Source organism: Acomys russatus, chromosome 11 (genome assembly GCF_903995435.1).
Source record: "Acomys russatus chromosome 11, mAcoRus1.1, whole genome shotgun sequence".
NCBI classification, from domain to species: domain Eukaryota; kingdom Metazoa; phylum Chordata; class Mammalia; order Rodentia; family Muridae; genus Acomys; species Acomys russatus.
This window is the reverse complement of record NC_067147.1, coordinates 14,704,105-14,848,283: the sequence shown is the minus strand read 5'-3', so window position 1 is coordinate 14,848,283 and position 144,179 is coordinate 14,704,105. Positions and strand designations below refer to the sequence as shown.

The following is a 144,179-nucleotide window of genomic DNA, read 5'->3' as shown; positions in this document are numbered from 1 at the left end:
ACACACCCTTTAACTATTACATATATGACACAAATTGGGCATGGTGGTTTTTGAATATAATGCCAGCATACAGGAAGCTGAACCAGAAGAGTCACAGTTAAAAGGCTAGCCTGGGCTATGTAGTGAGATCCTGTTTAATTTTTTAAACAATCCATTTATTTTATTTTTTATTTTGTGTGTGTGTGTGTGTGTGTGTGTGTGTGGTCTTTGAAACAGGATCTTACTGCGTCTCATTGTGTAGCTCTGGCAGGCCTGAAACTTGCAGGCTGGCCTCAACCTCACATAGGTCTGTCTGCCTCTGCACCCTGAGTCTTGAGACACCTGTAATGTGTGTGCAATACCCATGAAGGGAGTTGAAGACTGGTTAGATCCCCTTGAACTGCGACTATAAAGTTACAGACAGTTGTTAGTTGCCTTATGGGTGCTGGAATCTAGGCCCTCTGGAAGAGTAGCCAGTGCTCTTAACTGCTGAGCCATTTGTCTAGCCCTAACTCTTTTCTTTTTTAAAAGATGTATTATTTATTTATGTATATAAGCACTCTGTTGCATGTATGGTTCCATGCCAGAAGAGAGCATCAGATTCCATTATAGATGGTTGTGAGCCTCCATGTGGTTGCTGGGAATTGAACTCAGGACCTTTGGATGAGCAGCCAGTGCTCTTCTTACCCACTGAGCCATCTCTCTAGCACCTTCTTTTTTTTCTTTTTCTTTTTTTTAAGGGAAACAACAAGCAAACAAACAAACCAACCCAAACTGTGACACATTACTTTCATATAATTCTTTACCTTTGTGAAGGTATATGCCTGTGTGCCTATGTGTTCATATGTGTGTGCATGTGTGAGTTCATTTATATGTGGTGATGTGTATAAACACATATGTGTGTGTACCTGCACATGTAGAGGACAGAGGTCAATGTCTAGTGACTTCCTCTATTGCTCTCCCCCCCCCCACCACCCCCTCCCCCCCCCAATCCCCTAAGACAGAGTTTCTCTGTGTAGCCTTTGCTTTCCTGGACTCTTAATTCACAGTGATCCACCTGCTCTGTCTCCCAAGTGCTGGGATTAAAGGCATGCGCCACCACGCCTAGCTCTGTTTCTTATTTTAAAAAATATTTGTTTGTGAGTGTGTGTGTGACATGTGTGAACACAGACATATATGTGTGGAGAGGGCCACTTTTAGTAGTTGGCTTTCTCCTTCTACCTTGTTGAGACCAGCTATCTCTTGTTTCTGCCATAGGCTATTCTCCTGTCTCTGTCCCCAGCCTGTGTGAGTGCTGGGGCTATAAAAAACAGCCAGGACAGCTGGCTTTCCCTTTTCTTATGAGCCGAGGTCTCTTACTGAGCCTGGAGCGTGCTGATTTAACTGCTTGGTGACAGCAAGCCCCCAGGGATCTGCCTTTCTTCGCCCTCCAGTGCTGGTGTTGCAGCCATGGGCTACAGCTTTAAATGTGGGGCTGAGGATCTGATCTCAGGCTATCATGATAGCAGAGTTTGTACTTTACTGACTGAGCCATTTCCCTATATTGTAATAAGTATGTTTTTCGTGTGAAAATAAAGACAGGGCTCGGTTTGTAGCTCAGCTGGTAGAGTGCTACCAACTGTACCGAGCACCCAGTATGCACAGATTTCTGGGTTGGCTCTTCAGCACTACATACATTGGGTGTGGTCTACAATTACAGGTCTTTAACCCTAGCACTCAGTAGGAGCAAAGGGTGGAGGTAGGAGGACCAGAAGTTCAAGGTTATTCTTTTTTTCTTTTTAATTTTATTTTTTAAATTTATTTATTTTTCCTCTTTTTAGTCACAGACATAGGGGAGGGGAATAGGGGGGGAAGCAGGAGGGAGGGAGGAATGGGAGGATACAAGGGATGGGCTAACAACTGAGATGTAATTAGAATAAATTAATAATAAAAAAGAAAAAAAATCAAGGTTATTCTTGACTAAAAAGTCTTAATCTAAACAAACTACTACTAAAAAATAAAAGTAAATGAAGAATAGAAGCAGGCAACTAGGGAGATGGCTTAGTGGGTAAGGGTGGTTGCTATGGTAACACAAGGGCCTGAGTTCAAATCTCAGGCAATCATGTAAAAGGCAGCCATATAACACCAGCATTGGAAAGAGTGGAGACAGGAAGATTTCCAGGTTTTTCTGGCCATCACCCTGGTTTCAGGCTCAGTGAGAGACTCTGTGTCAAGGGGAAAAGCAGACAGTGATAGAGCAGGATGCCTGATATTCTCCTTTGGCCTATAAACACATGTGCACAGGAGAGTGTACACACACACACACACACACACACACACACACGCACACACACAAAAGCAGCAACCAAACCTACATTTTTAAGATAGTTAACTGTTATTTGGCTACTGATATCGTCAGGGGTGCTCAGGTCATGTGATTGGTATGATTTTTTTTTTTTATATAATTGTGTGTTTTTCCCCTCAGTTTCTCTCTTAACCTAGCTATCACACAAATAATTGAAACTCCATTGTATTATAACAAGCTTCATAGCACAATCTTGACCAGTATTAACTCAGTTTTGTTTTGTTTTTTTTTTCTAGGTATGATTTCTTTTTGTTATCTTGGTAGTCCTGGACTCACTTTGTAGACCAGGCTGGCCTCGAACTCACAGGGATCCACCTGCCTCTGCCTCTCAAGTGCTGGGATAAAAGGTGTGCGCCACCACACCCTGCTCATTCTTAATCCTCTAAACTAATCTGGCTTTCTCCCAGCATACGTCCCAGAGATATTTGCATGATGTGACTTTCTTGGCTGAGCTCTCTTTCCTGGTCTCTCAGAGACATTTGCCGGTGGCTCAATCCCCTACTTCTCTTCCCACTCCCCACCCCCACCCCCCACCCCGGCTGGCAGGAAGTCCAACCCTATTCTCTGCCCTCCTAAGCAATTGCCTGTAAGCTGCTCTATTGGTGTATCAGGGGACAACTGAGGAACAGTGTTTGCACAACATTGAGGCAGGAGATTCTCAGAACAAGGATTGCAACCAGATATGGAGAGTACAGAAATCAGCATTTGAATTACACAATAGCCTTATGCCTACAGGTGACTACTATACCTCCTAAGCTCCACCTGAGATTTTTCTGTCGAGATCTGTATTGTTGCCAGTCAACCTAGAGAAGAGAGCACAAGCCCAGAAATACGACTTCACCCAAAAGGTCAGTGGTTTTGTTGTTTTTTGATGCTTATGTAAAATAAACAAGCATTATATGTCTTTTTATGTTGTGTAAGTTTTCTCAAGAGATTTTTTAAAAAGGTAGGCATGGTGGCTGTCTTAAGGTTTCTATTGCTGTGACAAAACACCATGACCAAAAGCAATTTGGGGAGGAAAGGATTTATTTCAGCTTATAGTTTTTTTTTAAGATTTATTTATAATTATGTATATAGTGCTCTGCCTGCATATACACCTTCAGGGCAGAAGAGGGCATCAGGTCACATTATAGATGGTTGTGAGCCACCACAAGGTTGCTGGGAATTGAACTCAGGACCTCTGGAATAACAGTCAGTCCTCTTAACCTCTGAGCTGTCTCTCCAGCCCTCAGCTTATAGTTTATAGTCCATCACAGTGGGACACCCGGGCAGGTGCCTGGAGGTAGGAACGGAAGCAAAAGCCATGGAGGGATGCTGCTTACTGGCTTGCTCAGCCTGCTTTCTTGCACATGCCAGGACCACTTGCCCAGGGTTGAACCACTCACTGGGGTAAAAAGGCCCCACAGGTTTGCCATCAGACCAATGTCACAGAGGTATTTTCTCAATTGAGAGTTGTTTTCCCCAAATGACTCCCAACTTGACATAAAACTAACCAACACACAGTGGCTCATGGCTTGTGATTCTGATGCTTGGGAAGCAGAGTCAGAAAAGTCACAAGTTCAATACCAGACTCTAAGCTATCCAAGGGTTACATAGCAGGACCCTGTCTTGAAAAATTGGAAAGGGTGAGGGGAGTAGAGTATTAAAAAAACAACAAAACAAAACAAAACAAAAACCCTACCTTGAAAAACATGTCTTAATGCAAATTCCAAGCAAGTCATTAACATGGACTGCATAGGGATCTGTAGCAAACTTTAGAAATCCAGCACAAAAGACTTGGGCCACAGCTAAGGCATCTTAAGAGCATCCAGTCTTGTATCTATCTTCTCAGTTTCCCTGTCATTAACATTTCAATAATAGAAGTTTCTTTCCCTTTCCTATCACTCTCTGTATTTTTCAAGTTCTCTCTTCCTTATGATTTATTCATATTGGCTGTTGTGTTTTCCCAACACCACAAGGCTAATATTGATGCGTTGAAACCTTCGGGGACCTCACCATGCCAATTATTTTTTTTTATTGTGTTCACTATGTGCTGTCTCCTCAGCAACGCGTTTCTAGGAGACGTTTCACAGCTCTCTTTGAGTCAGCACACTTTCCTGTAATTTTTATCTTGGAATGATGCTGACTTCAAAGTAGTTGTTTAAAAAAAAAAAAAGTAATAGAGGCTCTGGGAAGAGAGTAAACACCTTGAAAGCAGAAGAACTGAGCTCACTTGACTGCCAGTCTCCGGTATTCATGTAAAAGCTGGGTGGAGCCTTGGGTGCCTGAAATCCCAGCCCTGGGGGATGGGCACAGGTAGATCCCAAGGGCTCACTGGCCAGCCAGTGAGATGTCAAGCTCTTGGTTCAGTGAGAGAGCTTATCTTAAAAATAAGGTGGACAGTGACAGAGGAAGGCAATCAGTGCCCTCCTTTGGTCCCTGCAAGTGTGCACTCCTACACACACACACACACACACACACACGCACTTTTTAAAGAAAAGAGAAATATCCATCTATACGATGACTTGAAACCATTAAAAAAATTAGGCATATAGGCTTTAAAATAGAAAATCCATCCATAAAGTTTTAACAATTTATTTATTTATTTTTAGATTCATTTTACCTAATGTGTATGAGTGTGTGCTGGTGTGTATAAATGCATGTGCACTGCTGACAGAAGAGGACATCCCATGGAACTGCAGTTACAGACACCTGTGAGCCACCATGTGGATGTGTACTAGGAACTGAACCTCGGTCCTCTGCAAGAGCAGCAAATGATCTTAACCATTTTTTTCTAGCCCAAATTTGTGCAATTTAAAAACAATCACAAGGGCTGGTAAGATGGTTTTGCAAGGTAGCTAAAGCCTCCTGCTGCCAAGCCTGAAGATTCGAGTTTAAATGCTGGGTCCCATGGTAGAGGAGAGGACCAGCTCCTACAATTGTCAGCACACTTCCACATATGCCATGGGATGGTCACATCCACACAATAAATAATAAAAAACAAAATGTAATAAAAACTTAATAATATGCCGGGTGTGGTGGCGCACGCCTTTAATCCCAGCACTCGGGAGGCAGAGGCAGGCGGATCGCTGTGAGTTCGAGGCCAGCCTGGTCTACAAGTGATTCCAGGATGGCCAAGGCTACACAGAGAAACCCTGTCTCGAAAAACCAAAAAAAAAAAAAAAAAAAAAAAAAAACAAAAACAAAAACTTAATAACAATTTCAGAGAACAAGTATTTGATGCTTTCTTGCCTGCTCTGTGCAAGAAGGTAATAGTTTGTGAGTCAATGATGGATTTTTTTCCAAATCAGATCTGTCTTTAAGAAAAAAATTCTTGGGCCAGGCGTAGTGGTGCATACCTTTAATCCCAGCACAGAGGCAGAGGCACACAGATCAGAGCGTTATGAGTTCAAGGCCAGCCTGGTCTACAAAGTGAGTCCAGGACAGCCAAGGCTTCACAGAGAAATCCTGTTTCCCCTCCACCCCACCCCCAAAAGTCTTGGTTTGAAGAGGTTCCTCAACCTGGAGAGGTTGAGAGTGCTTCCTGATCTTCAAGGGTCCTGAGTTCAATACCCAGTAATCACATGGTGGCTCACAACCATCTATAAGAAGATCTGGTGTCCTCTTCTGGTGTGCAGTTGTACATGCAGGCAGAACACTGTATACATAATAAATAAATAAATCTTAAAAAAATAAAAGTCTTGGGGCTGGACAGATGGCTCAGTGGTTAAGAGCACTGGCTATTCTTCCAGATGACCTAGGTTCAATTCCCAGTACCCACATGGCATCTCACACTCATCTGTGACCCCAGTTCCAAGGGGAATCTGACACCCTCACACAGACATATATGCAGGCAAAATATCAACACACATGAAATTAAAAAAAAAAAAAGTTAAAAACAAAAAAGAATCTTTATGGACTGGAGAGATGACTCAGAGGTTAAGAGCACTGGCTGCCCTTCCAGAGGTCCTGAGTTCAATTCCCAGCAACTCATAACCATCTATTATGAGATCCCGTGCCTTCTTCTGGTGTGCAGGCACACATGTAGGCAGAATACTGTATAATAAATAAATAAATAAAAATTTAAAAAATTTATTGCCAGGCGTGGTGGCACATGTCTCTCATCCTAGCACTTTGGAGGAAGAGACAGGCAGATCTCTATGAGTTTGAGGCCAAGTTGGTCTACAAAGCGAGTTTAGGACAGCCAGGTCTACACAGAGAAAGCCTGTCTTGAAAAACCAAAAAAGAAAACGAAAACCAAACAAAAACAAAAACACAAAACCTATTGATTCTTTGTGAATTTCACATCATGCACCCCAATCCCACTCACCTCCTTGCCCCTTCATATTCATCTGCCCTTGCAGCCTCCCCTCTAAAATAAAATAAAATAAATAAAATAATTAAAAACAAACACACTTGTTGAGGAAGCTGCAGTGCCCTTGAAGAAAGATTCAGCAGTTAAGAGTACTTTGCTGCTCTGCTAGAGGACAAGGTTCAGTTCTCCTATACCTTCAGCTCCAGGGAATCTGATGCCATCTTCTGGCTTCTCAGGGCAGTGCACTCATATACTCATACCTATACACGTGAGCATGCATGCACACACACATATACGCCACATACCTATACACATGAGCATGCATGCACACACACATATACGCCACATACCTATACACATGAGCATGCATGCACACACACATATACGCCACATACCTATACACATGAGCATGCATGCACACACACATATACGCCACATACCTATACTTATGAGCATGCATGCACACACACATATACGCCACATACCTATACTTATGAGCATGCATGCACACACACATATATGCCACATACCTATACTTATGAGCATGCATGCACACACACATATACGCCACATACCTATACACATGAGCATGCATGCACACACACATATACGCCACATATCTATACACATGAGCATGCATGCACACACACATATACGCCACATACCTATACACATGAGCATGCATGCACACACACATATACGCCACATACCTATACACATGAGCATGCATGCACACACACAAATACGCCACATACCTATACACATGAGCATGCATGCGCACACACATATACGCCACATACCTATACACATGAGCATGCATGCACACACACATATACGCCACATACCTATACACATGAGCATGCATGCACACACACATACACATAATTAAAAGTAAATCTTCTTAGCTGAGTATGGTAATACAGACATTTAATCCCAGCACCTGGGAAGCAGAGGCAAGTGGATCTCTGAGTTTGAGACCAGTCTGGTCTGCATATAAAGTTCCAGGCCAGCCAGGGAAGGGCAGATAAATAAATAAATTGTTTATTTTCAAAAATTATCTTAAACACACAGACATTGGAATATAAATTTGAGAAAATATGTGTTGATTATTTTTATCCTTTATGTGAGGACATAAAAGAAAGGTTAGACGTACTAGAAAGAGTATGGGGAAAATTCATATAGCTACTACATGCAATTTCAATGAATAAGATTTTATTTATTTATTTGATATCATTTGTTGGTTTTTTTTTTTTAAAGACAATAGAAAATATGGCGGATATTCTATTACTTTCTTCCTCAGAGACAAATAGTCATTACAATTTTTTATTCTATATTTAGTACATTTTTCACCTATAAATGAGACCCAGTGGTATTGTATTGACACTTGTCATTTCATCCTTTGCTCTGGGCATATAAGTAAACAGGTTCACCAAGTATGATGGCACGCATCTGCTCTTCCAGCACATGGAAAGCAGAGGCAGGAGGATCATGGAAATTCAAGACCAGCTTAGTTTACATAGTAAGTTCTAAGGTAGCCATGGCTATAAGAGGAGACTTTGTCTTAAAATCAATCAATCAGTCAATCAATCAATCAATCAAACTAAGTTGGCTGCATTTCCTTTATAACTCTAGCATCCCATCACATAAATAATGCCATATGCATTATTTATCATCCTAATGATATTCGCAATTACTTTACTGCTATTTTAAGCAGGGCTGGAATGCTCATCTTTGATTTTTCTCCTTGTATACACATGCAAAAATTTTTCTTTAAGCACATATGCCTAAAACTGGAATTGCCACATCAGAGAATGAACATATTTAGTTATATGAAATAGTTTCCAACTGGCTTTCAAATGCTTAGAGTTTATATTCTTGCACGCAGCCTGTGAGAACTCAGAAAAAAAGCCTAAAAACTGTTTGTGTAGACTCTTTAGGGATGTCTATTTGAGTACCTTGAGGCAGGAAAATGCCAGGTCTCTTTGGAGATGATGAACTAGATTTCTCTTCTGTCTAGTGGCTTCTAGTTTTTGCCATGTGAGCTAAGAGCTAGGTAGCCAGTAAAATTGTCACCCCACCCCGTGTGTGTGTGTGTGTGTGTGTGTGTGTGTGTGTGTGTATGTGTGTGTGTGTAGTGCTGGGGATAGAACTCACCCGTGCTAGGTGTGTTGTCTTGTACTACTGAGTCTCTCCAGTGTTTAACTTGAATTAGCTGATTTTGGAGACAAAGCCCTACTCTGTAGCTCTATTCTGTAGCGCATGCTATCTCAGCATGGGCTGGCCTTGAACCCATAATGATCCTCTTGCTTCAGTTTCCTGAGTGTGGAAATTACAGGCATGGGCCACCACATCTGGCTAAAATTTGTGTTTTACCAGATGTGGTAAATGATCATAGTATAACACTAAATGTACAAGTGCCAAGACACGCCATCTTTGATAGTGCATCTGGAGCCAAGAAGAAGTGGAAGGAAAATTAGCGGTAACAATAATGACATTTTTTCTTCATTAGATTTTCTTTCTCCATTCCTGGATTTTCCAAACGTTCTCAGAATATTACGTTTCTACAATGAGAGAAAAACTGAATAAGTATTAAATAGTGATAAATAAATGACAAGGTCCTTGTTTTTTGTGGTTGTTATAATGAGACAGGGCCTCACTATGTAGCCCTGGGGAGGCCTAGAACTCACTAGGTAGACCAGGCTGGCCTCGAACTTGCAGAGATCCACCTGCGTCTGATTCCTGAATGCTGAGGTTTAATGGTGCATACCACTCCCACACCGACACTCTCCTATTCTTTGTTAAAACCTCCAAATCTTAAGGGTCAAATCAAAATTTATTTTTCTTAAATTAATTTTTGATTAAAAAATTATGGGCTGGGCGTGGTGGCACACGCCTTTAATCCCAGCACTCGGGAGGCAGAGGCAGGTGAATCACTGTGAGTTTGAGGCCAGCCTGGTCTACAAAGTGAGTCCAGGCTATACAGAGAAACCTTGTCTCAAAAAAAAAAAAAAAAAAAAAAACCAAAAGAACAAAAAATTATGTGTATCTGTGTGTACTGTGTTGAGGTAGGTTCATATCTGCGTGTAGATGTCATTGGAGGTCAGAGGAAAGTACTGGATCCTTCTGGAGCTGGACTTGGAGGCTCTTGTAGCCATCTCTTGTGAGTCACCTGATGTAGGTGCTGGAATTCAGTCCTGTGCAAGAGGAGCATGTGCTCTTAACTGCACAGCCACCTCCCCAGTTAGTCCCCGTGACTCCCAGTTCTATTGCTCAGCACTAAAAGAGCACAGTCTCCAGGAATGGCTCATTTGCATGCAACGTCTTACGCTTTACCATTTTATCCTTCGGTTCTTTTTCTTCTATCACTGAATTACACAGGACCCCCAAGGCCTCCTCTTAGTTCTACATTACTCTCCAAAGTTGAGTACCATTCTGGTAACCCATGACCCATGTTTCCAATCTAGAAAGAGGAGGTGGTAGAGAGCAAACTAATGGACAGTTTGAGGATTAAGGAGTGAGCTATGAAATATCACAGGAAAGCCACAGAACTGTGAGGACTCTCAAGGGCATTTGTCTAGGAAATGCTAAAGGGGGTGGGCATTCTGCAAGGGGCAAGGTGCTAGAGAGAATTCGCTTGTGATATCTGCAGAAACACTGAGGAAGGCTTGCCTATGTTTGCAAACTTAAGATTCAAAGCACTTCATGTACATGATTACTTGGCTATGAATGTGTGAAAGTTTTAATATCTTACTTTTATTTTACAAGACATCTTGCCAAATTTGACTTTGAATTTCATTTGAATTTGACTTTGGTGAACCAGTTCTCTACCGAGGTGAGTGAATCTGTTGATATGTAAAGTAAGCTGCTAGGACCAATCTTGTCAGAAGAGCAAGGCTGTGTTTATAGGATGAATGACAAACCAGTGGGTTTAAGTGAGATAAGGTATAGAAACCATGTGACATGACTTCAGATTACACATTGCAACTAACCTTTACCATACCACCAATGATCTTTTTCTTTTGGAGACAGTCTTCTGTAACCTAACTTGTCCTTGAACTCTCTATATCCAAAGATAGCCCTGAACCCTTGATCTTCCTGTCTCCACATCCTGAGTTATGGATCACAGACATATACCATCATGACTGGCTTAGGACAAATAAAAGTGAGTGTGTGTGTGTGTAGTACACATTTGAATGTGTGTAGGTACATACGCATGTGATCACAATAAGTGTATGTGAGTGTAGCGTACTGAGGTTAACATAGAGATTTTTCTTCAATAACTTTGCACTTTATTCATCAAGGTAGGTCCTCTTAGCTACACCCAGAGCTTGGGGAATATGGCTAATCTACATAATAAGCTTGTTCTGGAGATTCCTTATTTTCATTACCTTCCCTGGCTGCAATTACAAGTGACAGGCATGCCAAACGGGGTTCTCATACTTGTGGGAAAGGGTTCTATCCACTGACCTATCTCCTCAACCCAAGACAAGCTGTTGACAGCATGTAAAAAATCTAGATCAAGAGAAACCTTTCAAGTTGGCATTCTGCCATGGAATTTACCAGAAGGAAGATAAGCCATTATGTTTCCTGCTGTTCTATGGGAAAATTGTCTTAAGGTTATCGTTTTAATATCTGGCATGTAAACACTACCAAGAAAAGGCTGAGAGGGTGGCATGGGAGAAGGGGCAGTGCTTCTCAATAAATCTGCTAGCCAAGTAGATAAACCAAGGTCTGCTTCCTTTTCACCTGGCAGCAACCATGGGGTGACAGGAGATGGCCGGACACATGGACATGTTGGAACAATGGAAGAAGTGGCATTGGCAGTGATGTGTAGTACTGCCAGCAATCTGTGCTCCACGGGGCTCCCTGCCCCACCTGGATGCATGCAAGGCCAAGCAAGGGTACATCACGGTCAGAATTAATGCTCACTGTGGTGGCCTCAAATGCCCATTTCCTCAGGGTGCAACTTATGGCAAGCCTGGCCATCATGGTGTTAATTGCCCAAGGTTTTCTGAGGCCTGCAGTGAGGAGGGAGGTAGATGCTACTGTGGAATTCTTACTGTGTGGGTGAAGATTCTGTAAATGAATTATTTAATGTTAAGTTCATTGATTTATCCCATAAAGCTATCAGAAGAAACCTGACACTCAGTACATTAGTCCACAAGCACAGGGAAGTTCATGGGATGGTATCTGCAAGGTCATAAGTCTCACATATCGTTGGTTCCCGTCATGTAGCTTGGAGAAGGACAAGACTCGCCAGCCCTGCAGTTATCGCTAGCACAAGCAGTGCATGTAAAATTTCTACCCAATAAGCAATTTTGGAAAGTTGTATCTGCTTAAAGTTAGCTGCTCATCAAAAATTGTCTGCAAGTGCTGCGGAGCTGGCAGAGTGGTTGAGAGCGTTGGCTGTTTATCCAGAGGCCTTAGGTTCATTTCCCACCATCCCACATGATATTACAACTTTCTGTAATTCTAGTTCCAGGGCACTGTACACACACAGTGCACAGACATACAGGCAGGCAACACACACACACATACACACACACACACACAGAGAGAGAGAGAGAGAGAGAGAGAGAGAGAGAGAGAGAGAGAGAGAGAGAGAGAGAGAGAGAGAGAGAGAGAGAGAGAGAGAGAGAGAACAAATAAAATCTTTTAAAAACAGCCCAAAAATTTATCTGACGTTTATTTCATGCATGCTTTATAGAGTTATAGTAGTTAAAGTGCAATAGCATTTGAAGACTGTGATGTGCATCTTTTTTCTAATAGATAAATGTACAGTCTTTGTGCTGTCTTATTGGGAAGAATTGCCTTATAGTCAAAAAGGCAATTAATCACAAAAACAGATGAGTTCTAAAATACAACAGGTTATATGTTTTAAAACTAAACAGTTCTCTGTTGGGCATGGTGGCACACACTTTTAATCCCAGCACTTGGAAGGCAGAGGCAGGTGGATTGCTGTGAGTTTGAGGCCAGCCTGGTCTACAAAGTGAGTCCAGGATGGCCAAGGCTACACAGAGAAACCCTGTCTCGAAAAAATCAAAATAAATAAATAAATAAATAAAACTAAACAGTTCTCATCTATGTATCCATTACATAATTTTTGTTTGTTTGTTTTTTCAAGATAGGGTTTCTCTGTGTAGCCTTGGCTATGCTGGACTAGCTTTGTAGACCAGACTGGCCTCGAACTCACAGCTATCCACCTGCCTCTGCCTTCCAAGTGATGGAATTACAGGCATGCCCAACACACTCAGCTACATAAATTCTAAGTGAGTTCAGAATGATAAAGTGTGACAAGGCCTAAAGGTTAACAGGGTCTAAAAACTACAAGAATATATATGTCTTTTCAATTAGGACCGACCTGGATATACATTTTCCATCTATCTCCTAGTTTATAGTGAGTTCAGGATGATTGTTTTATCTGTCTTTCATTCTAAGAAACAAAATAAATGTAAAATGACAGAATATAATGCCATAAAGTGACACGGTATCAGGAATCATAACAGAACAGTTTGTATGCCTTTTTTGTTTTGTTTGGTTTTTTGAGACAGGGTTTCTCTGTGTAGCTTTGGCTGTCCTGGACTCACTTTGTAGACCAGGCTGGCCTTGAATTCACAGTGGTCTGCCTGCCTCTGCCTCCTGAATGCTGGGATTAAAGGTGTGCGCCGCCACCACCCAGGCCAGAACAGTTTGTACATTTGTACATTAAGGTTTGTATTTAGTTTAGACATTTCTAGGTAGCCCCATTATATTTTGCCTATATTTATGGTATATACCAGGATTCACGATGCCATCTGGAGTGAAGGCTTATCTGAGGCCACGAATCTGCTTCAAGGCTGTCCCCTAGTCACCCATCTGGAGGTCCACAAAGGTATTTGTTGCAGCCATAAACTTTAGATCTTCTAAAACAGTTTAACTTTTAAAGTTGTTTGAATCAAATCAGGAATTCCCTAATCAGGGATTAATTCATCTGAACAGCAGTACATCTTCAATAAGATCCCATAGGAATTTTGTTCAATCAGCTGGTCAACACCCAGAGAGTGATGGTTCTCACCAACGCCAGACTTTAGAGAGATGCAGCAGTGCACAATTGACAGGGTTGTCAGAGGTTGGAAGCAATTCTGGTGTGCATGATGGTACAGAACTTGCAAAATACCAAATCCCTTCCAGAGAGCTCACATGCCTACTGAACTCCTTTAACAGGATGGCTCTTGGCATTTATTTATTTATTTGCTTATTTATTTTTTATTTACTTATTTAGTGCGCGAGAGTGTGTGTGTGTGTGAGCATGTGTGTATGTGTATGAGAGTGTAAGCATGTATGTATGTGTGTGAGGTGTGTGTGTGTGTGTGTGTGTGTATGTGTGTATATGCTCAGAAGACTACCTGAGGTATCATCCTCATAAACACTGTCCCCTCCTTGGGGACAAGATCTCTCATTATCCCAGGTCTCATCAATTAGGCAAGTCTGGGTGGCCAGCAAACCCTGGCATTTTGTCTCTGTCTCTGCTGGAATTACAAGTGTGCACTACCATGCTCAGCAGTTTTATGTAGGTTCTTGGGATTGAACTTGGGTCCTTGGAATTGCCAGTCATGTATTTTACTGACTGAGCTACTTTGCCAGACTCTTTCTTTTCTTTCTCTCCTCCTTTTCCTTCTAAATAGAAACCTTTTATGGTATAATGTTTTTTTTTTTTCCTAAAAACTGTTTGAACTACATTTCACAAATTTTGGAAGGCTGTGCTTTCTTCCTTCCTCTCCCTCCCTTCCTCTTTTTTATTTCTTTCATTTTTATTTTTACTTTTGGAAAGAAGCTGGCTTCAAAAATCTCTGTATAGCTGAAGATGACCTTAGGCTTTAAAATTTTTGTTTTGTTTTGTTTTGAGACAGGATCTTACTATGTAGCTTTGGCTGTGCTGGAACTCACAGAGATCTGTTTGCCTCTGCCTCCCAACTGTGGGAATTAAAGGCAGATACTACCAAAATATTTTTTTAACTGTTAATCCCACCAAATGAGAAAAAAGACTTTTACCAAAATTCTTTGGCCAAATTAAGCAAGCTTTATATTTTGTTAGACAAGGCTAGCTCCCTAAAGCAGAGTTTGACAGTCTAGCATGAAATATAGGAGAAAATGGGGCTTCCATAGGCCCCCAAAACTTCAAAGCTAGGGGATTTTCAAGGGTTGGGAGATTTCAAGAGCAATTTTGATTACATAGGAACTTGGCTGAACATTTTAAAATTATTTGGCAGAACACCTTATCTTATCAGGGTAAATTCAGGTGTGAGTCAAACTCCATCGGGTGAGAGCATATCAGATTCCAGAAACATGTCAAAGCCCAGTCAACTGGAACTTTGCATCACGCAGATGTCAAATTGTTCTGACCTTATACGGCTTCCATCCCTAAGATGGCGTCAGGCTGGTCCATCAGTGACCTCACCCTTGAAGAAAAATTACTTCCCCTCCCCTAAGTGTCATCAATTGCCAGCAACTTCTCAACTAGGAATGGGGTTTCAGGAACCCCACCCCCACTCATACCGGATGTTGACGTGAGTGCCACATCATGGCCAGAAGACAGAGTTTCACAGCACTCTTTCCCTTTCTCACATTCTTTTTGGCCCCTCTGCTGAGAGGCACCATGAGCCTTGTAGTAGATTTGCCGTAGATGTCTCACTTAAGGCTGAACACTCAGTAGTTGAGTATTCCTATCACCTTGGGCAGTTATGAGTCTCTCCGCTGACTGTGACCCACTGCAAAAGGAGTCTGCTCTGGGCAACAGTGTATAAAACATAAGTGTTTAGAACGTAGTTTGACAGCATATCCGCTTAGTGACACAACAGTAGCAGCTTTACCCTAGATTAGTGGTTCTCAACCTGTGGGTTGCGACCCATTGTGTGTGTGTGTGTGTGTGTGTGTGTTTGTGTGTGTGTGTGTGTGTGTGTGTGTTCAAATAACTCTTTCACAGGGTCACCTAAGACCATTGAGGAATTGTATTAAAGGGTCACAGCATTAGGAAGGTTGAGAACCACTGCCCGAGAGACCAGCTTTCCACAGCTATGGGTCCTTCATCAGTTTTATAGCACTAGACATGAACTTTTCGCTGTGGCACCACCCTCAACCTCAGTCAGAAAGCAGTTGGTTATCCCTATAACTGATATGTCACTATACATATCAATGGGCATTCCCTATAGCATGCAGGGTCCTCAGATGGGTAAGTTCATCTTTTCTCTCCACGTGGCACAGATAGCACTTTCTGGCACTATGAAAGAAGGTCAGTAGAGAGGATGTTTCTTGGACTTCTGATCCTCCTGTGACCACCTCCCAAGTGCTGGGATTCTAGGCCTGCATCATCACAGCCAGTTTATGTGGTACTAGGTCTTGTGCATACTAAGCAAACACTGTATTAGCCAAACTACATTCAGCCTTCAGCCATTCCATTTAGTGCTAGTTTGTTGGTATTTATTTATTTATTTATTTATCTCTCTCTTTTTTTTTTTTTTTTTTTTTTTTTTGAGACAGGTAGCCTTGGCTGTCCTAGACTCACTTTGTAGACCAGGCTGGCCTCAAACTCACAGCAACCCACCTGCCTCTGCCTCCTGAGTGCTGGAATTAAAGGCATGTACCACCACCTCTGGGCTATTTTTTGAGGGGGGGTTATTTTTATATTCACCATGCAGCAATTTATTTCCTGTATGTCCTATTTACCTTTTTGTTCCTTTTATTTTCCTATTTTGTTTCAGAACACACACACACACACAAGCATTCAGTTTTAGGGGCTTCATTGTAGCTCAGTGGTATAGCATTTATCATTCCATTTTATTTTTCTTTTAGTTTTTTTTTTTTTTTTTCTTGAGACAAGGGTTCTCTGTGTAGCCTTGGCTGTCCTGGATGTGCTTTGTAGACCAGGCTGGCCTTGAACTCACAGTGATCCACCTGCTTCTGCCTCCAGAGTGCTAGGATTAAAGGCTTGGGTCACCACGCTTGTCTGCTTTTAGCTTTTAACTCTACTTGTTCTATTGATTTAATATTTACATTAGGGTGTTGGTGGTGCACAACTTTAATACCATAAAGGCATGCGCCACCATGCCTGGCCACATATCATTACTATTACACCCTTTAAGAGTAGTGTAAAAATCTTGGCATTTTGTTTTTTAAAACACGGGTTGAAGCGAGGCGTGGTAGCACATGCTTTTAATCCCAGCACTCAGGAGGCAGAGGCAGGTGGATCACTGTGAGTTTGAGGACAGTCTACAAAGTGAGTCCAGGACAGCCAAGGCTACACAGAGAAACCCTGCCTTGAAAATCCAAAAAAAAAAAAAAAAAAAAAAAAAAAAAAAAAAGAGTTGAAGGGCTAGGAAAATGGCTCAGTGGAAAAAGGAGCTTGCTGCCAAGCCTGACAATGTTAGTTCGATACCTGGGACCCACACGGTAGAAGGGAGAGTCAACTCAAGTTCTCCTCTGACCTCCACATGTGCACTGTGGCACATGTGTTCCCATACAAACAAATAAAAACATAAAAGAAAAAAGGTGGGAAGGGAGATGGCTCAGTCAGTAAAAAGCCAGCTGCAAGGGCAGGAGATCCAGAGTCTGAGTCCCGGCACCACCTCTCATAACTATAGCACTTGCCTGTAATCCCACCGCCACCGGGGACACACAGGAACATCCCTGGAGCTCCTGGCCTGCCGGTCAAGCCAAATCAGCTAGCTCCAGGTAGGAGGTGGGGAGGAGATCGACTGAGCCTGTCTCCATGGTAGGTGGGCAGTGATTGATAAAGACTTCTGGCCTCTCGCAAGTGACTGCACAGCCTCATGTGCATGTAATTCCATTAGATTCAGCTGTGAGCTTGCCACAGAGTCACCTGAGGGAGTTTTGCCTGAGTGATTTCCGACTCCAGACTGACCTGTGGACATGTCTATGAGAGACTGTTTTTAGTGATAGTTAATGCAAGCGGGCCCAGTCCACTGTGGGTGGCACCATTCCCAGGTAAGCAGGTGTGGAGCATACAGGGAAGCTAGCTGAACATGATCCAGTAAACACATTCCTGCGTGGTTGCTGTTCCTGGAGTTCCTAACTTGACTTCTCTCAGTGATACACTGTTACCTACCTGGAAGTGTGAGCCAGACAAACCTTTTCCCTCCCAGTGACTTTCAGTTGGAATACAGGTGGTTTGCAGGAAGCCCAGAACTGATCTTGGATGAAAGATGTTGGCTGAAGTTTCCGACTCAGTCAAGGCAGCCTGGCAGTGTGGTCTGCACCAAGCTCTAGCAGGCGTGGAGCTCCAGTTGTTCATGCTGATGTGTCCCGTGTTTGCTTTCTTCTTTTCCTTATGTTATTTGTTTATTTATCCCCAGACCTTCCTGGGATTGCCTTTTCCATAAACTCTCCATGTCCTGAGATGCCTTTCAGGGTCTCTGTCTTGGAAGAACAACCCCAAGTCAGTAACTGTGACCAAATGGTAGCATGCAAATGGGTGAAATTTGGAGCAGCAATAGAAGATGACTTAAGAGGCTGGAGAGATGGCTCAGAGGTTAAGAGCACTGTCTGCTCTTCCAGAGGTCCTGAGTTCAATTCCCAGCAACCACATGGTGGCTCACAACCATCTAAGATGGGATCTGGTTCCCTCTTCTGGCCGGCGGGTGTACATGCAGGCAGAATACTGTATACACAATAAATAAATCTTTTTTAAAAGACTTAAAATATTTAGTTAATCTTGATAGTAGGGCTGTAAATAAACTTAATGTGTGTGGTAAACGTTCTCTGGTAGTGCCTATTAACTGGCAACATGCAATGTAGTGAAATTTACTCATAATTTGTTGAGTGAGTAGCACATAACGATGGCATCACTACGGCTGCCATGACACCATTGCGTTTCTGGATCTAGAAAAGGTGCCTTAATTTTGTTTTTTTTTTTTGCGGCGATGTTTACAGCCTGCCGTTAGCTCCCCTTCCTCTCGTGAAAACCCAGCTAACCGGATCGTCATTCTTTTCCTGTCCCTGTCATTGTCACTTTCGCCTTCTAGATTCCTGAATAGTTTGAATTTCACGTGCTGACCGTGGATTCCTTCTTCACAAGCCTTTATGACCTTAGAATCTATGAACCCAATTTAAACAATTTTCTTTCTTTTTTCTAATTTATTTTTTATGTGTTTCGGATGTTTTGCCTGTATTCATGTCTGTGGCACCATGTGCATGCAGTGCCTTTAGAGGCCAGAAGAGGGCATCAGATCCCTGGCACTGGAATTGGAGAGGGTTGTGAGCCACCACGTAGGTGCCGGAAACTCAACCCGGGTCCCCTGGAAAAACAGTGCTATTAACTCCTGACCTGTCTCTCCAACCCTTGATTCTTCTTTCTTTATTCTTCATGTCAGCTCTTTCTCAATACTTTTTTGCTATCTCCTTTTAAAGGTAGGTATTTTCTGCTATTCTTGACTCAGCTGCCCTCCCTCGCTTTGTAGGGAACAGGGGTAGGGATGGGAGTGGTGAAAGCTGGGAGACTGTTCAATCTACTGCCTCCAGGCTGTTAGCAAGGCAGTCCACGACAGAGCTGCCAGCCCCGCCCAGTCTTCCACTTTATCTATTTCCTTTCTCTTCCTGGGAGCTTTCACATTTTAAATGAATATCTTTAAATAAAAAAATTTCCCCTCTGATCAATGTACAGATAGACCTGAGTGTTTGTCAGAGATACCAAAGCTAGCAGGATCCTTATGGTCTTGTCAAACATTTCCCCAATACTACCTCTAGAAAACTTTTTACTAAAGTTTAATGATTTACTTTAGTGTTTTATCGGGTGCATAAGCTGAATCCCGTGACCCTACTGACTTATTGTTTAACCACAAGAGCTTACTCACGTGTTCTGGCAGAAATGCCCTTCCTTCCTTCCTCCCTCCCTCCCTCTCTCCCTCCCTTTCTTCCTCCCTCCCTCCCTCCCTCTCTCCCTCCCTTTCTTCCTCCCCTCTCTCCCTTCCTCCCTCCCTCCCTCCCTTCCTTCCTTCCTCCCTCCCTCCCTCCCTTCCTTCCTTCCTCCCTCCTTTCTTTAATTCAACAAATATTTGTTTTTCACTTCTATTTTCCAAAGTCAGTTCTGAGGACTGGAACGACATCAGTGACCTCAACAGCTCTCCATGTCTTGCGCTGGTGGGTCCTGTGTTAAAGAAACATTAGTGTAGACACGCAATAGACGCTAGAGACGATGAAGGGGTAAGTTGGTACACTACAAAGTAACGAAGGGTGTCCAAAGATAAGATATACAGGAAGGCAAAAGGAATCTGGTGTCCAGTGCAAGTGTACGTGTAGGCCTGGGTAGTAAATAACAACAACAACAACACCAGAAGCGGGTTGGAGTGTGTACAGCAGATGGGAGAGCACCCCAGAGGGGACCCCCCGCCCCCAGATGCTTGATGTGTCAGAGAGCACATTAACCTCAGCCTAGGCATCCTTCCATGGCTAACAAATCCTCCAGTTCCACTAAGCCCTGAGAACAGCAGCCTGTCAGTCACTCATGAGGAACTTCTACGGAGAGAGCAGGCTATGGACGCTGTACTTAACCATCTACCTCTGAGTCAGCAAGATGGCTCACTGAATAATGGAGCTTGCTGCCCAGCCTAGTGACCGGAGTTCAATCCTGGGGGGAGGACCAACTCCTGAATGTTGCCCTCTGACTTCCACATGAGCACTGTCATATACACACACAGAGATAGTAAACAGATGCAATCTTTTTTTTTTTTTTTCTGAGACAGGGTCTCTCTGTGTAGCCTTGGCTGTCCTAGACTCACTATGTAGACCAGGCTGGCCTCAAACTCACAGAGATCCACCTGCCTCTGCCCCCTGAGTGCTGGGATTAAAGGCCACCACACCCAGCCCAATGAATGCAATCTTTAAAAAAGAAAAAAAAAATACCTCTGGTTAACATACAATAATTTGTTATTTACTATTTTACCTGGCTGGATTTCTAATACAAACCAGCAGAGACAGAGTGAATACACTGAGTAACATACAATAGCAGAGTGACTTACATCAAAACACATTAAATATTTAAACTATGGAAACATGAAAAGCCACCATTTTGTCTAATATGAAAAAAAAAGAAATGTATTATCTAGCAGCATAATATGCACAGAGGATAAAATAGATATCAGAAAGTTCCCCACACGTGACAATTTATGTTGTTTTGCCTGCATGTATCCCTTTGCAGCACTTACACGCAGTGCCCAAGTAGGCCAGAAGAGGGCGTCAGATTCCCCCTAGGACTGAAGTTACGGACAGTTGTGAGCTTGGTGCTGGAAATCTGAATCAAATCCTCTGGAAGAGCAGTCAGTGCTCTGAACCTCTGTGCCATCTCTCTAGCCTTATATGTCCATTTTAATAGTAGATGTTTATTGGGCTTTTATTTATTATGGAGGCGACTTTAAAACATAGTCTATGAAGCTTTTAAACAACAGAATATTGTTTACTGTACTTCAAAAATATAGACAAATTTTTAAACACTCATAAACTATATATATATATGAAAAGTGCTTCCCAGAGGTTCATGTTGGAGAAATTCAGTAGTGTCAGCTTAAAATAAATATTTTTATTAGGGCTATAGAAATGGCTTAGAAGTGAGTAGTGTGTACTGCTCTTGCAGAGGATCTGAGTTTAGATCCTAGCACCCTTGTCAAAGGCTCAACATACCACTTCTTGTACCTGTGCCACTCCATAGGACCCAGAAGCCCCTTCTGGCCCTCTCAGGCACCAGTACACATGAAACAGACACAGACAGATGCACATATACATGAATAAACCTAAAAATAAAGACATTTTTGAAAATTCCAATGGATGTCCTGACAATATTCTTATAATTGACTCACTCATGGCAGATGGTGGCGCCATGTTTGTGACTTCTCTTTTTAAGCTGAATATCAAAGCAACATGCTCTCTATGTCTCTGTCTGTCTGTCTCTCTCTTTCTCGTGTGTGTGTGTGTGTGTGTGTGTGCGCGTGTGTGCGTGAGCGCGCATGTGCATATGTGCACAAAGCAGTATCGTCTGAGAGACCTGAGAGGGAATGAAAACTGAAACTATGATGCTTTGGGGGTATGATGGCCTTTAGGTGAATTCCTGTCACCACGTAACAACACTCACCGAAGGGCCAGCATTTGCTGCCAAGCCCGATGACCCGAGTTCAATTCCCAGAACCCACACAGTGGAAGGAGAGAACCGACTTCTGAAAGTTGTCCTCTGATCTACACATGCACACACAATGGTGCATGTGTACCCGTCTCCCCGACACACACAAATAATAGATATAATGTTGATAATTAAAAACTAAATAAAAACCAACCCTCCTGACAGAACCTGGTTCCGTCTCTGCTCAGCACTCCTCTCTGTCCTCCGTGTTTGCACTCTGGCCCTTGAGCTGCCAGACAGACTACATGGCCTTTACCTCCTGTCAGACATTGTCAACCTGGGCACCACACTGAGCTGCCGAGTCCAGCATTTGGTGACTTTGTCTTGTCACCGGATAATCTGTGGTTCTTCTGCTATGTAAACCCAAGTCCTAATCAGCCCTTTGAGTGTCTCACGGATAAGATTCCTTCCTCCAGTAGGTAGCATAGTGTACCTGCTGAGAAACCCTTGTTGTCGTTTCTCTTGTGAATTTGCCTTTTGCCAGCCCAGTTTGCAAGCCTCAGTTGGAGAACCTGGAAGATAATAAGAAACAAAACAAACAAACAAACCCTCTTCTCTTTTCTTCATATCATAATGCCAGTGCTGGTTATTACTGTCTGGATCATCATTTGAAGTTTACCTTGTTTGTCTCTTAAACTTTTTAAAATTTTTGTTCATATATACATGTGTATGCCTGCTTACCTGTACATGCCCCAAATGCACTCAGGTGTCCATGGAGGCCAGAAGAGGTCATTGAATCTTCTGGAGCTGCAGTTATAGGAGGTCGTGGGTGGTGCACTGTGAGTATTGGGGACCAAACTTGGGTCCTCCGGAAGAGCAGCAGCACTCTTAACAGAGGAGCCTCCTCTCTAGTCCCCACAGCTTGTTTGTCTTGCTTAGCTTGCTATCTCCAAGACTTAGAAAAGTGCTAAATGAGTAAGCTGGGCCACAAAAGATGCCTTTTTTTTTTTTTTTTTTTTTTTTTTTTTGAGACAGGGTTTCTCTGTGTAGTCTTGGCTGTCCTGAACTCACTTTGTAGACCAGGCTGTCCTCGAACTCACAGTGATCCACCTCCCTCTGCCTCTGCCTCCCAAGTGCTGGGATTAAAGGTGTGTGCCACCACCACCTGGCTAAAAGATGCTTTTAAAAGAAGGTGAGTGAGGGGACTCTGGGAAGTGATGCCGATGACAGTTTTCATGCGTGCTCTGGTCTTTCTTGTTTTTGTCATTTCTAGGATGGTTCTGGTGCTGTTGTAGCACAGGGAGAAAAGAACATCAGGACAGGCAACCAGAGCTGGGCAGTGGTGGTGCACGCCTTTAATCCCAGCACTCCGGAGGCAGAGGCAGGCGGATCGCTGTGAGTTCGAGGCCAGCCTGGTCTACAAATCAACTTCAGGACAGCTAAGGTTAACACAGAGAGACCCTGCCTCGAAAAACAAAACAAACAAACAAACAACAACAACAAAAAGATAGAAAACCAGGTCAGAGGGAGTTGACGGTCTGAGTCTCTTTTGTTGCCGGCTTCTCTCAGTCCATTGCTCTAAGGCTCCAATCAACTCAGCATTGTTGAGCCAGCCTCGGCAGCTCACTACAAAGATGGAACTGATAGATGGCTGAGGAAGCAGGGTCCAGGAGGAAGTACCATCCCTAATTCTCACTGTGTCTGCTTGTCTCATCCAGGGTGCCTGGAGGATGGCAGATGGGTGACACTTACTTACCTCACCAGATAGGGACAAAACACATGGCTAAGTGGCTAGTACTGTGCCCTCCACCTACTCACATTGGCTGTGCTCAGCCACTCCAAGCAGGCGCTGCTTTCATCTTACTGTTTACCTTTTTGTCTTGTTTACCTCTAGCCTTTCAATTAAGAGAATGCAAACTGAACTGGATGTCCCTACGTTTGGACATAGCACCATATGCAGGAATGAACTATGAGTCACAACTAGGTCAGTGACATTTTCTAAATTTGTGAGTCTAGATTTTACTGGTGTCTTGTTCTTCTAGCTCCAAAATGATGACACTCACCTCTCCCCCAGATACCTTGGGTATGGTTGTTGTTTTTGTTTTTGTTTTTATAGCAAACTCAACACTCTTGTACTTAAATATCTTTCTTTGCATTTGGACCAAAGTGAAAGATTGTCCATTTTCTGAGTCCTCAGTTTAGCATAAGGTATATTATATCATGCAGAGGCTCAGTAAATATCTGTTGAGTCAATCAATACATGACACATGCATTACCTCGTGTATATATTTTTAGTGTATGTGGGTGCTTTGCTTGCCTGTCCATGCGTCACTTGCATGCAGGTGCCTGGGGAGGCCAGTAGAGGGCATCAGATCTCGTGGAACTGGAGTTACAGAGGGCTGTGAGTCACCACACGGGATTCTCTGGAAGAGCAGACTGCTTGTAACTGCTGGCTCATCCCTCTTGCCCCTACCCCATATTATTAAGCTGATTGAACTTCAAAAGAGTCAGTCTATAACCGTGTCTTTGACTTCCTTAACAAAGAAGTTGGCGGGGGAGGGTTCCTTTGACACAGAAGTCAGAGAGCAGCCCAGGGTGGCTTGACGCCATTCCTATGTCACAGGTTGTATCATTGTCTCATTTTCCAAATGCCACTGTGCATCCATCCCTGCAGATCCCTGGGTGTTGTGTGTGTGTGTCTCTCTGTGTGTATTCTAACTGGAAGGGAGATCTGCACCTGTCTTTTAAAGTGCAATGTTACTGTATTTCTTTTCAAAGTCCCCTTCAGGGTGAAGAATTCAATATTGTCAGGCTGGCAAGTTGGCACAGCAGTTAAAGTATTTGCAACCAAGTCTGATGACTTGAGTTCAATCCCTGGATTCCACATGGTGGAAGGAAAGAAACTATCTCCTGTAAGTTGTCTTCTTAACCTCTACACATGCGTGTGCATGCATGTGCTCACACTAAATATACATAATGTACTTTTTTGGGGGGCTGGAGAGATGGCTCAGAGGTTAAGAACACTGGCTGTTCTTCCAAAGGTCCTGAGTTCAATTCCCAGTGACCACATGGTGGCTCACAACCATCTATAGATGAGATCTGGTGCCCTCTTCTGGCATGCAGGCAGAATACTGATAAATAAATAAATAAATATTAAAAAAACATAATGTACTTTTTAAAAGGTATGTATTATTTACTATTTAATAGAACACCAAAAGGGTTTTGAGAAGTACAGTATGGGAGAAAACACACCTAGCCCTTCAGATAATTTGCCCTTCTAGAAAAATACTGGAGGCTTTTTCCTCATGAAGTAGCAGAAAGCATCATCTAGCATATGAAATATGCCAGAAATGCATATTCAGCATTATCTCAGACATGATCTCGGTGAGCAGGCATTTGAGGCTCAGTGGAAGAGATGTGTGTTGGGTTTTTCTTCCTATTTGTTTGGAATAGCTTTGCTCCTTTACTCCTCTGCCTGCCCAGCTGATCTGTGGAATGGGTGTGTGAGCACCACACCTTCCCACAGGACTGTATCTGATGCCAGCGAGTTTCATTAGTGGCTGCTCATCGGACCAAAGGGAACAGGGGGTGAGACACGTATCTTAATTATCTGTCTTCCCACATGCCAGGTGCCACTGGCCCCATGTGCACAGATTGCATCAGCTGACAAAGTAAACAAGGAACAGTGGAAATGGAAGACAGAGAACAAGGCCAAGAGAGGCTCCTGAGTGAGGGGAGCTCAGCGCTCCATTCCAGGGGAGCCTAGCAGACACATTCGAGCAGGTCAACTCAGTTCGCATCTGTGCTTTGCAGCATAGCCGAAGGTCTAATTACTTAAATGCATTAATTTTGATTCCAAGATTAAAATAGGGATCATGACAGGACCATAGGGAAAGGGAGAAACATGTATGTAAATCACATGCCTCAATGTTCCACTGGATAATTAGCAGGAGTGACTGTCTCTGATGCCATAGAGGAGAGAGGGGAAGTAATGACTGGTCCTGTGTGTGCAGGTGGCAGAGAGCTGCTAAGTATGACTTTATATGCTAAAAGAAAACAGGCTAATTGTGGGTTTTAAAGACTGAACTCTGCTTCAAAAAATTGCCCCTTGTTTTCCTTACGCACTGGTTTTTGCTTCATTTCTTTTTCTCCAGAAGCATCTTCCGGATGGATTTGCCCTTGGCTGCCGCAGAGACTGCTGGGAAGGAAAGGAAAGTGAACCGTAAAGCATGTTGTGCTGCTGCTTCCGCACCCCTAGGCACACTGTTTCATTGCCTTTTCTCACATCTTGTGCCCTGTGAGCCCAGTAGGCAGAGGAATGCCCCAGAAGCACAGCAACCGTGCAACCATTTGAAGTCCCGCTCATAGTTTCTGTGAAGTCAGGAGAAAGCATACAGTTCTCAGAGCAGGAAGCAAAGTGATAGGAACCTTGGATGAGGAGTTGTGTGTGCACATGTGTGTGTGTGTGTGTGTGTGTGTGTGTGTGTGTGTGTGTGTGTTTATATCTTTGGGTTAACTTATTAAGGGAACACAACCCTAGGGCACAGAACCCACCCTAGGTAAAACAAGCAAACAAACAAGGTTCTTGCTAAGACCATATAAGAACTCATACACAAGGAGAGAGTTGAAGAGCAAAGAAGAAAAAGAAAGGGTTGGCTATTAATTTAGCCAAGGTACAATTCCATGCTTTAGCAAGTAACTTTAGTTGCACTATCTGCCCTCAGTCCTATTTTCCACAGCTGTTAAAATGGTGACAATACTTATTCCAAACATTTATCATCATGATGAGTTAAGATGGTGTTGTTGAAATATCTTCAACGTTACCTAGACTACCTGTCAAAAGCCATCTGTCTTGGCAAGCCCTCTGTGCTGGGGCTCCCTGATGTCAGAACTACCTTCAACTGGGCAAATCTCTTTTCCATTTCTGGAGCTGATATCATGCGGGTAGCTTGAAGTTCAAGTGATGGGAAACATTCAAACCATGGAAACTGGCAAATGAAACAAGTCACAGCCCCCTTATTACTGTGCCCTCTGCTCAGAGAAAAATAAAGAAGTATTTTTAAAAATTTACGTTTACAATATGTACTCTTAAGTGAGAAGCCACCTTTCTAGCCCCTCAAATACTTTTGGGGGAAAAAAAACAAAAAAACAAAACAAAACAAAAAAAACAAAACAAAAAACAAAAAACCAAAAAACGAGAACGACTGAGAACAGCAAAAATTCTACAGATGACTCCAGTGACACTCCTTTCTGGGAAGGACACTCAAGACATTTTTCTTAGCACCCTGGGCAGATAGAGGTCAAAAGGCAAACATCTCAAAGTAAAAAAGTAAGGTCAACATACTTGCCTTCTAACAAAACACGCTCAGGAGGCTGGCAGTATGACCTGGGCTGGATGTTTGGAACATATCAGTGACAAGGACTCTATCCAGTCTCTGCCTTTAGGGGGCTTATTGGTAAGGGGGGAGCAGGCTATCAACCCTGAATGACGCCCCTGAGAAAAGTACCGTTAGTGTCCGTGTTATTAGCCATGTATGAGTATTGACTTCAATAGTCTCCCTCTCTCTCTCTCTCTCTCTCTCTCTCTCTCTCTCTCTCTCTCTCTCTGTGTGTGTGTGTGTGTGTGTGTGTGTCTGTGTGTGTGTGTGTGTGTGTAAGTCAAAGGACAACATTTGGGCAGCAGTTTTGTCCTTCTACCATGTGGGTCCTGGACATAAAATTCAAGTTCTCAGTCTTCCTGGAAAGAGCCTGTGCCCACTGAACCATCTTGCCAGCACAGCTGAGTATTGAGAACTTGAAATTTTGCTATGTGCAGAATAAGTAAAACAAACACTAGATTTTGAAAATTTAGTGCCATAATAATAATAATAATAATAATAATAATAATAATAATAATAACAATAATAATGTCGACAATACCACCAACAGTTTTGCCACATTAATTATATGCTGAACTAATTGTGTTGTGAGTATATTGCATTAAATTAAATGTTGAAATCAGTTTCAGAAGGTGGAGAAACAACTGATGAAGACATACAGATGTGAACCTCTGGCCTCCATATACACCTAAGTTAGTTAATTAGTTGATTAAAATTAATTTCAGTTCACTTTGTAAAATGGAACTACTGGATAACTTAAAATAAAATATATGACTTCTGCTGGATTATTTGCTTATCTTCTTTTGGAAAAATGTGTATTCAAATCTTTTGCCTATTCTTAAATGTTTGTTTTCAGGACAAAGTTTCTCTGTATAGTCTTGGTTGACCTAGAGCTTGCTCTGTAGAACAGGCTGGCCTCAAACTTGTAGATGTCCACCTGCCTCTGCTTGTGTCTCCTGGCATGGCATCTCAGTCCCATGAGTAATTTGGACTAGCTGAAGTAAGGCACCCATTCTTTGAAGCTTGCAACATCTGGGGTCAAATCTTGGCTCCCTAAAAATGGGAGACGGATGAATACAGATGCCCTATACCTTTAGCCACACATAGTTAGAATTCAGCCTCAGCAGCTTGGAGACAGAGGGGAAGATAAACACAACGAATCTGGACTCCCGTGGTTGGCGGGCCAGCCTATTGCTTGGCTGCAGGGAAGGGAGCTTGCTCTCTTAGCTACACGCTGTAGTTGGAGCTCCAATGCTGAGATGCGGACAAAAAAGAGAAGTGATGGCAGCTCTGACTGTGTTCTGAGACTTAGGAAGTGTCTTGAACAAATGTTTCTTCACTTATTGCATGTCCTGAGAACAATTTCCACATTTATCATTACACATTTGTTTGTTTGTTGTTTGTAGAGACAGGGTTTCCCTGTGTAGCCTTGGCTGTCCTGGACTCACTTTGTAGACCAGGCTGGTTTTGAACTCACAGAGCTCTAGCCAGCTTCTGCCTCCCAGAGTGCTGGGATTACAGGTGTGCGCCTCCACTACACAATTGCTATGAATCATCTCTGTTTCCTTGGAGTGAGTTCTCAAGGGTCCCCGATGCTGCTGTTCTGGAAGTGGAAGCCGTTGTGAGTTTTATAGACAAACTCTAAAACCAAAGAGAAGGAAAGTCACAGAGCTGCAGAGGAGCATTTGGTCAGTGAGGAGATGAGACGTTAACCAGTGCACACCAGGCAGCATATTAAAGTAGGCTGTTCACAAATACATGGATAATAAGATACTGCCTGCTGCTAATGAATTCCAGTCTAGAAAGCATCCCAATTCCTGTAAGCACACACAAAAACCATGGGAAACCTAATAGAAAAAGTGGACAATGGATATAAATAAGCAATTCACAGAAGGCAAAATGCTTCAAAATAACAAGTTCATGAATGAGGGTTTAACCATATTTAATCCTTTAGAATGCATTTAAATGCCGAGGAGGTGGCTAAGCAGTTAAAGAGCTCACCAGGCAACCAGGAGGACTGGAGTCTGGATCCTAGCATCCAGGCAAGTGCCAGGTGGATACGGCAGCCTTGGAAGGTGGGCTCAGGGTATCCCCAGAACCAGCTGGCTTATATATCGGATTAGCCATATTGGTAAGCTCTGGGTTCAAGGGATAGAGATAGAGCCTGCATCGGTGAATAAAGTGGAGGGAGACAGAGACTCCTAGTGTCAACCTCAGGCCTCTACACACAACCTCAGGCCTCTGCCACCTGCACACACAGGACCAGTCATTACTTCCCTTCTCTCCTCTATGGGGACACAAGGGCATGCACACGCACCCACACACATGTGTGTCTGCACATTTGAAAACAGGCATCCACATACAATAACAGCAACAACAACACACAAGTAAGTAAATTCATGAAAAGAGGTTTAACAATCTTATGAAATAAAAGTAAGGCCATTGAGATGACTCAGTGGTTAAGGACACTTGCCGCCAACCCTGAAGTCATGAGTTCATCTTCAGAATCCACTCAGCAGAAGGGGAGAACAAATTCCTTAAAGCTGTCCTCTGACCTCTCCGTACACACTCTGAGGATACATGCATGCCCACACAAATGCGTGCCCACATAAACAAACACATGCAAAATGAATGTAAATACGTTTTAAAAAGCAATAAAATGCAATTAAATTGCGATCACACTTTACTCTTACCATTACACCCCAACACTGAGGGAAGGCAGGGCAGGAGCCTGGAGGCGAGAGCTGAAACAGAGACCACGGAGGAGTGTTTATAGGCGCGTTCCCAGGCTCATAGTCATTTACCTTTCTTTCTTTCTTTCTTTCTTTCTTTCTTTCTTTCTTTCTTTCCTTCTTTCCTTCTTTCCTTCTTTCTTTCTTTCCTTCTTTCCTTTCTTTCTTTCCTTCTTCTTTCTTTTCTTTTTCTTCTTTTTTTTTTCCTTTTCTTTCTTTTTTTTTTTTTTTTTTGCTTTTCAAGACAGTTTCTCTGTGTAGCCTTAGCTACATAAATTTGTGAATGAAGTTGTGGCTGGGGAGGATGGCAAGCATTCAGCTAATAAGCATGAGAATGCGGTGAGAGAGGAGATAGAAATAGATAGACGAGGCAAGGACTAAGTTCTATCTGACACAAGCTAGAGTCGTGTGAGAAGTGGGAACCCCAATTATGAAAACACCCCCACCAGCCCGAGCCACAGGCAAGCCTGAGCCACTGCGAGGCCCATAGTAGTGCTTTTTCTTAGTGATTGATGGAAGAAGGCCCAGCACACTGTGGGTGGCACCACCTTTGAACAAGTCATCCTGGATGCTATCAGAAAGCAGGCTGAGCAAGCTGTGGGGAGCAAGCCAGTAAGCAGCACTCCTCAGTGGCCCCTGCTTCCATTCCTGCATCACTCAGGCGTCCTTGGTGATGGAGGGTGACCTCAGAGTTGTAGGCCGAAACAAACCCTTTCCCCCAAGTAGACAGGGGGCTAGAGAGACAGCCTTGTGGGTGAAAACAGGAATGGTACAGGCAGGAGGACCTGCATTCATATTCCAACATCTACGTGGACATCTGGGTGCAGCCATACTTGTGCCTGTGGCCCCATTTTGAGAATGGTGATCATGGGGCATGCTGACCTGACCACCAGCCTAGTTTCAGGCACAGCAAGAGACCCTGACTCAGGGAAATAAGAGGGAGAGCGCTAGAGCATGGGGCTCCTTCTCTGACATTTGCGTACAGGTGTGGACACCTCCCCACGCTTACACAGTACACACACACACACACCATTTGCATGTATATGTACACATGCACAACAAAATCTAATTTGGAGTAAACTGAAGAGAACATTCCATGGTGACTTCTGGCCTTTACGTGCATATATACATATGTGCACATATGTACAACACACACACAGATTAAGATATAAGTGGTGTTGTCAGTAATATGCCACCGACAAGGAGTATGATTAGTTTTTCCCATCTGAAAATTAGTGATGACGATAAAAATGAGATATGTACAACAGTGCTGGACAGTGCAGCTGGTTGGTGCTGCATCTCTTTTCATTCAGACTGTGAAGATTCACACACACACACACACACACACACACACACACACACACACACAAACCACGGCTTGAATTTCTGAGTTGCTGTTTTGAAAGGTCCTATTTACTTGTTTAGACTGGCCAGGAGCTTAGTCAGGTGAAAAGGCACCACCAAGCAGGAGGGCAGAGTTTAAAAAGAGAAGGTTTCAACAAAGCAAGCTGTCACGGCTTGTGTGAATTATACATTGAAAGTGAAAACAAAACAAAACAAAACATGCTAGACGAGATCTGTAAGTTCTGAAAATATGGTCCAAGGGGTACCATCTCCTCACCAAAGCTTGAAGAGGCTTCTGGAACTTTCCACTACTGCATTGGATTGCCTCCACAAAGCAGCCTGGGCAAGACTCCGTGGCCCTGGCTCATCAGTGGAATCAGTAAGGGAATAAGGTAACAGTAGCACGCATCCTCTTTTATCTCAGTGTTTAGCTCGGGACAAGTTCGCTTACACTGCTAAGCCAATGGGACAAACTACATTTTCTCTTATCCAGCTGTCATCTTCCATGCCTCCAACTTGCCATGCACCCAACTTGTAACAACTCCCCAGATCTCGTTTCAAGTCCAAGAGAGGGTACGAGAGACAGGCATGTCTGTAGGGAGTTCAACTCACTTCACCAGCTGTCTGGGTTTGCATGTGGTTTTAATTCCACTATGCAGCAATTTCCTGAGTGAAATGGAGAGATGATATCTAGTTTTTGAGTCGCTGTGAGAATTAAATAAACTAAGCTCTCGGTCAATATTTTCACATTATTACTCCTTATGGTCCTTGATTTCTCTCACCCCAGACCATCTGTCCACTCTGGGAACCCCCCCCCCCCCCCCCCCCCCATCTTTCGGAGGTGAAGTCCCATAATTTATTGCCTGGATTGCAATCTCCTTTCATGGCATGAATTAAGTCTTATCTTAACAGGAAGTGCTTGGCATGGATATTCTTTTCTCTCTCTCCTGACATCCCTTCCTCTGCCTCTTCTCTCCATTTCTTCTCTACAGGGAGAAGGTTCTCTTCAGGGAACGAGGTTCTTAGCAAATCCTCAGACACTCCCACTAGTGGACTCCAGGAAAGTCTCAGTCAGGTGTGGGATGTCCACACTGAAAAAGTTCATTGCCAGAAAACGAAGCAGAATGTTCTGGCTGGACTGTCTGAATGCAGGAGACGTTGGCGATCATGTCCACATCTCCAGGGTTGCTCCAGTGTCCTGGCAGTGCCTATCTTACTCAGGCAACGGGAAGCCTTTCAGACACCGACCTTCCTTATGGTCTCTTCATGACTGTTTCTTTCTAGGGCATCTGGATAGTCCTTTCCGGCATTCATGGTGGTCCCACAGCGTCCCTGCGTATAGCTGAAAATGGCTCTAACTCTTCTAGATTATTCAAATATAGCATCGCCTCAGCCAATAGAGGATCCTGCTCAGCAGATGAAGCCCTTGCTTCTGTGTTGAAGGATAAAAGCACCGGCCTCCCCGTTTATTGACCTCATGCTTAGACCTGTGAGGCATGCATATTGTATGTAGTTTATTGCCCCTACTTAGCAACTGAATAAACAGAAGTGAATCACTGAGAGCTTGGTTGCTGTCAAGGTCCGCATCCGTCGCTTAACCAAGAGCTTCACTGCTCCTATCCTATGGGTAGATAAGGATCAAGGAAAAAGGAATGTTCATCTCCATCCCATGAAGCACTATGTGGAAACGGCTCCTCAGAAGGTCCCCCAGACGTCTCAGTGAGTAAGGAGACGGCATAGGGATGTTGGTTTTTTGGTTTCCTAAAGAGGATGGGATGGGATTAGATCTTAGCAAGAACATGTTACGTGGTCAGGGGAGGGCCCGGAAATCTTAGGCCTTTCCATAAGGATTGTTGTCGTCAGGAGGCATCCTAACCGGGCGATCGGGTTATTACCAAGCTAAGACAAAACGATCGCATGACACACAGCACGAAGAAAAGCCGTCTGTATCTGGGAGCCGGTTCAGCGGTCAAGTGCCTGCCGAGCAAGGAAGAGGACCAGAGTTCAGGTTTCCAGAGCCCACAGGAAGCTGGGTGCTGCGGTGAATGGGTCTGCAGTTCTGGTGCTCCCGTGGGAGGAGAGAAGGTTGAGAGAGGAGAGCCTCCAGAAGCTTCCGGGCATGTGAAGTGGAGAAACAAGAGGCTCTGCCTCAAACAAGGTGGAAGGTACAGGCCTAAGGCTGTCCTCTGACCTTTTGAATTCACATACACGAGTGAGAATCGTGAACACATGCACGCACGCACGCACGCATGTAGGGGTGAGTTCTAAAATAAAAAAACTTTCTGAAACGTTTTCAGGGCTGAGGCGATGGCTCAATTGGTAAAGTGCTTGCCTTGTAAGCTTGAAATGCTGAGTTTGGAACCCCGGAACCGAAATAAAAACCAGTTATAGAGTGTGCTTGCAACCTCGGCACAGGAAACAGCAGCCTGGCTGTCTATTGCCAAAGGGCTGCCGACAGATAAGGACCGAGGAAGCTCCTCTTTCCACACAAAATACCTCACAGAGAGAAAACCAAGTGAAGAATGTACTCTTCAGAAAAAGAGAAAGAATCTTCTTTTTGTTCAAATAGCGTGGTAACTCCCACTCACAAGGGTCTCTCTTTTTTCTATGTGACTTCAACTTCTAATTTTACAAAAGGGGTTGGTTTCATCCCACTGTTCTTAATTTAGAAATAGTTCATTTTTTAATGATGGAGGGGTGATACTACACTTAGAATCAAGCCATTAAACCACGTGATTTTAGGGCCATATCACCTGACATCCCCCTCCCATTCACTAGAAAAAGAGGGGCTTCCTGCTTTTCCAGGACAAGATGTTGTGGGCTCAGCTGGGGAACATGCCACGGACCTTTTAGTTTCAGCATCACTCCAAGAGCATCACTGAGCGGCCCAAGGATGCCCAGAGAAAACACACACATCTCTGTGGGACTTATGGCCTTCAAAGGAACAGAAAGCCGTGGTATTCTGGCTACTATGCAGAGGGTACTTATTTCTTTTTTCTTTAAATTTTTAAAAATTAATTAAACATTAAAAATATTTTACATATACGTTTATATTATTACACATATATACAACAGATTACTATGACATAAACCGGAATTATATAAATATTAAATTTTCAGTGTTTTGGCTATTTGTATTTGGCAGTCTTGAAGAAAACATCTTTCCTATCTGGATTCGTCTAAAATTCAGACTGTAGATCAATCTCCATCACATATTGTCATTATCAACTTAAAACATCTACGTAGGGGCTGGAGAGATGGCTCAGTGGTTAAGAGCACTGCCTGCTCTTCCAAAGGACCCGGGTTCAATTCCCAGCACCCACATGGCAGCTCACAACTGTCTGTAATTCCAAGATCTGACACTCTCATACTAAGGCACATAAAAATTAAAAAAAAAAAAAAATACGTAGACCTAAAAATATCTTAACCCCTAAACAACTAAGCTTCATTGTAAAACTAAGCCACCTGGTCTTCAACTCAATCAAAGACTTGAGAAGGAGTAAACTTGATTATCTGAGTATGCTGGGAGTGCAGGTTAGTAGCTTTCCAAATGAGAAGATGACAGACACAGTTTGCTACCTGAATAGTCACCCAAAACTCACTATAATGTTTGAGCATTTTCTTCAACCTTCTGGCTCAATATATCTGATAGACATATTTGTGAGGCAGGAACTATTGAGAACTTGTTTACTCTGTCTTGGCAGAGTTTGGCCACCGACTCTGCCTGCACCCAAGCTTGCCCCCTTTAAGGCAGAATTCTGTCTGTGGTAGAAATGAGGACATTTTGCCCAGTGGCTTGTTAGACACATTTGTAGCAATCTCCTTAAGGAGGTTCTTTGATGCTCACCATCCTCTTTGAGGTAGACGGGGTATTTCCAGGAGCTAACTTGTCTCATTGTCAGTGAATCTATAAAATAATAAAAACATTTTTAAATGCCATATTCTGCATGTCTTTGAGGTTTGTGAAGACCTTATGTAACTATCCTACCTTATCTTTCTATAGAATCATGTCTATATATTGTACTTAAGATGTATATTATTGTAATAAAAGTAGACTAGCAATTGATATAACCATGATTTGATCAACTGACAATTAACTTGTATAACTTATTTACCCAAACAACCTGCAATAGCACTTTCAAAGCATTGAAAGTAAACTTTGCATTATAATTGAGTTATACGGGTACAATATCTCATATTAGAGAAGAAACATAATATATATACATATATATTTAGTGTGAAGAATAATCTTACATTTGAATTCTGTACCACTGTATCTAGAATTAAACTTATTTTGCATCTATATACAAAATTCTATAACAGTGAATTAAGAATAACCTTGTGAGTGACAATTGAGGCATTAAGTTGAGTAGATTCACTAATCTACTTTTTGTTAAACTGCAGAACAAGTAGGTAACTTGTACTAGTAATCCCACTATATGGAAATAGCTCTGAGACTGACTGAGGCATGAATGTCTAGGCATAGACAATGCTTCTTGTTGGCTACAGAACTTCTATGAATTACTATTAGATGCCATTCTTCATATGGCATGAATGAAGATTTACAGATGTCTTTTTTTTCTCATATAGAGAGGAGACAACCAGCCTTAATTGTTCTGTGCATCATGCACACCTTATCCACTTATAATTTTAGGACTTTACAAGGCTTGTGAGAAATTATATGCTTTCAGAAAAAAAGAACTGAACACTGACACTGGATCAGTCCTGAAAGGATGCATTCCTCTCAGCATGCTGAACACTGACATCCTGCATCCTTCATGTTCCAGCACCAAGTGCTTCAGTTGCTGTTCCTCACCAGAACAAGACAGCTCCTAGGATACTTTCAAAGAAAGCTTCCAATCCCAATTGGTCCAGCGTTTCAGACTGTCACACACAGGACTCTAATTAAACCTGGAATTTCTCAACATTTAGAAACTGGACCACAAATGCTATTTCTAGCTTGTTTAACCATTTCCCCAAGTTTTTGGGCCCCTACAAAGGTATTATTCATCCCAAATCAGCTGGAAGAAACCTTAAGAGAATGACACCCCATTTTCTTTAAGGGGGATTGGGTAGGATCTTGGTTGCTTTCTTGGACTATAGAGGGTTATTATCAATGGGAGTCAGTTACAAGTTATTATAAGTCTTATTTAGAAAGACAAGAAGGTTAGACTCAGTGATGTCTCTCTTTTCATTTATCTTACATTGTTAGGTTTGGAGATAGAGGTTGAAAAAAAAGAAGGAGGGAAAATAGAGGGTACTTACTTCAGTCTACTTACAGTTTGATTTGTGCAGCACGTATCTATCTGCTGAGCAGCTGCCGTGACCGGAGCACCCTGGAAACTCCCTCGGTCAACCATCCTTTCACACTGAGAAGTATAGGAGCAGAAGGCACAGGAGGCTCTTCTTTCTCTTTTCAACAACCATGCTGAAGATTCATATGCACGGCTCTTGTCCGTATAAAGTGAGTTCCTACTCACATCACCTGACAGGTTTCCCCAAAAATGCACTGGGACGTTTTAGTAAATAACTCAATCCTACTCAGTAAATTTACAAACTGTGCAAAACATTTTGAATCCAATTATAGGACATTTTCCTTGCCACGAAAGCTGAAGGAAGAGAAGGAAGAGGGAAGGGAAGGGAGCGGAAAGGAAGAAAACAAACAAATGAATGAATCTTTTTTTTTTTTTAACTTCAGACTGATCATGTTAGAGGTGTGTTCTGTTTTGCTTTGTTTTGGAGAGGAGCTCACGTATTCCAGGCTTGCTTCAAATTCCCTACGTAACAGAGGCTGGCCTTTAACTTCTGGCCCTTCTGCCTCCATCTCTTGAGTGCTGGGATCACAGCTCAGTGTCAACACATTTGGTTAAGTCAGAGGGTTTTATTTTATTATTTATTTGGTGGTGGGTGGAGGTGGTGGTGGTGGTGGTGGAGGAGGAGGAGGAGGATGACCCCAGCTGAACCTTGCAGGCTGTGCCAGGAGGGATGGCGACAGAGGCTGCAGCGTGAAGAGGGGCTAGCTTCCTGCTGTTAAGGAGCCTGTCATCTGTAGGTAAGGTTTCTCAGCTATTACTGAAAGAAGTCAAGGTAAGAATGCTAAGCAGGAGCCAGGGCACAGGAATCACAAGGGGATGTTGCTTGCTGGCTGACTCTCCAGCTTGCTCAACTAGCTTTACTATATAGTTCAGACCCACTAGCCTAGGGATGGTGCTGCCCACAGTGGGCTGGGTCCTCCCACATCAGCAATCATTATGGCATTCTCTAGAGACATGGCCACAGGCCAATAGGATCTAAGGAACCCCTCAGTTGAAACTTCCCTCTCAGGTAACTGTAGGTTATGTCAAGTTGACAGCTGAACCTGAGTAAGGTAGTCATGTTTAAATAAAGATATGAAAAGTATATATTCCTTTACTGTAAGGGTTTGTGTTAAGACACCTTTAATGACAGATTAATAGAGTGGAACAAACAACACAATTCAATACGTTTTTGGAAATAAAGACCCGAAGAAGCATGGCAGCCTGTTGTATCAATTATTTTTCAATTACTGTGTTGGCAGAAAGAGAAGGAAAGATGTATACAGACAGATGACTTACTCCCAGTGTAGGCATTAGCAGCAAAGTAGAGGGAGGAAGTGGGAGCGGCAAAGAGAGGACATCAAGGATGGTTCTGGAAATTTGGCTTATGGGTGGAAAAGAAACATAATGTGTCATAAATAAGCTGGCAACAGTAACACACTGAGCCCTTGATTTAGTAAGAGGAGGGAGGAGGTGCTTTCTGAATCCAGTGAGGACACTTCGTCCAGGAAGAATTACTTAACAAACTTCTGAATGGTATTGAGGGAAAGATTAGACCAGAAGTGAAGGCCAGAAGGATTGTAAGCTCCTATTTTTCAAAAGCTTACTTTATTTAGGGTTCTTAGATGCTTCTGCCTCCCTTCCAACCCATTGGCCAGAGGTAGGAGAAGACAAAAGTTAATAGGAGAGGGGAATGTGGACCTTTTTAGACCTAGTTCTTTGGGCCAATTCTACTATGCATCATCATGATACCAACAGTACAGTCCAATAGCAAACACCAAACAGCAACACAGATCAGTAGCAGCTGTACGATCCAGCAGGAACTGCAAGGCTCCACCGAGTCTTCACAAGTCAGCCAGAGTACCACGAGAAGTTATCTAGAACAGTTCTCTCTGTGAATCAAAGACCAACGAAGACCAGCGAAGCGATGTGAATCGTTGCTCAACGCAGCAATGCGAAAGCGTGCTCTCACCGTCTGTGGCATTCTATCTATATTCTTTCTAAACACCACGAGACCTCTGACGTGTCTATTTCCAGCAGAACATCACACGCCCTCTCACAAGACAGCTTCCAGAAAAATATCATGTGCCTTCTCGCAAGACAGCTTTCAGCCCTCATGTCACCTTTTATGGGTCTGTTTTCTGCTAACAAAGGTCATGAGACAGTCTTCAGTGGCGGAAAAACACTCCCACATCCTATGCTTGGGACCAAAACAAAAAAACACATAAAAGAAACCAAAGCTTTCACTACAGGAAATTAAAGGAAATGGAACTGGGGCAAAGATAGTGTACCGAGGACAGACTCCTTGAGGGAAGCCAACACTCTGCTCTCAGGAAGGAAGCCATACCCAGTCCCACAGATCCCGTAGGGTCTGGGGACCAGCAGCACAAAACAGGGCGTGGTGGAGATGGCATATTGATGAGAGGAAAACCCAAACTAAAGGGATAAGAATGTGGATATGGAATTTTTAAAAAAGTTATTGATTGAAAAGGAAAAGATCAAATACCAATTTTAAAACAATGTGAAGGTGTCGATAGCAGGCTAACAGGGCAAGGTTTGGTTTATTCACTTAAGTGGTTTTGTTTACTTATGTACACAGAGTTGATGACATCCAGGTATCCTATGTGTGGTAACAATCAGAAAAGAGAGATACTTTAAGATGGAAGGAGTCCCAGGGGTCCCGCTCAAACTAAGGCACCAGCCAAGGACAGTACAGGTGGTAAACTTAAAACCCCTACCCAGATCTAGCCAATGGTCAGAACAGTCTCCACAGTTGAGTGGAGAGTGAGATATGACTTTCTCACGTACTCTGGTGCCTCACATTTGACCATGTCCGCTGGAGGAGGAGAACTGGTGGCACTCAGAGGAAGGACAGCATGTTACCGAGAAGAGACTTGATACCCTATGAGCATATACAGGGGGAGGTAATCCCCCTCAGGAACAGTCATAGGGGAGGGGAATAATGGGAAAATGGGAGGGAGGGAAGAATGGGAGGACACAAGGGATGGGATAACCATTGAGATGTAACAAGAATAAATTAATAAAAAAAATTAAAAAAAATAAAGATTATAGAAAAAAAAGATGGAAGGAGAAAAGAAATTAGGAAACTGGAGGCAGGAGCTGCCAAGTCAAGATCCTTGTTGCCTTGGCAACAAGGTCAGTGACTCATTTACCAAACAGCATCAGCAGGTGAAGGCTGTGGACACAAAGGAAAGGCAGTGTCAGAAGGTGAGCATGCTGGGCTACAGGGCGTGACCTTAGGTCAAGTCATGGGTCAACTGGAAGAGGGACAGCAATTCAGGAGAGCTGGGAGAGATGCACAGAGCGAGTGAATATCCAGCTTGAGCTTACCGGGGCTGAAGAATGGAGAAAAGAAAAGGCCTTTAGTCTGAAAATGGAGAACTTGGAGTTTCAAATGATGTGTCATGTCTCTCTTGAGTTCTGAGGCCCAGCAACCCAACAAGTTTATTTCAGTACATATCTCCCCTATTCAGGAACAACTCCCTTAGCCTTTCCCAAGCATGGCAGCCTCCAAGTTATCCTCCTACCGGTGAGTCTTTGGACTTCACAATGAAGAGAGTGTGGACAGAAGAAACTGTTTTTGTGTGAGTTACCTCTGTTGTTGGCTATTGATGAAGCTTCCTGTACACCTTGCTGGATATTCTGCCAATAGCCCTGTCCCTTAACACAGTCCTGTGCCAGAGCAAGCCTTCAGTGACATCCTGGCAATTGACAGATGAAGGCTGATCAGTCAGAGAAGATGAAAGGAGTAAGGAACTCAACAGATGATGCATCCCAAACTAGCTCAGCAACTTTAGGAGTCTTTCAGCATCTATTTGGAGCCCCTACTCAAATAGTTCCTTCTTAACTCTTATCTCTCTTCCTCCTTCAAACAGCCTACACAATTCACAACCAGGAGAAAACACCCATATGATGTTTTCTAATTAGTGCTGTGGAACTTCAGTAGTAGAAAGGATATAAAAGATGACTTAGGGACAGGGTCTACTCAATAGTAGAGTTGTTTCTTGGCCTTTATGAAGCTTTGGGTTGATTAACAACAACAACAAAACACACACACACACTCCATTATTTGTCATTCTGTATTCCAGGTAGCTTAAAAATACCCGAGGACTGGAGAAATGGCTCACTGGTAAAGAAAACTTGTTGCTCTTGCAGAGGACCAGGATTTGGTTTCCAGCACCCACAAGGTAGCCCACAACCATCAATAACTCTAGTCTAGGGTATTTGACACCTTCTTCTGGCCTCCACAGGTGCCAGTCACACACAGAGCACATACATACAAGCAGGCCAAACACAAAAATCAAAATAAATAAGTCTTCTAAAAACTGTATCAAATAGAAGGAAGTTCAGAGATTTATCCCCAGTAACACTGCTTGTTATTGTGAATGCCAAGCTAAGAAGAAAGAAAAGGAAGGAAGGAAGGAAAAGAAGAAGAAGAAAAAGAGAGAGAGAGAGAGACAGACAGACAGACAGACAAGAGGAGAAAGGGTTAGAGAGATGACTCAGTTGTTTAGAGTACTTGCAGCTAGGACCCATGTATGGTTATGGGGCTTGCGGGATGAGGGAGACCCCACAACCAGGTACAGGGAGTTGGATATTCTCTTCTGGCCTCTGAGACTACTTGCACACAGAAGACATACACTCACACAGACACACAGACAGACAGACAGACACACACACAAATTCATGTGAATAAAAATAAAAATAAATCTTCCTAGCCTGTTGGTGCACACCTTTAATTTGAGCACTAAGGAGACACACAGATCTCTATGAGTTCAAGGCCAGCTTGATCTACAAATTGAGCTCTAGGTCATTAAGGGGGTACATTTTGAGACCCTGTCTCAGCAAAACAAAACAAAGAGCAACAACAACCCCCCCCCAAATCTTAGGGTAAAATGAGAAGTTAGAGGCAGAACTCCTAAGAGCACATGGGATGGGTGTTTTCAGGCGAGCATCTTTATGCATAGTGCTATACCTATTATTGACCAGTCTTCTTTCAGGAAATGGTGGGCATTTAATCACCCTATTGTTCTAGGGAGCAAAGCAGAGGTTTCACACCTTCTGATTAGACTGGCCATCTTACTTTTCAAATCTTCTCATCCTTATCATCTAAGACAGAAGGAAGCCTCTGGAGCGATGCCCACTCTGCAATTCTATCTCCACTTGATCTTATCCCAGGGTGCTGTTTTTGTTACAGTCACCATGGAGACCTGACAGAACTCATGGCTGGGCACTCCATCTTGCAATCTGCCAGTAAATGTGGATGTTCCCTCCAAGACCAAAGAACAGGAGGTTCTTAAGTGAATTATTGTAAAGAATCAGAGCTACAGAGAAATTGTTTAATCTGAGTCCAGGACTGAGCAGGACATTGGTAATAGTCTAGACTAAAGCTTCGACTGTTGTCCACAGCTTGGGATGTTTAAGTCTTGGAAAAGCAAGGCGTATTCTATGTGTGAACTACTCCATTGTTGTCAAACTCTCCAAGCTATTTCACTTAGCAAATATTTATTGGTTGAAGTCATTACTTACAATTTTGATTAACACAGATACTTTGCCTTCAAGGACCTCAAAGGCTGGAATAAGCACACAGAGGTAAGCTGGCCATAGGATGACAGTATACAAGCCACCATTGAGCCCTGTGAGGGGAAACTAGAAAAAGTCCTTTCTCTTCCATAGGAAATGTAGAGAAAGGGTTTGTTGTTGTTTGTTGGTTTGTTTTTTGGGGTTTTGGTTTTTTTTAATTGATTTTTATTTTTTTATTTTTTATTTTTAGGTAAAGTACCATTTGATATGGCTTTTGATAGCCCCCAAAGATCTATCTCTCTCTGTCTTTGTCTGTCTGTTCTCTCTCTCTCTCTCTTTCTCTCTCTCTCTCCCACTTGAAGAATACATTTATCAGAGGGCCAAGAAACCACAGAAGGGATAACAAGCATCCAGAAAAGAGGCTTGACTGAGCAGAAGTGTTAAACCGCAGGGGATAGAAGTCAGTTTGAATTAAGGTGGGATTAGCCAGACTCAGAGATGCTGCACGAATGTGATGATGATAACTTGGCCAATGGGAAGATGTCTAGAAGGAATGAACACAAAGCAATTCTAATTGGACAGATTTTTTAGCCACATGCAGTGAGGGCTGGTGGGGGGGGGGGGTGACATGCATCCTCTTATTCTGTGCAGCCATGCTGTCAGCTGAAAATAGGTGTGTGCATTATCATGGGGACAATGGAAGTTCCTACCACCCATAGCTATGTTGTAGCTGCACTCCTTGTCTTAAACACACACACACACACACACACACACACACACTAGCAGTGGTCAGCACTGAACCCTGGACCTTTGCACATGGTAGACAGGCACCTAACCACTGAGCTACATCCCCTGGTGCTATGCTGTACTCTTTAACTTATTCTTATCCTTTTCATCTGGAGAGGAGATGGTGGAATTTCCCAACTGTATCTTACTGTATCTATGGCATCCAACAGTACCCTGTACACTCTATAGACATAGATTTGCAGGACACATGGACACAGACCAATTTCACTCTTGCTTAGACAGCTTTTCTGGTTCTTTCTCCCCTTTTAACTTGGCTTTTACACTTTTGGGTGTTCAAAGTTATTCTTGTTAAACTCCTGCCATTCACTCACGATATAAACTTTTGAATGGGTTTATGAGTTAGACACAAATTTCCTCCCCTAGAGCAGACCTTAAGTCCCATCAGAAAACAGTTGGTTACCCCCATAACACTCCCCTGGACCTGCGCTGTAAAAATAGACTTATCTGTTTTATGTGTATGAATGTTTTGTTTGTATGTATGTAGACCATGTGCATGCCTGGTGCACGTAAAGGTCAGAAGAGGGTGTTGGATCTCTTGGAAATGGAGTTACAGATGACTGTGAGTTGATAGGTGATTGTTGGGAACCAAATCCAGGTTCTCTGCAAGAGCAACAGCAAGTGCTTTTGAAAAATTTAATATTTTAGAGAATTTTATACATGGATACCACATTTACATAATTTTCACCACTCTCATCCCAACTCCTCCCTTGCCCCCAGCCAATCTCTTTCACATTTATAACCCCTTCTTTTCTTTTCCTTTCTTTTTTCCTGAGACAGGGTTTGCTCTGTGTAGCCTTGGCTGTCCTGGACTCGCTTTGTAGACCAGGCTGGCCTCGAACTCATAGCGATCCACCTGCCTCTGCCTCCCTAGTGTTGGGATTAAAGGCCCCCTTCTTCTCTTTTTGGAAACTTGTTAATTCATTTTATATGTGTGGGTGTTTTGCCTGCTTGTAGCTCTGTGCACCATATGCATGCCAAAGAAGCCAGCAGAGGGCGTCAGATCCTCTGAAACTGCAGTTAACAATCTTCTGTGGCTTTTCTCCCTTTGTATACTGTGAGATCTCAATCCTCTTAGAGGCTTCTGGGTGAGCTTCAGTTTGAGTCCTTCAAGTCCTGTGTCCAAAGTGTGTGTGTAGTCTTCATCCATAAGGTTTTACCTTCAAGTTCTTGGAGGCAACAAAGGGAAGCAGCAGAAATCTCATGGGCTTCTCTGACCAGCAGCTTGGAGGTTTTTCATGCCCGATGCTGGGTTTCCTGTTCCAAAGCTCTTGCAGGAAGCCTTATAGGCCAAAGTGGTGTAACTCCAGTTAAGCCACACATATGTCATGCATTGCATATGCAATACACATATATACTTACATTTATATATTATGCATATATTCCTTTGAAACATTCCTTATATGTGCATGAATGTTTTGCCTACATGCATGTATGTGCAGTATCTGAGTGTCTGATGCCTGAGGACGTTAGAAGACGGCATCAGGTTCTATGGAACTGGAGTTACAGATAGTTATGAGCAGCCATGTGAGTGATAGGGACTCAACCTGGGTCCTCTACAGGAGCAGTTGGTACTTTTAAGCACTTAGCCATGTTTCCAGTATCACACTATGTACACAATTTAAAGTACAAATGAAACAACATTTCCCTATGGCTTTTTCAAGTACACTTGGTCTTATTTATCCTTCTTCCCTCCTTTCCCCTCTATCTTACCCTCCCCCTGGCCATGAAAGTCCTGCCCCGGTTTCCCCATTCTTCCTCCCCCCCATCCTGCACCCCCCTGCCCCGCCTCAGCACCCCCGACTTCACAATAACACAGCAACTGCTCTCAACCGTGAAGCCATCTCTCCAACACTCCCAAAACTTACACTTTTTGGAACTGAAAAAATTGCTACGTCTTCCAAAGGAAAGCAAGACGGAGTTTAGAAACAAGACACAACCAAAGAGAAGACGGCAAAACTGCTGCTTCCTTCAATGCATGGGGTTTTAACCAGAAAATAAGAATAATAACGATAAACAACAACACTGTGGAAAATACGCACTGATCGGGGAACATCCTTAAGAAAATGGGGAACTCTGGTGGTGGTGCTGAGTCTGAGGCTAGGAAGCCAGATTTGTACAGTGCTGGAAGACGTACCAGAAGCTCAAGTCAGGCTGGAGGTCAGAGGCAGGTAATTTATAGCAAAGATAACATCGGTGGTACCCATTTGAGCCTCACTTATTCCTTCTCTTCTATCTACTGTCCTGCTTTATTAATACTTATCTCCTGTTTCCTCAGAGCTCGGGCAGAAAATCCATTCTTTACGGTTGAACAGTCCCCGCTTATGAGTAAACACAGACATCTGCCTAGCCATGGTGACTGTGTGCCTGGGAAGCGCCCAGTGAGTAGAGCATTTTACAACGTGAAGTGAAGGGCCTCTCTCTCTTTTAAAATACAAAAGAGAAATGGCATTTTATGCTCTAACCACTTTAATTTATTCTTGTTTGGCTTATCACTGATACCAAGGAGTTTTTCTTTCATTTATTTATTTATTTAATTTATTTATTTATTTATTTTTGAGACAGGGTCTTTCTGTGTTAGCGTTGGCTGTCCTGGACTCACTTTGTAGACCAGGCTGGCCTCGAACTTACAGGGATCTGCCTGCCTCTGCCTCCCGGGTGCTGGGATTAAAGGAGTGCGCCACCACCACCGACAGGCCCTCAAGGCGCTTTTTACTTAATTAGTGGTAAGCAGGATCACCTGACAGAAGTGCTTCACCAAGAGGCACAGGGGTTGTAGGCCTGTAATTCAGGTGGGAGGCTAACCTGAGCTACACAGCAAGACCTTGTCTAAAAAACAAACAAACAAACAAACAAAAACAAAACCATCCAACCAGTCAAACAAAATCCAAGCTAAAAGGTGTGTTAAAACTTGACTTCAAGCGGTTAAAACGCCGTAAGGACCTGATGGAATGTGAAAGCCGTGCGAAGAGGTTGGAACCGCAGTTACTCAAATTAAGCTCTCCCAGCTCAGAGGAACAGCTCATATGCTGCCTTTCCTAACTCATTTGCTTGTAAGGTGTCGACTGACTATCTTTTCTTAATATTTCACTTCGCTTTCTTTTAAACAACATGACCTGTGATACTACTGGTTGATAATTTGAAATTTTGAAGAATTAATTTGCCCTATCACACATGGAGACCTAGTCACTGCCCCCCCTCCCCGACACATATTTCTGGAAGCCTTGGAGAGAGCGTGAGAATTTCAAATAGATATATTACCCTCCTCCCCCAGATTCTGCATTTAATGATGGTATTTTTCAGAACTTTTTTGAATTTTACCAGAGACAATATTATAGCTTTTCCCTTAGGGTTATAGTCATTTTTATTTGAACTGGCAGATGTTTGAAAGATGAGATTGGAATTAATCCTCATATTAATTTTTAAGTACATTTCTTTCTTCCAAAGAATGCTGAGAAAAAGAACCAACACTCAATGTACTAACCTATAAGGAAGGAAATAGGAGCCCTACCATGGCAGATTCCTTTCAGGGCCACTTAGTGTGGTGTCTATGTACTGGTTTTCCCACTGTTGAGATCAAATACCCAACAAGAGCAACATGCAGGAGCAGAGGTTTGGTTTGGCTTAGGAATACAGTTACTGTGGGAGTGGAGGGGAGACAGCTGGTCACATAGTATCTGCTGTCAGGAAGCAGAGAAGGCCATGGATAAATGCTGATCCGCCACTTGCTTTTTCTTTCTTTCTTCTTTCTTTTCTTTCTTTCTTTCTTTTTTTTTAATTTTGAGGCAGGGTTTCTCTGTGTAGCCTTGGCTGTCCTGGATTCACTTTGTAGACCAGGCTGGCCTCGACTCACAGTGATCTGCTTGCTTCTGTCTCCTAAGTGCTGGGATTAAAGGCATGGGCCACTATGCCCGGTTTGCTTTTTCTTTTTGATCCAGTGTGAGACCCCAGAACACACCAAAACACAGCAGAGTCTTGGAGTCAACACAAAAGTCTCTGGTCTGACAGATGGTCCATGTTTTTTTCTTGCTTGCTAAATTAATAAATAAAAATAAATAAATAAATAAAAATTTGAGACGGGTTTGTTCTGTAAGCCAGGCTTGTGTTGAACTCTAACTTTGGCTGGCCTGGAACTGGAGAGCTTCATGTATCAGCCTACAGATTACTTAATGGACCATTATACTCAGGTCATTCATTCATTAGTGCACGCATGCACGCATGTATACATTCATGAGATGGGAGTTCTTTGTGTAGCTCAGACTTCTCCAACTCCAAATCCTGCCTCCGCTTTCCTAGCAAGGAAAATAAAGGCAAGCGCCATCATGCGCAGGTTATGTTGTTTGTTGTTAACACTTAGGTTAGAAAAAAAATAGTCTCTGCTTTACATATAATCTACTTGGAATCGGTTTAAAAAAAAAAAAAAAGTTAAGTCAGGCCTGAGGGGCGTGTACAGAACTCCCAGGCTAACAAGCAAACGCAATTCCTCCAGATAACGCCAGGGGGCACCCTCTCCCTCCCCTCAGTTTCTGGACCGCCTTGAGCTCTCTTCATCTGCACAAAGAGCCCGGCCTCCTTCAGGGTGACATCACAAAGGGTCGGTACTCCGCCCCTTCGGCGCCACCACGTGTGTCCCCGTGCTGAGTGGCCACCCGACTCAGTCCCTCGCCGGCCGGTTTGGGCAGCGGAGGAGGCGAGTAGTTGGTAGTGGTTGGAGGCTTCGCTATGGGAAGTCGCTCTTTTGCACTGTCGCGGCCAGCCCTGCTCGCTGGTTCTCCGCAGCCGCTGTCGCTGGAGAGCACCGGGAGGCGCGGGTTGCAAGCGCGCCTGCTTTTCTCCGCCCGGGCGCCAGCGCCCCTGGGCAGGTGCTGAGCGCCTTCCCGAGCCTCCCCGGCTGCCTCCCTCTTCCTCCCGGCCTCCTGGCTGCTGCAGTGCACATGGGCTGCTGGAGGTAGATGGGCTCACCGCCCTGGAGGCGGCGGTGGATGCGGCGCTGGGCAGAAACAGCCACCGATTCCAGCTGCCGTGGGGCCGCGCTCTCAGGGCGCCCCTGCGAGCCCCGGCCTCAGCCATGGGGACCTCGGCAAGCAGCATCACCGCCATCACCTCTTGCAGCCGCATCGCCGGCCAAGTCGGAGCCACGATAATTGCCGGCTCCCTTCTCCTGGTGAGCAACCGGAGGGGACTCTAGGGTGGCGGCTGCGTTAGAGGCTATGTCCAGAAGCGGGGCGGGTCCTCGGGCCCGGAGTGCTGGCGGCGCGCGGTGGGACCAGCTGGGTTGTAAGGGTTGGTTGATTACAAGGCAACAGCCAAACGGAAGAGGACTTCTACTAGATAATTTCTATGGGGAGGTGAGCTAAGGCTAGGGAGTGGTAGAGAATTATTTTTCTTACAATCTGGCTGCTTGGAGGAGGCGCGAGAGGTGGCCGCCCTGGCGCCCTGCGCATTTCAGGGCTTTGCCCCCGACTCGGCCTACCTAGCACCCCAACGCCTAGCCTCACCCCAGTATCATCCGCCGCCAGCCCCTCGCCGCGGTGCGAGGCCCAAGCAAGCAGTCCTGTCAGTTGCCAGTTGCCAGCCCTGGCCGCGGCTTTGTCGCTGCTGCAATGTCATGTCCGGATGCTACCGCAGTGGAGACAGCGGGACCGGTGCGCTCCGGACTGGAGCTGCAGGCTTCCGCGCGCCGAGCATTCTGGAGTAGGGGGCAGGCCACTCCTTCCTTCAGCCTCCTCGCTTCAGTCCTCTCTCTTGGCTCAGATGAGTCCTGCTTTCTGCACGCCAAAAGAAGACGACGAAGGAGAGGGGGGTTGGGGGGTGTGTGTAGAAAGGACCCAGAGACCCATTCCCAGGCGCCTCCAAAGCACCGGCTCGGAGCCAACCGGTGTTCTGGTTCTCAGTAGAGGGGGAGGGGAAAGAGCTACATAAAGGAAGATTAATTTTTTCCATCCCTTTATTTCTCCTTTTCTGTGTTTAGACATGTCACCACGCAAGATGATGCAGGCTCCCTCAAGCACCCAAATCTGGGGCGTGCCCCGAGCGCAGTCCTCCATCACTTTATCTGATCAAAGCCTGACATCATCCCTTACTCAAAACTTACTCCAGCCTGTCCCTTTATTTCCAATACCGAGGCCAAGTGGGGAATTAGGTGGAAGAAAATTTGAATTCCAACCCTTGAGCCGCCATAAACCAGCCATGTCTTTTATTCCTTCGGGGAGGATAAATATTGTTCACTAAAAAAAAAAAAAAAAACCAAACAAAAACAAAAAAGAGTCTGTTTTCATGGTTGGGCTGTGTAAGGGAAGGCAGTCCTCTTGTCTCCTTCCTCTGAAGGGCTTTCTGCCTGGCCAGCCAAGATCTGCTGCTCTCATCTCAAGGCATTGCAGTTGCTATGGCCTGGGAATTCATTCTACAGACACTCTGGGGTCTCTCCATCTCTCTCTCTCTCTCTCTCTCTCTCTCTCTCTCTCTCTCTCTCTCTCTCTCTCTCTCTCTCCTGAACATGAGGGGAAAGAGAGAGAGAGAGAGACAGACTAAAGAAAGTTTGTTGTTCTTAGTATTTATAATGAGACAAATCTCAGTATCCCTTAGGAGACTCTTTTCTGTCCCTTTATAATAACGGCAAAGTCCAAGCCTGTACTTTTTTTTTTTTTTTTTTTTTTTTTTTTGGTTTTTCGAGACAGGGTCTCTCTCTGTAGACTTGGCTGTCCTCCTGGACTCGCTTTGTAGACCAGGCTGGCTTCGAACTCACAGCGATCTCCTTGCCTCTGCCTCCCAAGGGCTGGGGTTAAAGGCAGGCGCCACCACACCCGGGCTCCAAGTCTGTACTCTTTAAACAAGCGTGGATACTCAGCAGTCAGAGAGTCCTTGGGGGCAGTGAACTTGAATTGACGGTCTTAACTGAGAGGGTTCACGGGACCACTGATCCTAATGACTAGAGTTAGGTCCCTTGCTGAGTTCCTTCTGAAGGCCTTAGGGCTGCTCTGATCAGCACACACTGTTGTGCACCCCTGCTCCACTTGCATATAATCCTTGTCGATTAGTCCACTCACACATTCAATATTAAGTGTAGCATTTCACACACACACACACACACACACACACACACACACACACACACACACACACCCTTTAGCATGAAATAGGTACTTGAAGTTCTCAGGATAATAAAAATGCGTGCTTTAACTAACCAAGAAAGGGCCCAGCTCCTTTTTATTAAATTATCAAACTCAATTTACCTACCAATTGCGTGCCAGACTTGCAACCGCTGGCCTGACAATGTAAGTTTGATGTTTACCAAGGGTTTTAGAGGCAATCTGGAGGTGAGAATACTACAGGGTTCCTTGGTCTTCTGGAAATTATAGAGAAAGAAAGAAAGAAAGAAAGAAAGAAAGAAAGAAAGAAAGAAGGAAAGAAAGAAAGACTTTGACAGTAGAAGGGTAACTGGATCGTGCTAGCGCAGGATGAGGGAGGGGGGAGCCAGGAACCTAGGGAACTATGTGATACTGTGTACAACAGTGACTGGTAACATTGCTCTCAGGAGAATTTGCCCCACTGGTAATCTTGGCTGCATTAATGGCAGACACCAGGTAGAATAGCTCAAGTAAACATGGTGTGAGGTATCTAGAAGAAATGAGGGATGTAGAAAAGTTCCTGCTATGCTTATGCACTCTGGCAGCGATATGTTTCATAATGGCTTTTAATTGTCCCCTCCCCTTTTTTTCATAGCAGTCTTTGTTACTGTTATTTTTGTGACACTTTTTTTTTTTTTTTTTTTTAGCATGATGGGCTAGCTACATGAAAACTTACTATAGGCTCTGATATATATATAGATATATATTAAGATGTTGATAGATATATTAATACATTCATATATTTGAACAGCAACTGTGTGAGCTTGTTGAGAGAGCAGCAAAGTACTTTATACACAGTGTCTTATTTTTTCCCACCATCCTTGACAAACAGGTGTTGCCTACATTCCACAGGTGAGCAAACAGTCTCCAAGAATTTCACTGGTTTGTTGTGGGTCACACCACATGTGTGTCATGACTCTGAGCTAGAACTCCTTGGCTCCTACTCTCCCTCACCCATGTCCCACACAGCTTGTTTCACAACTTCGAGCGGCTTGATGGCAAAGGACATAGAAGGATCACCGGAAGAAAGCTGAGACGGTGGCTGCGTTAGCCGCAGAAAACCATAAGTGAGAGTTACACAGCGACCTTTGGGAATGAGCTGTTCTAGTTGCCTTCATTTCTGTTGTTGAGTTGAGGTGACTGTGTCATGTGTGGAAGTTACCCACAAACTGAAAGACAGCATACATGCTGCAGGCTAAAGTTCCGTAAACAAGACATTCCGATTTTTGGCAGTTTAAGGACTGTCCTAGAAGGACTTGCTCAGGGCAGCGCTGGGTGCAGTCAGAGGTGCCCTCTTGCCTTTAGGGATCTCGTTTTGATTACACGGATAGACCAATCGCTAGGGCCCAGCTAGGGAGAAAAGAGGCCTCCTTGATAAAGACATTGGATCTGAAGTTTTAGAAATTACTATTATTCATGGACTGAGAATTCACACACCAAAGGTGCAGGGAACATAGAAGAAGGTTCTAAAAGCCAAAGAAACACAAGTCTGCTGTGAGAGTGTGTCTCCTAGAAGTGTCAGGGCACCTTCACCCATGCCGCCTCCACAACATGGTTGCCTGCACAGGACCTGAACAGGGACAATACCAGCAGACATGCTAACATGGAAGGGTGCAAACTCATGGGGCCCGAACCCTAGCCAAAAAATTAGACTTGTGGGCAACTAAGGAATGTGTGTGCATATAATGTATATCCACACTTCCACACATGTATACATACACATACATATGTGTGCTTGTGAATATATACTATATATATACATATGCTTTGCACACACATATATGTAACCCATGTAACAACAATTTAAAAAGAGGCTGTGATTTTGAGAAAGTGCAAGATTGGTACATGGGAGGAGTTGGAGGGAAGAAAGGGGAGAAAAACATTTTAGACACAGGACCATTTGCTTAGTAGCCGGTCCAGGTGTCCTGCCATCCTTTTTCTAGACAGTTGGCATCTCACCATTTCTCATCACCAAGAGGAAAAAAACCCATATATTTTTTTCTCTTTTGGTGGAGGGAAATGGTGAGATGCATCATTAGACTGTCTTTCTACCTAGAGAGTACCAAATGTTCCTGTTGGCCACTATTACTGAGTTCTACCTTCTGGTTTTTATTTATCACAATAAACGGCTATCTGCCTAGACAGGTGTGCATGTGTGAGGTCATCTGGTGTGGGTTCAAGTCCAAGACTTGGTGACAAGTCAAAGTCGCACATTAAGTCAGAGCTGGCACTGTGCAGAGAGGCATCTCTCCCTTTTATATACTTTACCTGTAGCAACTTAGACTGTGGGAGCCGGAAGGGAACCTAAGCTGTTACTGATCTAACACTCCACACAGCTTGGCTGAAGGAAAGAACAGCCCACACCGAGGAAGTGACTACATTTCATGTTACCAAATCTACATGGTGCACCCCCTCTGAGCGAGGCGTCATCCTAAGCCGTGGAAGCCGGGTGATGAGGCGGGGATTAGAACCTTGGCGTGAAGCTAGGTTCTATGGCTCATAAAACATATGGCCGCTGTCCATAGAACTAACTGACGAGTTTCATTCCAGTCGGATCCATGGATGAGCATGCTAGGTCCCAACACATGCACAAATACGTGATATTCAGATCTTTAAAATATGAAAGGCAGAGGAGGAAAGCAGTTTTATTTTGGAAACCTTTTTCCTGTCTTGGAATACTGTGGTCAGTTTTAATGGAGAACTTGAGTGATGTGAAATTGGTAGGTGAGACAGAAGCAGCAATCTAGATCCTGTATTGGATCGGAGAAGTCCTGATTTTACCCGATGAGTTATCCCCACAATCCAACTGTAGAATAGAAGCAGGCTTTCTCATTTGAAGTAAAGGCATATGTCTGGCTCTCTCTCAGGTCTAGTCCCAGACAGACAGACAGACAGACAGACAGACAGACAGAGCCTCCAGCACAATTAAGCTAAATCTATAATAATAATATTTCTTTAAAGAAGATTTATACTTAGTGTGAAAAAGAAAGTAGAAAAAAAAAAAAACCTCTATGGCTATATGAGCACAGATCCACATCTGCCTCCCTTGTACATTTGGACAATGTCTATCAAGTTCAATAGAGCAAGCATGGTGGAGGCCACAATTTTGGGGAGGGGGTAGTTTGCAGGTTGCTGCCTTCCCCAGTCAGTGGTCAGGGGTAGGTTTAGCTTCTGGGTGAATCTGGTGAGGGGTTGGTATCCTCTCTCTCTCTCTCTCTCTCTTGATTTTTTGAGTCAGTTTCTTTGTGTAATCCTGGCTGTCCTGGACTCACTTTGTAGACCCTGCTGGTCTCGAACTCACAGAGATCCACTTGCCTCTGCATCCCAGAGTGCTGGAATTATAGACATGCGCCACCACACCCTGCTGGTGTCTTCTCTTTATTGGAGGTTGGAATTTGGAGGCATCACACCTTGACTTTGCACTCGACTCCATCTTGAGGAGAAGCAGAACCTCTTGGGAAGTTTGGTAGAAAAGTTGCAAATTGGTTTTGTGTTTACTCAGCCGGCATGTAAACTATAATTGGCTTAAGTAAAGATCATCATTATTATTTTTTTCTTTTGGTGACGGGAAATGGTGAGACACATCATCAGACTATTCAGGGGCTGGGGATGAATTGAGTGCCTTTTCCTTGCATAAACAACTCTGCCCATTTTCCAGAAAGCGCTAATACTCTGCTGGCTTCCTTTCCCCACACAGGCCTGGCAAATTGCGGTAAAGCCAGGTCACCACCAGCAACTTCTTGGCAAACTCAGGTGCTTCTTCTCTGTGACAAGAGGAGGCCAGATTATCTCAGAGCTTCGGTGGGTGTCCAGTGGTCATATGGAGTCGAATCTGTTTGGACCATGGGATGCAGGTATATTTGATGGACAGAGTGACAACTGAAGCCGTTAATAGGAGCAGCTGGGTTTCGATTTTCAATCTCCATTGTCAGCAAAAGGCTGGGCATTACTATTGCATTAGCGGCCACCGGGCTCGTGTTCTTTAGGAATAGGGCTGAGACCATGAATAAACACTGGCATTCTCCAGTGTTTATATTTGTCAAATACCTAAAAATCAACAGGATCTTAAATTGGCCTGAATGCTGCCACCTGGTTGGGCAATGGTTATTACCTGGAGGAGGCTGGCAGAGGTCCAGAAGTATGGGTGGGTCCTCTGCTGATGGAGAGAGGGACCGACCATCATGCTGTTAATTGAAGGCAGACTCACAGTCATCATCCATGGTCCATGAAGAGTGCTGGAGTTGGTGCCATGCGTGTCCTGGCATGGCGTCAGTGTGCTGGCTTTGGAGATGACATGTCTGTAGTGTTGGAAAGGTTGTGCTCAGAGGGCTCTGGGGAAGGTGTGAGATGCAGCAGGACCTGGGTGAGGTGGCAGGATACGGCACCATGCCCTTTCGTCTTCTCTTCAGAATATTTGAAGACTATGCATGACTCTTCTGTGGATTAAAACAAATTAGAAGAATGGAGAAGCACATGGCTACCCAAATCATAGCAAGGCTAATTATCTAAGGCCTATGTAATTTTCCATTTGTTCTTCTGCAACCAGAATCACGTGGTGACTCTGTTGCTTGGCACCGCTTGCAAATTCTGTTGGGGTTGAGGGGAGGAACACTTGCTTACTGTATTTAGAAGAGGACACGGAGGGTGTCTATGTTCCCTGGACTCAGAAGAGAGCAGCTGGGACATCAGTAGAGCTCCTGTGCTAGCAGTCTTCAGAGGAGGGCTAAGCAAACGGCTGGTAACCATTGCTAGTGAGATATTATTTAATTCATATATGATATAAACCATATGTATTAATTTATATATTCTATAAACAGCTCTCATTTATTGAGTACTTAACCACTGCATTGGATGTCTTCTATAAAGCACCGTGGCATACATCTTACATAACCCATTTTACAGATTCCAGAATGAGGTTTGATAAAATTTTTTTTTTTTTTTTAACTCTTCTGCCCGTTGTTAGGTTCTGGAGAGAGGAATGAAACCTATGTCAGTTTCATACACTTAGCTCTTCCTGCCAAGTAGTGGGTGCGGAATGGTTTCTGTCAATTTACCACACATTTGTTTCCTCCAGACAGAATGGTTTTACCCAAGAGTTGAGCATACTCTTTTTATTTTCTGAGTTTCATGGTGGTGCTGGATGGTTTGCCATGGTGCGTGGGAGTTGAAAGGGGAGCGTGTGGCGACATGGGTGAGCATTTTCCTATAGTGTGACTCTGACGGACCATGGTGCCAGGCTTGAGGTGGAAAGACGCTCCTGCAAATTGAGATGTTATAAATAGGGGATGGGTGTGTTGCTCTCCTGCAGCCTGGGTCACTTTGAAAAATATTTGCTTAGTGAGTAACAGTGCGGTGTGGGTTCTGCTTTGCCTTGTAGTTTCTGTTCACCTCTTCTGAGCATCCGAGGACCTGTTAGGATCTTCTTTGCTGCCAGTCCAATTATTTGTATAGGATAAGTTAATCGCTTGTACCATTTCAGGTCTCTGAGAAGTGGATTTAACTTCATGGTTTGAGTGGTTCATGTATGCTGTGAAAGTGACATGTAGGTTGCCACAGTTACTCGAGGCACCTTCATAAGCAATCTGTTAGGAAAAAAAAAAAAAAGAGAACTTCATACATGCACATAATCTGTTTCGATCAAATCCACAGCCCTCCACTCCTTCCCCGACCAACTTCTCCCAATTCCCGCCATCATTTTTCCCTCCTAATTTTATGTGCTCTTTTTCTGAACCCACTGAGTCTCACGTAGTGCTACCCACATGTTCACGAGGGTAAGACTGCCTGGGGGCACGGACTGCCTGCCAGGAGCCCCATCCGTGGAGAAAATAGGGTCCCCTTCCCCAAACAGTTATCAATTCCCAATGGCTCCCCACCTAAGCATGGGACTTTGTGGCTCCCTCTCCTGCCCACGCAAGCTTTGGTTTGGCTTGGTCTTTGGTACAGGCCTTGTGTGTGCTGCCTCAACCCCTGAATTCATGTGTGCAATGGCCCGGCATTTCTAGCAAACACTGTTTCACCATAGTCATATGATCTTTTTGGATCTTACAGTTTTTTCTCCTCCCCTCTTCCCTGATATCCCGGACCCTTGTGGGGAGGAGGTGTGATACAGACGTCCCATTTAGAGCTGAGCACCGCACAGTCTCCCAGTCTCTGTCCATTGAGCAGTTGTAGGTCTCTTTATTGGTCTCCATCTACTGCGCAGAGCGCTGTCTCTGAAGAGAGTTGAGAACTGTGCTAATTAAACGAGCTTTGAAATACATCTGTCTGCAGACTGTTTCTAGACTTCGTAGACCAGAGGAAGACACAAGCTGTGAGGAAATTACTTGACTATTAGTCCCGGAAAAGAGATTGGAATCTTGTCTCCCCAGAACATTTGAGACAAGACCACTGACTAATTTCACTGTAGACAGGGCTGGCTCTGCTCCGCAAGGGATGGCAGAGGCAGGAGAGTGAGGGACGAGGAAGCTTGCAGGCAAAGGTGACAGGTTCTCAGAACAGCCTAACTAGTGTGTTCGCGCTTATTATGTCCCACTTTTCTTTCGGTAATTATTTCCCTTTCTCTTATAGAAGTCTATTTGTGTTTTTCACCCATTTTCTGAAACGTAAGAAACATCGATTAAGTACCAGGCGGAATTACGCTGTGGGCATGGTAGAAGTAAGAGGTTATCCCTGGCCTCCCCTTGGAGCTCATGGGAATGGTGAAGTTTCATGATAATCGCCGAAAAGCAGAAGGGACAGGATTTCAGCAGAAGGGAACAGTATGTGGAAAAGCCCAAGCGTAGGATGGAGTCTGTGTCCTGTGATTTCTGGCCACTATGGCTGGAGCTCTGTGAAGAGAGGCAGTGGACGCTCTGTGGGAACAGGCAGCCGGTCATTTCACGTGGGGACCCTTGAAGGTGTGAAGGCATCACTCGGTACATGAGAAGCCGTGTAGCAACATGGCTTGAAACTTTTTCCCGAGACGGGGCTTCTCTTGGTAGCCTTGGCTGCAGGATAGCCTCGAACTCACAGAGATCTGTCTGCCTCTGTCTCCCCTGAGTGCTGGGATCACAGCCATGTGCCACAGCGCCCACCTGGCTGAAACATTGTTTACTTGAGAGAGAGAAGCTGGGTGTGGTGCCCCTCGCCTTTATCCCCAGCACTCAAGGGAGAGAACAGCCTGGTCTACAACGTGAATCCAGGACAGCTAATGCTACATAGAGAAACCATTTCTTAGGGGAGGTAAAACAGAGGGGAAGGGGGAGGGGGAGGGTAGGGTAGGGAGAGAGAGAGGAAGAAGGGAAGGAGAGAGACCTCAGAGTCCAGAAAGGGCATCACATCCTCAGGAACACAAGTTACTGGCAATTTTGAGGCACCTATATGGTGCTGGGAGCCAAATCCCAGTCCTCTATAAGGGCAGCAAGTGCTGTTAGCCACTGAGCATCTCTTCGGCTTGCAAACACTGGGGGGGGGGGGGGAGCTTTACTTAATTCCTAGAGAATTCCATTCAGTGTGTTTTGGTTCTATCATCTCTCCCCAGGCTCCTCCTGCACCCCCTTTCTTGCTCAACCTTGTCTAGTACCCCCCACCCCCCCACCCCCGCCTTGAGTGCGGTTGGTGGTGTCGTCAGGCCACAGACAGTAAGAAAAATCCGTGTTTTCTCACGCTTCCGATGATGGAACTTACACTCTCTGCTCTCAGGTTCCTCTGGAAGCCGGGCAGGTGGGGGAGGGGTTAGAGAGAGGACTCCTGGAAGCAGGAGGCTGGATGTTTTCACAGGGTGGTGATCATGGTCCTGGGGTAGTTAGTGGCGAAGTTGACAGCCTTAGAATTTTCCAGAGTTTGCTCGTCAGATGGGTGGGGGGGGGGGGGCAGTGGTGTCCTAGGTTCCTAAATGGAAGTCTATGGTAGGAACGACAGACTTGGGCATGGCATGGGAACCCTGAGCCTCGGACGCTTGTTGAGTAAGTTTGAGGTGTCTATGACGAACATCTTGCCACTTAAAAATAGCAGGTGCTCTGCAGGTACGAAGTGTGCTGAGCCGTCGTGACTGTCATCCGGTGCTTGGGCTGCCGCCATTCCTCCCGCAGCGTTCGTACATCCCTGTATACGCTAACACTCTGCCCCCCTTTAGTTTGTTTCCCCCGGGTGCCTTCCTCAGAGTGCCATTGCTAGGTCACCGGAAACGAATGAGTGGTTTTATGGTGTTCGCTGAAGGTTGCCAGATTGTTTTTTAGGAAGGCAATCAATTCGGAATGCCACCAGCCACCTATAAATGTGCTTTCTAGCCCATGAACCTGCCAGCCAGCACTGGACTTCATTATTTCGAACTACTTCTCCTCTTTTTAATTCATATATATGTAAAGGCTTTTGGTCGTCTCGGTGACATTTTACTCATTTTTAGGGACATAATAAACTTAGCTGCATGATGCTTGTCTTTTAACGGCTCATGTTTCACTATTGAGTACTAGTTAAGCTAGTCTTATTTTTATTAATTCTATTTATCTTTCTGGTTATAAGTTCTTATTAGGCACACTTGACATTGTTTTGTTTTATTCTTTTTTTTTTTTTTCCTGATTACATTTATGTCTTCGTATGGTGTGTGTGGGCATCTCTGTGTCACAGTACATGGGTGGAGGTCAGAGACAACTTAGGAAGTCTGTGGGTCCCGGGCATGGAACTCCCCACCTGTCAGACTCAGTGTGAAGCCCCTTTGCCCGCTGATCCATTTCACTAGCACCATATTCTTTTTTTTTTTTTTTTTTAAGTTTTCAAGACAGGGTCTCTCTGTGTAGCCTTGGCTGTCCTGGACTCACTTTGTGGACCAGGCTGGCCTCGAACTCACAGCGATCCGCCTGCCTCTGCCTCCCAAGTGCTGGGATTAAAGGCGTGCGCCACCACCGCCCAGCTACCATATTCTATTTTTAATACTACTATCATAACATGAAAAACTAGGCTTGTGTTGTTAACCCCTTTCCTTTCTGGGTCTGGGAATAGCCTTTTTGTTGTCATGTTTTTTGCCTATTTTCTTAGGAATTAATCCTTTCATGGGTAGTGTAAGGAATCCCGATGACTTTGAATTTTACAATGTCTGACCGTTGAGCTTTGCTGGTGTTTCTGGATGTTGATGTCCTATTCCTGGTGAGAATCCCCCTAGTGTGTGCTGAAGGGTATCTATGCACACTGTATGTGTGTGAAAGATTTTGTGGGTAAACACACAGAGTGCTGGGCACAGACGATTTTTGCCATTTCAGGCCGTTCTTCAACGGAGTCTCCTGGAATAGGTCATAGGCTGATATAATAATTGCACTCGTCAGGAGAAGACATAAGGAATGTTTTCTGAACTCTAGGAGATCAGTAAACTCTGGAAAGTTCTGGGCAGTACTTTTATATATGTAGTAACTACTTGATTCTGTCTTTGTGTAGACAAAGCACCACCAGATGATGCCTCAAAGAATAAGCCTGGCTGTGTTTCAATAAAACTTTATTTGTAAGTTCTGAAATTTAAACTTCACATAGCTTTCTTTTTTTTCATTTTTTCATTTTCATGTTTCATTTTTTTTTTCATTTTCTTACCTCCACGCTTTTCAGAATATAAAGCTGTTATTAGCTTATGAGCTATGTAAAAAAACGGCAGGTGATGGGGTCCAGCCTGTTTCTAGACCAGGGCATTAATATTCTGTGAGACCAAATCGTGGAAGCTCACTCTGAAAAACCCTTACTTAATTACGCTATGGGCATCCAGAGTAAAGTTATGAATTGTAAATTCTTCTCTTTTGTGTATTTTTGTTTGTTATGAAACAAGATTTATTTCATTTTAATTAATTAACTAACTTATTTCCAGAATAAGTTAGCCATTAAGCTGCCTCTGTTTTGAGTGCTGGGATTACAGTGTGTGCTGGTGGTGGAACTTGGGCATTTGTGTATACCAGCAAGCATTACCAGCTGAGCAATATCCTCGGAACCTCAAGTATTTGATTTTTGTTTTTCTTGTCTTTATCCTGACATCTGCCTTAAAAACAAACCACTATAGTGTGTTTTGTGTTGAGGGAAGTATGTTTCAGGATTATAATCTTTTACTAAATTAAATAAGCAAAGTTTTGGTTTTTGAGAAAGAATCTCTCTATGCAAATCAGCCTGGATAGGAATTTAGTCTCTAGTCCAAGCTGGGCTTGAATTTGTGATCCTCCTGCTTTTACATCCTAACTTCTTGGATCACAGGCGTGAACCACCATGTGAATAGCCGTACCACCATGTGCATAGGCAAGTGCCTAGCTGACTGTTTTTGTTTTATTTGTTTGTTTTGAGTCAATTTTGTGTAGATCCGTGTCTGACTTTGATTACATACACTATGTATACCAAGCTGGCCTTGAACTCACGATGTACCTCAAGCTGGGCTTGAACTTATGATGTCCCTCGGGCTTTTTGTCCCCTGAGTGCCAGAACTACAAGTGTGAGGCATTTCTGGTGTTGGTTTACACATTTATTTATTTATTTATTTATTTATTTATTTATTGGTTTACACCTTTTTAAGATCTAGGATTTGGGGCCTGGACATGTAACCTGCCTTGATTTAATTCCAGCACAAGTAATATACAAATAATATAAAGAAAAAAAAACCCTCAATTATTTGTTATGTATCTCAGCAGATATAATTGAGATGTTTTAAAAGATTGGCTGATCTCGAGGAAATCATCGTAAAGTATAGTAAGATAATAGATTGGTAGGGTGAAAATTTACCAAACTAACATTCATGCAGCAATGACCATGTCAGGCATGCTCTCTATGGTCGTTTTGTATGAACCACTAATTATCAAAAGAACTTTGAATAACAGTTATTACTGCTGTGTCCATTTTACAACTGAGGAGGTGGAGGCTCGGAAGTTGAGCCACTTTCAGGATAAGGTGATTTGCCTGCCTGCAGACCAGAAAGCAGAGTCCCTAGCTAATGCTAACAGAAGCTATTTGCTTGAAGACAGCATCTCATGCTACAGGCTGGAAGACTTGGCTCCGTAAGACGGGTCCTGACTCGAAGCATCAATAGTCAAGGTTGTAGCCGGGCGTGGTGGTGCACGCCTTTCATCCCAGCACTTGGGAGGCAGAGGCAGGCGAATCGCTGTGAGTTCGAGGCCAGCCTGGTCTACAAAGTGAGTCCAGGATGGTCAAGGCTACACAGAGAGACCCTGTCTCGAAAAACCAAAAAAAAAAAAAAAAAAAAAAAAAAAAAAAACAGTCAAGGTTGTCATCTGTGCTCCATGTTGTCTGACTATACGTGAGAGTTCCCGTGCCCCTCTGGGGTTCAGTTAACTTGTAAGCGTCGCCTCACATATCTCAGGGAAAACACTTTCTGAATACCACCAGCTTCTATACAAAGGGGATTAAACAAAGAACACAGAGGAAGGCTTGCATAAGGCAGCCAGACTGGAAGCGTTGTGCAGCCATGGTGCCCATTCTGCACATATCACCCTCCAGGTGTTTGCACCTGTTTAGCTAGCTGTGAGTTCTCTGGGCCTGTGCTTTCAGGGTTTCATGTTGGTGTCGTTACATAGGCATGCTTGACGACATCATTAGCCAGTGGTGATGAACTGAATCTTCAGCCCCTCCCCTCACCCCAGAGATTAGGGTGGAGCTGAAAGTGCCAAGCTGTCTATAAAAGCCTTGTGCGCTCTGACCTCTGGTCTCCATCTTGGTCAAGCTGTCTTCAAGCCTTCAGCTCCTGTCATCTCATTGACATAAAGAAGACCCTAACACATGTGTTTTGAGGTTTCCCACTTTGTGATGGGAACCATGCAGAGAGAGCAAATCTGTTTCTAATTATCACAGCCTCACACTCAGCTCATACCTGGAAGGACAGGTGGTACAGTCTAGGCTCAAACGGGGTTTCCTTATAATTTGAAACCTCAGCTGCTGCCTTGGCTGGAAAAGTGGTTTTTGGCTGGGTCTGTATGCTCTTCCGGACATGCCCAGTCAGCATGAAGTAGCATCCTCCCATCTCCTACTGTCTTCTATGTGAGACTACTTCATTCATTGTCCATCGGCCACCCTATTGGCATCTCTCAGTCAGCCTAGGGCAGAGAGATAGCTACTGTAGCAGAGGTAGACAGTTTGTGGTCCAGTAACTGAGGGCTATATGTACACTCTCTCCTGCATTGCAGGTTCCAGAGAAAACAGCTCCTGGGCAAAATCTTTCCAGTTTTTTTCCTCTCCGATGTCCCCGGAGCTTGCTTCCTTCTGTTCCTACAGTCAGCACATTCTGGCTTTGGCATTCTTTATAGTCACCAGCTTTAAAAACAGCCCCTGCTTCTTTTGCTTTGGCAATAGGAGACTGCTCAGCGCTCCCTCCCTCTCTCCCTCTCTCCCTCCCTCCCTCTCTCCCTCCCTCCTTTTCTTCCTTCCTTTTTCCTTCTTATCAGAGAGGGCAGTAGGAAATAAGAGAGCCAACTGTGTTTATATAACATAACTGGAAATATTCTGTCTGTGGTTTGTGGAAACTTTATCCTTGAATGGTTCCTTTTTATGCACCCCCTCCCCCACCCCACTTTAAATCTGGGGAATTCTAGCCATCCAGTGTGTTTATATCATAAATTGAGACTGATGCCCCAGATAAAATGGTCAACAATTCTAAGGGCTGACCAGCTTTCCATGGCTGTTACCCTTTGACCTCTGAATATATATATATATAAAACTTCAGAGCACTTTGCTTGCTTCTCAATAAGGAAAAGCATGTCTACCTCTGCCTTGCGTTTGCTCCTTTCACTTTGAAGTGCTTATGAGAACCTGATAGGGAATGACAGTGACATGAGTCTGGGGGACGGGAGATGGCTCCGTGGGCAAGATGCTGTCTGTGCAAGCGTGAAAGTCTGAGTTTGAATCCTTAGCACTCAGGTAAAACCCTGGGTGTGGCCTTCTATGCATCTGTAACTCCAACAATGTTGGAGGCTGGAGACAGGAGGATTGCTGGGACTTGCTGACCCTCAGTGTAGATGAAATGGGAAGCTCCAGATTCAATGAGAGACCCTGTCTCAAGGCAGCCAAGTGGAGAGCAATGGAGCAGGACACTCTACACCCTGCTCCAGCCTCCCCGTGGGCATGTGCGCCTGTGCACACATATGCACACACCACACACACACACACACAGACCTATTGTAACCCTTGAACTACAAGGGATCTCTTGCTTGTTTGAAGGATGCGCTCACGGAAGGGGAATTGGTAAAGAACAAGTCGATGTCAGCATTCTGTCATGTAGTCACACATCCGGGCACTTCTTGTCTTCAGCCAGGCCCATCTCTGTGCTGTAAAATGCAGGTGACACATCATAGGTGTGTAGCAGGACACCAGGATGAGCAACGAGACCCTGGGAGTCTCGCAGGGAGTCGTGTAACCAACTACTGCTTTCCACTTGGCATTTGTTTTCTTTTTAAAAAGCTTTTAATGACTTAATAAGCAAATAAGCACTTGCACTGTTTTTACTGAATATGCAGTTTGGGACAGTGTGCTGATACTTACCCCATGTATCCATTGTTGTGAGGTGAGCTCGTTCTTGGATGAATGGAATTTTCAAAACAACTGCAGTTTTAAACACTGAGAATCTGAGCTTCTTATGCTGCTTCTAATCGTAAGCGCAAAGCTGTAATTTTCTCTCTTTTTAACGAGAGGGGAATATCTGAACCCTTTAGCACATTAGCTTTTTATTTTGACTCTCGTGAAGAAACCCACTCTTACAAGGCAACTGTAGTTCTGTTAAGAGAGAATAATGTCTTCAGGGTCTTTGGAGGTGAATGAGCTCTTTGCTTTCATGCTGACCGGAACCTGGATGCTTTATTTAGATTTTCAGTTAATATTATGGCACCCTGGTGGAAGTTCTGGGGAGTTTCTGACTGCCAGCGAGCCCTTCAACATCACCCTTTAACTTACTAATTCTGATTACTTGTGGTCTTCACATTCCTCCTCTTAGTCAACAAGTCCTTGCAGGTAGTCCAGGAACTGGGTCCTTGAGAATTTGGAGGGTGTCAGTGGGCCACACCAACCCAGCCCTTCTCTTCAGGACGGGAAATGAGGTTGTGTGGTCCAATGAACGGGCGCTGAGTCCACATGCTGTCCTGTACTGCAGGTTCCAGGGAAGACAGACAAGTAGATAGATATGTAAGCAGAAAAATGACGACAGCCTTAGAGGGAAATGGAGGAACAGAGGAGGGCTTTGCAGCTGGGCATGGGAGGCCGGGATGGCATCCAGGAGGAAGGCTCGTCTCTCTGGATGATTTTGCTTTTCACCGGATGTCAGGTGGGCAGTGAGAGTCTAAAGCTGGGTGTGAATGGATCAGATTGAGCATTGAGTTAGAGTGGGCGTACGAAGAAAGAGAGAGAACTGGGTGCTCACCGAGAAGCTCATGGGGGAGGCCGCGCGCGCGCGGGGGGGGGGGGGTGTTTAGTGAGCTTCTGGTCTCTGGATTGTTTGTATTTCTTTGGATGCTCATGCTGGGAGTTGGCAGATTTTGTCTATAAAGGACCAGATGATAACAGTAGGCCACTGAGGTTTCCAGGCAGAATGGTCTATGTGGTAGCTTTGCAGCTTTTCCACAGCTGCATGAAAGTAGTTACAAGTGCTGCCTACGTCAGCGTCTGGATTCTAGGAAGCTTGTTTTTAAGAACCACTGGGGCATGTTGGATTTCCTTTGCTGGCCCCTGGCTTGAAAGGATGCTTTGCTTATTATCTTTCTTGTCTTTATTAGGTGGCTGAGCAAGCTGAGGAAATGTAGTCTATGTGGCGGTCCCTGGCCTCGAGCTGCTTGTAACCATTAAGGGACGATAAGTATATACACTTATGAGGCTGCCAATCAACATTACGAGACACTGTGTAATTAGGTGCTGATAGGATGGACAGAAACAGGAAATGTGATGGGCCGCTTGCTCATCTGCCTGGCATCTGGGTGTCTAGGAAGAGTTCTAACAGCTACATAAGGGATGGTGGGACCTGACAAAATCACAGCACACAGAAGGTTAGAGTTGTTGCGTACTACCCAGTCCAACCTGTTAATTTCATCAGTGAGCAAACCAAGATCCTGTTGACTTTGAGACAGGTCGGGTAAGAATATGCCTCCTGTTTTCAGAGTCTTTGTCCAATTCTTCCTTTGCCTCTAGACTGATCCACCCATGGGTGCATGTATGTACATATGCATGTTTATGTACACATGTTTGTATACATGTTTTATATTGCTATGGGTGAGAGATTGGAGTGGCTTCAGGTTATTGAGTGCATTCTGGATTTCAAAAGGCTGAGCAGCAGTGTGCTTGTGCCTGTTGCTTGGATTGAGGAAAAAATAAAAGAGGAGCTGGGTGGAGGGATGTGGAGGGGAAGAAGGAGTTATGCAAGATAGAAAACTGTACACTGACCTCTTCACAAGAAAGCGGTCAACACAGCCTTGGTGGGAAGACCCGCCGAAGTGAGATGCGCCCCTTCTATTGCCTGTGGGCCTTCAAAAGCTGAGCCAGCTCGCTAGCATGTACTCATTGTGTTGAAGAAAGTTTAGCTGTTAGAGTGAGGCTCTTCGTATGTTCATCCAGACCGACCTCAGAGATACAGTAACAGAAGTTGGTCAAAAGGAACTCACAGACCAGCATGGCTGGCTTTCCCCCTTTACACACATAAAGCCAAACCTAAGTAAGAGAAGGGAGAGGCTGACTCAAGTGTCTATGTGTTCTGTGCAAATGCTCAGTGAAGGGCCCCGGGGAAGGTGGCTGCTGAGGTGTACAGTGACAGATGAATCGATTTGCACGGAGAATCTGTAGTTCCAAATCTGCAGGATGATTTCCAGGATGTTTATTTGGGGTGGTAAAATGCTAATGGGGAACGCTCTCAAGGTAATTAAAAATGCCAGGCTGGGTGGCGGTGGAGGCGGTGACTCTGATAGTGGGATTGGCAGTGTCCAAAATGCAGCTCAGGATCAAAGATTAGAGCCAGAGGATTCCTGGTTCAGTGTTAGGGGCTCAAAATTTACTTGGATGTCAGGAACACTCAGAGAGCATAAAGGAATGAAAAACCACAGCCCAGCAAAATAAGTTCCTCACCCCATGGTAAACTCACAAGGACCTCAGAGATAAGATGGGGTATACGAAGATATTTCCAAAAATCATCCCAAGTAGTATTCATTTTTTTTCTTTTTCCATTGTCGTGTGTGTGTGTGTGTGTGTGTGTGTGTGTGTGCGCGCGCGCGTGCGCGCGCACACACACACACACACACACACACATGGAGGCCTGGGGTTGATGTTGGGAATCTTCCTATTCAGCGAGGCAGGGGCTCTCAGTCAAACCCAGAGCTCACTGATGGGGCCCAGTCTCTCCAGCCAGTTTGCTCTAGGCATCCATGACTTCTATGCTGGAATTACGAGTAGAACACCGTACCCTCTTGCTGTTTATATGGGTTCTAGGAATCTGAACTGCTTTCCTGTTGTGTGGCAAATGTTTTAATTACTGAGCCAACTCCCTACTCCTCCCAGGCAATTTTAGTGCCGTGTTCGAGGCCCGAGACTGCGTTTGACCCTTCCAATCTTATACATGTCAGTACATGTCTATACACACACGGGGTGGGGTGGGGGTGGGGTTCAAGGGTCTATCTCACACCTATCAGTGACCTTGCCTTGCTCTTCCAGTAATTTGTTGGTTGGTTGGTTTGCTTTGATTTTTTGTCGTCCCCCCCCCCATTGTTAGCTTTCACTATCATCTTTTTATATTGTGCAGGGACCTTATCTTTATATATTGTCTTCCACTTGATCCATCTCATCTCTGCCCAGAGGCATGGGGTTAGAGGTGTGTGTGTGTGTGTGTGTGTGTGTGTGTGTGTGTGTGTGTGTGTTGCATGCTCTATCATCTATCTATCTATATCTACCATCTATCTATTATCTATCTATCTATCTATCTATCTATCTATCTATCTATCTATCATCTATCTATCATCATTTATTTATAGACATGTTCTCTGGTAGCTCAAACTAATCTCAAACTTGTCTTGTAGCCTAGGATAGTCTTGACCTCCTGATCCTCCTACCTCAGCCTCTCATGTGTTAGCTCTACAAGCATGTGCCATCCCAAGGGGATGTTTTGTTTGGGACCAAGGCTCTTTAAGTAACCCAGACTGGTCTGGGTCCTGTGTTCCTCTCCCCTCAACCTCTCCAGTGATGGAGCTATAGACAAGCGCCTCCACACTTGGTAGAAAAGCTCTAGTTCAGAGAGGGACTCCTTAGTTGAATGAAAGGCCTTAGGCGAACAGCTTTTCTTAGGTGCCCTCTGTCTCCTCCATTGAGGTCTCTGGGAGGAAAAGGTAACCCATGGGATGCTTTTCCATGCTTTGGGGTTTCTTTTGTTTTGTTTTTGTTTCTAAAGCAAACTGGGATTAGCATCAACTCTGGAGTCAGAAGAGACTTTAGAGGCCCCTGTAGGCCTTGCTTGAGTAATAAGCTCTGCTTTAATCAGACCTCCACTCGGAAGCCTGATTAGGCTTCGCACAGCAGAGCTGCTCTGTTTGAGGCAGAAACGAGGGGCTTGGAGCCTGCCTCCCGTTGCTCCTTGGCCAAGAGGCGGCCCTGTGATCTGCGTCCAGTTCACTGCGTGGTGAACTGCTGCTGTCCCATTGCTTCCTTTTTCCTTCCACTTCAGCAAGTGCAGTTGATTCACACTCTCCCTTAGTCTGTTTGGAGGAGATAGAATTGCTGACTGCAGCAGGATTTAATTTATAGGTCAATTTTATAGTCTCTTAAGAGCTGATAAATCAGCCAGGCGCGGTTGGGCATACCTGTAATCCTAGCCGTTGCAAGTTTCACATCAGCTTGAGCTGCACATTGGGGGTGTGGGGGGTGTGTGGGGGTGAGGGTGGGAAACAACTAAATAGCTCACCTTGATGGCTCAAACTGTAATCCCAGAAACTGGGGAGTCTGAGTCAGGATTGCCACATGTTTGAGGCCAGCCTGGGTTATAAAATAGGACCCCATCTCAAAACAAAATATCTATGAAATGAGCTAACAACTTAACAACCTCACCCCAAGAAATCAAGAAGTCCAAAGAGCGAAAGTGTGGTATAGAGCACAAGGCACATGGGGTTGGGGGTGGGTGGGTTTTGTATACTGCTATTGTCAATGTACAATGTTTTTGTACCCTGACAAGTCAGACATTAGAGAACTGGCTCAGTACCTACTATCCTCGTCTTAGGCTCAGAGTGCAAGTCTGAATCTTCGCCTGGGCTGGTAGGTGGTCAGCCCCATGCACACTCAGAGTGGCTCCACATATCTGAGGCCTGGGTGGAGGAGGCTGGTGTTGAGGTTCCGGCTTCCTAGAGCTTTGTGTGTCTCCCCAGGGTGCACACATCCCAGCCTGAGGTGGAAGAGAGGAAGCACTGCACTAATCTTGTGCTTGGGTTCTATTGGGCAGATGGTTTCCTCCACCCAGTGCATCTGCGGCCGCAGAAGAGGGTGTCTGGGGCTCCTTGTGCAAGCAGGAGGAGCAGGAGAAGGAAGCGAAAGGAAAAGGCACAGAACTTATCACCAAGTCGCAGGCTCCCGTCTTTCTCAATTTCTAATATTAAACTAAGTTTCTCAATGGGAAAATCAGCCACAATCCACCCCTGGCCACTTCTGCCCCCCTTTCAGGCTCAGACTAAAGAGACACCAAGTATATCGTAAGCTGTAGGAGAAACACTCAGAGTGGGTGAGAGACGAGGAAGTACCCTGACTTCACTCAACCATGGGGGTTGGGAAGGAGTAGACTTGGGTCAAGTCTTAAGATGCTACGAAGACAGAAACTCCTGGCTCACTTAGCAAAAGTTCTTGCTTTGTTCTTTCAGCTACCCTTGTAGCCGTAAACCTACAAGGAATTTGTACCATGGCTTGTAGCTTGAAGCAGACATTTTTAAAGTTTTAAAAAATGTTTTAATAAACTTCTCCATCTCACTGGGGATGGCAAGAATTGTTAGGACCTGTCCATTTCCATGGCCTCAGAAAAGCTGTTACTCAAGCCTTCGCTCCCTGCTACTTTCCACCTTCTTTCTCAGCCTCTCAGGACTTACGGCCGCCTAAGGTGTTGAGGTTGTTCTAGGCAAGGTTTCCCTGTGTAGCCATGGCTGTCCTGGAACTCACTATGTAAACCAGGCTGCCCTCAAACTCAGATCCGCCTGCCCCCTGCCTCCCAAGTGCTGGGATTACAGGCATGCGCCACCATGCCTGACAGGCCCCCCAAGTTTTTATTTGAAGCTGGTGTCACTCTGGCCTGCTGGGCAGAGTTTTTATTCTATGCATAACATGGCCACTGAGTTGTTCTTGCTGGACCCAGCTCAATGCATAGATTCCCTTGGTGAGTGTCTGCCAGAATAGGCATCTATTGGCTGTGGCCTTCAGAAAATGGCCAAGTAGGGTCTGATTCTAAAAGCATCGGGTCTATGGTATAATGCCCATACAAAGAATGTCAAAAGTATGCCTGTTGGTTTTTAAAAAAAGTTTATCATCAGGCATTCAGGGGTTGTAGAACTGACAACTTCAACAGACCCTTCCCTGTTCCTGATGTCAAGCTGATGTGGTACCAGCCAGATCTTGAACAGCGATGATGATGATGATGATGATGACGACAGTATTGTTGTCATTGCTAGTACTTTGCTCTCCAATGTACCTATCTGACAGCCTCTCTTATTTCTTCCAGCTTGGATTCCTCAGCACCACCACAGCTCAGCTAGAACAAAAGACTCCAAGTCTCACGGGCACATACCACCACGTCGACCGGACCACTGGGCAGGTGCTAACCTGTGACAAGTGTCCGGCAGGAACCTATGTCTCTGAGCACTGTACCAACGTAAGCCTGCGAGTCTGCAGCAGGTGCCCCGCGGGGACCTTTACCAGGCACGAGAATGGCATAGAGAGATGCCATGACTGTAGTCAGCCATGCCCGTGGCCGATGATTGAGAGATTACCTTGTGCTGCCTTGACTGACCGAGAATGCACTTGCCCACCTGGAATGTATCAGTCTAACGGCACCTGCGCTCCCCATACGGTGTGCCCTGTGGGCTGGGGTGTGCGGAAGAAAGGGACAGAGAATGAGAACGTACGGTGTAAGCAGTGTGCTCGGGGTACTTTCTCTGATGTGCCTTCCAGTGTGATGAAATGCAAAGCCCACACAGACTGTCTGGGTCAGAACCTGGTGGTGGTTAAGCCAGGGACCAAGGAGACAGACAACGTCTGTGGCACACGCCTGTCTTTCTCCAGCACAACCTCACCTTCCCCTGGAACAACTATCTTTTCTCACCCTGGGCAAATGGAGTCCCACGATGTCCCTTCCTCCACCTATGAGCCCCAAGGTAACCTAACCTCATGAATTACTCGCTCGAGGAAGCCTTTGAGCCCAGGACAGTAGGCTTATAACCAAAGATGCTTTCTCCACCTGACTAAATCTAAAGTCGTCCCTTGGAGGAGAGAGCCTTCATTTTTGTGGCTAATTAAATTTGGCTTCTTTGGACTTAATAGAAATATTTAAACTCAGAAGGTTTCTATTAGGAGACAACAGATATCTAAAAACTAGGTTACACGGAGAGAAATAGGGACAGTGTGTGACCTTATCTAAATCACGTAACCCCTTCAGCTCTCCGCTTCAAACTTGCCTGAGTGAGTGAGTAATTTTAAACATTTAAGGTTTCTGTCAGGCTAAAAAGTTATGCAGCATGGAGTTAATCCTGGCTAGACAAAGGCAGGAGACAGCAAGGGAAGGTAGGGCAAAAAGATAGGGAGGGAAGTTAGAAATTTCAGAAAACAAGCACATTTAAATCTGCATAAAGGTGACCAGCCCCCCTCACATCTGGGGGCGAAAAAAGACTTAATGTTGTTTTCCAGCGGTCGTGTCCTCTGTCTGGTAACCCTGTTTGCCTAGCATTCCAGTCAACACTCAGGCAGAAGTTCAGCTTTTGCCAAGTCCTTTTTCATCGCATTTAGCTTCCAGGAGATGAAAGCCAACTTAAATTGTGGCCCCAGCACACAAGACGCTGTTTAGCCTTCGATGGCAGAGAACTCTTTCTCATGCCTGCCATTTTAAAATGAAAAAAAAAAAAAAAAAAAATAGGGTTCAAGAGCTCCAGCGGCTGACGCAGGCCAGGTTCTGTCCCCAGAGTCTCTCAGTTGCCATCCCTCACACCCTTTCATGAGCACTAACTACAGGAATGTTTCAGAAAGAAGTCCACAAAGCTAGGCCCAACCCTGTATAATCTTGGATACAGCTGCTAGGGGCCAGGAGAGTCCAGCCTTACTTTATTTAGCGGCCTGTTGTTGTACAGGGTTGGACTTGATCCTGAGCTCTTTTCTTTATCTTAGTCACAGGCTCTGTTTCACCAGTGAGTCATGAAATAAACTAAAGGCGAGGGAGGAGGAGAATGAGCAAAGGAGGTTAATGGAAACAGGTTCTCTGTGTAATCAAACTGATGTAACGTTGACTAGAGGCAGATGCACTCTTGTCCACTTGGAACTTGACATCTAAGGGAAACTATGTAGGGGAGTCCAGGAGAGCTCAAATATTGATAATATTGATTCCCTGAAGATGCCCATGTTCTGGGTACAGAAACTGAGTTTAATTATTCAGATGTTTATCTTTTATATAAAGATACTTATTAAGACCTTTATGAAAATATGCAACATAATAGTTGGTCTTAAGCTCCAACGGTCATCTCCTCTTTGTTTACCGACCCTCATTTGGAGATGACAAGGGACAGGACAGGATGTGTAGATGTCCAAATATGGAAAAGCTCTTCCCCCACCTTACTCTTTTTTCTAGGCATGAACTCAACAGAACCCAACTCTACTGCTTCTGTTAGACCAAAGGTACCAAGTGGCATCCAGGAAGGGACAGTTCCTGATAACACAAGCTCCACAAGGGGGAAGGAAGGCGTGAACAAGACCCTCCCAGACCCACCACAAGTTACCCACCAGCAAGGCCCTCACCACAGACACATCCTGAAGCTGCTGCCCCCGTCCATGGAGGCCAGCGGCGAGAAGTCTAGCACGGCCATCAGGGCCCCCAAGAGGGGCCATCCCAGACAGAACCCACACAAGCATTTCGACATCAATGATCATCTGCCTTGGATGATTGTGCTCTTCCTCCTGCTGGTGCTAGTGCTGATAGTGGTGTGCAGCATCCGCAAGAGCTCCAGGACTCTCAAGAAGGGGCCCCGGCAGGACCCCAGTGCCATTGTGGAAAAGGCGGGGCTGAAGAAATCCTTGACTCCAACCCAGAACCGGGAGAAGTGGATCTACTACTGTAACGGCCATGGTGAGCTGCTGCTTCTGTCCCCTCCACGCGTGTCGAGCTCTCAGCCCAACTCCGGGGTTCTAAAGGAGCGGGAAGTCTGTGGTGTGTGCGCAGTCCCTTTCCTTCCCCCGAGCGTCTCTTAATCTAGTGTGCTCTAGGAAAGGGTTCTGCCATCTCCTACAAGTAATGCATTCAGAGGCAATCGCCTCTTTCCAGAAGCTTCCCTCCCTGGTACTACTGAAACTGGGAAAAGCTGCAGAACCAGAGACCCTGAAAGTCACTTTGAGGGACCTTATGTCTAACTGTGTCATTCAGCGAATGAAGGAATTTAATTCAGAGAGGTTTCGCCCAAGACAAGGGGCTGATTGTTTAGGATACCTGGCACTAGGCCCCACATCTTTTACTACTGGAGCCCTTTTTTTTTTTTTTTCTGCTAAAAAAAAAAAACCATATTATTTGTATGTGGGGGCTATGGTGTGTGTGTGTGTGTGTGTGTGTGTGTGTGTGTGTGTGACACCACATGCTATCTATGGCACACATGTGGAGGTCAGAGGACAACTTTTGGGAAGCAGGCTTTTCCTTCTACTGTGGGCTCCAGGGATCAAACTAAGGCTTGCGTAGCATTAGCTTTTCAACACACAGAACTGTCTCGCCAGCCCACACTTCTTCTTCTAATGCCACAGCGCTGGGGGAGATGTAAATCTAAATAGCTCCAAGTTGGCCGGGCTGCAAGGTTGAGATGTGAGCCTTGCTTTTTCGGTCTATATCTTCCTATATACCCCGTATGCACCACACGCCCTCTGTCCCCTCCCTTAGACTAGTCTCTGTGTGGATAAAGGCTGGAATATTTTGGTCTTTTCTCTTTTAAGGGCAAAAATAGCTTACAGTACTTATTTGTCTCTGAGCTCCCTTTGACTTGAAGGCAGCTATTTTGTTCCCCCGCTGTGGTTGTAACTTCCTCTCCTGAGTGAAGGCTGGGTCTGGAAATGGCATCAGATGTTTCCTTTCCCGTTTCCAGATAAAGGTGTGTGCTCATCTTCCTATTGCCTTTCTATGCAATATTAAAACTGCTTATACTGTTTGGTCTAGGATTCTATTTTTGGGACTCGATTACAGAGGCATAAACAGATTTTTTAAAAAAATATATATATAAAGTAAACACAGTGAAACATAAACGCTCTTTTGTGGGGAGAGGAAGTTAGCTTAAACAGGATCTTACTCTGTAGCCAGGCGGGCCTTGAACTTGTGATTCTCTGGTGTCAGCCTCTTTGGTGTTGGGATTAGAGGTATGCAATGCTTAGACTGGCCTAACCACATAGCCATTTAACTTAGCCTTGTGTAGCGAGGTAACTAGGTAAATGGTGACGTGTGCGTGTAGAATGGAATGTTGTGATCCACCCCAAAGAGATGTTTTCAGTAGGTAAAAGGGACAGACAGACTACATAGTTTATACCAGACCTGGCTCTTTTAAGCCTTCAGAGGCTGAGAGGAATGATGCCAGAGTGAAGAATGGTACCACTGTGGTAGGGTTTTGTCCTCTTTTCCCTATATTTCTTACTAATCCACATTTCCTCTAAGCTTTGTATAATGAAAATATTACAGGAAGTTGGTGAAAGCATTAAAACCCAACTTTTCTTGCTTGCCTTTCTGACTTGGGAGGCTGGCCAGTGGGATGCTATGGCTGCTTTCTGCTTGGTACAGACTGTCCAGCTTTCTGACAGTGCAGCCTGAGTTTGTCACCGTGAGTATAATGGGCCGTCTTCATAGCTGTCCCGGGATGTCTGTGACCCTTGGGCTGTTGGTTGGACATGTCTGGCTGACAGCCTCTGTAGACCCTATTAAGGCAATCCTCTGGAAACCTGGTGTCTGGAAAAGTGTCACCACCACCCTAGTGCCTTCCTAGTAAAAACATCTTAAAAGCTTCCTATCTGCACATAATTCTAACTTAAGAGAAATTGCGAGGCAAGAGTCAAGAATCCCTGTACTCCTGGGCCCAAGTTGATCTTGCACCTACTGCTGCTGTTGTTTTGAGACAGCGTCTTTCATAGCCCAGGCTGCCCTGAGCTCCTTATCCTTCTGCCTCAGGCTCCCTGGTGCTAGAACTACACACATGTGCCACCACATCCAGCTTAAACTCGTACTCATCGACAGTTGTTCTTTGCTTCTGATGCCAAATGCTGACTTTACATAGGTTCCCTTTTTATATTTAATGACATATATGATACATATCACACACACACACACACACACACACTTACCTAATAGACAAATTAAATTTCCCAAGTTGTTTCGTGGACTTTTACCCCTCAATATATTAGTGCATTTCCTAACAATAGAGATATTCTCTTTGTAAAATATTTTGTAGTTTCCAAGCTCAGTAAACTGGAACAATACTTTGTCGCATACATGCCGTTGCCTTTTTTTTTTCTTGGCCCAGTGTCTTAGTTTGCTTTCTGTTGCTATGATAAACAAAAGGAACCCGGGGAGGAAAAGGTTTCTTTGGCTTACACTTCTATGTCAAGGTTCATTACGGAGGGAAGTTGAGGCAGGAACTCAGGTAGGAGCTCTGGAGGCAGGAACTGAATCAGAAGCCGTGGAGGAGCGCTGCTCACTGGCTTGCTCTCCATGGCTCGCTCAGCTTGACTTTGTTATACAGCCTGCCCAGAGGTAACACCATCCACAATCATTAGTCATATCAACCACTAATCAAGGAAGTGCCTCACGGACTTTTCCACAAGCCAATTCAATAGAGACGTTTCCCCTTAATTGAGGTTCCCTCTTCGCGAGTGACTCTAGCTTGTGTCAAGTTGACAAACAAAAGCAAAACACCAGAATATCCTCAGCAAACAAAGAATTAACCAGCACATCTAGCAAGGCCCTTGAGAGAAAGGACATTTGTTTTTGTATGTGGTGCTTGTATGCGTGTGTATTTGGATTTACATGTAGGTGGGTACACGTGTGAGCGTATGTATGAACATGTGTGCATATGTGTGTAGAGGCTAGCAGTTGACATCAGGTGTCTTCCTTGATCTCTCTCCCCTCTCTTTAATAAGCAGGGCCTTTCACTGAACCCCGAGCTCCATAATCTTCCATTTCCACCCTGCAAGTGCCGGGGTTGCAGGTGGGCTTGCACCACCTGGCTTTTACATAGGTGCTGAGGACAGCGACTCTGGTCCTCATGCAGGCAAGCACCTTATCCACTGAGCTGTCTTCCTACCTTAGGAAGTAGACCTTCTCCTTTGAATATAAGAGCTGCTCTAGGGTCAAATTTTGTTTTAAGCCGTCCCCTGTGGCTACCTGTGCTTTGAGTTTACCTTGTTAGTAGAAAATAATGTGACTGTCCTTTTAAGATTATGTACATCTAGGAAAATCCTTCTGTGACTGGTTTATTAATCAGTAGTTGCTGTTATTTATAGTTTGTGATCAGATACATTTATAAACTATGTTTGGGGGGCATAGTTTTAAAATGATAGAGAGAACAGCTAGTTGTAGAAATAAAGGCGAGGTCCAGGAGCAGAGAGCGATATATTATTACTATGACCTTAAACATTCTTTTAAAAAATGTATTCCATTATTTATTTAATATTTTATTTACTTCATGTGTTGGGGGTACGTGCATGCCATAGTGCAGGGGTCAGTTCTTTCTGTACTATGTGGACCCCAGGGATGGAGCTCGGGTCTTCAGGCTTAGTTGCAAGGTCTTTTTCCTCTGAGCCGTCTCACTGTCCTGACCTTCAAAATTCTTACAGCTTTTTTTTTTTTTTTTACCTTATAAACGGCCTCATGTCCTTACAACAATATCCTATTTTACAAAAAAAGGCAATGGGAGTGTAAAATCAAGCCCAACCGTGTCACACCCTTCTGTCATTCCAGCATGATGCCTGTCACTCGTGTCTGTCAGGCGTGTAAGTAGCCCTCCGTGTCGTTTAGCCTTTCTTGAGTTTCTGCATTGGGAATTTGTTTGAGGTGTTTCTCTAAGAGACACCTTTTCTTTCCAAATTGCTGGTTTCAAAGGTGCAAGCAGGCGAAATCCTCTTACAAAGAGAGGTTCTGTACTGTAAGACCTACCGCAGGTGCACCGAGGCCCCTGCGAACAATGCCTCGCTGAGCGGACTGCATTGTGCTCTGGCAGCAGATTTTCACGGATCATGAGATCCCTTCCTGGTTCTTGTCTCTTCGCACCGAATGACTGATGAGAAAGAGGACTGAATACCCAGGTCCTGTTAGATGTCCTTTACCCCTGCCCACTGTAAGAGGGACATGCTGGGCTCTTCTTTACAAAATTATTACTGTAACAGTTTCATAATGCGTATAGTCCATTGTGATTACATCCAGCCACCATTGCTCTGGAGTCGGTCTTCTGTTCTCTCTGAACACTGTGCTATATCTAACTAGTCTCCTACTTGTTTTCCCATTAAAGAAAATGGTACAATCCCCCATCCCCCACCCAGCCCAGTGTCCATTGGTGGTCAATAAACATAACTTCAGGAAGCGGGCAGAGCTCATTATCACTTCCTGGTTCTGTGATGTAGCCATGAAGGTCTCAATCTTGAGCAGGTACCTGTTGCTGCTGTGTGTTCAGGGTTGCAATGGCTGTGTTGTGTGTCAGTGGCTCGTGGGCTCTTGCTTGCCTTGTCGGACCTCAGCACTCAGAAGCTTGGTCTTCGGTTCTTGTCTTCTCACTGTAAAGACCCCTTACACTTCTCTGTCGTCCGCTGATATATATGATGTTTCCAGCCCTGCAGTCCTGCTGTCATGGAGTCCCATTGTTGAAGCCGGGAGCTGAACCTTCTGAGGCTAGTTGCAACGGTGCTCTGTAGCTTCCTTCCTTCCATCAATCCTTCCTTCCTTCCTTCCTTTCTTCCTTCCTTCCTAAAGTGAGAAGAGACTAATAGCTGCTAGGTTGAAGGGGCATCATGCAGCATATCCAGTTTAGCATTTGGGATTGTAAGTAAGTCCCTTGAGAATTTTTAATCTATGAAATCTATTTAAGATTTTATTATTAGATTAAGCTGTCGTAAAATGTGAGTCTATTGTTTGGGCTCTAATTATCATTCTTTTGTCATTTTTTGCGGAAACAGATTTCTTCTTGTATTATTTTAACACCAAGATAGTGGAGTCAGTGTGAGTCGGAGTACAAAAGTGTTATTTGATTTAAAATGAAAAAGAACAGGCTGGAGTGGTGGCTCAGTGGTTAAAAGCTCGCACTGTTCTTCCAGAGGATCCAGAGGGGCTTCTAACAGCCGTATATAGCTCTGGCTACAAGGAATCTAACATCTCTGGCCTCTGTGGGTGCCTGCTCTCACATGCAAATATCTCTGTATACAAATAAACATTTTCTAAAAATAACTAGTGCAGAGCCAGGCATCGAGACTCATGCCTGTAATCGCAGCACTTGAGAGGCTGAGGCAGGACCATTGCTGGAAGTTCTAGGCCAGCAAGATGCGTTGCAGGTTAGCCTGCCTACGCGGTGAGTCAAAACAAACAAATGAGTGAAGTGAAATAAATGTGGGAGATGCAGGAAATAATATTTTTCATTTGGCCTGGTTCTTTCTCCCCCTCTCATACACAAGCCTGCAGACACACACACACCAAATGATAAAGATAGTAAAACCTAGTAGGCTTAGTCTCCTCACAACTGGCTGCCCACTGCCCTGAGGAAGCATGGAGGGATCTAAAAAAAAAAGTTACTATGTTCTCTTCCTTATGTCTACAGAAGGTACAAAGCCTTCATCCAGCGCCATTGGCAGAGGGGTGGCTGGGAGTAGGAACCAACTGTGTCCTCTCATGGTTGTTTCTAACCGGTGCCACTGCTGCTTCTTTTCCTTCTGTTATTTCCCCTCCCTCAAGTCTTTCTTCCCCATTCCTTGCATTTGCAAGAGTGCCTGAAGTTGGAGACCAGGCAACCTATTTTTCTAGAAACTTTAAGGGGGACATTTGGAAATTGCACGAGAGAATTGTCAGTGTCTTCAAAGTACTCGTAGAGGAAGTGCCGGAAAGTGAGCATGGGCACATGACTGGGCTGCGACGGTATTGGATCATGTTTCCTTTTGCTCTGAGATTTTAGGCTGTGAGGAAAAAAGAGAAGTAGAAAAGGGGGTGAGAAAGGGGAACTGGATTTACCCAGGGCAAAGTGCCGTTCAGTTTCTGACCAGCCTCATTGTCCAGTGCCCTCTGCCTTAGGCAGCTAGCATGCATTTGACAGTGTGTCCGTGTAATAGGCATGGCCTATGGAGACAGCGTTTTCCTTATGTGGACAGTAACAAGCATTGAGAGGGTTCTGGGACTCTCTTACATGTGTTTTAAAGGTGTTTTTAGTGTTTTGGCTTTTTGAGACAGGGTTTCTCTGTGTAGCCTTGACTGTCCTGGACTCACTTGTAGACCAGGCTGGCCTCGAACTCACAAAGATCCACCTGCCTCTGCCTCCCAAGTGCTGGCAGCCACCACACCCAGCTCTAAAAGGGTTTAATGTAGCCCAGTCTGGTTTTAAGTTTGCTGCTTAACAGAGGGCGGCCTTAAGCTTTCTCTCATCCTGCTTCCACTTCCTGAGTCCTGGAATCCTGGAATCCTATGCATCCCAGGCCTGGATTATGATACGGAGAGCTGAACTCGGGGCTTTGCATACACAGACAAATACTCTGCCAAGTTAACTACATCTGTAGTAATCTAACAGTAATCCGTTCTATGATACTACCTCTGAATTTTCTAGTTCTTTCCATCTGACACCATACTTATCTTGCTTCGTCCTCTTTCACCACTTGTAAATTCTTAGAGGAGGAACCCTAGGTTTTACCACGTGTCGCCTACACTTGGCTCAAGCCTCTGAGCTAGTCCCTGTGGTGGCTACAAACCTTGAGTTATTAAAGCTAAAATGAACTGAAAAGCAACATTCAGCCGCTCAGTTGCACTAGTCACAGTTGAAGTGCCCAGTAGGCACACATAACCAGTACTTGCCTGACCACATTGGGACAGACAGGACGTTTCCACCATCTAGAACATTCTGAAGGATAACAGTGGCCTCGAACACCCAGAGACAAATCGACTTATTCTTTCAAGGTTATAAGGTGAGAATGTTTAAATTTAAAGCCATTGAACCACTGATTTTGTCCCTATTGCCTTATCATGATGTTGTGGTAGGGAGTTAAGCGAAGATTTTGTTTCAAGATTTATTTCATTTTGAATTATGTGAATCCGTGTAGGGACATGTGCACATTCATGCGGGAATATGTACATTAGACCAGGAAAGGGTGTTGGATTTCCTAGAGCTGAAGTTACTGGCATTTGTGGACCATTCAGTGTGTGTGTGTGTGTGTGTGTGTGTGCTGGGAACCAAACTTGGGTCCCTCTGCAAGAGCAGCGTGTCCTCTTAACCACAGAGCCGTCTCTCCAGCCCTCAGGTGGAAGGCTGTTAAGGTGGGTTGGATATGTCAATTGTTTGTAGATTCTAGGACAGATTATTTTTGAATGCTATAGGAAGTTTCCTTGATTGCCGTATGGAATTGTATAGTTGGAACCATTCAGTCCTGTTTTTTTTTTTTTTTTTTTGTATGAAAAGAGCCCACAGTCAGTGGGAGGGGTCATAGTCTGGCAGAACTTCATCTGTAAGAACAGGTGGCCTGCACTAGGCCATGGGGGCCAGCCCGTGAACTCTACTTCCGGCTCAGGCTCTGTTTCCCCACCCCTCGTGGTGCAGTCAGCCAGAGATGGCGGCCGGAGGATCCTGAGGTGGGAAGCGAGGTGGTTAGATGAGAGCAGACTCTCCAGAGACAGCTTCCGTGAGATAGCTCATTTGATGAAGGAAACAAAGGGTTCTTAAACCTTTGGGAGTAGGTAGGGGCTTTAGGGATGAGTGTACATCGTTGGCTGGGGCAGGGCGCTAGGGATGTCCCATTTGACTACGTTGCTATGTGACCTTCAGGGGGTAAAATTAAGGGCACAGGGCTACGAGCACCAGAACACACAAGTCTCAGGTCGCAGGGCTGGGGCAGGGAGGTGAGTGATCCTACTCCTGCCAATCTCAGGGCAAGATTTCTGGACTTCGGACAAGCCTTGACCCCACTCGAGCTCCAGGCCATCTTTCCTCACCCCCATGGCTTCTCCCAGCCCCACAGCTCCCAGCCCTGCACTCTACCATAGGCTCTCTCTCTCTCTCTCACCCACTGTTAACGGGAGCAGCTTAGATAAGTGGTTCCACTCTTCATGGAGCCTTCCTTGAGTTTAACTGTGCCCGATTTTACCTTAAGGGGTACCTATTTATTACTCTGCTATGGGGGTGCGTAACAGCTATCCTTGTCCCTACAAAACAATCCTGCCATTTCCTCCCAGTATACCCTGACTTCTTCTCGGAGACTGCCATCTTACATGCGGGCCTACCTCACAAGAGCCCCTGCATGGATCTGCTCCAGCTTTGTCTCTTAGTCAAAGCAGAGACGTAGAGGAGGACAAGGTAGACGGGTTCCAACCTTGACTTTCCAGTGTACTTTGAGTCGGGAGGGAGTCTAAGAAAAATAGTGGACAAGTGCCTGGAGATTTGGAACTCGGACTCCGCTCTGTTCTGAGTGCCTGAAGGGAGAAACAGAGAGGATTAATGGACTAGAATGAGCATTCACAGAGGTGCTTGTGGGCTGGGAGGAAGGGGCAGTGCAGGGTGTGAATACAGGGAAATGCCATCCGCAGGGCTGAGTGGAGGCCCAGACTCATTTCTCAAAGGTTTGAGGTGGCACTCAGAGGAAGGATAGCAGGCTACCAAGAAGAGACTTGATACCCTATGAACATATACAGGGGGGGAGGAGGTCCCCCTCAGTCCCAGACATAGGGGAGAGGAATAGGGGGAAAGCAGGAGGGAGGGAGGAATGGGAGGATACAAGGGATGGGCTAAGAATTGAGATGTACTATGAATAAAAAAAAAAAAAAGAAGGTTTGTTTGCAGCTCTGAAGAACAGCCACTGGCTGCAGAGATGACAAGTGGCCAGAGCAGCTGATATCTAGACCTGTAAAAAGGCTGTAGATGATCCCGGGCCAGACATGTGCTCTCTTTGGTGGTCAGGTTTTTTTGTTTTGTTTTGTTTTTTAGTAGAATGAGGAGACCTAAGCCTATCACGGGGTTCAAGGTTGAAGATGATCAAGGTGGCTATGTGTTTTTGCCTTAGCTGCGTATGCTTCATGCCGCCCTGATGTTTGATAGGAAAACTGCAGGCCATGTGGGTCCTGCAACGCGTTGTAGTGTGGGAGCAGTGTGTGTGGCTAATCAGAGAGAGGAAGCCAGGGTCAATCCCAACTTTGTGCTGAAGAGGAACCCTGTGTTTACCACAGCACCAAAGGCAGCTGATGACAGAGTGACAGTAGCATAGTAAATGCTCTGCTTGTGCGTGTCAGGGCATGTGGCCAGGCAAGGCTGAGGGAATGTATAGGAACTCTGGGTTTTCGTGGGGGTGGGGTAGGGAAGCCTTTGGTCCTGAGAGAGACTCAACAGCTATTCCTGAAAACCACTGTTTGGAGGCAGACTTTGCAAGTGTGTCACGGTAGTCCAACATGCATGGTGACCGCAAAAGAATGGGGAAGCCGTGACCAAGGCTGTCGTTGGGTTCTGCTTAAGAGAATGCCAGCTGAGAAGAGATCGGCAGCTTCTGTGTATTTATAAAGAACAGGACGGGGGATGGACATGCCAACCCCCTCCCCCAACCCCTCCATCCCTAATTCCTGCTTGGTGTTCACAAATAAGGTCTAGGCTAACCTGAAGCCTGTTTAAATTTTATATATTCTAACCCGTGGCCTATTAGTGTGAATGCAGCTCTTAAATTCCATAGGATAATCCAAAGTGGTCCTTCTAGGTGGAACAACTGTCACTCATACAGAGGTAGAAAGCTCAAGTTCCAGAAATGAGTCACTTCAGGTGCAGAAAGGCCATGGCACAGTCTGGTTTTGTCTGTGGGGTAAGTACCTTAAAGAAGGTGACTCTCCAGGGATTGATGTAAAGCTCTTGTCCGTCGGGGACATCTTTAGCCATGACAACCATGGCTTTCCTCAGGGACAAATGAAGCAAGCGATGTTAGGCTAGCGAAGATTACTCCCTGCCTTGGTTACACTCTCCTCCCTCTTTGCTCTGCCTCTCGCTGTACTCCTTTCTCCTGGGAGTAATTGTTAACTGTATGTGTGTTCCTGAGTAGAGCCCGAATAGCCAGCCTGCTCCAGCTGAACGATGTGTATGGGTAATACAGGAAGCAGGTGTGCCCAGGTGCATCATGGTGGCCGAGTCTCAGGCAACAGGGGAAATGTGGGGGGCATTCGTAGCCAGCTTCACATTTAAAGAATCTGTAAAGAAAACATTGGGACTAAAAAAAAAAAAAAAAGATTGATTATTAACTTTTTAAACCTTTTATTGGTTCTTTGTGGAGTTCTTATCATGTGCCCCATTCCCATCATCTCCCTGTCCCCTTCATACCCACCCTCTACCCTTGCAACCTCCTCCCCAACAGAGAAAAAAAATCTTGTTGTAGAAGCTATAGCGTGCCATAGTATGGCCCACAGTATACCCGTTTGTCCACACTTTTTTTTGCTTGCAAATGTTCATTGCAATGACCCATTGGTCTGGTACGAGGCCTCTGGCTTCTGTTGTTCTACCAATACTGGAACTTCACTGGGACTCCTCACAGAGTCCCATCTTGTTGTTGTCCTGTGTCATGGAGATCCTGTAGTTTCAAATCTGTAGGACCGGCCCTTTTAAGTTGTTTTTCATCTGATGTTTTCATTTAACTATGTGTGTTTGAACATTAAGATTGAGGCACTATCTTAGTAGACTAGGGCTTTATAGGGCCTTGGTAACATGAAGAGTGTTCTTGTTTTGTTTTTGGAAAACCTAGAAGTGATGAGATCACAGAAGTGAAGGGTTGGGGGGGTGGGGGAGGAAAAGGAAGGAAGAGGGAGGGGAGGAGGGAGGGGAGAGAACTCCTGTAGTCCAATTTTCACATTTTACAGTTGATGGAACTGAGCACAAGGATGTGATTTGCTTAAGGTGTCATGCTATAGTCAGAGGAGTAAGGCCTCAGTCTCCTGACTTCTGTATATTGTCCACATTTTCTTTCTAATCAAAGGATGGCATAATTTTGCTCATTGGTACAGGAAACACTGTGGTTTGCAAATTTGCTTTTGAGGACCCTGGAGGCTGAGGCTGAGAGAGGAAAGGCATTCATTGGTCATCAGCGGTGGCCAGGAAGTAGATGAGGGTGAGGAAAACAGATAGATGGCCTGCCCTGACTAGGGGAACTCTTTGACCTCTTCCGAGATTGCCTCAGTGAGGATGGCGATGGCACATGGGTAATAATTAGGCAAAGGAGGGAGCTGGTGTCTTTTGCTGAACACCTCAGCTGGATGATTCCAGGGAGACAAAGGCCAATAGCTATGAAATCAGTGTGGTGGCCTTGGTCCTAAGGGGGAAGAAACTTACATTTGTTAAACTCGTGTGACATAACGCAAAACCTTCCCACCTCTGTCCTGAAGAGCAAAGGCAGTCCTAATCCTCTGCAACTCTCCTTTTCCTTCACACCAACAGCCTGTCCCCCAGAGAATGGGGCATCCCTTGACTGCTCCTGACTCAGGTTCTCTTGACATTCTCTTGTCTAGGGAAAATCTACAAGACTTCCTTCTTTCCTTCCTTCCTTCCTTCCTTCCTCCCTCCCTCCCTCCCTCCCTCCTTCCTCCCTCCCCCTCCCTCCTTCCTCCTTCCTTCTATCCTCCTTTCCTCCCTCCTTCCCTCCTTCCTTCCTCCCTCCTTCCTTCCCTCCTTCCTTTTCTCTCTTCCTTCCCCCCTCATTTCTTCTCTCCTTCCTCACTCTTATCTCTATATGTACAAATGTGTGTGTGTGTGTGTGTGTGTAGGTCAGAGGACAGCCTCTAATGTCAATCCTCGCCTTCCACCTTGTTTGGACACAGGATCTCTTGCCCTTGCTGCATATGCCTGCTAAGCTGATCTGCAAACTTCTAGAGACACTCCCCTCTCTTCCTCCCATGTCTCCATAGAGCCCCAGGATTACAGAGGCTCACCACTGACCTGGCTTCTAAGGCGTCAAACCCACATGCTCATCATTCATGTACAACAGTCAATTTACTTACTGAACCATTCCTTAGCCCTGTTTAGAAAAACACTTTATTGCTGCTGCCAGTTGGGGAAGAGAAAGAAAAAGCATAGTTCATTTGTATCAAAAACACTTCCTCTGCACTGTGAAATTTATCTGTGGGTTCTCATTTAATTCTCAGGAGACTTTTTATGGTGCCTATCAGGAAGAGAGACATAGGATGATCCAGTACCCTGAGTTCATACCCAGTTGGTAGCAGGCCTGGACTGGCACTCAGGTGCCCAACCTTGGACTCCAGCTGGTAATGAGATACATTGCTTCTCATTCCTGCCGTTTATGGAGAAGGGAGGGGTTGAGATGTGGACAGACAGCTGGAAGTCAGAGCATCGCAACTATACTATTACAGCCGGTTTCCCTACCTGTCTGCCTTTCTATGGCCCTGTAGTGGGAATGGGCAGTTGTGGGATGTCACAGTCACAATATTTATGTTAAAAGACACATCCATGGTGCTGAATAGATGGCTAGATCATTACAGTGCTTGCCTTTCAAGATGGAAGACCTAAGTGTGATCCCTAGAACCCATGTGAAGATGACACACATGTCTGCACATACACACACACACACACACACACACACACACACACAAAGACAGCTCAAGACTTGTAAAGTAAGAATAGGGAACCCTTGGTCCCCAGGAAGCAGCATGGTGCAGTGAGTGACAGAAGAGACCGTGAGTCAACCTTATCGAGGATTCAACATCTGTGCTGTGCCTGAGCCTCTCCTTGGTTTCTCACCTGTGTTGTGGGCGTGGCTCCTCTTTCTTGGCCTTCCTCTTGTGGACTGAATGAGATCACTCATAATATTAATAGGTCCACTAGCTCTCTGTTCCCAACAAAGACAATGGCATGAGCTGCACTGAAACATTCATGGAGAGCTGAGGTCCGGACAGAGACCCAGCCAAATTTAATGAGTTACGTGTAGCATGAGAAATGACTACAGGGGGAGAAAATATTTGCCCAAGGGACTTTGGCTATTAAAAAAAAAAAAGTGCCATAAAGTCTAATTGTCCACTATAGAAGGAGCTGGAATAGAAAGGTAGATCGTTGCCTGGCTAGCCTGATTCTAACCCTTTCAGAGGCTGGAGGCAAAGACCTTTGTTCCAGTTGCCTGGACTGGTAGTGAGAGTGGAACTCTTGCTAGGGTGATGGTACAAGCTAGGTGTGCGGGAGAAGGGGCAACTCCAGGCACAGGCAGGCATGGATACCTCTTCTTGTAGGAGGGAGGAGTGAAAGGGGCAACTCTAGCTTGGTTCCTATGGAGAAGCAAAAGGAAGAATGCTGAGAGACTTGATTTTACTTACCCAAATCATGAAGGTTCAAATAACTGTAAATGGCCCCTTCTTTCTTAAAATCCCATCTGTTGTTGTTAAATTATCAGTATTGCCTAATAATGTTTATTATTAAGCCTATAATTATTATTATAGCAGTATTTTCTAACCCACTAGCAATCAATCAAGACAGAGACACCTGTTATATTTTAAAATAGCCTTAGTTAACCTGGGGGCAGGGCAGATAGTAATCATCTAAACTACTTCCCATAGTAGGGCAAGTATGGAATACCTGCCCCAATTCCATGCCATTTGCTTCTAATACGTTCTATCAAGCTACCTCCCATCCATAATCCCAAATACTTGCTAATGTTGTTCATCTGGGCCAAGCCCTCCATCCATGCCAGCCATGGGCTTCTCCTCCACCTAACGCATGGTGGCCTCCTTATTCTCTCCTCGGGTCTCTCTTCTTCCCAAGATTCTCTCTCTCTGCCCGCTCCCCCAATGCCTGGAACCTTAACCTCGCCTTTCTCATTTGCCCTGCCCAGGTGTGATGGCCTTTTATTAATTAGCATCAAAACACATTAGACCAACACCCATCCTCGGTGATAATACAAAAAGCTGAAACAGGAGCTGAGGGTCTGTTGGCTCATGCGTGCAATCCTAGCTTCTAGAAGCTGAGGCAGGAGAAGAATCTGTGAGTTTGAAGCCAGCTTTGGCTATATAGTAAGTTCCAGGCCAACCCTGGCTACAGGGTGAGATCATGTCTCAGAAAACAAAGAGCCCCAACTTACAACCAAATTCCTTCCATATATAGTCGAAACTCAAAGACTAAAGTTAAAGTATAAACTGGCTGGGTGGGTGGCCAGTCCTCTTATTTGCATGATGTTTATGCCCCAGTGGCATGTAAAATTGGCTTAGGGCAGCAGCAGTCGCATAGGAAGGAGAACTTAATTTACTTAGGGTTCATATTTAAAAGGTTTAGGTAGTGCTGCTGAACCAAGCTATGGTTTCAGTCTCGAAATTTTGGAGATAACATTTGTCTTTTCTTCCATTCTATCCCTTTCTCAAACTCACTGTCTAAGCAAATGAAAACATGATGCCATCCCACCTTACCTGGTGTGAAAAGACAAATGGTTTTCCTCAGCCTCATTTGCTGGCTTAAAGGTTTCCTTTGGTCCCCAAGTGTGGTTCTTTCTTCAAGCCTGCCCCAGTGTAAGGACTGTGAAGGAAGCACACGTCTGGATGGTTTCTTCTTCCTTCTAGGGGGAGCGGTAGATCTACCTCAATTGTAGCATTGATTTCCAAGGCAGTGCCATTCTGGGCTTGTGACTGTGTTTGTGTTTCACATGTCAATGTTTCTCAGAGATAGCAATGGTTAGGTGACAGGTGTGCCCTGGGTGTGTCAGGGAAATAATGAACCCAGGACTCAGGAGCACTTTAAGGAAACATTTCATCATCCAAGTTAATAAATCTACAATGTGCAGTGCACAGAAGTAAAGAGACTATCATGTGTTGGGAACTGGGAGCTAAGTCAGTGCTGCTCCACTCCAGTTTGTGTCAAAGTGAAGTTATGGGGTGTTTGCCAATAGTGATCCAAAGGTGACTTCAGGATGCAGGCTTGAAGACTGTCTACTCAAGTAGATTTTTCTTTTCAGTTTATTGAGAGAGGGGAGAGAGAGAGAGAGAGAGAGAGAGAGAGAGAGAGAGAGAGAGAGAGAGAGAGAGAGAGAGAGAGAGAGAGAGAGAGAGATGGGAATGTTTCGTGCACGAGTGGAGGTCAAAGGAAAACTAGTGGAGATCAGTTCTCTCCTTCCGCCATCTGGGTCCCGGGGGTCAAACTATGTTATCTGTTGAGGATTGACACCTTTACCCACAAAGCTCTCTCTCCCTGGCCCCTAAAAACAGAAAGTTTATAAAAAGGGTTTACTAGCTACCTTTCTTACTGCTGTGACTAAACATCTGTCAGAAGCAACGTGAGAAAGAGAAGAGAGGTTTAGCTTCCCTCATAGCAGGAGGGATCAAGTCCACCCCAGCAGGGAGCCTTTGGTGGCAGGAGCGTGAGCTGGCTGGTCATGTGTCTGTATGCAGTTAGAAAACAGAGAGATACAGGTGCATCTCCTCCTTTCCTGACTTAATTCAGCCTGGGGCCACAACCTGTGGGGTAATACACTCACCTGTAGGGCAGGTCTTCTCTCCCCAGTTAAGTCTCTCTCGAAACACACAGACGGACACACACACACACACACACACACACACACACACACACACACACACACACACCCTGGTGCTTCCAAATCCTGACAATTTTTGGCAAAGATTTCCTACCACGTAGGGTTCCTGCTACCATTACGTGTTCATTGCTTACTTCTTTTTCTCTGCATGGTCCCAGGAGGACCTTAAACTCATTATCTATCCCAGGGCTAGACTTGACGTCATGATTCTTCTGAGCACTGGGATACAGACGCATACACCCCTGGCTGTCATTTTCTTTTCTTTTCTTTTGTTTCTTTCTTTCTTTTTTTTTTGTTTTTTTGTTTTTTTTTTGTTTTTTGTTTTTTGTTTTTTGAGACAGGGTTTCTCTATGTTATCTTGGCTGTCCTGGACTTGCTTTGTAGACCAGGCTGGCCTCAAACTCACAGCGATCCACCTGCCTCTGCCTCCCGAGTGCTGGGATAAGAGGCGTGTGCCACCACGCCTGGCTTTTCTTTTCTAACCCAAGGCAGAGTGCTCTCTACCACTGAGCTAACCGCCCCTCCAAGCCACAAAGCTAGAAAGCGGCAACACCAGGTTTTAAACGGAAGACTCGGGGTCATCCCAGATAGTTTCCTACCAATTAACTGACACTTAATACTTTTGTTCTTGTAGTGATTATTATTATCCATATTATTCTCAGTGCTAGGGATTGAAGGGTCTTGCCCATGGTGGCTAGGCAAGTGCTCTACCACAAGCTGCCCCACAACTCCCTAGAGTTGATATCTTAAAACACGCTCAGTCAACGCAACTGTATTTCCCTTAGCAAAGCCCAGCTTGCTGGAAAGGAAAACACCCGTAGTTTATCATTAGCAATGAGTTTTTTTCTCTTAGAAAAGTCTCCTGACTTTCTGTGAAGTGATTGGAGTGGAAAATTAAAAAGAAAAGAAAAGAAAAGGAAAGGAAAAAAAAAAAAAGGCAGATAGTGATTGACCAGTTTCCAGGGCTATTTGAGAAAGTGAGACACTGTGGTGTCTGAGATGACCAGCGTCCTGTCCTGCTGATCCAGCTCACTTGCCTGTGCGGCTTGACGCTGTTGTCTCACCACCCTTCAGCAGCACTCATGAGCATTCCTCACCGTGCCTTGTCAGAGACTCCTTGACCCAGAATCCCAGACGGTCATCCTGTCAGTCAGCCCAGATTTCCTTTGGGAAGTAGACTTGGAGTGTAAACACCAGGAGGCCTAGCTGAAAGGGAGCGGATTATTCCATTTAGGAGTTGGCGCATCCTGCCACTCCAGCCCTGGGCTGCCACCACGCTGCTGCAGCCATTATACAGGGTGACCAGATGGGTTGATCTCCACCACAGACCTCCACCTCACCACCTGAGACACATTTGCTCTCCGGAATGCCATTTCCCTGCAGACAGCACAGTCCTGTTTTAACACTCTCAGGTCCACACCCTGCCCCCTCCATCCCCCTACCCTGCCCCCTCTATCCCCTGCGCCCCCTCTCCTCTCTTTTTACTTATTGCTATTGTGGAGCTAGAACCCAAGACTTGCACATGTTAGGCAAGCACTCTACCTTTGAGCCATATAACTTCAGTAACCTCAGCTTCTCCTGTGCGTTTAACCTGTTAAGATATTAGATTTTATCACACTTACTATGTGTATGTGTGTGTGTGATCCTGCCTGCCTGTGTGCATGATTGTGCGTGTGTGTGTGCACGCGCGCGTGTGTTTGTGTGTACATAGAGACTAGAGTACCACCTCAGATTTCATTCCTCAAGCGTCATCCACCTTGCCCCCTCCCCTGATATCTATTTTTTTTTTTGAAACAAAGTTCCTCTGTGTAGCCTTGGCTATCCTGGGACTCTCTCTTCAGACCTTGAACTCAGAGATTCACTTGCCTCTGCCTCTCGAGTGCTGAGATTTAAGGGGTGCGCCACCATGCTTGGCTCCCACCTTGTTTTCTGAGACAGGATCTCTCCCCATTGGCCTGGAGGTGGCCAGTAGGCTAGGCTAGCCGGCCAGTGAACCCCAGGGGTGTGCATCTTTCCACTCCCCCAGTGCTAGGATTATAAGAGCACTGTTTGCCACCTCACCTGGATTCCACCCCAACAGCACTACCATGGGCATTCTGGGATGCAATCATGTCCTTATTCTTTGCAGTGCAAGCATTTACCAACTGGTCCGTCTCCCTGGAAGCATCAGAAGACTTTGAAGCACACAGAAATGCTGTAGGAGCAAGGCCTCTTACAGCTAAGGCCTTGAGCATTCAGTAGCAAGCACACAGAGTGACCAAGTGGCCAGAGGACCCCACCCCGACCCCCCACTGCACCCCGTCCCCAGGAGGGAGTACATATGAGGCAGCTATGTTCTCTGGATATGTGTGCCAGCTGTGTGTTCTGCCTACAGCCCTTAGGGAAAACAAATTTCCTATTACAATACTATTTTCAAGACTTTACCCAGCTGTCTTACAATGTAACCTGTTTCAGATAGTGAAAACCAAGTTAGCATTTTTCATACAAGGGACCCAAATACAAATGGGAGAAGAAGGGGGAAAAAAGTCCCTATGGTGTGCCCTTAAATTAGTCTGGTCAGGCATGACATCCACACATGTTTTACAAAGGAGAAAGGCTTTCTGGAATTGTGCTGACGGTTCTTCATAAACCATTGGTTTGGTAACACTGCAGCCAATGTACAGAATTCAGTGTATCTGGTTCGTGGATTACATCAGACTTGGGCCGAGGGGTAGGTTCAAGCTTGTAAGTTAAAATCAATTACCTCCAGCTATCACAACAGGTTGTATTTGATCAAATCTGAGACTCTAGTGAGTGAGAACCATATGAGTAAGAGAGAACGCAAACCCATAATTGACGCGACTAAGCTGTGGAAAGGCGTGACTTTTCACCTGCATTTGGATAGTCAGAGTGATAAAACGGGGCACACTGTTGGTCCGTGCAGTCTAACCACACTGCCCTAGTGCAGGTCTCAGGCTTCCTCCCCTTGGCCTGCAGCAGCATTTGGCATGTGCGTCCCTTTTCCATGAGACTTTGAGCCCTCCATGGACTCCCTGTTCTCCCCATGTGTTGCTGACTGCTTCTTCCCGGTCTCCTCACTTGGTGCCTCCTTGCTCTCTGACCTCCACATCCTCGGGTTTCACCCTTGTCTCTAGTTTTGTACGTGCACACTCTCCCTACCGTGGAGAGCCCAGGTGACTCCAACATGTGTCAAGGTGACAAAGACTAGCCAGGTCACCTAGAGCGCCGTGTCTGTTGCGTGGTTACAGCCAGCCTTTGTTTCTTCTGACTCATGACTTCCGTCTTTCATACCTCTCTTCCCAAGGAAGGTTTCCACATAGGCTCTTCCTGGCAGCAGTTATTTCAGACGTTTATCTCCAAGGACCAAAGAGCCCTTAACCCTTCTTCCAATGGGAAAGGTCAGAGGTCAGGTGTTTATGAAGACAGAAAGAACCTTTTTATTTATTTATTTATTTACTTTTTCCACATTGAAGCTGACAAACTGACAGTGAGCTTCTAAAGCAGTGTTGCAACCCTTTAATGTACTTCCTCATGTTGTGGTGAACCCAACTGTAGAATCATTTTTTTTTTTTATTGCTACTTCATAACCATCATTTGGCTACCGTTATGGATCATAATGTAAATATCTGATATTCAACCCCAGGGAAAGGGTCATTCAACCTCAAAGGGGTCTCGGCCTACAGGTTGAGAACCCCTGTTCTAAACACTGAGGCTTCCCAGGCTAGTCACCCAGTGTGTTCTAGTTTGCTCTACTGCTGTGATAAAACATCGTCATCAAAAAAACCAACTCGGGAAGAGAAGGGATTATTTCATTTTGCATCTTATAATCCATCATCAAAGCAAGTTGGAGCTGGGAATCAAGGCAGAAGCTGAAACAGAGGCCATGGCAGAATGTTGCTTGGTGCGTTGACCCTGTGGTTTGCTCAGCCTGCCATTTTGTTTTTGTTTTTTTTCCAGACAAGGTTTCTCTGTGTAGCGCTAGCTGTCCTGGAACTCACTGTGTAGACCAGGCTGGCCTCGAACTCAGAGATCTACCTGCCTCTGCCAACTGAGTGCTGGGACTAAAGGTGTGCACCACCACAGCCTGGCAAGATTTAATTTATTTTATTCTCATGAGTGTTTTGTTTATATGTATGTCTGTGCACCATATGGGTGCCTGTTGCCTACAGAGGTTAGAAAAAGATGTCAGATCCCCTGGAACCAGAGTTAGGGGTGGCTGTGAGCCACCATGTAGGTGCTAGGAATCGAACCTGGGTCCTCTGGAAGAGTAACCAGTGCTTTTAACCACTGAGCCATGTCTTCAGCCCTCCCCTCCCCTAAGTCCTAGGACCACCTGCCCAGTTGTGGCAATTCCCCCTCCCCCATGAATAATTAATTGAGAAAACATCCTCCACAGACTTGCCTACAGGCTAACTTGATAGAGCTAATTCCTGGGTTAAGATTCCCTCTTCCTAGATAAATCTAGGTTTGTGTCAAGTTGACTGAGGCTACCAGCATTCTCGTATAATATCTGATTCATGGCTCTAGCTTGCTCTGGAGAATACCATTTCTACCATGGTAACCATTGAGCACCTCTGTCCTTAGGTTTTCTTGCTGTGGACTGACACAGTCTCACCACCCTTGGAAGAGCCCAGTGAACACTGCCATGATTCCCTGCACGGGGTAGGGTTGTGGCAATGGCACTTCCCCTTCCATTTACCTTTCTGTGGATGAGTTTGGACATGACTTCCCCAGACATGTAGTATTGAGGTTCACGAAGCATGAACAGCATAAATCCATTGACAGCCTGTCACCCAGTGTTGAACACAGAGTGTCTTGTGTCCACTCTCCCAGAGACCCTTGTCAATCCAGATCTGAGGCAGGCAGAGGAAGGCATGCTACATTAGTGCCAAGGAGCTGAAATAAGCATTTCACATTCCATACCCTAAGTCTTCTTATCTTCCCTACCTGACAAGAGGTAGATACTGACATTGTTGAGGTTGTTTTTTGCCCAGGGCATGATGCAGGAGTTTGAAACTTGCCTTCCTAGACAGTTTCTGGAAGATGCGCCTCTGGCTCATATGATTTGATTCCCTCAACAACCTCCTTAGAATTGTTGATCGTAGAGCCAGGTGTAGTGGTTTGAGTTTTTAGGACTAGTGCCTGGGAGGCAGAGGTGGGAGGAGAGCTGATAGTTGGAGCTGTCTCAGTTTAGACAGAAAGGTCCAGGCCAGTCAGGAGAATGCTAGTCAGTTTCCAGAACTCCAGTACCTGGCACCATACAAAAAAAGTAATACTGAGTTCCAGTGTCTCTGTACCAGGCCATTAGTGGGTTGAGGGTCTTGTTAATTTTCAGTGTAAGTGAAAGGAGAATAGGCCTTCCATTAAGTTGAATGAAGCAGATCAGTCAGTCTGTCTCTATTTTAGGATTCAGAACTTTACTTGGACAGAGGTGAGCCAAGAAATGACCTCTGTTTCCTTTACTGTCATTTCATATATAAGCTGATGATCAGAGTGGGATTGTTCATTGTCCTTTTTATATTCTTCACTAATATACCTGTCAATATGTGGTTGCTATGTGTGTGTGTCTAGCTATCAGCTCTTTACATAGCTGTATGGCTCATGGCCATATGCACCCCACTAGCTATTTCTTTCTTTTTTTTTATTTTAATATGTATTGCATATACAGTGCTCTACCTGCATTGTACACTTTTTTTTTTATGCCAGAAAAGGGCACCAGATCTCATTATAGATGGTTGTGAGCCACTATGTGGTTGCTGGGAATTGACCGTATGACCTTTGGAAGAGCAGGCAGTGCTCTTAACTGCTGAGCCATCTCTCCAGCCCCCACTAGGTATTTCTACAGATCAACTTGTGATAGAACCCTGGTGCACTCATTTGTACCCAGAGTAGTTTTCTTACTGCAATAGTGTTGAGGAGCCACTTGACAAAGGCCGCCAAGTTCTCAAAGCCTCAGATACGTTTGCCAGTGTAGAGATTGTAGAGCCCCCCCTGCTGTGGTTAAGGTTTAATTTTGAAGAAAAGAAATAAACCATGTAGCCTCAGTCCTAACACCAGCATGGTGAATACTAATAGTCCAGGAAGAAGCACCCATTCATGGCCAGCCTGCAATGTGCTCCCATCAACACCAGATGGTCATGCTCAATGATGAAGAGAGTTAGAGGGACTGATCCCATTCCTCTACTGTGTCACACTCCCAATTAATGACAGCAGATGCACTCTTAATTAGCTGAGTGGCCTTGGAGTGGTCCCAACCTCTCTACTGAGCTTGACACGCTAATGCTATGAAATGCTTTCAATACATGTTTTCAGAGTTTCCATGCACCTTCTGTATGTCGTAAGTACAGTACTCTTTCCATCTTGTCTGAGTTAGATTTTCTCTTGCTGTGATAAAACACCAAGACCAAAAGCAACTTGGGAAGGAAAGGCTTTGTTCAGCTTATGACTCTCAAGTCATGCTCCGTCAGTGAGAGAAATAAGGGAAGGAACTCAGGCAGGGAAAAACCTGGAGGCAGAAACGAAACCTGGAGGCAGAAACGGAAGCAGAGCCACACAGGAATGCTGCTTTGCGGCTTGCTCCTCATGGGATGCTCAGCCTGCGCTCTTAGAGCACCAGGACCAGTTGCCCAGTGCGTCAGTGCCCACAGTGAGTCAGGCCTTTCCTACACCAATCAGCAGTCAAGAAAATGCCCCACAGGTTTTGCCCGTAGGCCAGTCTGGTGGAAGCATTTTTCTCGATTGAAGTTCCCTCTTTCCAAGTGACTCTAGCTTGTGTCAAGGTGACGTAAAATTAGCCAGCACAGGTATTCATATTCACATATCTATTTCATGTTACAGTGCTCTCTCGGTGTCCACAAACACATAGGTGTCATCTGTCCGGTGATCTTTCAGCATTCATACACACATGTGACACATACATCAGTCTTTTGACATCAGTCTTTTGGGACAGTGGTCTCGAGGCTGTTCATGTCCCATAGTCTCTTGGCGTGCATGGGAGACTGTCCTGAGGACTGTTTATGTGTGCCAAAGTCTGAAGGCACCAAAGTCTCTTATATAAGATGGCATAGTACTTGCATATAATCGCCACACGCCCTCCTGGATGCCTCAGATCCTCTCTCTGGGTTACTTACATTACATTACACAACATAAATACTTTGTAAATTGCTTTCCTACTGTACTATTCAGAACAGTCATCATCATAAATGCCCAGACGTGTCTAGTACACATGAAGATTAAAAAAAAAAAAACATGTAGAAGATGGGTGTGGAGGTGCACACCCATAATTTTTGGAGCTAGACACAGGGCAACAATCACAAATTTAAGGAAAAAAAAATTTTTTTTTGAAGGAGCATCTCCTCCTCTTTTTTTTTTTTTAATTCCTTTTTAAAATTTATTTTATGTATATGAGTCCTCTACTTTCATGTGCACTTGCATGACAGAAGAGGGCACCAGATCTCGTTATAGATGGTTGTGAGCCATCATGTGGTTACCGGGAATTGAACTCAGGACCTCTGGAAGAGCAGACAGTGTTCTTAACCTCTGAGCCATCTCTCTAGCCCCTCAGTCGTCGTCTTCTTCTTCTTCTTCTTCTTCTTCTTCTTCTTCTTCTTCTTCTTCTTCTTCTTCTTCTTCTTCTTCTTCTTCTTCTTCTTCTTCTTCTTCTTTTACGAGACAGGATTTCTCTGTGTAGCCTTGGCTGTCCTAGACTCACTTTGTAAACCAGGAGGGCCTTGAACTCATAGTCATCTGCCTGCCTATGCCTCCTGAGAACTGGGATTAAAGGCGTGCGCCACCACACCTGGCCTGTATTACTTCTTTTTAATTCTTTCCTCGAGTGAGCGTGCATGTGTGTGTGTGCGTGTGAGTATGTGTGTGTCTGATGTTCTTCCCTGTGCATGTGAGCGTTCACTTGTCTGTGCATGACTCTGGAGGCCATAGCTGATATGTGGAATCTTCCTCTGTCATCTTTCCCCCTTACCCACTGAGGCAGGGTCTCTCTTCAGTTCAGCCTGTCTGTTGTTCCAGGGATCCCCTCTCTTCACATTCTAAGAGCTAGAATTACAGGAGAGCCACTGTTCCCAGTTCCCTAATGCTTTCCAAGTCTGACAGCTTTGGGTTTCCTTGGTATTAATTCACTTTCTTGTTAATAAACACCCGACACAGCGGCCGCTCCTTAGACACCTATGAGGCATTCCATAAGTCTTTCTTTTCCCTGGTGGTGATGGCTTGGTGAACCAGGCACTAGTTCAGACTGTTTTTCTCCATGGGATTTTGTGACAATTTGCTGGAAGGCTATTGTCTCCTGGGAGTGCCACTGTCTACTCTATCTTTGAATTATCAACTCCAGCGTGGGAGATTGCTGTGTCAAAGAACCCTGCTGGCACAGGTGAGCTTCTGGAATGGACTCCACCGTTCACAATGGGAACACCTCACTGGGGAGGAGGGCAATACGAAACTCAATTCGGAGGTTTTAAATTTAGTTTGAAGTTCATTTGAGTTGAAGGCAGACCTCATCGGACCCAGTCTTTTGTGTTTTTCTTTTCATTTCTTTGCGCTCTCCCCCCCTCCCCCGCCCCCATTTCCTTTCTCTTTATTTTTGTGACTTAAAAAAAAAATACTGAGTGTTGGATGAGGGACCATTCTTAAGGCTTTTAGACTCTGTAATTACTCTGCAAAGGGTGTGTATTTGCATGAGAAATGCACTGAGGCTCAAGTTCCCATGCTCAGCATATAAGACACATTGAAAACCATGTAGCTAATTTTTAAAATAAATTAACTCCATAGAAAATGTTGACCTTCTCATTGCCAGGGGTGACAGTGAGCGATCCATTGTAAGCTGAGGAAATGGCCATTACAGTTAGTGGTTTGCCCAAAGCCACACTGTCATAGACATCCTAAAGATGGGAACAGTGGTCCTACTTGTAAGCAAAAGCACCCATGTTTTCATGTAAGACACTGTGGGCCTTAGTCAAATTGACCTAAATTAAGAGTCAGGGACTAACAAGCCTTTTGGTGTTTGGATGAGCCTACCACGTTAACCACAAAGAGCCGGCTTGTTTCTTCAGGGTTACCTGCAGAGGTTTTAAATAGGCCTTGGGGTTTTTCTTTTATGAAGGACACTTGTTTGCTTGAGATCAAAAGCTGTACATTTGGCGAAGCGTTGCTGGGAAAACTGAAAAGCAGCTGCCTGTGGCTCACCGTGAAGTGGACAGCAGTGTCTCAATTGGCTCAATTTGTAGCAATCTCTTTCTCTGTCTCTCTCTGTCTCTGTCTCTGTCTCTGTCTCTCTCTCTCTCTCTCTCTGTGTGTGAAATGCACTGATAGATAGATAAATTTTTTGTGTAGCATTCTAGTTTTTAGTACCTGAGACAGGAGCCTCCTATTAGAAGCTTTAGTTTTAAAAGGAGTTTTTAGGGGCTCACGTAGCCTGTATGTATACATGGTCTCCCAACACATCTACGTATGTAGAACTGAGTGGCAGGGTGAGAACTTACGCTGAGGAACTAACTGCCAAGTCCTCCACTGTCAGAGAGGTTGCTGTAGCTATTATTGTTCTTAGTCAGAATTTGCTAGCTCATTTCATAAACATTTGCATCAAAAATTGGATTTTAAAAATGATGATGATGATGATGATTAATTCTTATTATTATTCCTTTCTTCCTCCCTAAACTTCACTTAGAAACCTGACCTTATTTAAAAAGAAATAAGTAATAAAGAGCAATTTTAAAAACATCACTCCCACTAACAGTTCTGGTGTAGGGGATCACTCACACTCCTATTGACATAAAACACGGCCCATAAATCTAAGCAAAACCAACTTGCAATTGCAAAGAGAAGAAGCAAGCAGGAGACACCAGAAACCCTTGCATGACAGAGGCTTCTGCCAGGTGCTTATCTAAGTGTGTGGATCCAGAGATTTAATTTCACCCTAGATCCATCAGATTTCAGGATGAACACACATGTTTGTAGAGTTGACAAGTGACCGATAGCATAATGACCATAGAATAATCCTCTGCTTAGCCACAGTTGCATTCTGTTCATGGACATGTGATAAAGTCTCCCAGCACCTAGTTCCTTCTGCCCAGAAGTTACCCTCTGCCCAGGGTGTTCACACTGTGTATGCTACCTGCTTTCTGATCACATGGTGTCTTGGTTAACACCATGGTCACATGGTGGCTAGCTGTCTTGGTTAACAGATTAAGGTCATTATTTCACTTAGCAGTGGTCTTGCAATGCTGAAGTAAACAAGGCCGGCCATTCAGATAAGTCAAAAGGAAGCCATGAAATTCCTTCCTTTAAGTGAAAAGGTAGCGATTCTAAACTTAAAGAAGAGAAAATGTCTGTACTGAGGATGCGCCACACTGCCTCCCAAGTACTAGGGTTGCAGGCATGCTCAGCCATGACCTGTTATGTTAAATGTTCCTAAGGAATTGTTGTCTTGGGCTGAAATAACTGTGTGTGTGGTCTGTTGCCACAGTAACAATGAGCCCTCTGTTCAGTTGTGAAGAAAGAAGGAGTACATGCTAGTTTTGTCTTGTACCTCAAACTGGAAGGTATGGATGACATATGTGATAAGTGGCAGTTAACACTGGAAAGGCATCAGATTAAAGGTTGGGCATGTCAGTGTTTTTAAGGATCTATAGAGAGTTCTGGATTATATCCTGTGCCTAAGAGGGACTAGTGAATATTAAATCATGGGGTAGGGTAAAGATATCTTATCAACCAGCCTTGATTATTTACTCAAAAACCTTGTCTCTGTCCTGGAAGGCAGCATGTATTTACATATTTAATGGTACTTGCTTCTCTGGGAGTTCTTATGTCCAACTTGTTAAATAGGTTCAGGTCCCAACCATCTATCTTTGCCATACTGGAATGATGGTAGCCTAGCTTTCCTGATGTTTTTCTCCTCCTCCTCCTCCTCTTCCTCCTCCTCCTCCTCCTCCTTGGTGTGCAGCAGGAATGTTAATGTCCTATGGAGAGGTTGCATGGGCTAAATGCCTTAACACAATACCTGGAAGCTAATAACTGCAATTAGTATGATGCTGTCATTTGGACCATTGTCTGAATTATAACTGTTCACATCAACACAGAAGACTGAATAATAGAGCAGAAAATTGCTCATTGAACATAGAATCATCTGAGGTGATAGATGCTCTTTTTTTCTTTGTCTTCTTTTTGAGACAAGGTCTCACCTGTGCAACCATGCATCCTAGGCTGTCTTCAAACTGATTCTTCTGCCTCTAGCTGCCTAGTTCAGAGATTACAGACATGTACTGATGTGTCCCACTGAACAAGCCATATTATTTTTAATTTCCTCCCTCTCTCTCTCTCTCTGTCTCTTTCTCTGTCTGTCTGTCTGTCTGTCTGTCTGTCTGTCTCTCTCTCTCTCTCTCTCTCTGTGTGTGTGTGCGTGTGCGTGTGCGTGTGCGTGTGTGCACCCTCAAAGAGCAGAAGAAGGTATAAGATCCCCTGGATCTGAAGTTAAGATGATTGTAAACCACTGGACATGGGTACTGGAACTGGTCCTCTGCAAGAGCACTCTGAATTCTTAACTGCTGGATCAGTTCTCTAGCCTCCTAGTTAGATGGTCTTAAACAATGACTCCATTGGACTGGAACAGTTGGGTATCTGATCGGTTGACAGAAGACACTGGCCCTAGAATTTGCATATTATTTAGCCAAGGCTATGTAAAGTACACTAAAGTCTTCACTTGTAGTTGCTATTTTTCTGAATTCTATGACATGACATCACCACTTTGTGTGTGTATGTGGAGGGGGTGGTGTCTGGTTTATTTTATTGCAGTTGTATTTAGCAGTGACAAAGATTGATTGCTTTGATTGGTTTGCCTTTCAAAAGCAGCTCTTGGGGGATGATTTGTTACATCACTAAGATCAACCCTTCTTTTGGTGTGCACGCAGGACGCTAACCTGTTGTTAAAAGGCTCGTGTTATTCTCTGTCTCTGTCTCTCTGTCTGTCTCTGTCTCTATCTCTCTTTCTCTTCTCTCCCTCCCTCCACCCCCACCCTGGAATCTAACCCAGCACCTCGTGCATGCTAGGCTAGTGCTTGGCCTCAGATTCATCTCTCTCCTCTACAAAATAAAGTTTATAATGGTGTCTAGCCGTCTACATGGTGGGCTGTGTATGCCAGGTACTTATGGGTGATGACTCATTTTTCTGACAAAGCAAAACAGAAGAGCATCCTTCTAGAACACTCATGAACTTACTTTTATTTTCTTTCATCCCTGGCACAGGTATTGACATCTTGAAGCTTGTAGCCGCCCAGGTGGGAAGCCAGTGGAAGGACATCTATCAGTTTCTTTGCAACGCCAGCGAGAGGGAGGTGGCTGCCTTCTCCAATGGATACACGGCAGACCATGAACGGGCCTACGCAGCTCTGCAGCATTGGACCATCCGTGGCCCTGAGGCCAGCCTAGCCCAGCTCATCAGCGCCCTGCGCCAGCACCGACGCAATGATGTTGTGGAGAAGATTCGTGGGCTGATGGAAGATACCACGCAGGTAACATGAGCCCTCCGTGGTTGTCTGGTTTGCCACTAATCTGTTTGTCTTTGAATGTCACACTTCATCTGGCATGCTTGCAAGGAAAAAGAGCAGAAGAGCTGATATTAAATGTTTGGGTAAGCGTGGGTGCGTGAATGTGCATGCAATCTCCTCTCTCTCTGTCTCTCTGTCTCTGTCTCTGTCTCTCTCTCTCTCTCCCTCCCAGACCTTTTAGGGAGAAAGTCTTCAATGATTGTGTTTTACAATCATCATAGAAATTTTGACATTGTTTGATGCTTGGAGCCCCACTGTGCACCTGTCAAACAGAATCTCCGAGAGACGACATTGTGACTCCTCTGTTTTGAAAGCTTTTCCAAATCATTCCAGTCCGTAGAGTTGAGAACTCAGGTCTTTGGGAGTAGGGTCTAGAATCCAGAACTCTTTTTTTTTTTAAAAACCAATTAAAAACCTCATGTTTTGAACAAAAGCAAATGGGGAACCCTCCCTCTTGCAGAGGCCATGTACATGCTCATATGAGGTATTTGGCTTAGGTAGGAAGGCCCTCCTTGCTCGCTGTCACCTCCTACCTCCTGTGAATCCGGATGGTACCAGCGGCACTTGGTAATAGGACTGACCCTCCTTGGTTATTCAATTGCCTTCATCAGATTTGGGGGTCGGAGGACGTTCCGGGAGTGTATGTTATCGGCATCAGTGAGGACTAGTTTTGGAGCCAAACAACCTTGGATCCGAATCGCGGCTCTGACAGTTGTCAGATGAGTGACCAGAGATAGACTGCGTGCAGGCTTTCTGGTCCTGTTTGCAAGCCTTCTCGCCAGGCGTTAATGACAGAGTGTCAGCTGCCTGAGTTACTGACGGTTCTCTTGCATGGTAACTCCTGTCATCATGGGACTCACCTCACTCAGCCGTCCTTTATTTAATAGTTCCCTGAAAAACGTGAATTAAGTAGAAAACTTGGTATCGGCTCACACCTCAAGTAGACTCTGATTAAAGTTTTGCGATACACTCTGCCAGTAAGACTTGGTAAAGCCCACCTGAGGTTAAAAGCCCTTCTGCATGTGTTGTGTGTTCTGAAGTCCACATCCGTTATTCATAAGAGCTGGGAAGAAATTAACTTGCTAACTCAGCTCAACGCATGACCATTCTGCTCCACATTTTGGACAAGGGACTTGGGGTTGCTTTTATCCTTTTGCATTAATGCTGCAGTCCCAGCGTTGATCAAGGGAGGTTTATTTTTAATAGTGATGTTAGGGTTACGATTAGGTAGGCCTTGGCTGATTTGGAAGGCGGCCTTCAAAGCTCCTAGTGTGTGTATATATGTATATGTATTTGTGTATATATATATATATATATATATATATATATATGTATATATATACGTATATGTAACCTCTTTGAAATGTGGAATTTCAGAAAAGAAGTTTATTAATAAGGCAGCTATGAACTTTGAAAGACACACTCTGATGTGTTGCATTTTTTTAAAAAGGGTTTTTTAATGTGTATGTGTCGTTTTTTTTTTTCCTGCATGTATATGTGAGCACCATGTATGTGCCTGTTGGCTTCAGAAGCCAGAAAACAGTGTAGGATCCCCTGGAACTGGAATCACAGGTGGCTGTGAGCCTCTATGTAGGTGCTAGGAGCCAAACCCAGGCCCTTTTCAAGAGCAGCCGCTCCTGACCACTGAGCCACCTCTCGAAAGATGTTGTGAATTTTAAAAAATAATTTATTTATTTGTATTTTATGTACATTGGTGCTTTGCCTGCACACGTATCTGTGTGAAGTTGTTGGATCCCTTAGAACAGGAGTCACAGATGTTTGTGAGCTGCCATGTGGGTCCTGGGAGTTGAACCTGGGTCCTCTGGGAAAACAGCCAGGGCTCTAAACTGCTGAGCCATCTCTCCAGTCCTGTGCTGTGAACGTGTAAGAGACATGCTTGAGGAGCATCATGCACAGCTTCAGCTAGGCTTTTAAAAGATGTGTTTGGAAAAGCAAGTGAAGTATTTATCCTCCATTTAAATAAGATACTTGCCCTTAAAATACAGGGAGCCCAGAGAAAGTATAGTTTGCTTTTATGCATGTTGGCTTTAAGGGTAAGAACTGGTCAGACAACAACACATTGAAGACAGGTTCAGATATTTGGTGATAAACTGCCATATTTCCTTGAAGACACCTACAAGAAAGATAATGCAAATCAGGCCATGTTAGAATTTGGTTATCCCAAATCTGTGATGGTCCCAAAAGGCTAAGAAGTGACTGTGGTTGAGTGTAGTGGTGCACACTATCCCAGCACTTGGGAGGCAAAGACAAGTTGGATCTCTGTGAGCTCGAGGCCATCCTAGTCTACATAGTGAGTTACAGGACAGTCAGGGCTGCATAGTGAGACCCTGTCTCAACAAAACAAAAAACCCAAATTAACTAACTAAAATGAAAAATATAAAAGAGTTGACTGGGTATTCATTGGAATGAGTAACAACCTACCAGGCATAAGAACCTTATAATAATGAGTTAAAACACAAAGTGCCTCCTCCAGTATGCTAAAATCGAATGCACACTTCTTCCCCACCTCTCATCTCTTTTGTAGTAAAACAAAGCAAAGCCCAAACTCTAACCACGCCTATTTTTCTTTCTGTTTGTATTTTAAGAGACTGTCCTTTAGCTCCTAGCTTGACTTTTCTGTAGTCTGGGTGTTATGATGCATGGCAAGACGGAGATACTAAGCCTCTTATTGCATGTTTTAATAATGTGCATCATTGTACTGCAATGTTCTGGGTCCAGTTCAGTTCTAACTCTAACTTTAGGAGCCAACGAGCCTGATTCCCAGCTGCCGGTTCTTAACAACCGCACAGTACGGCAGTCTGCCCTCCCTAGCTTCTCTCTGAGATTTGTCGAGTCAAGCAAGAGACTCAGGAACCAGGGGGCCATAATTAAGACTCACTCTTCACATTTTCTGGTGGAACTGCTCTCTCTGTGTCTTGTGGTACTTCTGGGGGCCTGGGACTTTGCCCCAGGAGTTAATGGACTCTTAATGTGTAAAAATGACTCATTGTTACTGGTTAATGTTTCTTCCTGCTCAGGAGGCTGAGAACACCCACGTTAAGCTGCTATTCAAGGGGCTGGCATTACTGTACCTCTTAGTTACCAGTGTCCAGAACAGCTGGTTTGGTATTAACCCTGGCGGCCATTATTAAGTCCATCCCGAGGCTGGCTCTTTCTTCATCCAGGATGTGAAGGGCATTTTTGTAGGCGCTGTTTTTGTGTGAGGTCACTGTCTAAGCTGAAGCTAGGTCCTCCAACAGACCCCCCCCCCCCTTTTTTTTTCCAGGCATGTGCTTCTACTTCCAGGAGAAGTAGCTAGGCTGCGGGGGTAATAGTTGGAGGATTTTGATGAATCTATTAAATTCTTTTAAAAAGGTCTGTGTGTGTGTGTGTGTGTGTGTGTGTGTGTGTGTGTGTGTGTGTCCCTGTTGTCTCTGAGGGTTTGTTGTCTATGTGTTTCCTCACCCCTAGTAAAAGCTTTTCTTGACCACATGGAAAAAAATAAGGACTAGTCAGGTACACTTGTAACCCTGGAGCTGGGGGAGTGGGCAGACGATGGATCCCTGGAAGTCATTGGCTAGCTAGTCTAGCTGAATCAATGAAACTTGCATTCAGTGAGAGACCCTGTATTAAAAAATAATGGTGGAGAGTGACTAAGATGTCAACGTTTGACCTCCTCACGCATGTGCATGCGGCATACACAGATGCACACACCCACTCTAAGAAGCACATTCACCATACATTGTGCGCGCGCGCGCGTGCACATACCACCCCATACACACCTTAATCTTAATGACTACATTGAACACCATGACATCTATACTTAAGCTATAAAGTATGACACAAATAGGTACTTTTTTTTTTTTTTTTTTTTTTTACCATGTTTCAGAAAACTTTAACCCTGTTTATCTTTCTCTTATGTTTTGCTTTCACTGTCAAAATTTTAGGGCACTGGGAAATGTAGCTCAGTGGGTAGAGTGACGGCCTAGTATTCGGGGAACCTGTGTTCCATTCCAGCTCTGCATAAACCAGCAGAGTGGCATAAACCAGAGATGGAGGGGGGGGGGGCGTCAGGAGTTCAAGATCACCCTCAGTTATAGAAAGAGTTTGAGGCCAGCTTAGGATATGCTTTCTCACGGGGGAGGGCGAGTGAGAACCATAAAATAAAAAGAAGCTTCCTGCTATTAATGTACTGCCCTGGAAAGCATGGCAAATGTGTCCCTGCACAGTCAGGATTTGTGTTGATCTCTTTGCCTTTTGCCTTTTCTGTTGTCTTTTCTGCAGCCTCCACAACGACCTGGGTCATTCTTTTTTGTCTTAACAATACTTCTCAGTTTGGGGGCACCCGGCACCAAATAAATAAGCAAATAGCTAATAGAAGAAGAATATTGTTTCGCCATCGTTTTGAGGGCTAGCTAGGAACATCCCAGTTACTTTCTTCTGCTCTTATCTTTAAAGCTTGGCTTTATCATTCTCCTCCTGGGACAGCAAGGGAGTGATGTGGATTTTTTTTAAACTTTTTATTATTAATTTATTCTTGTTACATCTCAATGGTTATCCCATCCCTTGTGTCCTCCCATTCTTCCCTCCCTCCCCTTTTCCCCTTATTACCCTCCCCTATGACTGTTCCTGAGGGGGATTACCTCCCCCTGTATATGCTCATAGGGTATCAAGTCTCTTCTTGGTAACCTGCTGTCCTTCCTCTGTGTGCCACCAGGTCTCCCCCTCCAGGGGACATGGTCTAATGTGAGGCACCAGAGTACGTGAGAAAGTCATATCCCACTCTCCACTCAACTGTGGAGAATGTTCTGACCGTTGGCTAGATCTGGGTAGGGGCTTAAAGTTTACCGCCTGTATTATCCTTGGCTGGTGCCTTAGTTTGAGCGGGACCCCTGGGCCCAAATCTGCCTATCATAATGTTCTACTTGTAGGTTTCTAGGACCCTCTGGATCCTTCTACTTTGCTATTCTCCCATGCTTCTCTCATCTAGAGTCCCAATAGGATGTCCTCCCCTCTGTCCCAGTTTCCTGGTAAGTGAAGGCTTTCGTGGGACATGCCCCTTGGGCTAGTATGGTGATGTGGATTTTTATCTTCCAGTCTCTGTTATGTAAGAATTTATGAGCACAGTATGATGCCCAGGCACTTTGGGCCACGCAGGTGAGTGAGACAGAGTGACTGCACTCAAGGGAGCTTACAACTTACAGAGAAGGAAGTCCCACAGACCTGTGTAAATAAAGGGAGTGACTCCAAGAGATTGGAGGACGAGCATACAGTTCTTGAAAACAGCCATTAAGGCCCCTGTCAGAATAGGAGAATGGAGATGAGTGACAGGCTGGATTCCCTCAGGGTGTGATCAGTGTGAGGATCCTGGGTAAACCACTGTGCTTCTCTGCCACAGTTCCTTTTGACAAAACATAGTGCCTGTGGGTCGCTTTGGGGAATGACTGTGGTGTAGCTGCCAGAAAGCAGTGCATGTATGTTTATTTCTTTTTAGATGTAATGACTTCCCGGCTTGGTCCTAAGCAGCCCCAATTCACTCACACATAATGGGCCTTTTAAATCCTGAAGGCTGGGGTCACATAGTTTTGGGCAGAGAGGCTCACCAGATTTCAAAGCTGCTGGAAGTGGATGCTCTGTCAAGGCAGAGAGTTGCCTGAGTTCAGTGCCCAAGAACTAGAAAATCCAGGTAACTGTAAATATTTACTCCTTCCTGCCTGAGCGAGTGCTGCTTGGAATGTTCTCCTTGCGAGGAAACAGAGGTGTTGTGTGATGATAATATATTCCCCCTTCTTTGCTTGCAAGAGATGAGAAATGACATTGGCTAGCTGAATTTCTGAGTTTTCTTTTTAGCTTAGATTTTCTTCTTTTCCCTGCTTTTATTTTTGGCCCTTTATGAATGCTTAGCGAGTGCAGCATTTGCGTTCTGTTCTTTTATTTACAATCCCTTTTCTTTTGGTGGGGTAAGAATATGGCCTTGATTGGGGCTAGAGAGTTGGTGAGAGGTTAAGAGCACTGACTGCTCCTCCAGAGGTCCTGAGTTCAATTCCCAGCAACCACATGGTGACTCACAGCCACCTATAATGTGATCTGATGCCCTCTTCTGGCTTGCAGGTATACACGCAGCTAGAGCACTGTATACATAATAAATAAATAAATCTTAAAAAAAAAAAAGAATATGGCCTTGAATTCCCATGCAAATGGACAGCCAACCTTCCCCAAAAAGTCCTGGGTAAAACCTGTTATCTGTGTGGGAATTCAAGGCCATACCACACCTCATAAAATGGTTATCAGAATTGATAATAAGGCATGAGAGCAATAGCTAGTGGCTAGGTTCTAGAAGGTTCTGATAATCTGGTTTAGGTGGCAACACCTTTTATTTCATTCTGATTTTTAAAAAAACTGGGTCTCACCATGTTACTCCGGCTGTCCTAGAGTGTAGGAGGCAGTGGCAGGCAGACCTCTGAGTTTTGAGGCCAGCCTGGTCTACACATTGAGTTCCAGGACAGTCAGTGCTATATAGGAGGAAGGCCCTTTTATAAAATAACAATAATAGTTTTTTAAGAACTAAGGGTCTGGAGAGATGTCTTAGTAGTTAATAGCCACTGCTGTTTTTGTAGAGGATCCAGGCTGAGTTCCCGGTACCTCGTGGAGGCTTACACTGTCTCTAAGTCCTATTTTAGATGGTCTGATGCCCTCTTTTGGCATCTTTGGGTACCCAGCATACATACATACATACATACATACATATATACATACATACATACATATATACATACATACATAAAAGTAAATGTTCATACTCATAAAATAAAACTAAACGAATATTACAGAAAGTTAAGTGTAGTAGAACACCCCTGTTTTAGGCAGGGAGGTTGGTGCAAGAGGGCTGGGAATTTGAGGGTGACCTGGCTTAACATAGCAAGAGAAAGAAAGGAAGGAAGGAAGGAAAGAAGTATGGGGGGTGACCAAAAGGAAGAGAGAGAAAGAGGGAAGCACTACAATTCTAATTGCTCTAAAACATGACTTCAGCTGCTTGCTGTGAGTGGTTGGCATGCGTGTTGGGCGGTTGAGCCTGGTTGACTTCCGCTTACCCGCTTTGCCCAGTGAGGTACGGGGCAGGTGAGACAATGCTGTGATTTCACAGCCAGGGAACTCAGCTGACTTTGTTGTTCCATTGCCTGAATGATCCCTTGTCCTTAGGGAATTTTCAGCCTTTGTAGAACCACGTTGGAGACCCATCCCTCCCAGGATCAGAGTGCTTGGCCATACTTATGTTGTCTCTCCTCCCCTTTCCCCCAGCCTCCCTCCATCCCTCCCCCTCAGTCCTCTATCCTAGCCTTTGTGTGTTAGGTCCTGGGTGGCAGCAGTGGCTCTAGCAGCTGGGCGAATCCCAAGTGCTAGGGCAGGAGTGAGCTTCCCGTCGCTGAGGACACGGCTGCTGAAGTGGTCACAGCTCCTGGCTTCTTGCTGCCAAGCTGCAGGATGCAGCTGTCTTTATCTATGGGTCTGACCCGGACTAGCTATTTTCAGAAATGTAGTGAGAGTGAGTTGGGGTAAATACCAGCTGCAAGTTTCAGTTGGCTTTTTAGTGATCTGACTGAGGTGTACCTGTTTGTCTTGTTCTTGTGTAGTTGTTACTGCTGCTGTTGATTTTCTAGAAAACAGAGCTTATTGTCCTCAGGAACTAAGACCCAAGTTGTTAGCCAAACTTGCGTGGATCTAGGCCCTGCTCTTTGCTGTGTCACGGCGGCACACAGGGTCTTTTAAGGACACGTTACTTAATCACAGGGCATGACTGTGGGTCCTGGAGAACTTCCCAGGGTTTTAGGGGAGAACAGAGCTGAGGGTTCACTCACATGTTCAGGGTCAGGTGTGGGCTCAGGTATGTTTCATGTTGCTGGCTATGGGGCACAGGGCAGCCATATCTGTGAGTAGATTTTAGGCTTTTAGTAGCACTTCAGGCTGATTTCCTCATTACCGTATCCCAAACCCTCAGCTAAAGATGGTGGCATACCTGTAAGACCAGCTCAAGATGCAGAAACAGGAAAATTACCAAGAGTTTGAGGCCAGCCTAGGCTACACAGTTCAGCCCCTCAAGCAAGCCAACAAAACAGCAAACAAAACAAGGACCAAAAATGCTCTATGAAGTTTCCTACAGTGACTCACATGCCTGGGACTAGGTAAGGAAGAAAGGTGGTCCCTGCCTCTGGAAGCACTTCCTGGCAAATGAGCAGATGTGCAAGGACTGATAATTACAATTCACTGGCACAAGCAGATGTTACATTGGAAATGTGTGTGAGAGCCTACAGCGTCGGGGGCACTCTCGGTCTGCACATACCCGGGACGCTAAAGCTGATGCACGCTTGTGTGTTTTAAAGGACAAGATCATGGTTTCCCTCAGAAAAGCACTTTAGTTTTCTTCCACGAGACTTCTCTGTTGTTTCCAGCGGGCAGTGACATCTATGTGTTTACATGTGGAGCCTGTCGCCTTTGTAAACAATGCGTTTTCTTACGTTCTCCCCTTTACACTGCACAGAAACTTTGGACTGGTCTGTAGTAAGAAAGGAATAGGAGTGAGGTTCTAATGTCCCCTCCACATCAAATGTGAGGCTTCAGACTTTGAATAATAGATAATGGGGACTGGCAGCCCGGCTTCTGGATAGTAAAATGTGAAAAAAAAAAAAAATGTGCATCATAGAACTAGCAGAATATGGGAATTGAATTTGCCCTATGCATAGAACATGCACCCACACACACTTTATTATTACAATTATTGTTGTTCTTTTTTTTTTTCTCTGACGGGTAGGATGGTTTTACATAGGCACTTTATTTAGTAAATGTTAATCCAGTATCCCTTGTGTGTTGAGCCCCATAACCGGCACTGAGACACACCCTACAACTAGCAAAGGACAAATTGACGGTTCTCCCCAGCTGCTGTCATGCTTGTAAGAAGGACAAGTATGAGGGACAATTTTTAATAATATATTCTGTGAAACTGCTATAAAGACATTGAAGTGGGTTTTAGAAATCTTCTTTCCTCTCCCCTCCGCCGCCCCCCCACCCCAAAAGGGCTAAGTCTATTACTGATGATATTTTTAATCCTTTTAATCCACACCCTTACTGACTTTCTCGAAAATCGAGGAAATCAGAGTCCGTATTATCGGAGAGGAGGGAGGGGAGCTTTTCTCCATTAGTTACCAGGACTGGAGAGCAGGTTTTATTTTATTGTTCTGTATCTCAAACACATGTAGAGATAAGCTGACAGCTCCCACCTTGGCCAGGCTTCCCCATCCTGCATTTGGAGACTGTCCCTCATCTGTTATTACCCTGTGTCCCTAACCAGTCACTAGCTCATGAGAAAAAATCACATCCTATTTGTAGTAGGTTTTATTGCACAACCATTAATTTCAACGTTTTCCTTGAAGGACAGACAAACATGGCTTTTGATTTTCCTGTACAAATCATCACAAGAGAAATACACTTACGTCCAGTAGGGCAGGATCACCTATCATTAAAATAGACTTCATTTGCCAAAAACACGGGAGGAGGTATTTTTGTGTGTCTACGATCCCATCCATAGGTGAGGCGCTCCTGAAAATAGCAGAGAACACAGAAAATAAACACGAGCCCTGTAAACATGGAATCCTGGGTCACTTGGCTTACACTCCAGTGATAACTGCCAGAACCCTGCAGAGAGGCTGCATGAAGTCTTGTGAATTGCGTACAGTGTGTGACGTTCTAGTCTGAGCAGATAGACACAGCTAGGGGGGACTGTCCACGGCACAGGATTAATTTCAGGGAAAAAAAAGAAGAGAGAGAGAGAGAAGTCTGTACAAAGTATGAGAAAAGTCAGTTGGTGTTGGGGGGTGGGGTGGACTGAAGCCTTGTACAATACTCAGGTGTTAGCCTCAGACTGGCAGGCTCAGCACCATGAGTCCTTCTGCTTTCAGAAGTATTTCCCTTCTATACACTTTCACAGGCAGAGAGATGCAAGTCCTAGCACACTCACTGCCAGGGACACATGCATGCCAGAGCAGGTGAGGTCAGCTGTGGACATCTCCACACTTATCAGAGGAGTGAGTCAGCTCTCTATCAGCTAACCTCAAGAATGGTACGGGTGGAGACCGTTTGGCCCTGCACTGGTACTGTGTCCACACGGACTTGGGGAACAGTGCGCAGGAAATTGCCAGTGCACTGGTTAACCTCTGTGGGAGCAGGGTCTGAGCAGCTGAAACTTTGTAGTCTGAAGAGGGGGTGCCTTTAGGGTTGAAACCAGGTATGTTGGGGTTTATAATAGTACACATTCAATGAATTTATTAAGCAATGCTAAGTTAACAAAATCTGTCAGGCTCAAATAAATCTAACTGAGGGCCCCTGAAATGGCTCGGTGGACAGAGGCACCTGGCCCAAACCTGGCTACCTGTGTTCCATCCCTGCATAGTGGAAGAAGCGATCCAACTTGACATAATTGTCTTCTGACCTCCACAAGATTGCTGTTGGATGCAAGCACACATCACATGCATGTGTGCACACTTCCACACCCACACTCAAACTCACTCACACATACATACATACAAACACAAAAAATAAGTAAATGTTTTAAACAATAAAAGATAAGGAGAAATCTTTAAAAAAAAAAAAAAAAAGACTTAGGCCAGGCATGGTGGCACACACCTTTAATCCCAGCACTCAGGAGGCAGAGGCAGGAAGGTCTCTGTGAGTTCAAGACCAGCCTAGTCTACATAGTGAGGTCTAGGACAGCCAGGGTTGGGCAGAGAGGGCCCTGTTTCAGGAAACAAAACAAAATCTTACTAACGAAGACTAACCTGATCCTTTTTTTACTTCAAGACATTGTTTCCTGTAAAATTACTTTCTGTTCTTCAGGTCCTCGGGGCAAGCTTTTAACAAGTTTTTGCCCCGCGTTTTCATGGTTGGAATTGTCTAGACCACACTGAGGGAATCCCTGATTTCTAAATGGTAGGACCTGGGCGGTCCCTGACGGTGCCGACCTGGCCGATAATGTGTGAGTGGGTTCCCGCGCAGAATCAAGAAAGCCCTCTTACTCTCCTCCTTACTTCCTTTATTTTTGAGAAAGCTAGTCGGGTGAGTCAGCTCAGGGCTGCAGTAGAAGCACCATTGCTGTCAGCAGCCTGGACAGCTTACAAGGCACCCGCCCCGGCAGCTGGGCGGGGCACTCCCTCCCTCCCTCGCTCCAGAGCCAGCTGGTTCCAACCAGCTTTGGCTGCTTTTGAAGCACATCTTGTGGCTTCCCACAGCTTTCCATCTGTGCACCCGGGAAATGAAGAGTTCTTTTGCTAAGGGCAAAGATTGACTGTTCACACTTTGACAGAGTATAATCTTTGGGAGTCCCCTTCTGAAACTAACTCATGGATGCCAGCAGAGATGCAACTTTACAGTCACTGTCTTGGTTTGGATTTAGGGGTTTCAACATGTGATCTACCATGGCTAATTAACCCCCTCCCCGCTTCCCCCTCCCCCGATGACTTAGGCACAGTCCTAACGATAGGACCTCAACTAATCAGAGAGAGAAAGAAACTGTTTCTTCCAATAGTTTCCCAGTGGCCTCAGGCACTGGCTAGCCAGGTTAACCTTGAGTTTCTCTGCACTGTGGATAAATTGATGCTCTACCGCCTTTGCTTTGGCTCCCAGCTTCCCTGTTTACTCATCTGTGCTTCTTCTGTGGCTTGGCCTGGGAGTTCCCAGGGAGGCCCATCTTGGCTTGTGTTCCTGCTCACACTTCTTTTTTTTTTTTTTTTTTTTTTTTTTTTTTTATTTCATTAGTTTATTTACAATTGCATGTAGTTTAAGAGTTCAAGAGTTTAATCCAGTTTTCAGATCATCTCTTAAACATTCTTCATCCTGTTAAAGAGTTGGAATAAATATCCTTATTTTTTAAGTAGCTGGTGCCTTACTATAAAGAAAGGAGCAGCAAATCCAGATCCGAAGAACACAGTCATCATAGCCAGTAACCGCCACTTGTTTTCCACAGAAAATGGCAAATTCTTCCCAGGACCCTCCTCATAGTGGCTGCGACGGACCACGGAGGTGGTGAACCTCCGGATACTCTGGCCTAACATGGCGCTGCTGTAAGCTCTGCCAGGAGCTCAGAAAAAGTAGGCGGAAGAAATGGCCGCAACACCTCAGTCTCCTCTCTTCTCGACCTTGCTCTCTCCCTGCTCACACTTCTATCCCGTGACCTTCAGTGACCTCCCCCCCCCCCAGACACTTAGACAGAAGTGGGCCTGTGTTGTCTGCCTGCTAATTGGCGATTTAGACTGGAAGTGGGAGCACAGTTCCTTCCTTATGCAATAAATACACCTCTTCGAGTGTCTCCTGAGGGCTGGGCTGCGCTAGAGAGGAAAACAGAAGGAAAGAAAGTAAGAGGCTTATCAATAATTCTTTTTATTTCAACATACTTGCTTTATCTCAGTAAAGCTATTTATTCCCATTTCTGTGGCCCCAAATATCAAATAACTGACCATCTTTTCCTGAAAGGTTTGGGAATCAACATCATGCCATTTCCATCTATGTACTTTTTGTTTAGGGGAAAAATTGTGCTGAGCGGTGGTGGCACACGCCTTTAATGCCAGCACTTGGGAGGTAGAGGGAGGCTGATCTTTGGGTTCGAGGCCAGCCTGGTCTACAGAGTAAGTTCCAGGATAGTCAGGGCTATACAGAGAAACCCTGCCTCAAAAAAAAAAAAAAAAAAAAATCAGTAAATTTTGTTTATTTAGGCAGGACCCCTTGTTCTGAGTTGGGTCCAACAAGAATTCATACTTCAGAAGGTAATTTAAAAGCCATTGCCTGGGCTGGAGAGATGGCTCAGTGGTTCCGAGAGCATACTGTTCTAGCAGAGGACCTGCGTTTGAGTGCTAGTACCAACATCAGGCATCTGCTCCAAGGGATCTGACACCTCTCTGACCATACCCACAAACGTGTACACACACACACACACACACACACACACACACACACACACACACACACACACACACAAATAAATAGTAATAAAAATATTTTTAAAAATCACTGTCTCTTCTCATTTAAGATTTAAAGGAGGGCTAAAGAGATGGCTCAGAGGTTAAGAGCACTTAGGTCCTGTGTTCAAGTCCCAGCAACCACATGGTGGCTCACAACCATCTATAATGAGATCTGGTGCCCTCTTCTGGCGGGCAGGCACACATGCAGGCAGAACATTGTATACATAATAAATCTTTTAAAAAATTTTTAAAGGAAACCTACTCCCCCTTTTAGTGAAGGCAGTGTGTGTGTGTGTGTGTGTGTGTGTGTGTGTGTGTGTGTGTGTGTGTGTGTTATATTACGATGTAATTACATCATTCCCTCCTTCCCTTTCCTTCCTCCAAACCTTCCATATGCCCTATCTTGCTCTCTTCCCAGTGCATGGCCTTTTTTTCATCAGTGATTGCTAAGAAACCATTATCTCAGGCATTCTGAAACAGATTCAGATAAAAATTTTTAACATGTGCTTGCTAACCCTCCTTATCTGAGATCCTGGAAGCACACAGACTTAAATTCCTTTTTTAAATTGGTGTGTATGTGTGTTTTGCCTGCATATGAGTAGGTGCACTGCAGGCATGCCTGGTTCCTTGGAGGTCAGGGGGCAAAAAAAAAAAGGACAAGATCACCGGAAACAGGAGTTTTAGAGGGCTGTGAGCCACCAGGTGGATGCTGGGAATCAAAGTCAGGTCCTCTGCAAGAGCGACAAGTGCTCTTAACCCAGGAGCCCCAAATCTCTCCAGCCCTGAATTTAGCTACTTTATTGCTTTATCATCTGAGTTCCTGTTCACTAACATAAGGCCCAGTGGATTCCAGGGTGTCAGCTATTGCAAAATACTGACCTGGCAAGGAAAATGGGGCACAAGCTGAGATTCCGCCACAGACCTGCAGATGGTCTGAAATCTAATTTCATCTTCATTCTGTGAGCAGCTGGGGCGGCAGGAGAAACAGGCTTGAGATAACATCTCACTCCCCGCATAGTTGTCATTTTATGCTTCTTTGTGACTGCAATTCCCTTGAGATAAACCTTTAGCGGAAGTTCAGTTTGTTTGTTTTTCTTAACTGGCCCCTCTCTGGACGGCTGGGATCCGAACGATTTTCAAATAGAAAACAAATGACTGGTCTCAGTCAAAGTGGGTGCTGTTTACAGAATCCCTCACCCATCCTTTTATGCTAGGGCAGCTGTGCAGCTGGGCGAGGGTAAGGCCCCTGCCCCCTGGCCCCCCATGGCCCCCTGCCCACCCCCCACCCCCACGGCCCGACCAAGCCAACCCTCCACTGCCCAGAGGCCAGGGAAACTTCCTGTGATAAGATTGTGGGACTCAGCTTCTCTAAGCACTGTGGGGCTTTCGCTCCTCAACAGTGGATCACAAACAGCTGGTACAGATTTGTCTTGGCATTTTGTGACTGCTGCCTTTTCTGCCCTCTTTTCCGTCTTCTCCTACTCTTTTCAAAGCCAGGGTCTTATAGTCCAGGCTCCTCTTAAACTTGACCTTGAACTTCTGACCCTCCTGCCCCTATCTCCTTTGAGCTAGGTATATGCCACCAGCTATGTGCCACCAGGTATGTGCCCAGTTTTTTTGTGGTGCTGAGTACCAAGCTCAGGGCCATCACGCACACTAGAGGAACACACTGTCCACTGAGCTACATCCCGAGCCCTGGGTATGACTGAAAGCCCCTTCTTATTTGTGGCATCTGGGTTGGGAAGCTATTCAATTCATGGAATAGCTGTGAGCGTCAGCCGGGACTGGCACAGTGTGCTCTTGAAGCCATTATTAAAATGACAAGAGTTTTCACCAGCAAGCTGAGACTGTCCCTTCCTGTGCAGTGGTAGGTGAGAGGTAGAGGGAGCGATAGGTTGGAAAGAGGGGCTTTTGTGTATTGGGAACTTCCTTAGGGACCACCAGGCATCTGTGGCTACCACATCTTAGGGAAGAGGGCCTGGTGATGTCCACCTGGGGTACCATCAGGGGGCAAAAGGGTTAAGTTGAACTATTTTAACAGGCTGGCAAGGAGCATCCAGGCTTCATAATTAACGCTTCGTTTCGGGGATCACTGATGAATCAAAGTTGTTCATTTGTTTTGTGAATGCAGATTGTGCAACCACAGGGAGATCGTAATTGGGCATAAATGGCAACAAACACTCTGCTAACTCTTAGTTGAATGAACCAATTGGGGATAACTTGGCAAAGAGGGAGAAAGGGATTTGGCCATGTGTGTCGGGGTAAGGGCTAAAGAGAATGAAATGGCAAATAATAAAACAAGTATGTGAGGGAGTTTGGGTGGAAGCAACTTAGAGGTGAACTAACACACACGCTTTTTAGTTTGGAAATAAATATGGAAGCCCGTATGATGAGGAAGTGTCTTTTGTTCTTTTTTTTTTTTCCTAAGACCACACAGCTGGTTAATGGGATGTCTCCTCTTTTTTCTCTTGTGGTGATTTTCTGGGACTTTGGAGACCTTTTAATTTTTAAAATTTTCTGGAGCATTTAAATGTGGGGAACCGCACTCTGAAGACCGACCCAGGGAGGTTAGAGCAGGCACCTATTCCTGCCAGCAAGGGACGTTCAACTCAAAATCTCGCTTGATTTCAACAGCACCCTTGTCACTAACAAGGCGAGGAAAGGTTTTTCCTTCGGTGTTCATGGCTCACCATCCCCAGAAGCCAACGACCTTCCCAGTTCGCCTTCCCTGGAACAGCCAGCCAGGAATTTCCAGCACCATAATAGCGGGGGAAGTTTACCGCTTAGAGCTGGGAGGGATGGCAAGGACTCTGGAAATGGGACAAGAAGATGGTCGCCGTGGTCCAGTGTAACTTAGATGCAGCGTCACAGGCCCCGAAACTGAGAGATGCTCGGGCCCCAGACTCCGCCATGTCTATCAAATCGGTTTAGATGGCTCCTCTGTCTTCCATGATCCTGATATTCTATTCTGAAAGGAAACCACACCTGCCACGGGGCTAGAGGGCTGACTCAGCTGTAAGGTGGGGGCGGCTGTTTATCTACCCTCCCTAGCGCTTTGGGTTAATAAGCATCTGGAAGTACTAAGAGTACCTGCACGGAGACTAATCCGGGGAGCACCAAGGACTCACTGGGCCAAACAAAATAGCGTGTTCCAGAAGTGCACTCAATAGAACTGTTAGGGTTTGGACTGCCTAGGGAGGCGTTTCTCCCCTTCGCCCTGTGCCTCCTCTTTCCGTGTCTCTCTGGCTCTCCCTTCTTTTCTCTGATGTCTCATGATTATCTCACCTCACAGCTTTAAAGGAAAAAGAGCCATGGTTTTCTAATTTTTCTGGAGGAGCAGCAAGTATCTGGTGGCTGTATTTGCTTCCTGGCTGAGTTTTCCCAGAGCTTTTTTTCTTCTAGGTCTCAGAGGGTGCCTCTCTTCGGCAAGCTAGGGTTGTTTTGAGCAGTTCGGGTCCATGAATACTTCATGAAAGTACAGAGGGACTGAGCTGCAGAGAGTCCTGTTTTCAACCCAAAATAAACACAAGATACCACAGCGGTAATAGCTTCAAATTAGCAGAAGGAAAATATACTTATCAGTGGGGATCCTTTTAGAAATAAAATGCCTTGGGGTTTTTTTTTTTTTTTTTTTTTTATTATAAAATTAATATGCCCCCATGGAGAATTTGGAGAGCCCAAAGATGCTTAAGGAATAAATTAAGTTACTCTGTTTTGTGGTTAGTTTTACAAAGTTTGTGCATGGCATGTTTTTTGTTTTGTTTTGTTTTGTTTTGTTTAAGGAGGAGAAGAGAAAACCTTCTGAGGAAATCTGGCTTTCTTGTTTTGGTGTCTTCTTCTCTGGCTGGGAATGCAGCTCAGTTGGCAGGGTGATTGTCTATTAAGTACAAAGCCCTGGGTTTGATTCCCCACCACTGCATAATCCAGGCTGTAGACGCAAGAGGATTAGGAGTTCAAGGTCATCCTTGGATGCATAGTGAGTTAGAAGCCAGCATGGGATAGATGAGATAGTGTCGAAAAATGCCAAACATCCGTGTCTTCTCTTTTAAATAGTATTGTCATTTTAATGTTGATGCTCTTTGTTACTATAAATGCAAGACACCAAATCATGACCTTTCGTAATTAATAGAGTGATCATTTTACTCCACAGAACACGATGATTATTGTTAGAGATATTCCAGGAAACACAGTACCTAATATAGGCTTGCAAAGCGGCTTTGGGAGCTTGTAAATGTTAGGTAAGAGGAGGAAAGACATTTCTAGGAGCTTACAGGGAAAACCCAAATAACTGTCAGACAGATCCGGACCGCAGCCAGCCACCCAAAGCCAGAGAGCAGATTTTTAGAAGGACGCTTGTCACGTGGTTTCTGGCTTCAGCCATACTTACTAGCTAGCTCCAATGTGATGATGCTTGTGACACCTCCATATTCACCTGGCTCTTGTTAACTGCGAGGACACCAGCTCAACGCCTTGTGCAACTATGCTGGAAATCCAGTATTTACTTTCCCACTTGTAGCCAAGTGGCTGGGAGAATAAAGGTGGAAAAATTTAAATGAGTGTGAGAAATAAGTGGGTGGGACTTCTTTGTTGGCATCCATCTGCGGGTGGGTGGGAAGTTCTTTTTTAATTTTTTTCCCCTTCCCTCAAGAACAGTGCGCTATATTGATGGGCCATGTCAACCAGTGTAATGTCTCTGAGAAACGGAATGTAGACCAATGTTCTTTGTCAGTTGGGGACACAAAGGAGGCATGAATGGGTGACTGCGTGCATTTCCAGGGAGCAGCACCCTATGCCAGGGCCTGTTGAATTAAAACTCAAAGCATATGCACAACTCTTATCTGGTGGTCAGAAAGGCTCCTCTGGGTGTGCATGTTAATCAGTTCTGGAAGCACAGCAGGTTGTGGGTGGTGGTTTAGAGGAACGTCCTGCTAGAATGTCAGCGCGGTGTGCAGGGATCAGTGGCCTTTGCAGCTCTTCGATCTCTTGCAAAAACATGTTTCAGTCACTCAGAGGAGTCAAAGAGGCAGGCGTGCTTCCTTCAAGTCTTCCGTATCCCTTTAATGTAGTCATTTAAAACCAGAGACGGTGTTTTGTCTGGAGAAGTTGACGGCCTCTGACTTGAAAGGCTTTTGGGAATCATGGGAGGAAGTTCTCAGGGTGGTCATCAGCCGCTTCAGGAGAGTGGATGTGGTCTTCCCAACACTGTCCTTTGGGACTGGCCATCTGCTTCCTGGATACTCATCCATGCGGAGTATATTAATTGTTGGGCTTGTTTTTCCTTTCCCTTGTTGCTGTGACCAAACGTCTGACAACAAGCAATTTAACAGGGTTTATAATAACTTATAGTTCAAGGGGATCCAGACCAGGAATGGCATCAGGGGCTTGAGGCAGCTGGTCAAACTGACTTTATAGTAAGGGAACAGAGAAGTGGGCGCTAGCACTCAGCTCACTTCTTCTTTTAAAAATATTTGTTTTATCTTAGTTTATGTCTCTGTGTGGATATGTGTGCCCCAGGTGTATGAGGGTGCCTGTGAGGACCAGAGGAGGCCATTAGATCCTCTGGAGCTGGAGTTTTTAAGGCATTTGTGAATGGTAGAAACTGAGCTCTGGTCTTCTGCAAGGGCAGCAAGTGTTCCTAACTTCTGAGTCATCTCTCTAGCCCCACTTCCTCCTTTTTCTTTGGCTTGGTATTCTGGCTGGCAATGGAGTAGTTCCTACAGTTCGGGTGAGCCTCTCCACCCTCACAAGCATTCCCAGAGGTTTGTCTGCTGAGTGATTGCAGATCTTGTCAACTGGACAGTTAGTATTAACTAGTATGCCCGGAAAGCCAGAGAAAGCATAAAGTTAATGAGCTGGCAAATGACATAAGTGCCTGATGGAGTTCTTAAGAGAAAGGGCAGAGTGGAGAGGTCAAATAGACTAGAAATGAACACTGGGGTGTTCTTGGGAGTAACTGTGTACCCTCTCTGGGCTTTGATCTCTTCACCCGTAAAGTGAATCCATACATTGTATCCCCACCCCAGCCCCCACCTCCATCCCCCACTGCCATCCCCACTGCTCATCCCCTGCATAAGCTGTGGTCATCTCTCACTGAGACACTGTAGGAGCATCTCTCTAGATTCCCAGCTTCTCGCCCCCCGAAGGCATTCTTCACAGAGCAGGCCGAGTGGTGTGGAACTTAACTGTGTCCACCTGAACTGTCCCATTTGTTGGCTCCCACTCCTCTGGCTCCACTGTAGAAAGCAAGCCCTGTGGTCTCTGCTGCATCCTTGGGGCTGGTGTGCTCCTGTTCTCTGCTGTCAGCCTCTGGAAAGGAAAGACAGAAAGCCTGAAGTGTGATGTTAGCTCTGCTCCATGCCTGTTGGACCTTAAGAATCATGCAACCAAGCCTAAAGAGATGGCTCCATGCTTAAGAGTGCTTGCTGCTCTCGCAGAGGACCCAAGTTGGAGTCCCAGTACCTACTGAATGGCTTATGGCTGTCTAGAACTCCATCTCCGGGGAATCTGGTGCACTCTTATAACCTTCGTAGTCATGTGCAGACCTGTGGCATACACACACATTGACACATCAATAAAAAATAAAAATAAAAATAAGCCTTTAAAAAGAAAAGGGAGAGGCTAGAGAGATGGCTCAGCTGTTAAGAGCATGCGCTCCTGGCAGACCATGTGATTTTGATTCTTAACACCCACATCAGGTAGAGCTCACCTTGAACCCCAGCTCTGGGGTATCCATCGCCCTCTTCTGGTCTCTGTGGGTACCTGTACTAGTGTGCATACCACACACACACATACACGCGCGCGCGCGCGCATGCACACACACACACACACACACACACACACACACACACACACACACACACACACTTAAAATATAAAGAACTTATTTCACATCTCCAGGCTGAAGTTTCTACATGTTTGGGATATTATATTAGTTTTGTTATGAGGTTATCCACCACAGAAGACCACTCGGACACAGATTTAAGGCAACAGAAAGTCTTTATTAACTGGCCAGTGATTTACATGGGGTGTTGGGGACACAAGAGCAGCCCCAAGCCTTTCTCGGGGGTGAGCTTTTCAGCACAAAATCATATCTTGGGTTGACATACCTCAGTTATCAAGAGCAGTTAGCTAGAATCAGAACCACAGAAGCCAAAAGGCAAGGTTAGTACATTTAGGGACTTTCCCAGAGCTATGGCTTTTGATGGATTAGGTCCTTGTTCTAGTTTTAGCTGCAGGGGCTGTCTGTATGCTGAATTCCAAGGCCTGAAAGGTACTTCCATCATGGCCTCAGTTGTGCTAAGGTCTAGGGGGTCTGTTACAGTTTGCCAGGGCTACAGTAGCAAAGTGCTGCAAATGGGGTGCCTTGTTTTCATCCTATTTTGGAGCCTTGGAGCAGACACAATGCTTTCTTGGGGCTCTCAGTTTCGCTGGAAGCTGGTGCTTTCCCAGGACCCCACTCTGTGCACCTATGTCTTTCTCTCTCTTCATTAAAAATGCCAGGCATGCTGGATTAGAGTCCATCCTCATGGCCTGAGTTCCTCAATAACTTCTTTAATGGCCTATCTGTAACCACAGTCCAATGTAAGATGCTGGGGGCTAGGATGTCAATGTGCGCATTTGAGATGAAATTCAGCTCATGACTGAGGGGAGCACCTGGGGTCCTAGGAAAGATTCTTTCCTGTTGTTAGGTCCTTCTTACCTATGTCCAGCTCCACTCTCCTGAGGAAACAGCTTGGTGAGTGTGGTGGTTCCTACTTTAGCTTGACAAGACCTACAAATGCTCAGGAACAGGCCTCTGGTTATGTTCATGGTGACTGATGTGGGAAGACCACCCCCACCCCCAGTCCATCTTTCTTTCAAAGGAGCCAGGGCCACAGTCACACAGGGCAGCCTGAAACCCACCTCTCGTAGTCCCATATGCCATTCTGCCTCAGCCCTCCATGTTGCTGGCACGAACCACCATACCCTGCCTGAGGACCCATCTTCTTTGTAGTCAGGGCCACTCCCAGGGCAGGGGTCCGGATAGCATGATAAAAGCCAGCACTAGAATTTCTGCATCCATCGCTCTCTGCTACTTGGCTTTGGGTGCCCTGTGCCCTGACTATCTCAGCATGATGGACTGTGCCTTAAACTGTGAGCTGAGGTGGGATAAACCCTTTCTTCCTGAAGTGGCCTTTGTCAGACAGAGTATTTTTATAACATCAATAACAAAGGTGACTAAAATAGTGCATACATGTTCCCCCCTTAGTTTTTGTTTTATATTTTAGAGAGGTGCCTTGCTATGTGGCTTCTCAAGTTGGCACCAAATTTGCTATTTCCAGAGTAGGTGGAAATACAGGTACACATCACCTTACAGGTCTCCTAAATTTTTAATATTACAATATTTGCTCTCATGTCCTTTTTTTTTTAGAAATATAAAATCTTGTTATCCCAGGCTATCCTCAAACCCAATATTAATCTGCCACTCACTAGCTTCACAAGTATTTGGAATGCCTTGGGGGTAGTATGTGGTAGCATAAACCCTTACCCAGCACTCAGGAGGTAGAGGTGGATCTCTGTGAGTTCAAAGCCAGCTTGGGCTACATAGTAAGACACTGTCTAAAAGTGAATATGTGTTTAATAATAAGGTAACAGAAAACAAAATTTCATATAAATAAAAAATATTTAACAACAAAAAATATTAAGGGAGGAGGGTTTAATTTCATTTTGTTCCTATATAATTTTGATTATATATAATAAAGTTACTTTTTTTTTTCTTTCCACAGTTGGAAACTGACAAACTGGCTCTCCCCATGAGCCCCAGTCCTCTTAGCCCGAGCCCCATTCCCAGTCCTAACGTGAAACTTGAGAATTCCGCTCTCCTGACGGTGGAGCCCTCGCCCCTGGACAAGAACAAGGGCTTCTTCGTGGATGAGTCAGAGCCCCTTCTGCGCTGCGACTCCACGTCCAGTGGCTCCTCAGCACTGAGCAGGAATGGCTCCTTTATTACCAAAGGTACCAGCATCTCTGAAGCCTGCAGCCACTCCCCTGGCTGCCTCCACAGGCCCAGTTTTAGCGGAGCCAATTGAATGACCTGTTCAGGAAGACCTCCAATATGAAGTCCACATCACTAGTTAACACAGCTAGAAAGTCTGTACAACTGTGTCCCAGAGCTAGTTTTGACACATACCTTCTGTCCTCTGGATGCTCCCAAATGTGTCCTTGTGGGACATCTGCTAAAGTGCAGTGTAGCTGATTCTGAAAATGATATACCACACTTGGTAAGTCTAAGGATTAAAAGGATAACCCGCCTGGAAAAATCAGAAATAGTTTCAGTGTCTAGAATTGATCCTAAAATTCACTCTAAGCTGGATTGCACATATTTTTAGCAGAATAGATTGTAGGGGGCTGGGGCCATGGGTCAGTTGGTAAAGTGACTGCCTAGTGTGCATGAAGCCCAACACCACAAAAACAGGGCATGGTGGCACTCAACTGGTATCCTTGCACTTGAGAAGATAAGAAATTCAAAGTCAGCTGGATGTGGTTGCACATGCCATTAGTCCCAGCACTCCAGAGGAAGAGGCAGGCAGATCTCTGGGAGTTCCAGCCCAGCCTGGGGCTACACAGTGAGGCTCTCTCAAACAAGAGAAAAAAGAATCAAAGAAAAACCCAGTTATCCTCAGCTGTATAGTGAGTGTGTGGACAGCCTGAGATACACGAGCTGTTTAAAAAATATTAAATTAAAATTTAAAAATTATAAAATGGTAAATAATCTGTTGGCTTTGTTTTGAGGCGGGGTCTCCCAGTGCATTCCTGGCTAGCCTGGCATCTCAATGTAGACCAGGCTGAGCTGGCATTTGCTGTCATCCTCCTGCCTCTGCCTCCCCTGACTACAGGGATTCTGAGCATAGGTCACCTCACACAGCCTTGATAGCAAGGCAGTGAATCTGATTACACACTATGCCAGTGACAGAGTTTTACCAGAAGTTTCCTGGTTTTTAGGCAAGTCTTCACTACATCTCAGTTAAGAGTATTTTTTTTTATATAGAGTTCTTCTATATTTCATTTTTAAGATACTTCATGTTTCATATACTTTACACATTTAGATAATTCATTTATGTGAAATATTTCTACTGTAATCTATGTTACAATAGATTTACTTTATTATAATAAACTTATCTTTAAAAAAGTATTTGGCGATTTTAATAGGAGTTGCAATTCTTCGCCGCATAGTGTGCCTTCAGTCCCCCAGTGGTTTGCTTCTGAAGCACCTCAATGGCAGGGCTGGGAGCACGGCTGGTGGGTAAGAGCTCCTGCTGCTAATGCAGAGGTTCAGTTCCCAGCACCCACACGATAGTTCACAGATCTCCTGTAACTCTAGTTCTGGAGGACTTTACCTTTTCTCGGTCTCCTTGGAGACTGCCTACATAGGATGCAAATAAACTTACTAAGGCACATACACAGATATGCATACATTTAAACATTTAATATATATATTAAGTATTACAATGCAATCGTAAAGAGAGACGAGCAGGTTACATTGGTTTGGGACTTTTGTTCACAAGCATGTCAACACTTTTTTTTAAAATCTGAGTTTCAGAAGAATTCAGACACCATTAAAGACTTGGTAAATGTCACGTTGTTAACACATTAAGAATCTGTTAGAGGGTACTGGAGAGATGGTTCAGAGAGCACAGAACTGACTTTTTTTTTTGCAGAGGACCTGATTCCCAGAACCTATATTGGGTGGCTTACAAACACCTGTGACTCCAGTTCCGTGCGATCCGATGCCTCTGGCATCTGAGGGTACCTGCATTTATGTGCATGTTCACACACAGACACATAAATATACACATAACTTAAAATAAAAGTAAAAATCTTTAAGAGACTCCATTCACACAAGATTGTTGCCTCATGTCTATTAATCAGACCTTTCTCCACTGGTGTTTTTGTTTTGAGACAGCGTCTCATGTAGCTCAGGCTGGAAGATGATCTTGACCTCCTGACCTCTCCTCCTCTACCTCCCGAGTGCTGGGATTACAGGCTTGGGTCACCACGTGCCCGCAAATCTTGTTCGCAGTCCTTATATGCGACATGCAAATAAAGAGGTTTGCGTTGTTTAAAGTGTACCAGGTCGCTCACTCGCGTTGGAGGGAACCCACTAGGGTTGAGAATGCGAGCAGTTCCTTACCTGCTACGCCAATCCCTCTCAACCTCTCTCCTTCTCTTTCCTCCCTTGCCTGCAGAAAAGAAGGACACGGTGTTGCGGCAGGTCCGCCTGGACCCCTGTGACTTGCAGCCCATCTTTGATGACATGATGCACATCCTGAATCCCGAGGAGCTACGGGTGATTGAAGAGATACCCCAGGCTGAGGACAAACTGGACCGGCTCTTTGAGATCATTGGAGTCAAGAGCCAAGAAGCCAGCCAGACCCTCCTGGACTCGGTGTACAGCCATCTTCCTGACCTGTTGTAGAGCGCAGGCAGGGGCACTGCATTCTGCGAATCAACCTACCGGCAGGGTGGTTTCATTTTGTTTCTGACTTTTGTGTTTCGGTTGTGTGTGCGTATGTGTGTGTGTTTAATAGAGTTCGTGGCCGGTGCTTGAGTTTGTGGCTCGCTCTTTTACTTTCTTTCTTTTCTTTTTCTTTTTCTTCTTCTTTTTTTCTCCTTTCTTCCCCTCTTCTTGAAAATGAACTTATAAAGCCTTTTCAAAGTATAACTGTTGAAAAATGCCCACCACTAAATTTTTTTAATTCCATATAGTCTCCACTTTTGCCTTCTTATATATTTTCAAAACTGTTCTGTGCACTTTAAAAATCTTAATGTAAATGCAGTATGACTTTCCCCACATGCTGGGAACTGAGATTCTTAACTTCTTAAACACTTAATAGCATCCTGAGACTTCTATAAGCAGACGTAAGTCTCTCAACATCCACACCTACTTTGTTTTTATTATTATTACTACTGTTATTATTGTTTGTTCTTTACAAGTGTTCTTATGGACTGAAGGAATTTGAGACCCTGTTAATTAGTGTACTGTGTTTAGACCCTGAGTTATCTTTTTCATGCCTTGTTCACAGTCATGGCTGAAACTTGACCACACTATCTATCGCTCATTGTATGGTTTTCGTCAGGACACCATACACTGCTTGATAACTTTGTGCTCTTCTAAATGCTAATATGCTCTGGGCCGGAGAATGAAATCCTCAAATCATCAGGACTCGCTGTTTCCGTGGCTTGACACCTGGGCCATCAAAGAATTTGATCTTTATCTTTTAGGAACACCTCGCTGCACCTTGGAAAGTCAACTTTGAGTGCCAGTGGCACCTTTGCCCAGCTTTGCTTTGGAAGATATCTTTCAGGTTTTTTTTTTTTTTTTCCTTTCTTTCTTTCATTTTTTTTAAATACACATAGTCAATAGGTCCAGTCTGCCCTCAAGGCCTTGCTGGGTTTTCTTGTCATTCAATCACTTTAATTAAAATGGCTGCAGCTGTAAGAACTCTTGTCTGATAAATTTGCAACTATGCTCTTCTTTGCCAACATGCCCTCTAATGCTCAATTGTCAGACTCTACTGCAGAGGTGGGCGTGGACTGCCTTTGTGTGGGCGGGCTTAGTGGTGAGGAACTGAGATCAGAAAAATGCCTTCAAGTATACTAATTTATTAATAAATATTAGGTGTTTGTTACTTGAGTGATTTGAGTGAATTTACTACTTAACTCTCCCCCTTTGCCTCTGCGCCCAAGTTCTAGCCCTGATCTTCGCTTCCGCTTCCGGAAGGATGTGTGCTCTGAAACCCTCCTTCTAGCTACTCTGTAAATCATATAAATTAGCATGGAGAGGTACCTGGAGGTTCAGCGCACAGGGCTTTGGTGAGAACTGCCAGGCTTTTACTTCCTCCGGGTAATTTGTTACCTGGACACAGTTAGGGGCTTCTAGCCAAAGCCTCTGTGTCCCGTGTCCCGGACAAACTCCAGGGGCCTTTCTCAGCAGTGAGGGGGCGGGGAGTGTGGTCTCGTGTCGGTGGGATATCTCAAGCTCACTGCAGGTTTCCCTTAATTTGGGCTCCCCTCTGCAGAATCCCAATGACCAAGCGCTAGCAATTTTAACTTCCGCTTTTGGTGAGAACCTGGAAGTGGATACTGTGGAACACTGTAACATCCGTCCGTGTCAGCAACTCGGGAGTGTCTTCTGGCTTCACCCATCGCCGTGAGGCTGCGTTCTAGGACACCCTGGCACACCCTGCTTCTCAGGCTGGCTTTCCCTTCCTTCTCGTTGGCAGAAGACAACAACTCTGAGGCCACGTGGTGATGGCACCCACATTTAATCCATTGGGAGACAGAGGCAGGAGAATCTCTGAGTTTGAAGCCAGCCTGGTCTACAGCGGGAGTTCTAGGACAGCTAGGACTACACACAGAAACCCTGTCTTTAAAAACAAAAACAAAAAAACAAACAAACAAAAAAAAAAAAACCCGAAACAACTGTGTGTGGTGGGCCAGGCCTTCAATCCCAGCACTCGGGAGGCAGAGGCAGAGGGATTGCTGTGAGTTTGAGGCCTCCCTGATCTACAAAGGGAGTCCAGGACAGCCAGGGCTGTTACACAGGGAAACCCTATCTCTAAAAAACAAACAAACAAACAAACAAACCACCACCATGACCAAAAAAAAAAAAAAGAATGGATCAGTGATGGAGTGATGGTCAAACTGTAAGGTGTTCATTGTTTCAGAGATTTTAGGACTCTGAGAAATGCAATACGTTCATAATTACTATTATGGTTTAGTTTATAGATTTTTATCTATAAACTATATGGGGATGCTTTTATTAATAACCCAAATGTATAGTTTTATATTTTACAAGATACTCTTTATATTACTTTATTGAATATATCTGTCTTGTAAGACAGGTACCTATTATTGTGCTCATTTTAGAGATGAAAATAGGCTTGTAAAGCTAAGTATATTAGGCAGTTTCTTAACACTAGAACAGAGTACCTGAGTTGGGAAAATCGCTTTAAGGGAGGAAGGATATACCTCGAGTCATGGTTTCCAGAGTCATAAGTCCATGGCCAGCTGGCTTTGTTGCTTTCAGTAGATGGTAGTAAGACAGAAGAAATATGGTGAGAAGACATAACAGTGGAGGAAAGTTTCATACTTCATATTGGCCAGGAAGCAGAGAGATAAAGGAAGTGTCTTGGGACAGGATAACTCTTCAGGGGCACAGATCTAGTGACCTTCTAACTAGGGACCCATTACCTCAGTCTATTCAGACATGAGCTCTGCAATGGCCTAATATACCACTAGGTGAAGCCCAAATCTTCAATAGATGAGCCTTTGAGGGGACACTTAATAGCCAAAGCATAACACCAAGGAACTTGCTTAAGACCTCACCGAAATGTTTAAAAGGTTAGGCTTGAATCTGTGTGGTGTGCTTTGGGGAGATGGGGTGGATGGAGTGGCCTTAATCTAAGACCGTTCATTCTTTTTAAGGCCATTGACCAGAATACATTGCCAGCTGAACCAATGGGCAGACATAACTGGTGAGAATGTAGGCATCAGAACTAAACATAAACGTTGTACTATAATTACATGGTACATAGCTTTTCCAGGAGACAGAGAGGACCATCAGCTACGTTATGGAAGAACACAGAGCCAAGGGTGGTGGCACATACCTGAGACTCAGCACTCAGTTGGAGGCTGGAAGACCAAGACCTTACGGTCAGCCTGGGGAGATGGCTCAGTCAGTAAGCTGTTTGCCATACAGGCATGAGAACCTGCATTTGGATACCTCACACAGTACAGCATAGGGCTCCATGGTGCACACTTGGCAATCTCAGTGTTGGGCATGGGCACCAGAAATTCTCTGGGGCTTGCTGGCTGACCAGCCCAACTGAATTGGTAAGCACCAGGTTCAGCCAAGTCATCAAGTCTCAAATAATAATGTATAGACCGACAGAAGAAGGCATTTAATATTCAACTCCAGCCTTCATGTATGTGAGCACAAGCATACACCATACATCCATGTGTGTGTGTGTGTGTGCGTGCGCGCACACACACACACACACACACACACACACACGGCGATGGTGGGGTGGAGGAAGGTTGTCAGTCTGGGCTACATAGTAAGACAGGGGTGCAGGGAGGTCATGGAGGAAGGTTGTCAGCCTGAGCTACATAGTAAGACTCTTTCAAAATAGCCACCTAGGGGTTGGGGTTATGACTCATTTGGTAGAGTGCTTGCTCTGTATACATGAGGCTCTGAGGTTTGATTGGCAGCCCTGCAGAAACTGGGTGTGACGGTTGCCTGTCTCCAAGCCCCATGACTCCAGAGGTGAAGCCAGGAGGATAAGAAGCTCAGAGGGATGTTTGGATGTATAAGCCATTGGAGACCATCCCGGGACATATGAGATGCTGTTAAAAACCAAGGCAATCAAAACAAAACAACATAAAATACCAACATATGGAAAGTTCTGATCAAAACTGACGATGACCCTCATATCATTTACACCACAGAAAGGTCTTGTGGTTTGGGCTGCCCTTCCTCTGAGGAGGGTAGAGACGCTGAGCTGGGAGGCTGTGAGCATGAGGGAGGAGGGCGTGGGAGGGTAACCAGAAGAATAAGAAACAGAAGCAACTGTTGGAAAGTCGGAGCCCGATGACTGTCATGCAGGCAGGATGGCTGTTCAGAAATTTGAAGGACCAAGGAAGAGACTGTTACAAAATTTGTGACCCTGGGAAAAGACCACAGACTCAATTCAGTTATAATTAAAAGATGTAATCATTAGCTGTTAGCAGGAAAAATGATCCCTGAGCCAAATGTGAGATTGCTGTACAGGAGGGTGGGGGGTATGGCGAAGGATCTTAAAGGGGAAAACCACAAGTAGACCGTCAATATCTTATGCAAGCAAGCAAAACAGTTCTGTTCAGCCAAGTGGTTAAAGCAACTCAAAACAATCTTTGGGCATCTGTGTGAGCAAATTACAGAAGGAAAAAAAAAATCAGTCATATCATAATAAGTGTGGGATGGGGGCCACTGACTCAGGGTGACTTATTGGGAACTTATCTTCCAGGAACTGGAGTCAGAAACAGACGGCTGGTGGGTACCAAGCTTAGCATAAAATGGAGCCTTAACAAGACCATTTCTTTTTCTTCCTGGAATAATAAAGTTTACTACTGACTGCTTTGGCCTAATGTCGTTTAGATGGGCTGCTTTTCAAGCAGAGAATGCTTCAAGGAGAAGGGCGGGCATCTGTGGTTCTCCAACTTTCCTGTAAATAAGTCACTCGGGAATCAGCAGCCTGGTTGCTCTCTTTTAAAAGGCCGACTCCCACCATCTGATTGGAGAGATTTGTAGTGAAATCCCAAATGAAGCCATTGCAGGTTTTTGGACCACACTTAGAAAGCTATCTTTAGAGAATTCCCACTGCTGCCACTGGGGATGAGACCAGCTAAGGGAAATTGGTGAGACCTGCGCCCTCTGAGGCCTCCAGTCTGCCCTTCTAATGTGCAAATGAGACACCTGCAGGTCCTGTTAAAATGCAGACTCTCAATTTTTCAGGGGAAAGGGCAGCAGGCATCCTGTGTTTCTTCCAAGCTCTTGGGTAGTGTGGGCACTACTGGGTGGTTTTTTGTTTTTTTGTCTTTTCATGTAACTGGGTAGCCTGAGATGGTGCCTCCTATTCACAAAAGGGGCAGAAAGAAATATGGGGCATGATTACAACCATTTCACAAGAGGGAAGAAAATAAATTCTGATGACCTGAAGAAACGCCCAGAAGCAAGCAAAATTGGTCAAAACTTGTAACTGGCTGGGGCTGGGGTGACCGTTGGTAAAGTGCCTTCAGCACAAGCTTGAGGACCTGAGTTCGGATCCCCAGCACCCACGTTAGAAAATAAGCCAGGTATAGTGGTGCATGCCCCGTACTCCCACGACTGGGGAGGAAGGGACAGAGGACACCAGGGGTTTGTTGGCTTCCCAGCCCCAGGTTCCATGAGGGACTGTGCCTAAATAATAAGGTAGAAAAGTGATCAAGGAAGACACTGAATGGTATAACAGCCTGCAGCAGCAACTCCGGAGAGGAAGGGTACTCCTCACAGGCCCACTATGTGGAATTTCTGCAGGGATCTCTAGGGATGTGGGTTTTGTGGGTGAGCTTCTCTGTGGTGCACTTGCCATTGAGTCACCCACACTTCTATAAGCAACCCCAATAAACTCAGCAAGACTTGAGAAAAATCGTTTCTTTGTTCTGTTGTCGGGGCCCTATCTGAGGCAAATAGACATCTGCTGAGTCTCCCCCCAAAGAGTAGTGCTACAGTGAGGCTCCCTGGCAGAGGATTCCTGTTTACCTTGTGGCGAGGCCAGAAAAAAAGAGACAAGAAGCGTCAAAGAGTCCATATCCCCCTAGAAGAGCATTTCCCCAATGGCCGGACTTCCTTCCGCCCATTAACATCTCCACTGCTTCCGACTAATTAACTGGTCACTAAGATTGTAACACAAGGCCTTTGGGGCTCACTTCCAACTGAAGCACTGGGCTGTGGATCGGGTACTTTGCTGCTGCTGTGACAAAGTACTGCGACCAAAGACAATCTAAGGGGAAAAGTTTGAGCTTCCAGTTCCAGAGGGAGAGCCCGCAATGACAGGGCAGGCAGCTAGAACTGGAAGATGACATTTTCAGCTTCAGTCAAGAAGCAGAGGAAGTGGGCTCTGGAGAGATGGCTCAGGGCAGTAAGAACACTGGCTGCTCTTCCAGAGGTCCTGAGTTCAATTCCCAGCAATCACATGGTGCCTCACAACCACCTATAATGGGATCTGATGCCCTCTTCTATAATGCAGGCATACATGCAAGTACAGTGCTCACATGTATACATGAGCAATTAAAAAAAAAAAAAAAAAAAAAAAAAAAAAAAAAAAGCAGAGAAAGCGAACTGGAATTGGGTCCAGCAAGGTTGCACCATCTCGCCCGGTGTTCAGATATGTGATCCTGTCATGGTTACTTTTCTATTGCTGTAAAGAGGCACCACAACCAAGGAAGCTTATAAAAGACAGTCTTTAATTGGTCAATTTATAAATAGTGTATAAAAGAAAGCTTATAAAACGTGCAGTTTCAGAGAGTTAACCCACGATCATCGTGGTGGGAAGTGTGGCAGCAGGCAGGCATAGCACTGGAACAGCAGCTGCGAGCTTACATCACACCTGGGAGACAGAGACAGGCAGAGAGTGAGACTGTGCTCCTTGTGGGCTTTCAAAAACTCAAACCTCATTCCCTCTTACACACCTGCAACAACAAGGCCACACTTCCTAATCCTTCCCAAAAAACAGTTCCACCAACCAGGGAGCAAGCATTCAAACATGTGAGCCTACGGGAGCCATGCTCGCCCAAACCGTGGGTCTACAGCGCTCACAGGCAAAGTGCTATGCTACAGCAAGGCCTGTATGAGTCGTACCTGCAGTGCTAACCATGGCTTGGTGAGAAACAGTCTGGGACTCTGCCTAAGGAACCAGCCTTTGCTCTGTAGCCATCTTTCCCCAGCTCTATCACTTCTTCCTGAGGGTTCCTCCCCAGTGAACAGAAACAAAAGTCCAAATGCAGAGGGTGTAAACTCAACATTTAGAAAAGTGGGACACCATAAGTCTTTTCTGGTCCAAATATCTTTATTTCTTAGAACAGGAGTCCCTCATAATTGATGTCTTCCTAAGCAAAGAAGTGAGAGATTTCTGGAATTTTCTGCTGTCCTCTCACCCTCCATTGGAGATGTGTCTGTTCTGTATAGCTAGCGTGGTTTTACTTGATCATCCTCTGTCTCACTCACTGCACAATGCCACATGGGAAATCTCACAGAGAAGGAACCTGAGGCAGAAAGTTCGTTTTCTTTTCTTTCTTCTATTCTTTTTGTTTGTTTGTTTGTTTGTTTGTTTGTTTCTCTGTGTAACAGCTCTAGCTGTCCTGGAACTCTCTCTGTAGACCAGGCTGGCCTCAAACTCACAGAGATCCTCCTGCCTCTACCTCATAAGTGTTGGGATTAAAGGCGTGCACCACCACTGCCCGGCTGAGAGTTCATTTTCAAAACCACATGATGGGTTTTTTCCCCCCCCCAAAGGTGTAGGAGACTGGATTTCACATGGCATTTCCATTCCGCTTGTTTGAACACCGCACACGCGTCCACAGAAACACAGATGCATCCTTCCAGGCAGCCAGCCTGAGACATCTGAGCAGCTCCCAGGTTCTGAGCTACCGGTTGACTGAGGGAAGAATGTGATAGAGTGTTGTAGCTGCCGGTGAAGAGAGGGAAGCCCTTTGCTCACTGCTTCGTCCTGGACATCCAGAGCAATGTACACAATATGCATTCCCTCTAGAGGCGGAATAAGTGAATGGATGCAAGCTCCTGACTTCAAGAAGTTCGCAATCCAGCAAGAGATATGAAGAACATTTGTATAATAATGAGAAATGATAAGAAATAAGTACACAGTAGTTAATTATATACAAATATAATCTCTATGTGTTATAGAAGTATTTGAAGAGCTGAAAGCCAAGTATAACTCAAGAAAAAGGGTTACAAAACTCTCTAGCCTAAGCCGTCCCTCTTAGTATTTTCACAGAAAATCATATCAGAAGTTAGTAGCTGACAGGTGTGATTCTACCCACTTCAGAGCTTCGACCATGATGAAAAGGGAGAGGCTGGCTAAACTTCAGACTCTACAGCAGGGGTTCCCAGCCTTCCTAATGCTGCGACCCTTTAATTCAGTTCCTCATGCTGTGGTGACCTCCAACCGTAAAATGACTTCGCTGCTCATTCACAACTGTAATTTCACTACTGTTCTAAAGCATAAGGTAAGTAACTGATATGCAGGGTATCTGATATGCAACCCCCTCAAAGGGGTCGTGACCCACAGGTTGAGAACCACTCTTCCAGAGTAAAGTGCAGGTGAGCCGTGGGAAAGGCAGGTGTGCTGTGGGTCACACCACATAAGCCAGGGTGTCAGATCACGGCTTTTCTGCTCTGGCTATTCCCCCATTTCCCAGCTTATTATTAACCGTTGTCAGGTGAGATGAGGACCAGTCATGTGGCAGCATTGCAGAAGACAGGCTGGGTGCAGCCCCTTTGTGGAACTTATTCTCTGAGAAAGTTGTTCAAAGGCTCTGGCAGTGCTCATCGCTCAGTCGTACTTTGGAGCTGACACTCTAGGAATGGGAACTATTTCTATCTGGTTGATGAGGAAGCTGAGACATGGACTGTGACTGCCCTGGCATTATACAGCTAGTAGAGGGTGGAGCCAGGAAGGACATCAGTAGAACTGAGTGACTCAAGGTCATAAAAGGACAGGTGGCAAGTAAGGTGATTTGACACTGGCCTGCCTAGACTCAACAACAACAACAACAACAAAAATCCCCTTATTGATTTTTTAAAAGGTATCTTTAAAAAAATGTATATGTATGTGCGTGTGTGCCTGCATGAGTTTATGTGTACCATGTGTTTGCAAGAGCCTGTGGAGACTAGAAGAGAGCTTCTCGAAGCATCCTCTGCAACTATGAGCTGTCTGTGGGCACTGGAATCTGAACTCTCATTGTCTGTAAGATCAACTTGCACTCTTAACCACTAGAAAAATCTCTGCAGCTCTTCCTTAACCACTGAGCTATCTCTGCAGGCACTCCTTAACCCTGGGCTATCCCTCCAGCTCTTTTTTTATTGATATATTGAAATTTTTAAAATTACACTTGTGTGTGTGAGTGTGTGTGTGTGTGTGTGTGTGTGTGTGTGCAAATACACATACCATGACAGGTATGTAGAGATCATGAACAACATTCAAGAGTTGGGTTTTTTCCTTCTATCATATGGGTCCCAAGCTTGGTAGCAAGTAGCTTTATCCACTGACTGGACTTGCTGGCCACTTAGTAAAAAAAAAAAAAAAATTCTTTTTACACAGGTTATATCTTGCTATATAGCTAAGGCTGTCTTTGAACTAATGAGCTTCATGCCTCAACCTTCCCAGTGGTACAGGCACACATCATCATGTCTGACATTAATCATTGGATTTTTAAAAAATTTTTGAAGTAAATTAATTTTATAATGTTCACATTTTCTACTCACCCAGTTTTCCCCAAGTAAATTAGCCTTAGATGTAATCAAAATCAGGAAATTGACTTTATTATAATACCAAGAAAAATACAGATGTTATGTGGTTCGTGACACTAGTTTTTGATGCATTTTAAACTTTATCAGATACATTGATTCACGTACCCACCAGGAATCAGGAAACAGCACTACAAAATTTCCCCAACAACATCCTTGTTCACAATTGTGCCTTCTCCTTCAACCCGAGATATGGCCATTGCTCTACACTGCTGCGCTTGTCACTTATGGAGTCTTACACACACGAGGACTGGGGAGAGCGTGCCAGCCACGCAAGCACAAGAACCTGAGTTTTGTTCAAGGAACCAGCGGAAAAGCTTGATGTGGTGGCACTCACTTGCAGTTCCAGCCCTGGGGAGGCAGAAACAGTGGACCACTGGGACTTGTAAGCAAGCCAATACTACTTAGTCTAACATGTAGGCCCACTTGGCCCTGCCCAGGCCAATGAGAAATTCTGTCTCAAAAAGCAAGGTGTGCAACACCCGAGGAAGAGTACTCAAGGTTGACCTCTGCCACTTGTACGTGTTTATACACACTCACACAGTAATAAACTTACAGTCCCCTTTGCACACACCTACAAAAGTGTTTAGAAATGGGATTATACAACGTGTACATCTGCAGAGACTGGCTTTTTCTCGCGTTTCTCCCTGATATGAATGTACCATAGATTGTTTACGCCTCCTCACCTTGAAGGGCTTTTGGATCATTTCTAGTTAAAGCTGTTACAAATAAAGTTTGTAGGACCATTTAAGAACAGCTTTGTATAGACATGCCTTTTCATTTCTTTGACAAACATCTGGAAGCAGGATCACTAGGAGTATTAGTTACTTTTAGAAAAACACCACAACAAAAGCAGCTTCTAGAGGGTCTATTTGGAGGAGCCCGTCAGCATCACCGCCATGGTGGAGAAGCATGGCAGCAGGCAGGCATGGCGGCTGGAACAGCAGCTGAGGGCTCATGCCCTGAACCATAAGCAGGAAGCAGAGAGAGCAAACTCAAAGTGGCACAAGTCTTTTTGTGATCCCAAAGCCCATCCCCAGTGACATATTTCCTCCAGTAGGCCACACCTCCTACACCTCCCCATATAGACATCAATTGGGGACCAAGTAGTAAACTGTCCAGACCATGGGGGACATCTCACTCAATTCACGACACTAGATAAGTGTAAGTTGAATTTATAAGAGACTTTTTTGATTTGAATGAGAAATGTCCTTCATAGGCTCATGCATTACACACTTGGTCTGCAGTTGTGGGTGTTGTTTGGGGAGGTTTGGGGTATGTGGCCCTGCTATAGGAAGCATGTCATTAGGGGAGATCTTTGAGAATACATGACCTCACCCCACTTATTGTATGCTCTCTCTGCTTCTTGTTTGTGGTTGAAGGAGTAGCTAGTCTCTCGGCTTCCTGCTCCTGCCACCATGCCTGCCACTTGCTGACAGAATTCCATCCTTCTGGATCCAGTAGCCCAAGTAAGCTCCGTATTCCATAAGGTGGCTTTGTCATGATATCTTATCACATCAACAGAAAAATAATGAATGCACCTCTCTCTCTCCCCAAGGTTACATGAGTAGTAAGGACTGCTGGGGAGACAGGATACTCTCCACTCTGTTGTGTTGTCTGCAAATCATGCAGAGAGCTCTTGGGAATACAGCCTCGTGACTCATCAATGGGTTTTTGAGTGTTGCGGTTACCTTTGTATTACCTGTTGTTCCTGTAAGTAGCTCCTCACCCACGTTTCTGTAAGCAATCCCCATAAACTCACTGGTGTTTGAAGGTAGACTCTGGTAGAACAGTTCCTTTAGTCTGTAATCGGTGCTCTATTCGGGCTGAGCAGATGCTTGCTCACATCTCCCCGGGAAACATGCCACAATGAAGTCTATCCTCATACAAAAATTCAAATAGACCTGCTGTAGTTTCCTCTCCTTTCTTTTCGGTTGCTGTGATAAAACACCGTGACCCAAGGCCATTTAGGTCAGGAAAGGGGTTTCTTATGGCTCACAGTTCCAGGTTGCAGTCAGTCACTAAGAATAAGTCAAGGTAGGAACTCAAGGGTAGTCACATCACATGCAGAGCAAAGGGCAGAGAGAAACAATGTACGCATGCTGCTGGCTTGCTGGGTAGCTGCTTTTATTCTTGAAGTTTAAGGTCTCTTGCCTAGAGAATGGTGCTGCCCACAAGGGGCTGAGCCTTCCTACGTCACTTAACAATTGAGACACCCTCCCATTGACATGCTCACAGGCCAACCTGATCTAGGCAGCTTCTCAATTGGGGCTGATTCTGGGTTGTGACAAGTTGACATTTAAGGCCAGCCATCCCAGTGCATGTCAGAACCTGGCTTTCTCTTGTAGCTGAAACTGATTAGTAATTCCCTATGCGTCCTTAGTTCTGGCTGGTAGGGATGATCTTTGGGAGGCAGCACACACTTTGCTATTGCAAATTGACTATGTGTTTTGATACTTCATATATGCTGACAGATGTGACATTTGTCTTTATATGGCAGTTATTTCACTTAGCGTGTCTTTAAAGTTCACCTATGTTGTCATATATTACAGAAATATATAATATTTAAGGTTGACTAATTTCTCATGCATGTGCATGTGCACACACGCACACACGCACACACGCGCACACACACACACACACACACACACACACACACACACACAGATTTTCTTTGTCCGTTTGTTGGGAGAATCATTTATGTTGTTTCCATGAGTTGGCTCTTGTGATTAGAGCTACAATGACTATGGAGTGCAAATATCTAGTTTTGAGATTTTGACTGGTTCTTTTGGGTAAAATTCTTTTGAATACTGTATCATGTGAGAGTTCCAATTTTGATTGTCTTGAAAAAAAGATTATTTATTTTTATTTTGTATGTATGGGTGTTTTGTGAGCATACATGTGCACCACATGTCTACAGTACCTTCTTGTAGAGACCAGAAGGGGGTGTTAAATTCCCCTAGAACTGGTGTTACAGGCTGTTAGGAGCAGCTTTGTGGGTGCTGAGAAACAGGTGTGGATCCTTTCAAAGAGAAGATCCCTGAGCCATCATCTCCTGGTCTCATGTATTTTAGATTTTTGAGGACCTTCCATACTCTTCTGTGATAGCATTTCTCATTCTGTGAGGAGTATAAAAAGCTTATGGAATCTCACTGCACTCCACAGCACTGGTTCATTATAACCAATCATCATCATCATTTTGATAATGGTAATCCTGAGAGATGTGAAGAAATATTTCATGTTGGTGTTCATTGGCATCTTTCTGATGCCAGTGGCAATATGCTTGTGGTCCAGTCACATGACTTCTCTGTAGAAATACTTCAATCATTTTATATATATATATATATATATATATATATATATATATATATATATATATATATATTTTTTTTTTTTTTTTTTTTTTTTTGGATAGTACTGAGGGTTGAAGCCAGGGTCTTGCACATGCCAGGCAAGAACATTACCTCTGAGCTGTATTAACCAGCGCTCTTCAGTTCCTCAGCCTAGTTTACACTTGATCTTAGCCAAAAGGCCGAGAAGCAATTCTTCAGCCTATTCTAACAACAAGATATTAATGGGTTTTTTTTGTTGTTATTGTTGCTGCTGTTTGTGAAGTCTTGGGGTTTTATTAACTTGTGGGAGTTCCTTATATACTTTGATAATTAACCCCTTAGTGGCTGGCTGGTTTGTAGATATTTTTGTCCTTTTTCCTGTGTTGTCTCTTTTTTCTGTTATGTTTTCTTTTCAGGACAGACCTTTCTTGTGTGATGCTCTATTGGTCTGACTGAGTAGAGTCCCCCATAGGCTCAGGCAGTTCAACACTTGGTCCCCAATTGGTGGTGGGTTTTAGGGAGGCAGCACACACTTGCTGGAGAAAGTATATGGCTGGGGATAGACTTTGAGAGTAGATTGCCACGTCTCACACTCTGCTGGTTCATCCCCCTGCTTTGTGCCGTGGTTCAAGGCATATGCTCTCAGCTCTTCCTCCTGCCACCAGGCCTAAGGGCTGCCATGCCTCCCACCATGTCTGACTCTTATCCCTCGGGAATCAGAAGCCAAGTAAATTCTTCCTTCTATAAAGTGCCTGGTGTGTTAACACAGCAGAAGGGTGGTAACTAATGCAGACAGAGTCCCAACTGTCTACGTTTGCTTTTGTTGTCTGTGGTTTTGGTGACATCATCATGAACTCATTGCCCAGAACAGGGGCGAAGGGCTTCCCGACTCTGTCTTCTTCTAGAGTTTTATAGCTTGGGGTTTTGCCTTTAAGTCTCTAATTCAGTTAGAGTTGGCTTCTGAATATATCATAAGACAGAGGTCCAGCTCCTTTTTCAAAACTTAAATTGATATTTTAAAGACTTATTCACTTTACATCCCCACTGGAGCCCTCCTCCCTCATCTCCTCAGGTCCCACCCTCCCTCTGTCTTCTCCCCTAGCCCTCAGAGACGGGGAACCTTCCTCTCCTACTACCTGTTCCCACAGCTCTTTTTAAAAATGAGGTAGTATTGGGGACTGAACTAGGGACTATACATCCCAGGTAAGTGCTATTTCATTTAATGGTTAGGGAAGCCCCAGCTACGCCCGACTCTCCTGTTCAGTCAAGGTTCTGCCAACAGCCCTTTCCTCGGGCAGCTCCCGCTTGGTATCAGAAAATGAACCTTAGCACAGTATCTTTTACATGGTGATTTTGGGGGTACTGCTGAAAAAACAGCTACACCTCTGACTACCTCTACCAACCCATTGCTGGTATTTTATTTATTTTATTTATGATGAGTGGAGGTAGGGTGTGTGTGTGTGCCATGTCACATGTGCACAGGCCAGAGGACAGCTTCATGAGTCAGTTCTCGTCTACCTTTAGCTGGGTTCTCGGAATTGAACTGAAGTCTTAAGGCTTGTGTGTACAAGTATTTTATTTGCTGGACCATCCCACCAGCCTGGATTGCCAATATTTTCATGTTCATCAGCTGTATATTAAAGGACCCAAGAAGTCTATAATGCAGTTACCCGTTTAACATTGCTGACCCAGAACTTAATTAAGTTCGCATGACGATGTAACATATACTAATTAATATATAATTTAATTTAAAAATCCCTTAATTTGCTTGCTTCTACAAATGCAGTTTGTGAAACTGTCTTGTGGAACAGCTCTTTTCTTCAGAGGCAAATATAGGAGACACTGAGATAGGCAACCCATCTCACATGGGAAGACAGCCCCTGTCACTGTTAGTGAAGTTTTTACAGTTAAGCCAAATTTAAAGTAAGAGGGTATCACAGTTCAAAGTAAGAGAGCCTCCTAGGGAGGCTTTGAGGGTTCTGAGGGACCAAAGGTCATGTGACAGACATGATTAATATTGTCAGGCCAATTCTGGTTAGGACTCAGAGTCCGGAGATAGAGAATCCAATCGTTAGAAGGTGGTAACATGGCACAGATAACCCAGGCAAGGCCTGGCTGAGGCCGACATGTACACTTGCTCTCTCTTGTGTTTACAGGGTGATGAGCCTGGTTGAGCTGTAAAGCGGACTGGGTCTGAAGGTCCACATGGAACCACATCTGGTGATGCAAGGGGGCAGGCTCCAAAAGTACGGTGTCTTGGGATACAGCACTTGCAGGCTGCAAGAACTAACTCCATGGTCTCACACTTTAAAATCTAGCATCTAAGCAGTAGGTGGGAGCCCAGCCTAAGCCCTGAGAGCAGACACTGGTATAGCGTGCTAGTAGCCTATGTTGGACAGTCAAGCCTGGAAGACAGGGTAAGACAAAACCCCACCATGATATACCAAGGGAAGGGTCTGTTAAAGACGGGGGGACTGTAGGCTCTAAGTAGTTCCCCAAACAGTTCTTTCTCTGTACGACTGGATTTGTTCCCAGGGTAAGGGGCACAACTGAGCTTCCAGGTGAGGTAAGAGTTGGGAGAACAGCCATCAAGCAAGACGATATAATTAGAGCCTAGAAACAAAACAAAACAAAACAAAAAACCAAAAACGAAACCAACCAACCAAACAAACAAAACACCCCAAAACATGGGCCACAGGGAAGAACACAGTCCTGTGGACTTCTGGCTCAAACGGGGGGGGAGGATACAGATAGGTAGAAATTAAGTATTGTCTGGTTGGGATAGGGACTGGAGAGATGGCTGTGCTCTGTCTTGGGTGTAGACTCTTGTGGAGCCCTGAAACTAAGTTTGAGAAACCCAGATGAGGTTGCCAACTTCAGTCTTTGTCAAGTGTGACACTGCATCCAGCACTCAAACACTCCCTCCCACCAGCTAAACTAGTCCATGACTTGTGGGTTAAAATCTGGCTTATTTTTAAGGCAGAAAAAAAAATTGCTGGATATGAATTTAAGTGTTTTAGCTATCCATGACGTGAAGGCTGGAGCATTATGTAAAAAGAAGGTACATTAGAGGTCATTTAATGATACTTGTCACTTCAGAGCTTTCTATTCCATAGTTCACAGCAATCCAAAGTCACGGTCCCTGAAACTAAAAACATTACCCATTAGCCTTTGAACTCGGAAACTGGTGAAGCGCAGCAAGCCCAGAGCACAGGATACTATTTTCAGTGGCTAAGCACAGGCATTAAACAGACCAGATCGGTGACAGTGAGTGCACATGCACTGACTGCCCCGACTCCGAGGGTATTCACTCACCTTAGATTCTATTTTGATTTCTACAGACGTAGCCTCAAAAGTCTCAGCTAAGTGGTTCAGCAGCCCTTGCCCTGGGAGATCAACCATTCTAGCTATATTTCCACAGGTGCGCTGCAAATCACCGTCAACCAAATAAAAACAATCACGGCAATAAAATGAGTTATTTACACCAGCGCCCTTCGGTGTTGCTGTAGCAGTGAAGCAAATGTGTAAAAATAATGTCTGGGCTAGTTTCTGTTTTGAAAACATTTTTCTGGGAAAGCAGATGTTTGTAAATTAAATAGACATGCGTTGTCATTGTATAACAGTCTTAGAAGCCAGGCCAGTTCTTCATTGAGGACAGATCATAGGAGGAGGGGGGCATGGGATAATATATTCTGATAGGAGACAGTGTCTAAGGTAAAAACACCTTGGAGAATCCAGGTGAAGGCCAACTTCCTCAGAACTGTTTCTTTTAAGAGGAATTCTTCTCTCTACTATTAACCTTCTCCATCCAGCTCCCCAAATTCAAATGAGTATTGCGGCTCAAGTCTATTTGAATCTTCACTATCTGCCCCTCTATCCAATTCAATGTATTGAGCCAGCCCTGTAGCACTTTTTTTTTTTCTGTTCTCCGATAGCCCTAGATTTCTCCAAACTCTTCTTGTCAGAGATGTTTCCTTTGCCCTACAAATGCCCATCCTCCACCAACTGTTTCTGTCCCCCCTCCACCCTTTATTGGCTAATTATTTCTTCCCCTCGAAGACACATCACACCATCATGTCCTCTGAAATGGCCTCCAGCCAACTTCCAGTCTTCACTCATTTGCTAGGTCCCCCCATCTCACTTTAGCATGCCCGGAGCTGAGAGGAGAAAATTAGAAACGTACGAGAGATTGGTTTGGAAGGAAGGCAAGACACTAAGAAGGAAAGATGAGTGGGTGACAAATCATATGGAACTACATGAAGCCAGTGTTGTGTGCAGTCAGGGGAGAACATGGATCTTGCTAATTGGCTGTTCCCAATGCAAAGAATGGTCAAGAGACAAACCCAAGAGTGAGACCATTAATGCTATAAAGTACAGGGCAACATATACAACAGATGTACAGAATAAACCGGAACCTTGGAGAGATGGCAGCAAAAAGACTAGAATTTTAGAGCCTCAGCAGCGTGTACACTCTGGGTGAGCCTGGCAGCCCACTGAGAGCACCAATACTAAGTAGGCAGAGGCAGAGGATTTCCAGCACTAGGCGGCTAGCTGAACTACCAAAATCAGAGAGCTCTAGCTGCAGCTGGGGACCGCGCTTCAATGAATAAAGTGAAGGCGATAGAGGAAGACACCCAAAGTCAACCTCTCTTTTCCATACCCACACTCACACGGGCACCCAAGAGTGACCACTGGTAAACATTCACACACACATGCACACATGCTCTCCACACACATACACATGGGAAAGAAAAGGAAAGAACAAACAAGGTAACTGTGAAGTTAAGAAGCAACCTAAGCAGAGCAGAATTGTTGTAGTGGATGTAAACCTGTTTTTGTTTTGATCCCAAGTGTGGGATGTGAAACAAACTTATGTGAGGGTGTGCTGTATTTGTCTGCTGGAAATAGACATTTGAGAGAACACATGGTGCTTGTCCACTAGAAGAGGAACTGTTTCTTCCTGGGGCTTGGTCTTTGACAACTGATAAACATCCTAGTATGGACTCTCTGAGAGGACACACACACACACACACACACACACACACACACACACACACACACACACACATATATATACATATATATTATTTTTTTCCTATTGTTTGGCTCTTCAGTGCCCCACTTCAACATGCTCTTAGACAGAACTGCTCCAGATTCCTGCTACTGTGGTTGCAGTCACCTTTGCTGAATTGCTGGTTTGCTGTTTAACCGGTCTACTGGAATCCTGACAACAAAGAGTGGAATTGCTCCAAGGAACTGAGTCCAAAAAGGTCTACTTCTCCTGTTCCCATTAACCTCTTTTCTCTCCTATCTAGGGTGGGTGGGATGGAAGGGAGGTGTAAGCATTAAAGAACCCCAAATAAAGTAGGTTTGGAAAAATTCAAAGCCTACAAATTGTTTTCTTTCTGTCCTGAGAACTGTGTGTTTTATTCTTTCGTAGGCTCCACTCTTCATTTAAGGAAAAGTTAACTTTAAATGAACTTTTTGTCAGGTCTCTTACACCGGCAGGTAGGGCTGAAACGGGAGGGGACCCTGACCCACCATTTCCTCTCCCTGGGGGCTGAGCCGGATGGTGAGTGTTGGTGACCCAGCCTCCTCCTATGAGGCCCTGAGGAAAAATATGTGGAGCGAGGTCTCGGTCTCAACTTTATTGTGGCAGGTTTCTCTTAGATAGAGTATAGGGAGTGGGCAGGGCATAAGTCTCCCAGGACATAAAGTGGCCTGATATTGTGGGACCAATTGGTTTGTGTTACGTGGCTGTTGACAAGCAGGGCTCTCACACCAGGATGTATCCGGATGGACCATGCTGAATCATTCCTATGCGGAAGTATTTACCAGAGGCTGTTGCTGAAACTTGAGCCAGGCTCAGTTCTGTCCTTAAGGCCTCAGAGAGCTGACAGATTCGGCCATAGGGCCCAACACTTTTCACTAGTTTTCAGCTATCTTCACCTTGAGACAATGTGGCATCTAGGATTTTGTTCACAATACCTCAGGGTTTGGAGCCGGGTATGTCTGCGAGTGGGGAACAGATGTGACAAATGTCACTGTGCACTGATTCTTTAGGGCCTGGGTGAAGGTTGCATTGGGTTCATGTGGTACTTTTTCTTTTGTAGGGGTTTGACACTTATTTACAGTAGAACCACAAAACAACTCCTCATTGGGGACTATGAGTTTTTTTTTCAAGCAGAGGGCATGAAATATTACCCGAATGTTTATATGCGCCTTTGACAAGATGGAATATGCATGTGCGCTGTATGAGATTCCCTGACAAGGCACTGGGTAGTTAGGATGATGAACACAGATCTTACTCAGCTCTTGGCTTCAGCCCGAACTCTGCCTTTCCTGGACTGTGGCACTGTGCAAAGATTTATTTA

The 144,179-nt window shown here is 44.9% G+C and overlaps 2 protein-coding genes across 2 annotated transcripts; one reads left to right on the top strand and one right to left on the bottom strand.

The window, feature by feature from the left end:
• Positions 1 to 47,428: 47,428 nt before the first annotated feature.
• On the top strand, positions 47,429 to 125,239 carry Tnfrsf21 (TNF receptor superfamily member 21). Its single transcript, XM_051152936.1, has 6 exons — positions 47,429 to 47,977; positions 69,598 to 70,249; positions 71,710 to 72,204; positions 100,068 to 100,333; positions 122,136 to 122,364; positions 124,596 to 125,239. Exons 1-6 carry the CDS (start codon positions 47,882 to 47,884, stop codon positions 124,823 to 124,825), a joined length of 1,968 nt encoding a protein of 655 aa, XP_051008893.1. The 5' UTR covers positions 47,429 to 47,881; the 3' UTR covers positions 124,826 to 125,239.
• Positions 112,128 to 112,555, bottom strand: LOC127195508 (cytochrome c oxidase subunit 7C, mitochondrial). The gene has a single exon (XM_051152937.1). The coding sequence runs from the start codon at positions 112,465 to 112,467 to the stop codon at positions 112,276 to 112,278; it is 192 nt and encodes a 63-aa protein (XP_051008894.1). The 5' UTR covers positions 112,468 to 112,555; the 3' UTR covers positions 112,128 to 112,275.
• Positions 125,240 to 144,179: the final 18,940 nt, after the last annotated feature.

Coding starts and splice junctions, on each gene's coding strand:
- LOC127195508 (XM_051152937.1), bottom strand. CDS start 112,467: ATGTTAGGCCAGAGTATCCGGAGGTTCACCACCTCCGTGGTCCGTCGC.
- Tnfrsf21 (XM_051152936.1), top strand. CDS start 47,882: ATGGGGACCTCGGCAAGCAGCATCACCGCCATCACCTCTTGCAGCCGC. Junction 72,205..100,067: donor CTACTACTGTAACGGCCATG/GTGAGCTGCTGC, acceptor TCCCTGGCACAG/GTATTGACATCTTGAAGCTT. Junction 122,365..124,595: donor TGGCTCCTTTATTACCAAAG/GTACCAGCATCT, acceptor CCTTGCCTGCAG/AAAAGAAGGACACGGTGTTG.